Source organism: Odontesthes bonariensis, chromosome 1 (assembly GCF_027942865.1).
Source record: "Odontesthes bonariensis isolate fOdoBon6 chromosome 1, fOdoBon6.hap1, whole genome shotgun sequence".
Lineage (NCBI taxonomy): Eukaryota > Metazoa > Chordata > Actinopteri > Atheriniformes > Atherinopsidae > Odontesthes > Odontesthes bonariensis.
The window spans coordinates 42,438,664-42,582,262 of record NC_134506.1 but is presented as its reverse complement, the minus strand read 5'-3'; the positions used below and the strand labels follow the sequence as shown (position 1 = coordinate 42,582,262).

The window sequence follows — 143,599 nt, the reverse complement described above, 5'->3', positions numbered from 1 at the left end:
GATTTAGATTAGATTTTTTGCTAATATTCCTTGTTCGTTATTTGTTTAGAATATTTTTGGTAATTGGGTCACACTGGGCACCTGGAGTACCAGCATGCACCTGGGTGGGCCGATGGTTTTTTACCAGGGAAAAAGTGAGCAGCAGGTTTTCTTTGTTCTTTTCTTTGTTTTATTGTTTGGAAATAAATAATCAGAAAACGCAAGAATTCATCTTGGACATTCATCTTCTTTTGGCTGCGTTAAACCACATCCCCCATGATGCATCAGTGGTCTTTTGATTTGGTTTGGTTTAAGTTTAATTTGTTTTTTTATGGACAAATGGCCACTACAGGTAATTTGAGTATGAGCAGTAACCTCATGATGCATACCCAGCATTTCAGAGAATCTAGTATGCATCCGGGAACTTCTCGCTTACTCAAACTCGCATACTAACTCAAAAAGTTAGTATGAGTAGTATGAGAAGTATGCGGTTTGGAACACAGCCATAAAATAGAAACCTTTGAGGGTGGAGGAAAAAAGATGGAGTTAGACATGAGTTCTGAATCTCATCGCAGACGTCAGAGGAAACGAAGCTGAAGGCGAACACGAAATGTCTCTTTTTGTTCTGGTGAACCGAGCCTGAATGGAACCTGTTTCCGTGCCAGGTGGCGGCGGTGCGTGAGGGCATGTCGTGGATCGTGCCGGTGCCGCTGCTGTCGCTGCTGACGGCCAAGCAGCTGGAGCAGATGGTGTGCGGCATGCCGGAGATCTGCTGCGACGTGCTGAAGAAGGTGGTGCGGTACCGGGAGGTGGACGAGCAGCACGCCCTGGTGCAGTGGTTCTGGCAGACTCTGGAGGAGTTCTCCAACGAGGAGCGGGTCCTCTTCATGCGCTTCGTCTCCGGCCGCTCCAGGCTGCCCGCCAACACGGCCGACATCTCTCAGAGGTTCCAGATCATGAAGGTGGACCGGGTGAGTGAAATAAAAAGCTTTATTCTTTACTGGGTCATCCATGGTGGTCCAAAGAGCCTGAATTAGGGCAGGGATCCCCACCTCCGGCCCCTGGGAACGCCGTCCTGCAAGTTTCAGACGTCCAACACACCTGATTCAGATCAGTGCATCATCAGCAGGCTGCTGCAGAACTTAAAGGGATAGTTCGCCTCTTTTGACATTAAGCTGTATGACACCCCATATCAGCAACATCATTTATGAACATCTTCTTACCCCCCGCTGCGTCCTGTGAGCAGAGTTCCAGCCTCGTTTTGGTGTTGATGAAGGTAGTCCGACTAGTTGGCTGGGGTTTAAAAAATAAAGCGTTTTGCTTCTCAGAACAATATGCGTTCAACAGAGTAATACATTTGCATCACAAAATGGTTCTCCAGGAAAAAGTCAGACCTCACAATCGCCGCTTGGCCCTATTTTCTCTCCCTTCGTATCACTGCCTGCTGTGCAGACCGAGCAGCAAACACCGTAACAGGCGTTTGAAGGGAGAGAAAATAGGGCCAAGCGATTGTGAGGTCTGACTTTTTCCTGGAGAACCATTTTGTGATGCAAATGTGTTACTCTGTTGAACGCATATTGTTTTGAGAAGCAAAACGCTTTATTTTTTAAACCCCAGCCAACTAGCCGGACTACCTTCATCAACACCAAAACGAGGCTGGAACTCTGCTCACAGGACGCAGCAGGGGGTAAGAAGATGTTCAGAAATGATGTTGCTGATATGGGATGTCATACAGCTTCATGTCAAAAGAGGCGAACTGTCCCTTTAACCACCTTTAGAAGAGATCTGTTTTATCTGAATCAGGGAAACACCTGAAACCTGCAGGGCCGACTTTAGACATTCCTGAATTAGGGCAACTTGACTTCTTCTTCTTGGTTTTTTTGAAGACGTTTCACCTTCGGTATCTCGTTTAGAACTTTATTTATTTACGTTTTGACTCCATCTATCTGCTTCAGAACTTATTTATTGTTTCCTTTGCTTTAGGGCTGGGCGAGTTAACTCGTTATTATCGCGTTAACTCATTATTATTTAACGCCGATAAATATTTTATCGCGCATTAACGCAGGTTTTATTATTGTAAAAGTCTGTTGAATGCATCACATTCACAGTTACAGCAAACACCACGAAGCATGGAGTAATAAAATAAAGATAAACTAGCAGCTAACATCACCACTACAGGTGTGAAGCTAACGGAGCTAACCGGCGCTACTTCCTGTTTTACTTGTTTCAACACTTGTTTCAACAAATTCAATTGTTTTTTAATTGGCTTTATATGAATGAATTGGATTATTTTTTATAAATAATTATGATTACAATGAATTGAATTCCAATTGGCTTTATTATTTAAGTGCCTTGAGATGACATTTGTTGTATTTGGCGCTATATAAATAAAACTGAATTGAATTTAAAAAAGCATGTATTTCAAAATAAATTTTTAAAAAAACTCTTGCATTTACAGCCAAGTTGAATTGTCTTCTCAGCGTAGTAGTTCCAGTCTAAAATATCACTTAAAGGCAAAACACACAACTGATAGCAGCAAGTCATTCAAGGAAACAGACAGTGGAGCGAGGCTTCTACATAAAAACTACAGAAAGATGCTGATGTTAAAAGTGTGTTTGCACAACAAATGTTATGGCACTTTCATTCATATGGCAGCACATTTAAAATAAAACTAAATGCTAAAAGCTATACGCTACTTTTGGATTCATTTTTGGATTTTGCGTACAAATGCGATTAATCGTGATTAATCAGGGAAATCATGAGATTAATTAGATTAAACATTTTAATCGTTGCTCAGCCCTAGTTTTCTTACATCCAGATGAAGGAGTCACCTGACTGATATCAAAAGGTTTAAAAGTTTAACTGAACTTTCATCAGCTCAGAAATGTCCCATTTGCTCGTTTTTAGGTTTATTTGTTCCTTTTTGGCCCTCTTTAAACGGATTGTGTGCGTTTGTGTCGCCCGCAGCCGTACGACAGCCTTCCCACCTCTCAGACCTGCTTCTTCCAGCTGCGTCTGCCTCCGTACTCCAGCCAGGCCGTCATGGCCGAGCGGCTGCGCTACGCCATCAACAACTGTCGCTCCATCGACATGGACAACTACATGCTGTCCCGAAACGTGGACAACGCCGAGGGCTCCGACACGGACTACTGAGGATGGGCGGAGTCCCGGGACTGACCTGAAAAGCGGCGCCGGCCTCCGCCCCCACGGTCGGGCAGACGGGCCACGTTTTACATCCATTTTATGTCTTTTCAAACAGCACAAATCTTCATTTCTCTTTGTGGTTTATTAGCAGTTTTTAACACGAAAAATCCACACGAGAAGTGCATTTAGTTTTCTTCTTTTTACTCCACGTCCCATCTTCAGGGTTTCTGCACGGAGCCGCGTTCACCTGCTGAAATGTGTATAGATTATTACGGAGCGGCGGCCCGGGGGAAAGAAGGACTGTACATTGTGTAAAATGCTTCATTAGGAAAATGTTTTGCATTATATCCATATTTATTGTTTTCATCGCCGACGGCGAGTTTTTCCCAAAGCGTTCAACAAGAAACAATAAATGCTGCATAACTGATCCTCACTTTTTATTCAGAAATACAAAAACAAAACATCAGCACGGACAGCAGAAACCTGACAGAATCTGAAATATGTGACTTTATGTGATGATAAATGCTGCTTAAATTAAAGTACCGTATTTTCCGCACTATAGAGCGCACTGGATTATAAAGCGCACTGTCAATGAATGGTCTATTTTCGATCTTTTTTCATATATAAAGCGCACCGGGCTATAAGGCGCATTAAGCGAAAAAAAACAGTGTTGTTGCTGTTACCTGGCAGTTCAGTGATGATTCGAAAACAAAACTTATAAAATCGGCTCGGCGCATGCGCAAAACCACAAAGTAGCAATTCTCGACAAGTGGCACAAATCGACTGAACACCGGCCTTCGTGAAAGCTCGGACCACAGTTGAGACTGATAGCTTAGCCCAGGCATCCACGATCCATTGGCTGATAGTAGCGAAAGTCGCCCGGCGCTGTCTCCCTCCCTTGGTGAATGTGTGTTCGCCTTCTGTCATCCACTGCTCCCACGCAGCTCGCAGTTTAACTTTGAACGCCCTGTTTACACTGATATTCATGTCCCGTGCCAACGCTGCTGCCTTCAGTCGAATAGAGACTGTAGAGACGCTTCTACCCGCTGCTCTCTGTTCAATAACCCACTGTTCAATTTTGTTATTATTATGGTGAATCACAATATATATTACTCCGCTACGCTCAAGGCTTTGTAGTTTACCAAAGTCTTACTAAAACATTTTGACAGAGCGCCGTGTACCACACAAAATCGCTTCGGGGTCCGTAAACTAACAAGAATAAATCCATATATAAAGCGCTCCGGGTTATAAGGCGCACTTTTGTTTTTTTAGAAAATTATAGGCTTTTAAGTGCGTCTGATGGTGCAGAAAATACGATAATTGAACAGAATGTGAAAGAAACCCAACTTTAAATGTTGCCTCAGTGTTCGATTTAAATTTCTTTAATTGGAATATTTACATTTCAGTAGCATTCATCATCATCATCATCATATCTACTAAATTATTTATCCGTTTACATATTTTCTTGTTGCTCAGTTTCTCGTGATTTTTGTCGTCGGGTGTTTATCTCGATGCATCAGAATGACCATCCGACAGTTTCCTCGGCAACAATCGGAGCGGAAACGGCTGCGATTAGATGAAAAGATGGCAGCTGGTTCGACCCATCGCACCTCAGTCTGTGATTTCTGTCGTTAAGTTTTCTTCCTGCGCTCATTAACCGTAAACAGAAAGAAAAAGACGGGCGAATGAAACCTGTAATTCTGTCTGATGACCAGCAGAGGGCGAATGAAGCCTGTAATTCTGTCTGATGACCAGCAGGGGGCGAATGAAGCCTGTAATTCTGTCTGATGACCAGCAGGGGGCAAATGAAGCCTGTAATTCTGTCAGATGACCAGCAGGGGGCGACCCTGAAGCCTGTAATTCTGTCTGATGACCAGCAGGGGGCGACCCTGAAGCCTGTAATTCTGATGATCAGCAGGGGGCGGCCCTGAAGCCTGTAATTCTGTCTGATGACCAGCAGGGGGCGGCCCTGAAGCCTGTAATTCTGTCGGGTGACCAGCAGAGGGCGAATGAAGCCTGTAGTTCTGTCTGACCAGCAGGGGGCGAATGAAGCCTGTAATTCTGTCGGGTGACCAGCAGAGGGCGACCCTGAAGCCTGTAATTCTGTCTGATGACCAGCAGAGGGCGACCCTGAAGCCTGTAATTCTGTCTGATGACCAGCAGAGGGCGACCCTGAAGCCTGTTTTGGTTGTAAAACGTCCCTCAGTTCTGAATTAAGGCTCCGCTCAGAGGAAAATGAGAAAAGGCTGAGTGTGTTTTAAAGAAAAGAAGATGGCTTCATAACCGCTGTAACTCCAAAGTTACGTGAGAGCACGTTGGAGCCAGAAGCCGACGGATAACGGTTAGGAAACGCAGCGTACGGTGAAGCAGTATGAGACAGGAAGTAGTTTAAAGGAGAACTGCGGTATTTTCAACATTAAGCCTCTTTTCTGAGTCGTTCTGCAATGTTTTAGAACCCCCCTCACCGCTTTTTTGATGTTTACTGCTGTCTCCGTTGATTCTTCTCAACCTGCTTCAGAACGGCAAGTCATGTGCATGTCCTAAAAGGTCTGTAAAAGCACAATAAACGTCCGTTTTCAAAATAAGCAACTCACCGGAGTGGTTACTGGTGTGCACTGGTAATCCATATCAAATTTCGTTGCGAAAAGTTGCTTCTGTCGTGTTTTATTTGACATTTTGTACTGGATGTTCGTTGATATTACTCCGCCACCGCTAAGAAAATAGTGCAAGCATGAACGAGCTGCCAAATAAAACACGACAGAAGCAACTTTTCGCAACGAAATTTGATATGGATTACCAGTGCACACCAGTAACCACTCCGGTGAGTTGATTATTTTGAAAACAGACGTTTATGGTGCTTTTACGGACCTTTTTGGACATGCGCATGACTTGCCGTTCTGAAGCAGGTTGAGATGAATCAAAATTAGGCAAATACCGGAGACAGCAGTAAACATCAAAAAAGCGGTGAGGGGGGTTCTAAAACATTGCAGACGACTCAGAAAAGAGGCTTAATGTTGAAAATACCGCAGTTCCCCTTTAAAACTGAAGGAGTAACTCCATCCTCGCCTCTGGAGGCGCTCCGACGGCGTGAGGTAGAGGAGCCGCTGAAAACTGAAAGGTCAAAGTAACAGTCCGATGCTCGGTTGTGTTGGTCCCGGATCAGCTGTGGTGCGACAGCACGCCTCCGTCCGCCTCCGTCCTGACGGCGATGAGGCTCTCCTTCGCCCTCAGGAGCCTCTCCAGACAAGGCGAGCTGATGGTGAAGGCGGGCGGCCCCGTGCAGAGGTCGGTGCTGGAGGAGACGGCGCTGTCTTGGGTCACTTTCAGATGGGTGGCGGTGGCTATGGGCGCCACTTCTGGAGGCTTCAGGGAGCGGGCGGAGGAGTTGGAGGCTGACGGAGGAGCGGAGGAGCTGCTGTGCTGCTGCTGAAGAGGAGACACGACATCAACATGTGACTTTGGGATCATTCCTTCACAAAGTTTCACCAGAACAACGTCGTTAAAGTCTGGAAAACACCGACAGATTCTCGCGTTCTGATGTGTGAGAACAAAGATCCTGATTTTTACAGGGTGCTTGCTCTTTTTCCAAATTAAAATTCAACACTTTTTTTCCCCAAGACCTTAACTTTATGTACTTGTAACTTGTGTGCCTACTGCCTACTTCATTGGTTGAGATTGTACCAACTGTGTCTGTGTTTATTAGAAATGTTCATTTTTATAGGCTAGTATTCAATGAACAAATCCATTATTCACAGTAAATTATGCTTTTACTGATGAAAACGTTTCAAAACATGAAAATCACAAGGACATGTCAACAGACCTCAGCAGTGACGTTACCAAAATGTGCCAGACTAGGTTAAGCATGCGTTGATTGGATATCATCCCATTAGGCTAATACAGTACGTTACCAGTTAGTAACATTATAGTTTTATAGCCTACCTTCCTATTTCTCATTTCACAATGCCTTTGAGCACACTGTAACATTCTACCATACATTTATTTTCCATACTTTATTAAGACTTGCGCCAGCAGCCTTTTGTTTTTAACAGTCAAGTTTTTTTCACCTTTTGCCTCTTGGCCGGCGTGCCGCCGTCCGTCTGCGTCACGTTTGGTTTGATGCGAGGAAACCAACTCCGGAGCATTTCCTCTATTTTCAGGATGATGCTGAGGAAGCTTCCTCTGAAAGAAACGAGAAGGTGCTCAAACGTTTTACCTTTGTACACGTGTTTCATTAAGACATTCTGAGTCACATTTATTCTGTTTAATATTTCAAATGACATTTTATTATTCTTTTGAACGCATATTGTTTTGAGAAGCAAAACGCTTTATTTTTTAAACCCCAGCCAACTAGCCGGACTACCTTCGTCAACACCAAAACGAGGCTGGAACTCTGCTCACAGGACGCAGCAGGCGGTAAGAAGATGCTAATATCTGATGTCATACAGCTTCATGTCAAAAGAGAAGAACCCTTTAAAGACTGAAAAACAGGCTGAAAAGTAAAAAAAAAGTTCACGTTAAACCTAAAATTTTAGTAATCACGAGCATGAACGAAGCAAAAATCTGAGCTTTAAACCTGCAGTAACTCCTTCCTGCCACACGGTGGCAGCAGAAACGAGTCTTCACCCCGTTTTCCAACTATAATTTTATCACTTTTACCAGTTAAATGTTTCAGAGTGACCGCCTGCTGCTCTCTGGGTGTCTGAACCTTTCAGAGGTTTTTCATCTAAAGACATAAAGTTTGGTTCTTTGACTGCAGAGTGGTCCCGATGGCGTCTTTGTGGCTTCTTCAACATGACAACAGATTTGTGTGTGTGGCTGTGCATGTGCAGGGTTGTTTATGACAGACGTGTTACATCCACAGCGAAGCCAAATTATTCTCTTTAAAGGTGAAGTTTTCTTTAAAAAAAAAAAAAATCCTGGCAGCATGTATCAGCAAGTATAAAATTCCCCAAAAACACAAACCTAACCCACCCACATCCACCCTGCTGGACGGATGAAGCCAGCTTCTGGTGGAAATGTTCTGCACTGAGGAGCATGCATCTTCCATCCAGCAGCAGCCTCGGAGGATATCAGAGCCCAGTGGATAAACTCCGGAGCATTTGAATGAATGTCTGATCGATTAGTATGCGGTTTCAAACACAGCCGCTGTGTACGATCAGACAGTATTCAGAGCGTTTACCCACAATGCATCTCGCTCCTGCCCGAGCCGAAATCAGCCGGCCTGAAGCTGATTTCTCTTAAGCTCTAAACTCTGTAAACTTTAGCAACATTTGAAACATTTTCAGGCGAGAAAGTAGTCGTTTAGATCCCCAACGTGTTGAAAACCTGACAAAATACCGGCTGTTTACAATTTTGTTCCCACGAATTCGGCGCTACTAAAGCTAGCCGCAGTGAGCAACGCACTTCCGGTTATTTTCACAAAATAAAATACCCGTTGCCTTTTATCAAAGGGAAAGCCATTACCATACAATTGGTGCTTTTGTTTTGAAAACAGGAAGTGAACCTACCCTCGTTGTAGCTAGCTTGAAACTGCCGTTTTGACAGGAAATGACGATCGGCGACGTCACTTTACGTTGCATCTTGGGTAGTTTGAGTATGAGTAGTAACCTCATGATGCATACCCAACATTTCAGAGAATCTAGTATGCATCCGGGAACTTCTGCTTACTCAAACTCGCATACTAACTCAAAAAGTTAGTATGAGTAGTAGGAGAAGTATGCGGTTTGGAACACAGCCTCTATCTGAGGCTAATGTTCCAGCAGAGTTAGCTAAAGACTGTAAATGTGCAGCAGCCACTTTTCATCCCACTGTTTTAACAACTCGGTCCAGTTCAACGCTGGACTGAAGAAGCTGAGCCACAAAGAGGGATCAGCTCCAACTCTCAGAGCCTGAACTTCAGAGCAGGAAGCATCTGAGAAATAACTCCTCGTGGTTTATTTCTTCCTTTAGCAGCAGCTAACGCTAACACAGAGACGGATGTCACGTCCTGACCACTAAGTGGTTTTTCAAACAGCACTGTGCTGAACAACCGTTAACAATGTGAAACACGGAGTTATTCCACTTTCAATGACGGAGATAAACGGCAGATTTTAGAAGAATTCACTAAAATAACACACAATCTCTGTGATTAAAACTGTCCCCTGGGACTGTTGCATTATTCTGTATTTAATTAAATAATTTTACAGACGGAGCTCGACACGTCAGCCTGAAACTTCTGATTATTTCAGATCATCCCTGAGCCCAGAGAACGTGACGAAAGAAACGACTCCCAACAGTTGTTAAAAGTTTAGAACCGGGTGAAATAAAACCAAACGCATGGAAACGGTCACTAAAAACTGTCGCATAGATTAAAGGAAGGAGAAGAAAGCGGGATCAGAAGGAGGTGGAGTACAGCCACCACTTCATGACTCGTGGTTAACGGTCAGAGAGGCGGCGCTCTGCAGGACTGAAGTCATTTGTGTCTTTACACGCTTTTCACAGCAGATTAGCGAGTCAGATGGCTTAGGGACGTCTCGCCAGTGGCCGTTACATAATCCTCACAGTCGGCGCTCTGCCTTCATCCGATTGGTGGACAGCGTGAGGCACGGCGCAGGCTGGATGAATGAAAGCGGAGGGGGCTGCATTCCTCTCCGTCTATGAGGCACTACGGATGCATACGGGGGGGGGGGGTCACGTGACCAGCCGAGGAATGCGCTGCAGCACACGCGGGGCTATAAATAGACCCCCGCCGACAAGCCCCGCCCACTCCACACTGACATCACAGGGAAAACATGCGGTGATGTCACACCGTGCACCGGACAGACTGATTCAGACTTCCATGAGTGAAATTATCGGGTTTTTTTAGGGCTGGGCAGCGATTAGAATATTTAATCTGGGGTGGGGGGGGGGGGACGACCAGGCGTGTTGTGTGTTTCAGGTTTTTACCCCATGTTCGGGCTCTGAAGGACCCCCGTTATCCTCTGGATGCGGTCTATTGCCACACTCTCCTGGAAACTGCTGAGACCTGCGGGGGGGAAAAAGAGAGAAGGCGGCTCAGAGGGTGAAGATCTTCATCCCACAGAAGTGAAAACATTCAGAGTTAAAAACCATCTGCAAACACACGACTGATCCTGACTTTAACTGTGCGACGTCACGTTTTTAAATGTATTTAGTTTTAAGAGAGACACAAATTCAGTCGTGATTCTTTGCAAAAGTGAAATAAAGAGAAAAGTTTAATACTAGGGCTGGGCAACGATTAAAATGTTTAATCTAATTAATCACATTTGTTGTGCAAACACACTTTTAACATCAGCATCTTTCTGTAGTTTTTATGTAGAAGCCTCGCTCCACTGTCTGTTTCCTTGAATGACTTGCTGCTATCAGTTGTGTGTTTTGCCTTTAAGTGATATTTTAGACTGGAACTACTACGCTGAGAAGACAATTCAACTTGGCAGAGTTTACAGATGACTTTGGTTCTGTCGACTCCGCCGTCTGGAAGAACTTTAACATGAAAATGGCCGAGTAAAAGTTCCGTACCCTTCTCCATGTTTGGTGGATCCGCCGATTACTTTATTTTCCTGTTCCACAGCAGACAGCAACAGACTTTTACAAAATAAAAGCCTGTGAGCAGCAGACTTTTACAAAATAAAAGCCTGTGAGCGACAGACTTTTACAAAATAAAAGCCTTTGAGCAACAGACTTTTACAAAGCTGAGCATAAAACCAGCTCTGTTGAGTCCAAACAAAACGTTGCATCAGTGCACAGAAGCGCACAATAAGAGACTAAAGACGGTTTATACTGACGTATGTAATATTAGAGATAATGGCTACAATAATGTGAATAAAACTGCTTGTTTTAGCTGATGTGGAGCATTGAGAAAAGATACGAGACGCAGAGCAGACTCGGTTGTATTAATTAAAGAGGATCACAGAGGAAGTTATTCGGCACATGTGGAGCCAGATGCTGATTTGGACATGAAATGATGGATCTCAGTCTCTGATGAAGCCTTCGTAACGACGGGGACGGACCGCTCAGCGTACTGCTCAGATTCTGAATGCTATTTCATTAGAAAATCAGACTGATGTTAAGGTCCAGGTAACAGGTCTCAGAGAATCTGGCTCGTTTCTTCCCACTTTTGCCCAGATAAAACACTGAACCTGCCATATTCCCAAATAAATACCAAAATATATAAATATGGCTGAATATATATACACGTTTAAATGATGATAAATGCTACTAAAACACTGTTTAATCTGGGGGACTGAATTAATCTTTCGTGCTTCATCCATCGTCAAAAATAAAACAAAATTCCCCCTTAAATGTGAGAGTGAGAGCAGATTCTAACCAGCTGGCACCTCTGCCCACCAGGATTATTGGATGAACTTACGTTCAGAGTACCTTCCTGCCCTCAGGCCCCGCAGGATGGACGCTAACGGCTGGACGTAGCACTGCAGCTCCAGGCACTGCGCAGACGGAGAGGCGAGTTAGCATTTATCACATCAGAGACTTTTCTAACGGCATCATCAGCTCACTGCCTTCGTAAAAAGGAGTTCATGTGACGAGCGGTTCGGAGTCCGATGCTCCCTTTGACAGCGTAACTGCGTGTTCTGGTGTAACAGCTCAACGTGAGCGCCATCAATCCCTCATCACTCAGACGGACGTGCGGTTGATGTTACCGCCTCCCTGTATGGAAGTTTCTCTGTGCCATCAGAGTTTGAATACAAATTTCTAATATTGAATTTTTACAGCATCAAAGTCAGACTTTGAATTTGAAAAACCAACAGTGTAAAAAAATAAAATAAAAAAATAATTCTAAAAACAAAAATCAGTGTAAAAAAAAAATCAACATCTAAAAATTCAATGGAAAAAGAATCAACATCCTGCAGCCAATCAAGTTCCGCTCCATTGGACAGATCAGCCATGTCCACTAAAGCGGGTGATGGTGCTTCGGTGAGAGAGTTTACTTTATTTCCCATTTGTGTTAGTAAAACTGAGTAATAGATATTATTAATATCTATTGAGCTGATCTGTCCAATGGAGCGTAACCTGATTGGCTGCCGTTGGATGAATTGAGACGGAGATCGATTGCTTCTCCCTGTTTACCCGGATGTGAAGTTCTTTTTCCACTGAATTTTTTGAGGTTGAATTTTTTTTTAGAAATTGATTTATTTTATTTTTTTTACACTGTTGGTTTTTCAAATTCAAAGTCTGATCTTGATGCTGAAAAAATTCAATATTAGTAATTCGTATTCAAACTGATGGCACAGAAAAACTTCCATATCCCTGCAGCATCCAACCAACCAGATCACTTCAACTTAAAGTGCTTATGAAACGAATTTTAATTGTTGGAATTTCACAGTTTTTGCTGCTGATTCTAAAGGTTCCAAGCCTTGCAATTAAAATTAGATATTGTCTGGATAATAATTTATCCGGAAAGTCATGTTAAAACGGGCTCAAAAGGAGCCACATTTTGTCTTTTTGTGCGAATTCATTTTTTTTATGCGTGACGTCATAGGGTTGACACAGAAGTTCTAGCAGTCTAACTGTAATGGCGGCGTCTATGGCTAAGACATCACAGCACGGTGGAAAATATTGTGTTGCTGGAGGGCCAAATGGTGTTAGTTGCAAAAATAGCAGCTGCACTGAAGGCATCTCTCTGCACATGTTTCCCAAACCAAAAGATACTGGAAGCTGACAAGGAGAAGGCAAAGACGAGAGCACGGTGGATACAGTTTGTACGGAGGCATCGTCGTGATTTTGAAGTGTCCTCAACATCCGTGTTGTGCTCCGTACATTTCCATCACAACTGTTTCACTAAAAATGTGGAGATCGCGGGAATGGTTGGGAATAGGAGACGTCTTTTAGCTGAAGCTGTTCCAACTATTGACATCGCTGGACCTGGTGTGCCGACGGAGACTGTCCCTGCTCGAACTACTGCTCGGGCGCGAAGACAGGCGAGTCTGACCGCCACATTACCGGAGATGACAGTATGCTATTTATATTCTATTCCTCTTCTCAACTCTCTGACATTACCTTGTAGTCTAGCACCCTAGTACTAAGCCTAGCTGTACAGTGTCGTCAGATGGAAAATGTCAAAACAATCGTAGCAAAACCTCAAAATTGTCATGAACCAAACACGAAATTTGAGTTTATCTTTGTTTAGCTTGGAAAGGTAGTGTGTACATCTGATGGCCATATTTGCACGGCATAGCCCCACTGATCCCGAAATCAAGTAGCACACCGGATCCATATCACTCTGCTAAATGGCCTATGATCTATTCGTCCCGATACTATAGACCCTGAAGCAGAATGCCATATCTGTGAAACCGGCATGTTCAAATCTTTTCCAGTTTACCACAGCAAACATATACTATTGTGTCATTTGATTGATAGCATCTTAATAATAATCAGCGTGTAGTAGGAGCGATGGCTGTTTTGTGCCGCCGATCCTGTGCCGAAAATGGTAACTTTAATTTCCATTACCCATACGGGAGGTGCAGAGAGCCTCTACAGTATAGATATTAAATCGATTTGTGTGGCTTAAATTCAACGAAAGTTTTTCCACATAATGTTAGAGGTGTGTTCTTTCGACCTGCTGATGTTTGTATCAGAATTTTGTTTCCTTTATGAGATATAAGTCCATCAAATGTATGTTATTTTCGCAGCCAGCCATACTAGCAAATAAGGGAGTCAACCCTATGACGTCACGGTCACGTGGCCAATTTCGCACCAAAGGCCACATAATTCACACTTTTAAATGGCCGTTTTAACAAGTTATGCCCTGAAAATTTAGTTCAAGTTGGGTTGATGGTTTTAGAAAAAGAAAAAAATCATGATTTGATCGAAGTCGATCGGTTTCAGGTTCCTGATCTTAATTAAAAAGAAAACAAACAAAAAACTCAAAGATGAAATCATCTGAAAGCAATATTTGCTATGGATATCTGAATATGACTGATTTCCATCCATCATCTTCCTCTCATACGAGGTCGCCGTGGCAACGGTCCAGGGGGGGGGGATCCTGAGGTGTTCCCAGGCCAGATGGGATGTATATTCCCTCCAGAGAGTTCTGGTTCTGGTTCTGCCCGGAGCATCTCTGTGCACGCTCCACCTGCCGAGGACCGACCTGCGACCGGTTTAAATGGCCATCCTGGAAACGCTCGACTTTCCTTTTTCTCAGGAGAAAACTCACCTTGTGTGAGAAAAGTTTGCCTTCAGCGTCCGAACCGCCGCCGCGTGCCCTCTTCCTGGTCGGACGGGGCTCCGCCTCCACAGAAAATGTCTGCTGAGCACAAACGGACGTGAAGCCCTGAACTGGACTGACAGCAGAGTCGGAGCAGCCCCAACGGCGGCCTTCATCACAGCTACTCCTCCTCCTCTGGGCTCCGTAGTGGAAACAGTTTGCTGGAGAGTCCCTGCAGTAGGTGGCGGCTTCGGCGGCGGCTGCTGATGATGATGATGGCAGCGGCGGCGACTTCTTCAGGCTGTCGCAGGTGTCCTCATCACTGGCGAGCCAGTCGATGGAGCAGTCAGAGTCTGAGGTGGACATGTTGGACCGTCAGCCAGCAGAGATCATCATGGACCTGCAGACAGACTCAGAGTCAGAGCACCTGAAACACTGTATGGAACACCGAACCTGCCATAATCCCAAATAAATACCAAAATATATATAAATATTTAGGCTGGGCAACAATTAAAATCTTTAATCTAATTAATCACATGAGTTCCCTGATTAATCACGATTAATTGCATTTGTACGCAAAATCCAAAAAGGAATCCAAAAGTAGTGTATAGCTTTTAGCATTTAGCTTTATTTTAAATGTGCTGCCATATGAATGAAAGTGCCATAACATTTGTTGTGCAAACACACTTTTAACATCAGCATCTTTCTGTAGTTTTTATGTAGCAGCCTCGCTCCACTGTCTGTTTCCTTGAATGACTTGCTGCTATCAGTTGTGTGTTTTGCCTTTAAGTGATATTTTAGACTGGAACTACTACGCTGAGAAGACAATTCAACTTGGCAGTGTTTACAGATGACTTTGGTTCTGTCGACTCCGCCGTCTGGAAGAACTTTAAAATGAAAATGGCCGAGTAAAAGTTCCGTACCCTTCTCCATGTTTGGTGGATCCGCCGATTACTTTCTTTTCCTGTTCCACAGCAGACAGCAACAGACTTTTACAAAATAAAAGCCTGTGAGCGACAGACTTTTACAAAATAAAAGCCTGTGAGCGACAGACTTTTACAAAATAAAAGCCTGTGAGCGACAGACTTTTACAAAATAAAAGCCTTTGAGCAACAGACTTTTACAAAATAAAAGCCTGTGAGCGACAGACTTTTACAAAATAAAAGCCTGTGAGCAGCAGACTTTTACAAAATAAAAGCCTGTGAGCGACAGACTTTTACAAAATAAAAGCCTGTGAGCGTCAGACTTTTACAAAATAAAAGCCTTTGAGCAACAGACTTTTACAAAATAAAAGCCTGTGAGCGACAGACTTTTACAAAATAAAAGCCTGTGAGCGACAGACTTTTACAAAATAAAAGCCTGTGAGCGACAGACTTTTACAAAATAAAAGTCTGTGAGCAACAGACTTTTACAATAATAAAATAAATAATAAAACAGGGGTGGTTTGTGGCGTAGTGGGTTGAGCAGGCGCCCCATGTTCAGAGGCTTTAGTCCTCGCTGCAGCTGGCCCCGGTTCAAGTCCCGCATCTGACGGCCCTGTGCTGCGTGTCGTTCCCCCTCTCTCTGCTTCCTGTCTCTGAACTTTCCTATTTCCTAAAAGCCCAAAACATTTTTTTTATTTAAATTTAAATTAAAAAAATAAATAAATAAATAAAACCTGCGTTAATGTGTGAAGAAATATTTATCTGCGTTAAATAATTAACGAGTTAACGCGATAATAACGAGTTAACTCAACCAGCCCTAATAAATATGGCTAAATATATAAGTTTAAATGATAAATGCTACTTAAATTAAACAAAAGACTAAGTTATGTAACACTGGAGTTTATGAGAGCTAGCAAACTTTTTTACCGTGAACAAGCAGAGGCAGCTTTTCATTGGCGCATGAAAAATTTATTCTAGTTCGCATCTCTGTGCGCCCAGACCAATGGCAGAGTTTTCCATATTTTTAATCTTAACGTGATTGGACAATTCATCGAATCAATCACGTCCATCAAGCAAGCAATCTGAGGAAGCGCCGGGCTCTCGGGGAAGAAGACCACAGACAGAAGGATTGCTGCAGAGGTGAGTCTCTGTTGCAGAAATTAGTTGTTGTCCATTTTTCAGTGCAGTCAAGTCAAGTCAGCTTTATTTATATAGCACATTTAAAAACATCAGAATTGATCCAGTCTTCTATATTAGTCCTCAAAACATTAGACACACCTACCTTTTAATGTGGTCTTTGTTTTTCCTGAATATTTGTACATTTTGCAATAGAATAGGAAATTCAGAACCGTCGTCCCTCCCTACTATTATGTTGTGGTTATGGTATAACATGTGATCTATTCTAATTACAGTAGCCTATATTTCTTTATCTATTCTGTCCCAAAACTCTTTATTTAAGGTCAACAATATCCAAAGTATCTCTCTAATTGTATTAATACTTGAACAATGGTCCAGTTTAGGTGGTTTTTAGAATTTGTGTGTTGTGTTCTGATTGTGAGGTGCTATTTGACCCGTCACGCGCAACTGCGCCCCCCCAACAAATTGAATCACCAGCCGCCACTGCCCTTTCGATATAAAAATTTCTGTTTTCCCTACGACGTTGTACTAATAAAATTCGTGCCATATTTTCTCGATAGAACTGACAAATAACTAATAGGCCAACCTAACTGACAATAACTGACAAAACACCACTTAGGACAGCAAAGGGGGTTATCCTAAAGTTAGCACAATTTATTTAAGATTTTTCGAAGTTAGGATGCTTCTGTAATACACTTTTCTTAACTTGAGATAGGATGCGTAAACCAAGATAGGAAACGCTGTTCTGTAATGCGCTTTTCCTAAATACGGTCCTAAAGTGCCGTTACCACGGTAACCAGATAGATAAGATAAGATTCTCTAGTTAGGATGTTTCTGTAATATGGCCCCTGGATTTAAGTTGAAGGGGAAGCTCAGTGTTTATAAGAAGAGAACTTCAACCTCAATAGGCTTGAAGTCTCTCCTAAAAAACAATAAATAAATTTAAAAAAATAAAAAATACTGTAGATTTGTAAATAGCGAATGTTTGTTCACTATTTTCATTTATTTTATTCTATTCTATTTGCTTGTTTTTACTACTTTAATTGTTTTCATATCTTTACTGTATGCTGCTGCAACAAAACAATTTCCCAAATTGGGATTAATAAAGTATCTATCTATCTATCTATCTATCTATCTATAAAGAGGTCTAAATGGGTCCAGTTCTGCGCCCTGCAGTGTACAGGCCAGAGGATTGAATAACCCTGCTCTGCCTCGTCCGGCATTACGTAAGAAAAAGCATCCAAACACATGGACCTGCGTCTCCCCGCCTGTCGGTACACATGCACGCACAGTGCCCGACACGCGGCGGCGCTCAGGCTGCAAAGGTCTGCAAAATCAAGTCATCTGAACCCCAACGCACACTGAAATTATCCCGCAAAACCGTGCAAGCACGTCCCGACTCATTTGTTCAGCGCGGCGCAGAGCTGCATTTCAGCCCGAGAAAGGTCTCCTCCATCCTCCCCGAGGAGCACGGAGGGTCTACCGCCAGGTGAGCGGGAGCTGCAAACACGAAAGACGTGGCGGAGCGTCACTTACCGGAGAGAAGCGTGAGATTCCGGAGGTGATGATGGAGCGAAACTGTGAAAGCCGCAGAGGCAGACAAGGCAGGAATCTTATCCAGCCCGTGCAGCCTCTCCCCGGGCAACGTGTCTGAGAGAGGCGGGGCACAAGCCTCTCCTCTCAGCCGGTCTGCAGCTCCGCTCCCACGCCGGTCCTCGGCGTGCACACCCTGGGCAGAGCTGCCGGGAAAAGACACGCCACACCGGAAAAACACACACGATCACGGTCACGCGCTGTCAAAGCGTCGCGCGAGTGCTTTCAATCAAACGCTCTCATTGGCTTAGAGAGGATCAATGGCTGTCAAAGAATGTCAGTTGGTCCAAGGACCAAACGTTTGAAAGAATTTAACTGACATAAATGAGACCAAAAAAAAACTATTTTTTGAGCATTATTATGTATATTTCTATGATACAATAGCTCGTTTTAAGCCTCCATGTGTATGGAAAGACCAACATATTGAGCTGTTAAAACATAAAATGACCACTTTGAATATAATTTCAGTAAAGTTTATTTGCCTAAATGTAACTTCAAAAACACCGTTGACGCTCGCTAGCTTAAATTCGCGTTAGCTATGTTGTGTTAGGCTAAAACGTTACCAACGTGATTTTTTTTTATTTTGTATTGATAGTTTTACTAAACGTAATTCAAAATTCACCTTAAATGCCACTTGTGTTTTTAAATTAATGGTTTAACTTTCTGCTTCAATGGAAAAACAGTTTTAGCAAAAAAAGTTTGAACAACTGAAACAGCTCGCGCTCGATACTCATCACCACAACGATGTCCAGTCGTCCACATAGGTGCAATTTCAGCAAAAAGATAACAATGTTTTTAAATAAAAGTAGGTTTATTATATTTTATATTTAATTACTTTAAAGTACGTAGAAGAACGTTACCACTTGTTTAATTAAGACTGAAGATGAACCCACTTCCTGAGAGAAACGCCCCCAAAAAAAACTTTTGGAGGACGTTTATTGAACTATTTTGCTTTGTAGAAAAAATTTAAATCACTGATATGACACAAAAATAGCTTATGTCACAGCTGAACATTCAGGCTTCATAAAACATACATCAAATATACACAAAAAGTCAAATAAAACTGTGTTTTCGATTCAAATAAGAAAAGAATCCACCACAATGGGGCTGTGGCTGGCATATTAAAAAAGCCACGTGGTTTTAAAATAATGAGGATGAATGACATCATATTTTGTAGAATTGAGGTAAAGAATTTAAACAAAAGTTATTTTTTCACTCACGAACTTCGTGAGATCTCACCCTGATCTGCTGATAAAGACAAGGATACTTAAAGTAGTGTTGTGTCGTTCACGAACGATTCGTTCGAATTAACTGCTTCGTTCACTGAGCGTAATGACCCTGTGATTCGCTTGCCGTGTGCTTCGTTCACTGAGCGTACCGACGCTGTGATTCACATTTGCGCTGCCACCCAGAGAACTGTTACTGAGGACGTGATTTTACGTTTGCTCTGCCACTAATCATGATGATTCAGTTTGGATTTAATTTGTTCTGCACCTACAACAGTGAGTGTATGGATGTCTTTGTTGTATTTTTATTTATTTATTTTAGTTTCTTGACTTTTTGTTTTGCACTACAGTTAAGCTATTTATTTTCTTTTCGATTGCACATTTAAAGGGGAACTCCGGGGCATTTGAAGCGCAATCCAATTGCTAGAGGTTGTCAAATACTGACAGTAGGACACAGACTGGTGCAAATCGGCGCTCCCTGTGCGGCGATTGCGCTGTTTGCGCCAAATACGTGGTGGCTAAGGGGCAAGTGCTAAACCTTCCACGTAAAACAACAACTTGCACACTGCAGAAACGTCACACCACTTTATAAACCATCCGACAATAAAGTCACAAGCCTTACCATCAAAACCATATGCATGGTTCTCACATTACTGGCATGGGGACGTTACAAAACAACTTTATAAACAGCATGTAACTCACCGGCTGGTTGTAGGCTCGCGCATGTGAAAGCCCAAAAGAGTCGATGGAGAATAATCCCATATACAAAACAATTATCTTCTCTAGAAAAACTGCGTTCAAGTATTTAAAACATTACAACAATACATGCCCAGTAATATTGTTGTAAGCTCATTGTTTGGTAGTAAGAGAGCCTTCCTTGCTTTGTTCAGTTCTTCCTCTTCTGGCTCTTCTTTTTTTGGCGTGGCGACTGCTTTTCTTTATATAGTTAATCGATGGAGTCGTTGGCTTTGATCGACTCTTTGTTGACTTGCTAAGTTCTTCCTCTAGTGCCTCTGTTTTTTGGCGTAGTGACTCGTTCTCTTCATGCATCCCTACGCACCCAGTCAATCCCTCAGGTCAGCTGAACAGCTGCTCCTAAAACAAGGCGGAAGCTCAGGGGGGACCGAGCATTTTCTGTTGCTGCCCCTAGGCTCTGGAATGAGCTGCTGCTGCACATTAGGCAGGCCCCTTCCTTGTCCTGTTTTAAAAGTCGTCTTAAAACACACCTCTTTTCTTTGGCTTTTACCACCGTCTAGGTTGTTTATTTTATGTGCACAGTTTTGTTTTATGATGTTTTTATTGTGTTTATCTTAATGTACAGCACTTTGGTAACCTTTGCGTTTATTTAAAATGTGCTTTATAAATAAAATTGATTGATTGATTGATTGATTGATGCATGATCTCAGCTTTTCTTTCAGATTCTTTCAGACTTTCTTGGAGCTCCCTCCTCTGTTGTTTTATTGTTTCTTCTCCATCCTGAATTTTTTCCTGGAGCTCACAAACTTCAAGCTCTTTGGGTGATTTCCTTCATCTGATCCTTGTGTTTCTGCAGAGCTATGTTTTTCAGTTCCATGCTGTCTTTTTCCTTTTGTAAAATTACCTCCAGTTGACTCATGGCCTGCAGGACATCATCCTTTTGTTGTCTTAAAGATTGATTTTCCTCGTTTGCTGCCTTGTAGTCATCCTGAACTGATTTCACATCTTGCAGGTTTAGCAGTTGAAAATTTTTTGTCAGAATCTCTTGCTCCAAGGTATAATTCTCAATTTCCATGTCCTCTAATGTCTCCTCCATTGCTTCTTTTTCTGCATTGTTTGTCAGAATCTGTTGCTCCAAGGTCCGATTCTTACTTTCCATGTCCTCTAACCTCTTCTCCATTTGTTCGTTCTGTAATTTGTAGGTCTCATTTTCGCTGGACAGGGTCTTGTTTCGGCTTTTTAGGAAGTTGGTATCTTTGACCAGGTACTCATTCTCTATGTCAACTGTTCATTTTGTATTCTTTTATATTCTTGTGGTAGAGCTATCATATTTCAGCTGTATCAAGAGGATTTTGAAGTAATATAAATAATGCACAAGATAAAAAAAAATAAATACAAAAAATGAGTTATTGCTAAAAATTCCATTCATCTTCTTTTTACGGTTTTCAGTTGCAACCAATGTGGCCAGCTAGCTTACTTAAACGAAGTGTTAGCTAAACGAGCAGTAAACGGCTGCAGTTAATTACCATAAAACAGCTTTAATTTGATAATGTTCATGGGTGCAGATGATTCATAGTGGCTCAGATCCCCATCCCGTCCGTACTTAGGGCGGCAAACATCGCCGATAAAACCGATGGTTAATGTCCCGTTACTTTGACTAATTTACATTGCGCGTTTGTGCGCTACAACTAGTGATGCATTCCAGTTGTACACTGATGTCGGAATTTCCTCGATCCAAGTCAGATTTTTAATCTGAACCCCATGTGAAGTCGGATTAATTTTACCAGCCCCACATAGAATTCATGCTATCTGCTACTCACGTAAGCAGCAGTTACAAGCTTTTTTTTTGTATGTTTGTAAGGCTGGGATGTGCTGGGAGTAGTGATGGGTCATGCGCACAAGCATCGGCTCTGAGAGCCGGCTCGTTGTAGTGAATCAGAAGAGCCAGCTCGCATCAAGTGAGAGCCGACTCCAAGTTTTTTTCCATTCGCTGCTTAGGTTTCACTTTCAGTGCTCAGTCCCAGCTCTGGTTACGACAGAGCTTTGTTATGATTGGCCAGCATGGCGACCAGCATGCGGTATTCACGTGAGAATTAAGGAGTTTGGTTCTGGTTTTGGTTCTGTTCTGTGGATTTGTTTGAAATTTTTTGGTTCATTTGTCCAATAAAAAGGTTTAATTGAGGACATTATTAATGTTAGCTTGAGTTTGGTTCTGTTCTGTGGATTTGTTTGAAGTTTATTGTTAATTTGTGCAATAAAAAAGTTTAATTGAAATAAACAAATGTAAAAGTGGTTTTGTCACAGAATAAATGCAAAGAATTAGGCAATTATAAGGTCTCTCATAAAAACACTGAAAGCAAAAGGGTTTTCAACACATAAACCATGATTTTTTTTTTTGCAAAGTTAAGGTCAAATATAGGCTAAAAAAGATCCTAAATAAAGATCCGTTCGGGAGTCGAAAGAGCCAGCTCTCGGAAAAGAGCCGAACTTCCCATCACTAGCTGGGAGTGCTCAACTTTGGGGTCACAATAGCCGCTTTCGGACAGACCGTTCTAAGAAAGTAGTTATCAAAACTACCCTCCTCAAATTTCGTTCTGATAACTGTCCTTCCCCAGCGGAACTGTTTCAGTCTGCATTCGCACATGAGTCGGGACCTGATAGGGACTGATGCGCCGCACGCAGCCGTCTGCTTCAGTGACGTGTTAGCCGTTAGCCGTTTAGCGCTACATTCAAACACAAAACAAAACGGTAAAAGTAAGGAGAGTAGAAAAAACACCACCAAGAAGCTAATATGGAGGGCGGGGAGGCTACTGTGTTTATGGTCTGCATGATGGTGATATTAATCATGGACAATCACATCAGGCGTCTAATATCGAGGCTGGAAGAGCTCACAGAGAGAGTCAGGAGATACTTTTTCATTTCATGAAGGAAGAAAGGAGAGCAGCACTGCAGACAAATGAGACCAGTGCAAGTTTTACTTATTAAACACCCGCCGGTTGTGTCCGTGTACGAGTAAACATTTCAGCCGTGATAGCATGGCATGGGGCGTAGCTACCGACCACCACATACCTCCGTTAGATTAGTTCTATAGAACTATGAAAAGACCCGACCTCGGAGAAGGAGCTAAATAGTTATAGGAACTAAGGGAGAAAGCCCCGAGTTCCTGTATGTCCGAACACGGGAGAAAACGGCCCCGCGGATTAAAAGGTTATTAGAACTGCCAATGGTTCCTACAGTCCGAAAGCGGAAATTGTTCCGAGCTCCAAGTTCCGAGTTTCATTGTAAATGAATGCACCAAAGGGACGACTGTCGCCCCCCAGGGTCCTAAAGAGGAACGGGTTGCTGCACGTGTGTCAATAGCCCCATTCACACTGAGGAATAACCCGCGTTTAATTCGCGAATTTAGCGTGTCCGCTGTTGCGTTCACACTGCCGACCCGGGCTGCCGCGTCAACTCGACTCGCCTTTCGACCCGCGTCGGACCCTAGTCTTAGTTTTTGCCGAGCCGAGTTTGATGTGAACGCAGTCGACGCGGGTCGGACGTGGGCGTGACGTGAGGAGTTTAAAAAAACAGAATGGACAGCTGATTCAGAACAACAGCGACAGGTGAGGACAAGTTTCACTGTTTTAGCCTACATCAAGTTGGAGACATTTTTGAAGATGGCCAACTGGGGAGACAAGGAGGTCCACGAGCCCCTCAGCCTCTGAGCAGAGGTCATTATTTACCGCCACATTTCGGGGACTATAGTGCTCTTGTATTCTCCGCATATGTTCTTTGGCGGCATCCCACGTTGCAACCATCCACACCCCGTAAAATAACATCTCCATGAACTGCATATACAATTGCAAAAACGAGTCCTCAAGGTGTATTTAACCCTACCTCGGACGCATGGCTTGTGCATTGTGCACGCCCAGCATTTTATGTGTTTCGTGTGACGCTCTGCCACTAGGCAACTCCCCCTGAACTCGGCTTCAGGCGACACGGGTCACCAACACGCCAAGCGTTCACATTGCTCGACGCGGGTCGAAGGTGCAATTTGGACCCGCTAAGGTAGCGGGTCGCAGTGTGAAAGGGGCTTGTGACGGAGCGGATGATTTCAGTTCAAGAAAAAAAACAAAGAAAATGAAACAAAAGACAATCGGAGCGTTTTTTTCTAAAAACAAACAATGTAAGTCGGCTGTCCTACGATGTTCATTGTTGTTTATTAAACTGTTGGCCCATAGGGTATTACAAAAGTAACTACTTGAGCGCCAATTAAGGCCCAAATTACTCAAAAATAACTCATTGAGTTGAAATCATTTGTTGACAGCTTCGTCCCCCCCAGTTCAAAATCCCATCTGCGCCCCTGAAAATATTAGACAACAACAGTGTTTACCACAGGGCCAAACTACAGTGTCGTCCTGGATTTTTCTCTATCTCAGCCTCTGTGTTAACATCGGGTTTGTGTAACGTTTCACTCCCCATACTTACGCTTATTATTATTATTATTATACACTCGTTCTCCCCATAGCCCTACAGCATAGATGGAGTGGAAGTGAGTAGGGGAGGGCGAAGAGACAGGCTCTCTCTTTGTGTCCACAGTCTCTGACTGGAGAGAATTGCCACCATTAGTCGATCGCCTTCTCTGGTCAGTAGTGCGATGAGCACCAATGACTCCTCTCAGCACCAGTTTCTCTGTTTAAACAGCATTTCTAAACCTCAATGTAGATCCACAGATGAACAGACGTTTTCATCTTGGTTGGTGATGCATGGGAAGCAAAGTGCATGACGAGCAAATCAGTCTTATTTTGATCTGTGGCCATAAAGACACGGGTTTAATGTTTTATATGAAATATATATATATAGATTCAGTGGAAAAGCTCATTATCATACCGTAGAACCCTTGACTGTGGACACATTTGTATGCATTCACATGGTCATGGTGCCACATGCATCCGCTGCATCACTCTATCCTGAAGTGAAACAACTCAACCCAATGGGTGACATTCAGGGTTAGAAATATTCAGCAGCTAAGGTTGACTTAATGTGAATGTAAGTCAGCCTTTAAGTGTGTTATGATGAGGGTTTTGTGGGAGTAAATTGCCAAGAAAAAAAAAAAAAAAAAAATCACCTAATCCCAATCAATCATAATTAAAAGGGATTTGAGTGGCTGCCCTCTTGCAGCGTCCGGAAGATAAGAAGCCGTGTGGAGGCTTAACTCTCCAATGCAAACACACAAGTCCACTGTACGCAAGTGTGTGTTACCCGTGCATGTGTGACGACTAACATCTGGAGGTAGTAGTCGCTGAGAGGGATCCAAAATGGAGACTTATGACCAAGCAAAGTACTGGCGGATCATGTTTGGAGTGCTGCCACTGGAGTAACAACCTCTGATTAACACACGAAGCCCTGAGAGATGTGTACTGTGAGCAGAGGTGGGTAGAGTAGCAAAAAATTGTCCTCAAGTAAAAGTACCGTTACTTCAGAAGAATATGACTCAAGTAAAAGTAAAAAGCAGTCATCCAATTAATTACTTGAGTAAGAGGTGAAAAAACTACTCAAGTACTGAGTAACTGTTGAGTAACGTCTGATTTATTTGTTAACGCAAGTGTTCAATCAGACAGACAAAACTACTAAATAATCATCTTTAGGCAAATTAGAGTTCATCCAATTGATACAATAAATTAAAATGAATTAATTAATTACAAAATAGCTTAAATTAAAAATAATCCAGGTAAATTCAAGTACTTCAATAAAAAATAAAAGAGACTTAGGAAATGTTTAAAACATATGTAACCCATATGTAACCTAAAAAACAAACATTCACCTATCCATGGGGGGAAAAACGAGTTTAGGAAACTTAGCGCTACATGTTTCCTAAAGTTAGATGTTGAGTTTCTGCTGAAATGTGCGTTTGTTTTGGTTGACACAGAAGACACATAATGTAGCTGCTGTTTCTCACTCTTTGTAAGGTAAACATGCTTTCAGTATGAGGCCTCGTCTGCGTCTGCGATAAAAATAATGAGGCGTAGAATACCAAAGAGGTAAGAAGAAAAGTAACCAGCTCATTGTAGCCTAATGTAGCGGAGTAAGAGGACAGCTTCTGCTGCACACATCTACTCAAGTAAAAGTAAAAAGTATAGAGATTTAAAACTACTCTTAGAAGTATAATTTTTTCAAAAACATACTCAAGTAAATGTGACTCGTTACTACCCACCTCTAATAGTGAGGTGTGACGAGAGGAGACCTTTTATCACACGTTGTGGTTGGGTTTATGCGTTATCCATAACACATGGAAATGCACAGCTCCTGCCTTCTTAAACGGAGACAACCTCCGGATGTGCACGCAGTGACACTGAAAGGCTGCTCTGTTTTCACTCTTTGGATTAACCACCCAGAAAATGTAAACCAGGGAAATCCTTTTCATGCTCAATGTAGAAAACATGGCCTTAAAATAAATTTATTTTACATTTATGGCCACTTATGTGTGACAAACGTGATGCTGATATCACAAAGATATCAAACACCATGATGCACGAATAATTCGAAAAAAAAGAGGATGCAATAACTGTTTTTATGCATAAAGATGCAAATAAGATGACATACAATGTAACACAAAAGCTAAATGATTGAATATACCATAAACAAGTCCAATATAATGCAACAGTGTGATGACAGCACGATGTTGTACAGCGTGTCTGACACGAATACTTCGTGTGTGCGGTTATCTGTCACCGCAGGCCTTCTCTCTGAACACGTGACTCCAGATATATTTCCCCGACAGTTACATAACTCTGATCCATCTCCCCTTCTCCTCCTCCTCAGACGACCACGAGGAACTGTGACCATGGCTGACTTTATCTTCAGAATATCTGCTTACATAATTTGGATTCCGGCGAAAAAGGTGCTCACTCATTTTCACCGAGTCAGATTCTGATGTTGGTCTCAGAATACATTCGCCTCTTTTTGAACAAGATAAACAAAAGGCGCTGGCTGAGCCGGATGACAACACTAAACTTTGAGGACAAAAACATGAATGTAACTATGACAAGAAAAAAACAAAAGCCTCGACATGGCATGAAAAAGGCATGAGGGGTGAAAAGCAGAAAAAGGATTTCACAAAATGAAAGGGGAAACTGGGAACTAAATACTAAACTGGGAGTGACTGGTGAATGAGTGCAGCTGGGGACAATGAAAACAGGTGACGTGAGTGAAACTAATGACTTGGCATGGGAAGTGACACCTGCTGCGTCCTGTGAGCAGAGTTCCAGCCTCGTTTTGATGTTGACGAAGGTAGTTCCGGCTAGTTGGCTGGGGCCACAAAAATAAAGCGTTTTGCTTCTCAAAACAATATGCGTTCAAAAGAGTAATACATTTGCATCACAAAATCGTTCTCCAGGAAAAAGTCAGACCTCACAATCGCTTGGCCCTATTTTCTCTCCCTTTGTATCACTGCCTGCTGCCGCCTGCCGACAGCCGCGCCTGTTACGGTGTTTGCTGCTCGGTCTGCACAGCAGGCAGTGATACGAAGGGAGCAGTGGCGGCTGCTGACTTTTAAAACAGGGGGAGCCCATATTACGCCATTGTGACAAAACTACTAGCTAACACGACAAACAGATGCACAACAGGAATATGATTGACAAAACTTCTAAACAACAAGGATGTGTTTCTTATTTACAGTGTAATATTTACAAAAGTGTATGTGTGTGAGGATGGAAATGGAAACCATGGGAAATGAGTGAAACTCCGACAGCACTTTCACAGACAACCAGTCTCTTTCGTATCCGCTTTGGGACTGAAGTTCCAGCGTGCTTCTCCCCGCTTACAAATTTGGCTGCCACAACATCTGATGGAAAAACACTGACTCCAATCATCACGACACAGCCCCTCATATTGACACGCCCACGTCTAATCTACCCCCAGAGACGCCGGGCAGTTTTTGTCGATTTAGCCAGTGTTGACCTAGAATTGTAGAAAAAAACTTGACTCTCCCGCCCCCTCCTGAAGCCGGGCAGCCCTCGGCTCGGAAGCCCGGCTGTTAGTGGCGGCTTCATAACATGATTTCCTCAGTGAACGGCGGCGATTTCAGAACAAATCACTTCATTAAGCTACAGGACAACATGTTGTAGTTATGAAAGTAAATGCAGTATTGGGCATATCTTGTGTTTTGTGAGTAACTGTTTTATCGTCAATTTAGCATTGAAGATGTAGCAATTTCGCCAGAGAATGGGAGAGGCTGTCCGGCTTCCCGTGTTGTCTCTGAATAGCCGCGGCTGGAAGGGAGAGAAAATAGGACCAAGCCATTGTGAGGTCTGACTTTTTTCTGGAGAACGATTTTGTGATGCAAATGTATTACTCTGTTGAACGCATATTGTTCTGAGAAGCAAAACGCTTTATTTTTTAAACCCAGCCAACTAGCAGGACAACTTTCGTCAACACCAAAACGAGGCTGGAACTCTGCTCACAGCTGAGTCTCAGCTGTCTCAGCTTGAGACATTTTGCTGTTTCATGAACAATATCTACGGAAGCGTATTGCATTCACTTAAAAAAAAAAAATCATTTATCTTTTGGTTTGTTTTTCGGGGCTTTTTTTTTGGTTTTTCGTGGTCATTCTTTCCCCCTCTGTTTTTTCGGGTTTTTTTTTTTTTTTTTAGTTTAGAAAGCAATAATCAACGCATTCATTCTGATTTAATGGAAGCAAACATGACTGGTTTGTTTAGTTTAATCAACTTTTACTTTGACCTGGGTTTAAGACACTGGGAGATAGTCCTGTCTTTAAGTCATGTAGATGGTATAACTATTAGTTTGTCGACTTTACGCAGGCACCTGAAGACTTTGTTCAGAAGGAAAGCCCGTTCAGATCTCCTAGACATAGCAATGTTTCAAAGTGTTCAAGACGGGGCATGTATGGGCGGGGGCAGGAGTCACCTTAGGTCCACCAGAGTCACTTGCAGGCTGGATAATCTCGCGGGATTTCAAAGTACCTCGATATTTCCGAAAAAAATTACCACGAAAAACAGAAAAAATTACCACGAAAAACAAACCCAAAAATAAATTAGAAAGAAAAAAACAGAGTTTTTCTTTTTTTTATTAAGTGAATGCAATACGCTTCCGTAAATATCAGCTGATCTTGAATTTAAAAAGTTTGGGACGGGGGGCAACAAAATGCTCGAAAAGTAAGTGGTGCTGAAAACAAACGGCTGGAGGAACACGTTGTAACTAATCAGGTTAATTGGCAACGGGGTCAGTAACGTGATCGGGTATAAAAAAGAGCACCTTAGAGAGGCAGAGTCTCTCACAAGTAATGTTCAGAGGTTCGAGCCATCTGATAAATGTGTCTGCAAATGGTCCAGCAGCTGGCCTCCTCAGTCCCAGATGTTTACAGATGTTGTTAAAAGAAGAGGGGATGCTACACAGTGAGAAACATGGACTTATTGGTGCCCTCAAATTAAAGAAAAGCTGATATTTTTCATGAAATAGTAAAACGTTTCCTCTGTAAACATTTTTAAATGACTTGATCAAAGTCTAACTAACCCAACAAATTGTTATTTTCTTGTGATATTTATTTGATTGTGCAGTAATTATAATATAGTGTAATATAGTGCAAGTATCTGTGTTTCAGCCTATAATTAACTCTAAATGTTACTCACTGGAACTTTAAAGTTTATATACGTCATTCTGTGCTTTTTATTGACTGCATTCAATGAGTAAATCTGTCCAATAGTAGTTGAGGTATTGAATGAAAACACCATGCAGTCACTACAGGTAAAAAAAAAATAATCCAGCATCTTTTCCAGCCATAAAGTTTGGATTCATCTCAAACTTTTTGAAGTGTTAAATATTCAAATGCGTCCCCTAAAACAACACTGTTTCACCAGAGAAGTGTCAGCGGTTTGTCACAAACACACAAAATAAAACAATGTGAGGTTTTCAAACAGGTTTTATCCCATAATTCAGCTGCAGTGCACAACATGTCCACATGGTGTCAGTGTTTAGCTTAGTTTCACACCACTGAATTCCACCAACTGTCTGCAAAGACAGGCACAAAAAATCATCAGAAACTTCATAATTCACATAAAAATTCAGCTTCGGTTACATTTCCGTTGATATTTAGGTTGAAGCAGTGTGTGGTCTGTTGAAGATAGCTTCTTCATAAAGGCACTAGCGCTTTACTAAAACAGACTTTGATCTCAAACACAATAGTTTATGTGGCACTATGATGTCATTTGTAACCAATCTTTACAGCATTTATCTGCACGTACAACTTTTTCAACCCAAATAGTGAAAACAGAAAAATAAAACCTGATTAAAACAGAAACGAAGTGCGAAAACAGACAAAAGAACGAGAGTTTTATATCAGTGAGGTGATCCGATGCTTAAAAAAATGCAAACATGCTCAAACATGTTATCAAAAAATCTCTAAAATGGAGTCAGGATAGCAGTGAATCTACTATCAAAGTGCTTATCAGGTGCTAACCTGTCGTTGCTCAACACATACTTCTTAACTCACGATTCAGTTTGTCGATGCTGCTAAAATACTGTGAACAGCGCGTGTTACTGTGAGATAAAAGATCTGGAGGTTTCACTTAGAGATCAAACACTTCAGGCTTCACAAACATTGAACTTGAAACCTAAAGAAAAGACTAAAATAAAACCGCATTTGTTTTAAAGTTACAGGACAGAGATTCTGCAGCCAGCATGACAGGAAGACGGGGAGTTAAAACACATTTCAGACAACATGCTGGCATGAGGGTCACAGCTACTGCATCTAAAGTCTTTTTCACTGAGATGGACATTTTTCTCTCACTCGTAGTTCCTTAAAAAGAGAAAAGAAATCAAAAAGCTTAAATAAGAAAGAAGAAAAACCTGATATAACCCGTTTTAATACCTAACTAACAGATTCAACCACCTTGGCAATTATTACCCGTGCAAACGCTTTGCTTCGTAGTTCGTCAGTGACTTGTGAAACTAGTGTGATCACATGAAACAGAGCAACCAGCAACCTGACAAGCTGCAGCAAACTTTTCAGTTTGTCGGAGTTTCCTTTAAAGCAATACTATGTAACATTTCTACCTTAAAATAACAGCTTGAAAAAAATTGTGCGGCTAGAATGAGTTTTAATATTACGATTGGCCTGTCTCCTATGCCCTTCGGGGGTCTGAGTTGGAAAAACTGCGCTATGTAACTTTGCTGGAGCGGCCCGAGAGCTGAGCGGAAGTACTTCGACCTGCTTTCTGGCACACCTACCGCAAAAACAAATAGACCCCTCTCACGCTCCCAGGTACATTTGATTACTCTTACCTTCTCTGTCGACATAGCTTGCACCTTCTGACTCCTCGCCGGTTCGTCAACAAACGTGAAACGTGAAAGCGAAAGGGTGTTGTATTTACGACAGTGTAACCGTACATTACCTCCAAGCCTGTAGGGGGCGCTCCATAATGGGCTTTTTGAGAAGTTACATAGTATTGCTTTAAAACATACCGTAAAAAAAAGTCTTAATTTGCACTTTAAGGTTCACTATGGAAGTTTTTCTGTGCCATCAGAGTTTGAATATAAATTTCTAATATTGAATTTTTACAGCATCAAAATCAGACTTTGAATTTAAAAAACCAACAGTGTAAAAAAAGAAATCTCTAAAAAAAAATCAATTAAAAAAAAAGAAATCTGTGGAAAAAATTCAGTGGAAGATGTTGAGTCTGGTTCTTTTTCCACTGAATTTTTTGAAGTTGAATTTTTTTCCACTGAATTTCTTTTTAGATGTTAAATTTTTTTACACTGTTGGTTTTTTAAATTCAAAGTCTGATTTTGATGCTGTAATATTTCAATATTAGAAATTCATATTCAAACTCTGGTGGCACAGAAAAACTTCCATGGTTCACATTTCTGTACGTATGTAATAAAAAAAAATAAAAAAAGGAATTCAATTTATAGCTGAAAGAGATACAAAGAAAGTTCTTTTATAAAAAGATATTGCCTATTTCCCAAAGAAAATTCAAAGCTTATATACACCATTTGAATAGCTATTTGCATCAAATCATATCCAAACAATCCAAAGATGGGTTCCAGCGCAGATCTTTTAGACTCGGTTGTTTGCAGCTGTCAATGTGAGCCGAGAAGTCACTGCATCTTAAATACTTTAACCTTAAAGCCCCCCATGAAATCAAACTCCACGTTTCTATTTCTAAAAAAAAGTTGGTTTTATAAATATTTCCAGTTGTATTTTTCTCAAAAAAGTCCGGAATTGAATATTTTGATATTCAAACTTACCCAGAAAACATCGACATAAATGTTCATGACTCATCCTGCACTGGGGTGCGTGTACAGCTTCAGCATCCAATGAAATGCGAAGCTGGTGCAAAAATGGTGGGCGGAGCCTGCTCAGGTCAACTGAACTGACCAATGAGATGAGAGCACACAGGGGTTTTCCCAATGAATAAACAGCAACAAACAAGACTACCTATCGGGGAACTTTCTCTCGGCTTTGTTTAACACTTCACGACATGACACAAATGCTGAGAAAATTCAGCTCCATAGATCCTGTTCTTAACTTTAGTCACTTTTAACAGATCAGCAGTATGGATCTGTTCTTTTAAAGTCTTTCCAAAGCCACATACGATCAACATCGGGCACCAGTGTGGTGGCTACTATCTGGGAGAAAGTGCAGCGGTTGTATGACAAGGGAATGACATGGAAGTGGTTCCCAGACGGAGGATTAGTGGGATTGATACCCAAGTACTGCATACACAACCCCAAATACACGTCTTCGATGTAAAGAGCTCTGACGTGCCTGGATGCCCCGATGAGCTTTTTCGGGAGGTCCACGGAGAGGATGTAGCCCAGACCCAAAGCATACGGCGGGTAAACCGATGGAGAGAAAATCTCCGCCGGCAGGTACCACTTGGACCCTTTATCTCTCAGGACCGGACCCCCATAGGCCACAAGACCGGTCATGTAGTTGGTCTTTGGCGCCCTTAGAAGCATATCGACGAGATTGGGCACATTTAGGAACATGTCCGAGTCGATCTTCATGGCGTAGGAGGTGCCGGGGCAGAACGTGTCCAGCCACTCCAGCATCACCATGCTCTTGATGGTCAGGTTCTTGTAGCAGTCTATGAAGTCGCTCTGGATCAGGTCGTGGTGCTCGGCGCTCTCCTGCCGCAGCTGCTCCTGGAGCTGCTCCGCTCCGTCTCCGGTCTTACGCCCCAGCAGGAAGACCAGCTTCACCACTTTCCCGGCGACCAGACCCTCGGCGCCCCACGTGCTGCGGATGACGTCGCGGTGGGCTCTGTTGTTCGGCGCCACCTGAACCATCAGAATCACAAACGGCTGCTCCGGCTCACACTTGTGCGGCTCGTTTATGGTGAAGCTGTACTCGTAAGGGTATTCCACCACGTAGGGTCCAGGAGACACGTAGGGGACCGGCGGCGCCCGCGCGGTCTGTGTTGAAGCGGCCGTGGTGGCGTTCGGCGTCGTTGTCCCACGTGTTGGCGAGCTTCTCTCTGCAGAGGTGGAGGACTCCCCTGTGGGTTTGACCGTGCTCTGTCCTCCGAACGGCATGAAAAGCTTCGTTGAGTGATTCTGCATCCACAGCTTAGGGTTCCAGTTGGGCCCCATTTCCAATATGTTCAAGTAGTGGAAGAAAAACACGGCCGCGATCGCCAGAATGAAGAGGAGGCAATGGCGCCGCGAGCAGCAGCCGAGCCTCTCGGCGATCATCCTTTCCTGTCTTTGGAAGAGATGCGGTTAGTTTTTTATCAGAAGACAAACAGAAGTGAAATCCACCCTCCGTCACCTTTTCATAGTTTCCGGTTAAACATGTTTCTCAACTTTTCACATCACCACTTCCTCTTCTTTACTTCCTTTTAATGCAGAGAGTTCATGCTTAAAAAAAGAAAAAGTCAATAAAAGTAAAAACTCCACGAAGCTTACGTACCTTTTTTACAGCCTTAAAAAGTCCGGTCCGTGCCAAGAATGATCAATGTTTGACTCTTTCCTTATTTGAAGTGGGACACAAAAGCGAGTGCCGTGACATAATCTGAGGAGCGCGCTCGGCATCAGACTTCGAGCCTTCTGTCTCTGAGAACCAGTCTGGTTTCCGTGTCTACCCTGCAGGGGAGCCACACCTGTGTTTGCTCCACCTCTTGCTTTTCTGTGCTTGAAAACACCTAATCCTCCAGAGGCCCCGGGAACGCCTCTTTATTTGAGCAGGAGGTGTCATTATCTCATGTGTGACCCTTGCTTACTTAGCTGCTTTAGCAGGAACTGACACTGTTAATAATAAAAAAAAGACTCACTTCTAGCTTTATTCTCCCTTTTGATTTATAACTAAATAAAATCCTTACTTATTAAACGGTGCAAAAGTGTTGAGCCCACCTGCATGTTATCAGGAAAACATGCTTCTTTGCTCAGTTGTCTGTTCTGTGTGGACACAACACTGGTTCATCCCTTGAGTTAGGAGCCTTTTTCCTGCCTGAATAGTTCACAGCTCAGAGTTAAGTGGCTTGATGAAGAAAAACTTGACTGAAAATGAGGAAAAAGGCAGAAAATGTCCAAAGAAAAACATTGAAAAACCTTCAGAAAGTGTTGAAACTTTTGCTGAAGATTACTTAAGCTGCTTGTATGCAAAATATAAAGAAATAAAAGGCGTCTCATGACCAAAATGCTTCAAAAACCACATAAAATACTTAACATGGCTGTCAAAATCATACAAATGTAGTTGGAAATTAATTGTTATACAAGAAATTATAATTAAATGTCTGTTTCTGTTCATTTTAGGCCACTATTTGAGTAAATGAATGTAAAAAAAATCAAATAATTTCTTGTTGCTCGTCTGACTCCAAATCTGAGGGAATTTTATTCCTGTTTGGTGATATAAAGTCCTGTTTTTCACTCTCACTGGAGGAGAATGTGTGACAGGCTGCTGGGAACAAAGAGCCTAAAGATCCAGTTTAAAACGGCTTATTTGCTAAGTTGTCTGTTCTGTGTGGACACAACACTGGTTCATCCCTTGAGTTAGGAGCCTTTTTTTTCCGCCTGAATAATTTATAGCTCAGAGTCAAGTGTCTTAAACAAAGAAAAAACACATCAGGTACGAGAACTGGACTGAAAATGAGTGAAAAATGTCCAAAGAAAAACTTCAGAAAGCCTTCTTTATAAAGAAATGAAGCAGTATCTCAAGACTTTCCCACAGTACCGTCTACCGTAAATCATATATCATCATATTTAAGTGTTATGGGTGCACACATGCTCATGGATATGAATCTCAAATTGGATAAACCACAGAGAAAGAAAGGTTTTCAGAAAGGTCCCCAACCAAAAACCCTGAGACTTCCTTCCCTATTTGTCTGGCACAAGAACTAAAGTGAAAAAGAAGAAAAAATCCAAAGAAAAACGTTGGAAAACCTTAAAAATAAAACCTGGAGAACTACTGATCAGGACACGTTGAAAGATTACAGGAAATGTGGAAAATATAAGAACACAGATAAAAATATTAAATATAAAATGCGCTTCAGGTTTCAAATGAAACTTTGATCACATTTGAGTGTAAACTGCCATTTCACTGTTGTTGTTTTCATTAGCATAATCATATTCACTTCCTTTTTTTTTCACTGCAGCATCGGTTTCTGAACAGTTTGTTTGTTTGTTCTGTTATTCGGAGAGTCGGCTTCGGGATATTTCTGTTTCTTTATTTCAAGTCCAAAAAAAAAAAGCACCCGTCAGTGACAGTTATTCATGTTGATTAAACTGTTCCTAAGACATGTGACCTCAAGTGGTTTGAGAGAAACTGTGTGAATGGCATCCACAACGGTTGTAAAAGCAGGTTTTTTAGCACTATCCATGACAGTTTTCTCACCCAAAACAAGTAAAGTTACTCTTTGTAGCTGTCACTGCTTCACCACTTGTGAAAGCACAGCTGCTCCACCCATCCCCCCCTCTCGCTCTTTTTCTAATCATGATTTTGTGGCTGCTTAAAAAGAATGTCATCTGCTTCGGTGTGGAAACGCTCCTGCTGCTCGGAGAGCCGGTTCTTCTTTGTCAACAGCCAACACTGTTTCCTGTAGTGTTTATCATGTTTGAATACTGCAAACGACACTGTTGACATTTTGTAAGTCAAATCAAATCAAGTTTATTTGTAGCACATTTCATGTACAAACAGTTCTAAGTGCTTCACATAAAATAAAAGCATTGCAGCAGGGAGTGGAAGAAGCATTAAAAATACATAAAAGAATATTTTTTTATTCCTTTTTAATGGTTTTATTGCCTTCTTGTGATTTTATGTAGCTGTAAAGCACTTTGAATTGCCCTGTGTATGAATTGTGCTCTATAAATAAAATTGCCTTGCCTTGCCTTGCCTATAAAGAGAAACAAATAAAATCATTTAAATGAATTTAAAAACAAGCAACAGTCTAGATAAATTCAAAGATATCGTGCAGATTTCATGCATAGACGCATGAGAACAGAAATGTTTTTAACCTGGATTTAAAAATGTCTCCATGTGGTGAAAGTTTAATCTCCACTGGCAGTTTGTTCCACTTGTTGGCAGCATAACAGCTAAATGCTGCTTCTCCATGTTTAGTCTGGACTCTGGACTGGACCAGCTGACCTGAGTCCTTGGATCTCAGAGCTCTGCTGGGTTTATATTCTCTGAACAGATCACAGATTGTAAACCATCAGCAGGCTTTTAAAATCTATTCTGTGACTGACTGGAAGCCAGAGTAAAGATTTTAAAGCTGCTGTGATGTGTTCAGATCTCTTAGTCCGGGTTAAAACTCCAGCAGCAGCGTTCTGGATGAGCTGCAGATGTTTAATGCTCTTTGTGGGAAGTCCAGTTAAAAGAGCGTTACAGTGATGGAGTCTGCTGGAGATGAATGCATGGAGGAGTTTCTCCTGGTCTGTTTGGGAGAGGAAACCTTTAATTCTGTTGATGTTTCTGAGGTGGTAAAAAGCTGCCTTGGTGACCCTCTTCTCTTTGCTCCCAAACAGAATGATCTCAGTTTTGTCTTCATTTAATTGTAGAAAATTCTCTCTCATCCAGGTGTTTACTTCCTTCAGACACTGACACAGTACGTCTGCTGGGCTGCAGTCGTCCGGTGACAGAGACACATAAAGTTGTGTATCGTCTGCATAACTGTGATAATCGATGTTAAACTTCTACAATATCTGACCCAAAGGGAGCATATACAAGTTAAACAGAAGAGGTCCAAGAATTGACCCCTGGGGGACTCCAGTCATGGCCACTCGCTCAGATTCATAGCTGCCAATAGTAACAAAATAACTCCGGCCTTCTAAGTAGGACCTGAACCAGTTAAGGACCGCTCCAGAAAGTCCAGCCCAGTTTTCCAGCCTGTGCAACAGGATTCTGTGATCTACAGTATCAAACGCAGCGCTGAGGTCCAACAGAACCAGGACTGAAACATTAGCAGAATCAGTATTCAACCTGATGTCGTTTAACACTTTGACCAGAGCTGTTTCAGTGCTGTGATGACGTCTGAAGCCTGATTGAAACTTATCAAGACTTCCACTTTCATTCAGAAAGTCGTTGAGCTGGTTAAATACAACTTTATCAGTAATCTTAGATGTAAAAGAGAGATTAGAGACAGGTCTGTAGTTGTTCATCATAGAGGCATCTAGAGTTCTCTTCTTTAGGAGTGGCTTAATGGCAGCTGTCTTTAGTGACTTGGTGTCACGCCCATGGACTCGTTTGTAGTTTCATGTTTAGTTTATGCTTTTATTTACAGCCCATGCTTAGTCTTTTGTCATGCTTTAGTTCCCCTGCACCCTGTTAATTAGTTCACTCCCTTCACCTGTGTCTTTTCCCTCAGCTGCACTCACTCCCCAATCACGTTCACTCCCTATATATGTTCTCAGTCCTTTTTTTGTTCCTGGTGAGATTATTACCATTTCCCATGTTTCTTACCCCACGTTACCTAACCTTCCTGGCTTGTTTCCTTTGTTCCATGTTCTGCGTTCCCTTCGTCAAAGCTAAGTATTTATTTATCCCTTGCCATGTCAAGTCTTTTTGTTTGTTGTTCATAGTTTTGATTTTTGAATCCGGCCCAGCCGCGCCTTTTGTTTGTTACTTTGGTTTTTGTTTTTGTGAAATAAATCCAGTTTTCCTTTTAAGTCCGCATCCGTGTCCTCCCTCAACACCACATCCTGACACTTGGGAAAAATCCCCAATGCCAGTGAGCTGTTAACTATTCGTAGGAGATGACTTTCTACTGAGGTAAAAACAGTTTTTAAAAAGTTTGATGGTATTATGTCCAGAGAACAAGTTGTTGGTTTCAGATGCCGAACTGTTTCCTCTAAGATTTTTAAATCTACAATATTAAATTGGGACATAACGTCAGAGTTATTTCTAGGTTCTAGACACAGATTAGTTTTTCTTGTTTTGTGTTGCGTGAATGATTTGTCTAATTGTTTTGAATTTTTTTTTTTTTTTTTTTTTTTGGCTAAAAAAGTTGGCAAATGCGTTGCATTTCTCAGTGGAGAGGAGGTCTGTGTTTGACTGTTTAGGAGGATTTGTGAGTTTTTCAACCATAGCAAACAGAGTTCGAGAATTGTTGACATTCTTATTAACTCTTTTGGTGCCATTGACGTCTATAGACGTCAATTGCGTTTTTTAAAGGATAAGACCGGTTTTTTGACAATGGGCCCTTGATTTCACATTATAACATGATGTTCTACTCACCCCTGCTTGTTGTTGGACATTTGGAGCTGTTCCGAAGATATTCGAGAGGCGTCTGGCTGCTCTCTTGAGATATTCGGCCATGAAACGGTTTCCTATGGGCAAGCTTATACAGGCACAAACTATGCTGTTTATAATTTATTAATTACTGTACACTAGCACTGATAACGTGGAGGTGCGTCGCTTACTTAAAAAAATCAGCTGAGTGATGAGGGTTGATCTACTACTGTATACAACAAAGTATATGCTATATTCTACATGTTTTTTTTATGAATTTTTATGTTGTAGAGTTGTGAAATTATTTTATCAATGGAGTAATTGAGCAGCCTTGCTTTGTTGTCTACAGTAGTAGATCAACCCTCATCTTATTTTGAAGCTCCCAGATCAAGGAAGTGACGTCGACGCAGCTTTAGCAGCAGAGAAGCTATCAGGCTTGTGTTGATGATAATAAACTCCTGGACTATGTACAAACTTCCAAATGCATCGTTTTGTGAGTACAGACCATATTTGTACTACTGTAGAAGTTTGGTGTCATGGCATGTGATTTTAGTGTGGTAATTTTGGAGATACTGCCAGGGTCCGTTAACCCTTGTACTAAGCTATTCGGGATAACTCAGTAACTCAGCTGATGTTCAGCCAATATTGGAAAAACTGCGGGTGGGCTACTTGGCTGGATGTCACGGTTCAAATGACCCCAGGGTGAATCTACTCCGGAGTATCACTTTAAGCCTGATTCTTACTCGGCGCAACCTCGCTTTGACCCATTCATACTAGCTGGTCGCAAATGGCGCAAACGGTCACGTGACCCAAAATTCCGCCACGCCCCCCGTCGCAAGCTAAAAAAATCCTCGCGCGTCGCAAGGTCGCGCACACAACTTTTTTTCTGACTTCGCGCGAGCTCAACCGGAAACAGCTGACCAAGAGAAAGGAAACATGAACACTGCAGAGACCGCGGTGACCGAGAGGGTGCGCCTCTACAAACATCTGTACGACACGTCTATGAAGTTACACTGGGACAACGTTTGACAAAGTTCGTCTTGTTGCAAAGGACGAACATCCCACCTTCTCTTCTGTTTTTGCCGCAGCCGCTTAGCTCTGAGATACATATACAGTTCTACACCCAGAGTAAATTCATTCCGCATCAGATGTGCCAGCCTCTGCTGGCGTGACACCACAGGTGGCATTGTGTATGCTTTCTTCCTATGCTTTTCAGCTTGCTTCCTCAACAGTGACGCCCGCTGGTCTGGAGAGAACTGCAAATGTGACGCATCCTCGGCGCAAACTGCGCTTATGAGCTGAAGGAACTGTGAAGGGGCTGGCGCTTTCGATGACGTCATTAATGGTTCTCGAGCCAGAACAGTTGCTCGGTTGCGCCGAGTAAGAATCAGGCTTTAGAGCATTTCCACACCGTCGCTCTGCTCTAATAAAACCCAGATTTTATAACCGGGGCCTCATCTGACAGAATCACCACCAAATGAACTTAAAGACGCCGCCTGAGCAGGGAATTCAGCCGTACTTACAGGGACCATGACCTCCCACAGAGGAAGTTAGAGGCAGCAGAGAGTCGCGAATATTTTCTCACACAGTCTGACAGTTCAGTTTCCCCTCCTGTGGATGCATACTGGGACAACGATGGTGGTCCAGTTTAATGGTTCAGTGGAGTTTAAACTAAGGCTTAACTCAACTGTGCATGAAACAGAACTGAGTCATTGGGTAAACAAAGGAATGTCAAAAAAGAAACGGACAATACAAACTAGTTTAGTCTTTTCTAAATGGACAATTGTCTCTGTTACAAACAAATTAAGGAGCTTAAATCGCTGTATGGTCAGAATATGCAGTCGGATGTTCACCAGGGGCAGTGGGAGCACGAAAGCTCACCCAGAACGCTGCTGCTGGAGTTTTAACCCGGACTAAGAGATCTGAACACATCACAGCAGCTTTAAAATCTTTACTCTGGCTTCCAGTCAGTCACAGAATAGATTTTAAAAGCCTGCTGATGGTTTACATCTGTGATCTGTTCAGAGAATATAAAGCCAGCAGAGCTCTTAGATCCAAGGACTCAGGTCAGCTGGTCCAGTCCAGAGTCCAGACTAAACATGGAGAAGCAGCATTTAGCTGTTATGCTGCCAACAAGTGGAACAAACTGCCAGTGGAGATTAAACTTTCACCAAATGGAGACATTTTTACATCCAGGTTAAAGACATTTCTGTTCTCATGTGTCTATGCATGAAATCTGCACGATATCTTTGAATTTATCTGGACTGTTGCTTGTTTTTAAATTCATTTAAATGATTTTATTTGTTTCTCTTTATAGGCAAGGCAAGGCAATTTTATTTATAGAGCACAATTCATACACAGGGCAATTCAAAGTGCTTTACAGCTACATAAAATCACAAGAAGGCAATAAAACCATTAAAAAGGAATAAAAAAATAAAAAATAAAAGAAAGAAATTAAAAAAGAAAGAAATTTAAAACCCATTAAAATAATCATTAAGTAATTAAAAAGTGAAGAGTGCAGATAAAATACTTTCAGGTGTCATAAGCACAGCTAAACAGAACTGTTTTCAGCCTGGATTTAAACATTGTCAGAGTTTTTCTTTTATGTATTTTAATGCTTCTTCCACTCCCTGCTGCAGTGCTTTTATTTTATGTAAAGCACTTAGAACTGTTTTGTACATGAAATGTGCTAAATAAATAAATTTGATTTGATAAAGAAAGTGTTGAGTTGTAAATGCATGTGATGTAGTTATCCCATATAAACTCTGTTTGTTGTATTGAATAAGGGTGTAAGCAAAGTGTGCCTTCATTTGTGTTAAGGTCGTAAAAATTCCTTGTTAGGAATGCGGCCTGAAACGTGACACCCCCTTTCCTCTCAGTTGAGAGTTGTTGTACACACCCACTTGCTGAATAAAATAGAGGAGGCGTGAGGAGATGGTCAGAATTGATCAGGACGAAGCTGTGAAGGCTGTCTCCTCATCGGTTCTCCTCATGAGTTTAAAAGGTCCTATAACGTCTCTCTCGCTTCTTTATAAATTTGTAGGTATTTGAACCTGACAGAAAGGCATCCTTCATCCTGTTGGCAGAAACTATGTCATGTTGTAATTTATAAAACACAATCACGCAGATGATCTTGGACTTGAGTTTGAGTTTGATTTTGAGTTTATTTAAAGCAGGGACAATACGTATTAATGAACATATACATGTAAATATGCAAGATTATAGCCAATGGCTAATTTCCATCTTTAGTCCCTTCGGCAGATTGATGTCAACAACATAGGATAGTAAAATCAATAAAACAACAATTAGAATAGTCAGCGTTCATGGCCAGTGTGAAAAGAGGGAGTAATTACAGAGCGAAAACACAATAGGACAAAAAATAAAAGCAAGAACAATGAAGAGTTTAGTGGATCATAAAACACATATACATTTTAGGCAGGATTGTGGCAACAGTGCTGTTCCTCCAATAGCCGAGCTTTAAGATGTTCGGTAAAAGAGGTCAGAGTCGGGAGTTCACGTATTGTGTGTGGTATTGAATTCCAAGTGTGAGAAGCACGAACAGAAAATGTGGTTTGACTAAAGACACTCTTTCTGAAAGGAACCACACAGTCGCCTCTAGAGCCAGCTCTTGTTGATCTGTTTTTTGTTTTTTTCACAAATTCTTGTAATGGAGGAGGAGCTTTGCCGTGGAAGATTTTGTAAATCAAGATAGCATCGGTGTGTTTAACAGTGTTGTCCCAGTTTAAGCGCTCATGTTTTTTTTAGTATCTGACAATGATGACTTGAGACTCGGCCTGGTGACGTGTGTCGGGTTGATGTTGTCAGACACTTCCTCTCTGCTGAGTCACCGGGAGTCATTCAAACCCTCCGTATCACTTTTCACCAGCGTTCCTTTTGTGATCAGTAAGTCGCTCTTCACAGGTATTCTGACACTGGATTCAGAGTCACACCACACCTTCTTTTTCGACATATAAGCGGTGCTGTGTTCACCCTGCTTTGCTGCTTACTCTGGGCACACTGGGAACTTGTCTCCATCTCGTTTAGTCAAATAATAACTTGTTGAATATGTTCTTAAACGATATGTTAGAGCCATAGAAATGCTCATTTTGGACATTTTCACACAAGAAGACGAGACATTTTTTGGAGAATGTGCAGACAGTCACTGTCCATTTTTAAAACTCGTCTTAAAACCCGTTTTTATTCCCTGGCTTTTAACCCAGCATGAGACTCTGTTTCGGTTATTGTTTTAATGTTGTTATTGTTTTTACATTGTTCTTATGTTATATGCCTTATATTTCGTGTTGTTACTCATGTACAGCACTTTGTTTCAGCCGCGGCTGTTTTAAAGGGCTTTATAAATAAAGTTGAGTTGAGTTCAAAGTGAACAGTTTGTTTGTTCTGTTATTCGGAGAGTCGGCTTCGGGATATTTTTGTTTCTTTATTTCAAGTCCAAATAAAAAAAGCACCCGTCAGTGACAGTTATTCATGTTGATTAAACTCTTCCTAAGACATGTGACCTCAAGTGGTTTGAGAGAAACTGTGTGAATGGCATCCACAACGGTTGTAAAAGCAGGTTTTTTAGCACTATCCATGACAGTTTTCTCACCCAAAACAAGTAAAGTTACTCTTTGTAGCTGTCACTGCTTCACCACTTGTGAAAGCACAGCTGCTCCACCCATCCCCCCCTCTCACTCTTTTTCTAATCATGATTTTGTGGCTGCTTAAAAAGAATGTCATCTGCTTCGGTGTGGAAACGCTCCTGCTGCTCGGAGAGCCGGTTCTTCTTGGTCAACAGCCAACACTGTTTCCTGTGTTTATCATGTTTGAATACTGCAAACGACACTGTTGACATTTTGTAAGTCAAATCAAGTTTACATAAAATAAAAGCATTGCAGCAGGGAGTGTAAGAAGCATTAAAAATACATAAAAGAATATAAAGAGAAACAAATAAAATAATCTAAATGAATTTAAATACAAGCAACAGTCCAGATAAGTTCAAAGATATTTCATGCATAGTCACGCATGCATACAAAAATAAATGCTGAAAATGAGCTCAAACAACATCAAAAAGTCACTTTTATGTACAGAGCAGAGGACACAGGACATAAAAAAAAGAACATTAACACAGAAACATGCTGGTCAACAGAAAACATGAAGCAGGACCTTTACTCACTTACCGTCATGGTTTGTTTGGCTCATATAGCTCAATTCATTCCTGAGGTTGTTTATATTTTGTCATGACTGGACGTGTTGGCCTTGTTTGTCCGACCTGGTGTCTCAGCTTTTCCTGTGATCGTGCACATGGACGAGTCTTTCGTGTGTTTATCGTATGCTCTGTTTTCCAACCTTTTTGCATAATCTACTCTGTAGTAGCCCAGGTTGTGGCCTTTTAAAGCAACAATATACAAATGTTTCTTTGCTCTAATGATCTACTCTGACCTCATTCCGATCTTCGAGCTACATTTCCCCCAAAAATTACACATGTTGAAGATCAATAAAATGTTTTTATTTTCTATCTGAGCCTTTATGTCCCTCCAACCATGACTAAAATATATTGTTCGCACCATAAAGCTGTCATAACTCACAGATTCAGCTGCTGCTTATTTGTAAAACCGTCACATTCAAAGCAGAAGGTAGCCACGTGCTTCATTTGTTTATTCGTCTGTTAAAACAAAGTTGTTCCACTGGTACCAAGTGCTGCTAAACAGGGTTGTGAGGTTTTGCTCATAATGTAAAGCACACAAATATGACCTGCTGTGGTTTGGTACCATGCAGATAAATGAGTAGAAATGAACTTAAAGTTTAATATTTAATGTTTAAATATTTATTCTACTTGTACGGTTGGTGTTGGTGGAAGCTTGGGGAGGACACAGCAGTCTGCAGGCTTATGGAAGACAGAACTGGAGTCTTTGTTATGTTTTAATACATAAAGAAAAGGAGTACATGTCACTCTTTTCTGAAACTTTTGGGCTTTCTGTTTCTTTTTTCTTTTAAAAGATTAAAAAAGGTTATTCAAAGGGACATTTATTCATTTGTTTTGGTCATGTGACCGTATCCAGTCTTTCTGGAAGGGGGTACACTCCGTAACCCAGGAGGTCATTTCTGTCTCCTCACTCACACCCCAGACACTCTCTTTTACGCAGATACCAAGTCTTTGTTAATCCTTTTATTTCTGGCTTTCTGGTCCCTACCGTCGACATTAACACAGATTTCTGCTCTTATTCCTCCGGAGAAGTTGACTCATGACCTTAACCGTAAATCAGTCGAGTTTTGGAGGATCTGGGAACCATTGAATTCCTTCTTACAGAAACTTTAACTGATCATCTGTCCCTGGAAGAGGACTGCTTTTCACTTTGTTTCATTTTGTTTATTTCAAACATGCGATTGACTTACCCGTGTCCTGTCATGTTGCTTATTTTGTACGTGTATATATTGGTGTATGCATGGATATATATATTTATATATATGTAGAGATACATATTGCAGCGCTCGTGTTAGTTTGGGGTGGGACTTTTTTTTTGTTTGTTTTGTACGTTTTGATGTCAGTTTCGTTTTTCTAATTTTTGTACACTTATAACTGAAAAACCAATAAAAAGAGTATTAAAAAATAAGTTATTCTATTTTATCCGTTTATTTATTCTTTTATTTATTTATTTAGCTTGTTTTGACATATTGTTGTGTTTTGTTTATTTGCTGCTGCTGTGTCTAAAATTGATTGATTGATTTTTATTTATTTATTTAGTCAATTATTATTATTATTATTAGTTAGTAGTAGTATTTTTATTAGAATTAGTATTATTGTTGTTGTTAATATACAATCATTGTAAATATTTATATTATTTTGAGCTACTTGATTAATTTGAATTTCTACGGAAGAGTATTAGGGCCAGGCATAAGAAAAAATAATAATATTTTGCCTGTCGAGAATATAGTCGACATGTCGAGAATAAAGTCAACTCCTCTGGTCCATCATCTAATTACTTTATTTTCGACATTTCGACTTTATTCTCGACAGGCAAAATATAAATATTTTTTTCTTATGCCTGGCCCTAATACTCTTCCGTAGAATTTCCCCCATTGGGGGATGAATAAAGTATTATTCTATTCTATTCTATTCTTTTCTATTCTATTCTATTCTATTCTATTCTATTCTATTTCTGTTTCGTTTCGAGGTTGCTGGCATACGTTCTGTAATTCGGTGTCTGACTCCTCGGGGCCACCGTAGCTTCCTCTTTCGCCCGTACGTACTGACGCAGAGGCTGCGTCGCCCCCCTTGCGTATTGCGTCATATCTTCCAACTCAACCGCCGCTTCCTGGCCGGCTCTGGCAGCTTGCCTCAGGCCCCGCTCCTCCCTGAACCGTTATCCGTTAATTACCGTCTCCGGTCTCCGTTAAAAGAAAACACAGCCCCGCTCCGGTGTGTGGTTTCCCCCCGCGAAGATGAGTGAATTTACCGGCTGAAAGCCCGTCATCATCCGCCTTGGACCCGGGACTGACTGCCCGGTGAGTGTTTATGAGTGAGTTGTCGGTTTGGCTCCCAACAGGAAACGTTGGTGGGGAAGTGATTTGTTTTTGTCCTCCTCTGGAGAAAAAAACGAAGCGGTGGAACTTCTGTCGGCTGCTTCTGTGTCTGATTCCGCGGAGAATTTAAAGATAAACTGTTGCTGTTAAGTTCTTTTTTTGTTTGTTTGTTTCTTGGAGTTTTGTTGTTGTCCAGACATCATGGGAGGTTGCAGCTCTTTTTAATCTGCCTCCTCTTTATTTAGAATTCCCACCTGTCTCACCGGCTGTCACCCAGTCAGGTTTTGTTTAATCAATTCAATTCAATTCAATTCATTTTTATTCATATAGCGCCAAATACAACACATGTCATCTCAAAGCACTTGGATAATAAAGTCCAATTCAAGCCAATTGGAATTTAATTAATTGTAATCATAATTATTCATAAAATAATCCAATTCGTTCATATAGAGCCAATTCAAAAACAATTTCCTAGCTAAGCAAACCAACAGATTGCACTGAAACCCTGATCCAGACCTTATTTCCTTTTACCCCCCCCCCCCTCAAAAAAACAGTCAGACCTTCTTGTAATCTTTCAAACTGGTCTGAGCAATATTCCTCAATTTTTCACTCATTTTCAGTTAATATTTTTATTTGTGTTCTTATATTTTCAACATTTTCTGTAATCTTTTAACGTGTCCTGATCAGTAGTTCTCCAGGTTTTATTTTTAAGGTTTTCCAAGGTTTTTCTTTGGATTTTTTCTGCTTTTTCACTCATTTTCAGTCCAGTTCTTGTACCTGATGTGTTTTCTCTTTGTTTAAGCCTCTTAACTCTGACCGGTGAACCATTCATGCAGGAAAAAGGCTCCTAAACTCAAGGGATGAACCAGTGTTGTGTCCAACTGAGCAAAGAAGCCGTTTTAAACTGGATCTTTAGGCACTTTGTTCCCAGCAGCCTGTCACAGTGACACATCATTTGTTCCCATTTCTTTAGCTGCATGTGTGAAAAACAGCTTCATAGTTTCAACTTTTTTGTACATTTACGTTAAAACTGCTTTCAGTTACCAAAAGAGTCAAATTAATATCAGAAATTCAGTTTTAAAAAAATCATAATCCCAAAAAAATTAATGTTATCACGTCTAAAAGTAGGAAAAAACAGAAAATAATAAGAATTATATGTGATGCAACATCAAGAAAAAGTAAATAAGATTAATTTTAAAGCTTAAAAAAGGAATATCAGATATAATCTAATGACTAATTATGGAACAATTAATATAAATGAAATGATTATAAACTGTTTTATGCCACCAGAAATGAATAATCTAGAAGCTCTTTGTGGGTTTTAGACTGGAATTAAGATTTGTTCCCATTTCTTTAGCTGCATGTGTGAAAAACAGCAAAGATAACACAGTGTGACAGACAGAAAACAGGATTTCTGCAGCAACAAGGTGATTCCCAGAGAGCTGTTAGCTGAAAACTTGGCATATCTCAGCATGGTGTGCAGTGTGTCCTTAAAACATTTGAGGAAACTGGACAAGTGGAGGACAGAAGAAGAAGTGTCAGGCCTAAAGAACTATCTCCAGCAGATGAACAGGATCTGAAAGTGATGTCCTTAAGAAAGAGACTTTAAAGCTGCTCAGAACTGAACTAACTCTGGTTCTGCCTTATTTATATAAGGGGTCTCCTGCCTCAGGGAGGGGTCTGCTGCCCCAGGGACCCCTCCCTGAGGCAGCAGACCCCTCCCTGGGGCAGCAGACCCCTCCCTGAGGCAGCAGACCCCTCCCTGGGGCAGCAGACCCCTCCCTGAGGCAGGAGACACCTTCCTGAGGTTCTCAGAGCCCGAGTTGGTTCATATGGCTCTAACATGTCAGAGATGCACTTTGGTGCTGACCATGAAGAGACTTGAACTGTTTTAAAGTCTATTCTCTGAGCGACAGGAAGCCAGAGCAGAGACCTGAGCACTGGACTAATATGGTCGTATTTCCTGGTTCTGGTCAGGACTCGAGCAGCAGCGTTCTGGATGTACTGCAGCTGTCTTACAGCCCGTTTAGAGAGCCCAGTGAGCAGGCCGTTACAGCAGTCTAACCTGCTGGAGACAAACGCATGGATCAGTCTCTCTAAGTCTGCTTTAGACACTATTCCTTTGATTCTGGCAATGTTTTTTAGATGGTAAAAAGCTGCTGATGTTACAGATTTAATGTGGCTGTTAAAGTTCAGGTCTGAGTCCAATATTACCCCGAGATTTCTGACCTGATTATCAGGTTTTAGATGGAAGTTGTGTTCGAAACGGCATACTCATCGATCAGACAGTATGCAGAGCGTTTACCCACAATGCATTTCGCTCCTGCCCGAGCCGAAATCAGCCGGCCTGAAGCTGATTTCGCTTAAGCTCTAAACTCTGTAAACTTTAGCAACATTTGAAACATTTTCAGGAGAGAAAGTAGTCGTTTAGATCCCCAACGTGTTGAAAACCTGACAAAATACCGGCTGTTTACAATTTTGTTCCCACGAATTCGGCGCTACTAAAGCTAGCCGCAGTGAGCAACGCACTTCCGGTTATTTTCACAAAATAAAATACCCGTTGCCTTTTATCACAGGGAAAGCCAGTACGATACAATTGGTGCTTTTGTTTTGAAAACAGGAAGTGAACCTACCCTCGTTGTAGCTAGCTTGAAACTGCCGTTTTGACAGGAAATGACGAACGTCACTTTACGTTGCATCTTGGGTAGTTTGAGTATGAGTAGTAACCTCATGATGCATACCCAACATTTCAGAGAATCTAGTATGCATCCGGGAACTTCTCGCTTATTCAAACTCGCATACTAACTCAAAAAGTTAGTATGAGTAGTAGGAGAAGTATGCGGTTTGGAACACAGCCTGAGTGTGAAGGTGACTGATGACACTTTCTCTTTGTTTCTTTATTTTTTGCATGAATCCGTGTGTTGTGTCCACAGTGCGAGGTCGCGGCAGCTGTGGTGATGGTGTTGGACTCAGGTGAAGTCTTCATGGATCAGGTTGAAGGTGTCACAGAGCTGGTGGAGCCAGATGTTCGAGGGGATCTGCCCAAAACCACCATCAGCTCCGCCGCAAAGGCCAGACCACCGGCCAAGAAGGGCAACGTCCTCAAGAAGGAGAAGGCGTCCCACAACGGCCTCCCGAGCCAGGCGAGCAGCAGCCAGGCGGCCGAGAGGAGGTCGTTACCGTCGAAATGCGGGTCCACGCCCAGGCCGCCGCTCCGCCGCCCCCTCAGTCTGGAGGTGACGCCCCAGCGTCTGCGAGGGTCCCAGGAGCACGTGGCAGACAGGCGGATCCTGCAGCCTCCGTGGCGCAGCGGCTCGGCCGCCCCGTCGCCCCCGACGCGCAGCCTGACCAGCCCCAGCCTGGGGGGGGGCGGCTGGATGCGGCGCAGTGAGAGCACCTGCTCCGTCAACTACCCGCCGGGGCTGCGGCCCGCCAGGGGGCAACTGCGGCCCGCCACCTCCCTGCCTCACATAGCTAAAGGGGCGGGGGGCCCGACGCTGCCCGGGCACGCGCGGCCCTGCCTGCTGGTCGCTCTCAGACCGCTGAACCTGGAGCAGGAGAAGCGGACCTTCTTCCAGTCCGACTACAAGTACGAGCCGCAGTTTGAGTACTCGCAGCCCGAGCCGCGGGGCGTGCTGGACAAGTACAGGGAGGGTTCAGGCCTCTTCCTGGAGCAGGTGCGTCAGCGTCGAGCGGCTCGCAGAGCGGCCCGGGTCGCACGGTGGTGATGATGTTTGTGTTCACCTGCAGGCGGTCGGCATCATGGAGTGCGTCCTGAGGAGGTTCGGCTCTTATGAGAACTTTGAGGAGGTGACGGGTGGCAGCGCGCTGCCGAAGAGTCAAGTCTGGGCCGCCGTGCGCAAATACCTGCAGAAGGAGGGCTGCGTCGGGGAGGTGAGTGCAGTTTCACATCAGCTTTCACCTCAAAGTTTTATTTATAGGGCTGGGCAACGATTACAATGTTTAATCTAATTAATCGCATTTGTACGCAAAATCCAAAAATGAATCCAAAAGTCGTGTATAGCTTTTAGCATTTAGCTTTATTTTAAATGTGCTGCCATACCAGCTGCTTTATCAGGGGTTCACTTAGTTTCTCACTCACTGCTGCTACCAGCTGCTGGATCAGGGGTTCACTTAGTTTCTCACTCACTGCTGCTACCAGCTGCTGGATCAGGGGTTCACTTAGTTTCTCACTCACTGCTGCTACCAGCTGCCGGATCAGGGGTTCACTTAGTTTCTCACTCACTGCTGCTACCAGCTGCTGGATCAGGGGTTCACTTAGTTTCTCACTCACTGCTGCTACCAGCTGCCGGATCAGGGGTTCATTTAGTTTCTCACTCACTGCTGCTACCAGCTGCTGGATCAGGGGTTCACTTAGTTTCTCACACACTGCTGCTACCAGCTGCTGGATCAGGGGTTCACTTAGTTTCTCACACACTGCTGCTACCAGCTGCTGGATCAGGGGTTCACTTAGTTTCTCACTGCTGCTACCAGCTGCTGGATCAGGGGTTCACTTAGTTTCTCACACACTGCTGCTACCAGCTGCTGGATCAGGGGTTCACTTAGTTTCTCACTCACTGCTGCTACCAGCTGCTGGATCAGGGGTTCACTTAGTTTCTCACTCACTGCTGCTACCAGCTGCTGGATCAGGGGTTCACTTAGTTTCTCACTCACTGCTACTACCAGCTGCTGGATCAGGGGTTCACTTAGTTTCTCACACACTGCTGCTACCAGCTGCTGGATCAGGGGTTCACTTAGTTTCGCACTCACTGCTGCTACCAGCTGCTGGATCAGGGGTTCACTTAGTTTCTCACTCACTGCTGCTACCAGCTGCTGGATCAGGGGTTCACTTAGTTTCTCACTCACTGCTGCTACCAGCTGCTGGATCAGGGGTTCACTTAGTTTCTCACTCACTGCTACTACCAGCTGCTGGATCAGGGGTTCACTTAGTTTCTCACTCACTGCTGCTACCAGCTGCTGGATCAGGGGTTCACTTAGTTTCTCACTCACTGCTACTACCAGCTGCTGGATCAGGGGTTCACTTAGTTTCTCACTCACTGCTGCTACCAGCTGCTGGATCAGGGGTTCACTTAGTTTCTCACTCACTGCTGCTACCAGCTGCTGGGTCAGGGGTTCACTTAGTTTCTCACTGCTGCTACCAGCTGCTGGATCAGGGGTTCACTTAGTTTCTCACTCACTGCTGCTACCAGCTGCTGGATCAGGGGTTCACTTAGTTTCTCACTCACTGCTGCTACCAGCTGCCGGATCAGGGGTTCACTTAGTTTCTCACTCACTGCTGCTACCAGCTGCTGGATCAGGGGTTCACTTAGTTTCTCACACACTGCTGCTACCAGCTGCTGGATCAGGGGTTCACTTAGTTTCTCACACACTGCTGCTACCAGCTGCTGGATCAGGGGTTCACTTAGTTTCTCACTGCTGCTACCAGCTGCTGGATCAGGGGTTCACTTAGTTTCTCACACACTGCTGCTACCAGCTGCTGGATCAGGGGTTCACTTAGTTTCTCACTCACTGCTGCTACCAGCTGCTGGATCAGGGGTTCACTTAGTTTCTCACTCACTGCTGCTACCAGCTGCTGGATCAGGGGTTCACTTAGTTTCTCACTCACTGCTGCTACCAGCTGCTGGATCAGGGGTTCACTTAGTTTCTCACACACTGCTGCTACCAGCTGCTGGATCAGGGGTTCACTTAGTTTCTCACTCACTGCTGCTACCAGCTGCTGGATCAGGGGTTCACTTAGTTTCTCACTCATTGCTACTACCAGCTGCTGGATCAGGGGTTCACTTAGTTTCTCACTCACTGCTGCTACCAGCTGCTGGATCAGGGGTTCACTTAGTTTCTCACTCACTGCTGCTACCAGCTGCTGGGTCAGGGGTTCACTTAGTTTCTCACTGCTGCTACCAGCTGCTGGATCAGGGGTTCACTTAGTTTCTCACTCACTGCTGCTACCAGCTGCTGGATCAGGGGTTCACTTAGTTTTTCACTCACTGCTTCTAGCAGCTGCTGGATCAGGGGTTCACTTAGTTTCTCACTCACTGCTGCTACCAGCTGCTGGGTCAGGGGTTCACTTAGTTTCTCACTCACTGCTGCTACCAGCTGCTGGGTCAGGGGTTCACTTAGTTTCTCACTGCTGCTACCAGCTGCTGGATCAGGGGTTCACTTAGTTTCTCACTCACTGCTGCTACCAGCTGCTGGGTCAGGGGTTCACTTAGTTTCTCACTGCTGCTACCAGCTGCTGGATCAGGGGTTCACTTAGTTTCTCACTCACTGCTGCTACCAGCTGCTGGGTCAGGGGTTCACTTAGTTTCTCACTGCTGCTACCAGCTGCTGGATCAGGGGTTCACTTAGTTTCTCACTCACTGCTGCTACCAGCTGCTGGGTCAGGGGTTCACTTAGTTTCTCACTGCTGCTACCAGCTGCTGGATCAGGGGTTCACTTAGTTTCTCACTCACTGCTGCTACCAGCTGCTGGATCAGGGGTTCACTTAGTTTCTCACTCACTGCTGCTACCAGCTGCTGGATCAGGGGTTCACTTAGTTTCTCACTCACTGCTGCTACCAGCTGCTGGATCAGGGGTTCACTTAGTTTCTCACTCACTGCTGCTACCAGCTGCTGGATCAGGGGTTCACTTAGTTTCTCACTCACTGCTACTACCAGCTGCTGGATCAGGGGTTCACTTAGTTTCTCACTCACTGCTGCTACCAGCTGCTGGATCAGGGGTTCACTTAGTTTCTCACTCACTGCTGCTACCAGCTGCTGGATCAGGGGTTCACTTAGTTTCTCACTCACTGCTGCTACCAGCTGCTGGGTCAGGGGTTCACTTAGTTTCTCACTCACTGCTGCTACCAGCTGCTGGGTCAGGGGTTCACTTAGTTTCTCACTGCTGCTACCAGCTGCTGGATCAGGGGTTCACTTAGTTTCTCACTCACTGCTGCTACCAGCTGCTGGGTCAGGGGTTCACTTAGTTTCTCACTGCTGCTACCAGCTGCTGGATCAGGGGTTCACTTAGTTTCTCACTCACTGCTGCTACCAGCTGCTGGGTCAGGGGTTCACTTAGTTTCTCACTCACTGCTGCTACCAGCTGCTGGGTCAGGGGTTCACTTAGTTTCTCACTGCTGCTACCAGCTGCTGGATCAGGGGTTCACTTAGTTTCTCACTCAATGCTGCTACCAGCTGCTGGATCAGGGGTTCACTTAGTTTCTCACACACTGCTGCTACCAGCTGCTGGATCAGGGGTTCACTTAGTTTCTCACTGCTGCTACCAGCTGCTGGATCAGGGGTTCACTTAGTTTCTCACTGCTGCTACCAGCTGCTGGATCAGGGGTTCACTTAGTTTCTCACTGCTGCTACCAGCTGCTGGATCAGGGGTTCACTTAGTTTCTCACTGCTGCTACCAGCTGCTGGATCAGGGGTTCACTTAGTTTCTCACTGCTGCTACCAGCTGCTGGATCAGGGGATAAACGTGTCTGTGTCCTCAGGTGGTGGTGCGTCTGTCTGAGGAGCTGCTGTCCCAGGCGGTGATGGTGGTGGAGAGCTGCCGTCCCACTCTGACCATCAACCTGGCCGGGGCTCGGCAGCACTGGCTGGAGGGGATGCTGAGGCACGAGATCGGTACGACGCAGCTCGCACACAGATTGGAGCGTTCTTTTAGCGATAAGCAGTTTAATTGCCGGGCGTGGCCTGGGTCACAGTTTATGACGCACGAAACAAGTGGAGGATCGTAAATAAAGCAAATCTGTAAGATAAGCAGCAGAAAATAAGGCAAACAAAAAGTTTGACATCCGTCGAGGACGTTTGGGTCGTCATAACAACCAAGAACAGAGAGGCTGGTTAAGAATGTGCTGAGAATGAAACTGAAGAAACCAAGATCGTCTCGTTTAAAGGGATAGTTCGCCTCTTTTTTGGGGGGCTTTTTATGCCTTTAATGGATAGACAGTTGGAGAGAAACAGGAAGCAGGGAGCAGAGAGAGGGGGAACAACACGCAGCACAGGGCCGTCCGGTGCGGGACTCGAACCGGGGCCAGCTGCAGCGAGGACTGTAGCCTCTGTACATGGGGTGCATGCTCAACCCACTACGCCACGCAAGACGCGAGTGCAAGCCACTATCTATCACATCCAGCGGCGTGTTCATCTTCCGGTTTCATCCCCTAATAAAAGATCGCAACAAAGCAAGGCTGCTCAATTTCTCCATTGATAAAATAATTTCACAACTCTACAACATAAAAAAAACATGTAGAATATAGCATATACTTTGTTGTCTACAGTAGTAGATCAACCCTCATCTCACTTTGAAGCTCCCAGATCAAGGAAGTGACGTCGACGCAGCTTTAGCAGCAGAGAAGCTATCAGGCTTGTGTTGATGATAATAAACTCCTGGACTATTTTCAAACTTCCAAATGCATCGTTTGGTGAGTACAGACCATATTTGTACTACTGTAGAAGTTTGGTGTCATGGCATGTGATTCTAGTGTGGTAATTTCGGAGATACGGACCAGGATCCATTAACCCTTGTACGAAGCTATTCGGGATAACTCAGTAACTCAGCTGATGTTCAGCCAATATCGGAAAAACTTCGGGTGGGCTACTTGGCTGGATGTCACGGTTCAAATGACCCCAGGGTGAATCTACTCCGGAGTATCACTTTAATAGCCTCTGCGTGACCACGGAGTCGGATTAACGGATAGCGACGGAGAAGGAATTTTGGCCGACGCACGCGAGCGAAGACGACCTTAAATCAGCCATAAAACCATAAAACTGCAGCGGGGGTTGAGGGGCATTAGAGAGGCAATCGACTGAGGGACTACTTTCTTTTGGAAAACCGTCCTGTCTGTGGAGTGATCCGTCACTCTGAACGATGTTTCCGCTTCTCCTCAGGCACACATTACCTGCGAGGCGTGAACAACAACCTGCAGCCGTGGGCCACCGCGGAGGGCCGGAAGCAGTTCGGCCTGAAACCGGCCAATCCCACGGAGGAGGGCCTAGCCAGCCTGCACAGCGTGTTGCTACGGAAACAGCCCTACCTGTGGCGCGCCGCTCTGCTGTACTACACGGTGTACCACGCCAACAGCATGAGCTTCAGCCGGCTCTTCGGCCACATCGCACGCTTCGTCCACGACCCGGACGTGCGCTGGGAGTACTGCCTGCGAGCCAAGAGGGGACAGACGGACACCTCGCAGCCCGGTGAGCGCGCGCACCGAGCATCGACTGAACCTGAAGACGTTATAAATGATCACAGAAAGGGTGTATTGGTATCATGATCTCATCCTGCCTGTCCGTTGTGTGTTTCTCAGGCTGCTTCAGCAAAGATCAGGTTTATCTGGACGGCATTCTGCGGATTCTTCGCCATCGAAGGGCCATCGACTTTAAGATGTTGACTTCTTTAGGAAAGGTGGGCGTCGACACCTGAAAATGCAAAGTTTAATCATCAGCGGCAGACTAAATGAGGGTTTAAAGTTTGACTCATAAAGTTAATCTTAAGACTAGGCATACACCCATACCGATACTGGTATTGGGTATCGGGCCGATACTATTCTAATATAGAATAGAAAAATACTTTATTCATAATTCAAATTCGAATTAGTCAAGTAGCTCAAAAAAATTATAAATATTCACAATAATTGTATATTAACAACAATAATAATACCAATTCTAGTAAAAATACTACTACTAACTAATAATAATAATGATAAATAACTAAATAAACAAATAAATAAATTTAAAAATTAATTAATAAATTAATAAAATTCAAACTTTAATCATCGGCGGTGGACTAAATGAGGGTTTAAAGCTCTTATTTTTTTTTACAAGTTTGTGACTCATAAAGTGAATCTTAAAACTAGGGATGCACCCATACCGATACTGGTATTGGGTATCGGGCCGATACTATTCTAATATAGAATAGAAAAATACTTTATTTATAATTCAAATTCAAATTAGTCAAGTAGCTCAAAAAAATTATAAATATTCACAATGATTGTATATTAACAACAAGAATAATAATACCAATTTTAGTAAAAATACTACTAATAATAATAATAATAAATGAATAAATAAACAAAAAAATAAAAAATTGATATAATTGATATACTCATAGTCGTTAAAGTTAACCGATACCAATTTATTGCATGAAGATCGCAATCAGAGGGCAGCTTGTCATTTTTGTTGTATTTTTTTAGATTGGCGGCTCGGGGAGATGCCGAGCTAATCAGGAACAGGGTGGTTAGGCTAGTGAGACCGAAACCTGTCGTCCAATTCATTGCATTTTTTTTTTGAGGTAGAAGTATCGGTATCGTATTGGTTTGAAAAAAAAGTGGTATCGCTGCATCCCTACTTAAAACAAAAACTTACGACCAATAAGCAGTTTAAGACGGTTTATTCATACAGACACGAGGCGGTTTGAAGTGCGTCACACAGACAAAGATTTTAAAGGACTGGAAATTTGTTTTAAAAAAAGCAGCCAAGTCGAAAGAAAAACTTTGAAAAACCTTCGGAGAGCTTGGAGAAGGCCAAAAATCCCTTTAAAGGTGGCATGCTTGGCACTTTTGAACAATTTGACACAATTTTCTGAGGTCTTACTGATATCTATGGGACAGAATTAGATCTAAATACCTGTTAGTGTAAGTATAGTTTGACACCTCTCTGTAAAAAGCAGCTATTTACTCATTTAAAACACTCCAGCTCTTTATATAGATACAGATAGTTACTCTATTGATCCCAGAGGGAAATTAGTTTAGCAATGTAGCTGTAAGCTAGCAGCAGATGCTAGCAAACAATGCTTTCTCATCATCAGTGATGGACCAAGCCGGAGATGTACACAGCGTAACTCGTAGTAATGCATGTGTACCGTTAATTACTGCGTTGAAACATTTTTTATATATTAACCTTTATCAAACAATTGCTGTACGTCACCTTCATTAGCTAAGCTGTTAGCGTTAGCTGCTGCTAAAGGAAGAAATAACTCCATAAATACACCATGAGGATTATTTCTCAGATGCTTCCTGCTCTGAACTTCAGGCTGAGAGCTGGAACTGATCCCTCTGTGTGGCTCAGCTTCTTCAGTCCAGCGTTGAACTGGACCGAGTTGTGCAAACACACTTTTAACATCAGCATCTTTCTGTAGTTTTTATGTAGAAGCCTCGCTCCACTGTCTGTTTCCTTGAATGACTTGCTGCTATCAGTTGTGTGTTTTGCCTTTAAGTGATATTTTAGACTGGAACTACTACGCTGAGAAGACAATTCAACTTGGCAGTGTTTACAGATGACTTTGGTTCTGTCGACTCCGCCGTCTGGAAGAACTTTAACATGAAAATGGCCGAGTAAAAGTTCCGTACCCTTCTCCATGTTTGGTGGATCCGCCAATTACTTTCTTTTCCTGTTCCACAGCAGACAGCAACAGACTTTTACAAAATAAAAGCCTGTGAGCGACAGACTTTTACAAAATAAAAGTCTGTGAGCAACAGACTTTTACAATAATAAAATAAATAATAAAACCTGCGCTAATGCACAGTAAAATATTTATCGGCGTTAAATAATCAATTCGTTAACGAGATAATAACGAGTTAACTCACCCAGCCCTAGTTTTTAAACGTTTTAAACGTTAAATTTTTAAACGTTACAACCACTTATAAGGTTATTCTACAGATAATCAATGGAGACTAGATGTTAAAACATTATTGGCCTACTCAAAACATGCATTATTTTACTCCAGTGTTTTAAAAACTGTAAAAAAAAAATAAATAAAAAAAAAATAATGAGCTTCACAATTTTCTTCACATTTTTTTTTATCTACAAGGTGTCTTATGAGGACGTGGAGAGGCTGCGGCATCTCGCGGTGCTCCCCCGAACCAGAATCCCGCACTTCATGCGGGACCAGGTGCGCTACCTGCAGCATCTGGACCACATCGTCGCCGTCAACGAGCTAGACGACTCGGCGCTGGAGCAGCTGCTTCCCTGAGCGTGCCGTCCTGATCAGGACGCCGGTACAGACTGCTTCATGATCATCACTTCAGATATCCAGTATTATCCATGCTTTATTTTAGCAAATAGTTTTTTTTTTTTTTAAATGTTTTATAAAACTTGAACAGTGATAAAAAGGGACGTACACTAACACCTCTATCTACGGTTTCACCTGTCCGATGCATGTTTGTGATGCTTTTTCAGAGCCAAGTACAGCTCAGCTGCGCCCCCCTCTATGAAATTACCTCAATATCGTCTCTCTATATAATCTCTACACATAATCAGATTTAAACACTCATAATCACACGCTTTATTTATGCTCTTATTTAAGTTTTTTTTTTACTTGGAGAGAACAAGCTGAATGTCTCCGGTATTAGCTTTATACCTTATTTTATAGAATGTGTCGTTTTATGCCTTAGATTGTTTGTTTTTTTATAAAAGGACACCAAGGACACTACATTTAAACCCCCCCCCCCCCCCCCCCCCAGCTACTGAGGCCATGAATCTTAAAAATATCAAGTGCCAGCAGACTCAGTCATGCGTTTGAATTTCAGCCTCCCGAGGGAGCATTTTAAATATCAGCGTTAAAAGGAAGTTAATCAGCAGTTTTGTCTTAACAGTGTCCTTGGTGGACTTTCGGTATCGATATGCTACTGTGATTCGACCCGTGTTCGAGCTCACCCGCAGCGCAACAACCAAACCTTCCTTTGCAACCAGAAGGGAATAGTTCAGCATTTCTTAAAATGATTTTAGTAAGACCTTTGGTGTCGTCGTGCTGAATAAGCAGCAGGAGAAAAGACTTAGCGAGGCGGCTAACGCTAACCTACTGAGTCTGAGATGTGAAACAGACCTGAAATCGTTTCTTTTTTTTTTTTTATCAGTTAGCTGGTGCAGAAGTGTCGGTTAAAATGATAAAAATGTAACCGCCGCCTTTGTCTTTTCAGAAATGAGATCAAAGAAAGATGGGAAGAGGAATTATTAAAAACTCTCAAGTCCTCATGAAACGGCTCAGAGAAAGCGTCTCATTTCCTGTAAAAAGGAAAATCTCCTACTGAAAAAAAGGCCTCTCTGTTGATTGGTCAGCCCCAGTGGCCTGATTAGGCCCCGCCCACCATTCTTCAACAGCTCAGTTTTTGATTGGACGGAAAGTTAGAACACGCCCCTGAGTGCAGGACTAAGGCTGTGTTCCAAACCGCCTACTACATACCACATACACCATACTACCATACTACATACTACCATACTACATACTACCATACTACATACTACCATACTACATACTACCATACTACCTTACTACATACTACATACTACATACTACATACTACCATACTACCATACTACATACTACCATACTACCATACTACATACTACCATACTACATACCACATACACCATACTACATACTACCATACTACATACCACATACACCATACTACATACTACCATACTACCATACCACATACTACCATACTACATACCACATACTACCATACTACCATACTACCATACTACATACTACCATACTACATACCACATACACCATACTACCATACTACCATACTACATACTACCATACTACATACTACCATACTACATACTACCATACTGCATACCACATACTACCATACTACATACTACCATACTACCATACTACATACTACCATACTGCATACCACATACTACCATACTACATACTACATACTACCATACTACCATACTACATACTACATACTTCCATACTGCATACTACATACTGCATACTACATACTTCCATACTGCATACTACATACTACATACTGCATACTACATACTGCATACTGGATACTACATACTACATACTACCATACTACCATACTACATACTACCATACTGCATACCACATACTACCATACTACATACTACATACTACCATACTACATACTACCATACTACATACTTCCATACTTCCATACTGCATACTACATACTGCGTACTGCATACTGGATACTACATACTACATACTACATACTACCATACCACATACTACCATACTGCATACCACATACTACCATACTACATACTACCATACTACCATACTACATACTACATACTTCCATACTACCATACTACATACTACATACTGCATACTGCATACTGGATACTACATACTACATACTACATACTTCCATACTGCATACCACATACTACATACTTCCATACTGCATACCACATACCGCATACTACATACTTCCATACTACATACTTCCATACTACATACTACACACTACATACTACCATACTACCATACTACATACTACATACTTCCATACTGCATACTACATACTACATACTTCCATACTGCATACTACATACTACATACAACATAGTGCTGGGCGGTATGACCAAAAATACATATCACGGTATTTTTTCACGGTATATCACGGTATTCTTTTTTTTTCATGCATAATTAGGAGTTCACAGCATTTTCTACAGATTGAGGACAGAATTACTGCAGTAGATTAACTTAGGATGGTCTATTTTACCGTCATAGAATAACGCCCCCACAAAATGATGCTGGTTACACAGAAGTGCTACTCATGATTCTAATGAAGTGAGGAATCGGAATGCAAACACAATTCCAGTCAAAATACAGAACTTTTACTGTGCAAATTTCAAACGTCTTTTATGAAAATCAATACAAAAAGTAGTGCAACTTGCAATAATTATATTTTTGCATCAATATGAGGTTGTAGGCAGTCCTTCTAGCAAACGCGTCTTGAAGTGACATTTGGCTCGACTTTTCTTTGGCTTTCCCCGTGTTACCTGCTGATGTGGCGGGTGCTGACCTTAACTTCATGCATTCTTCATATTCTAAGACATGCTTACGGCTAAGGTGATGGAGCAAATTGCTCGTGTTGCTCCTCCAGCGAGAACTGTAGCCCGACAACACTTGCATAAAATGGTTGTTTGTTCGACGTCAGATTTTTTTAAACCAAAAAACTTCCAAACTACAGACACGGCTCCTTTTTTTTTTTGGCACAAGTTCTTCTGTGTCAGCATGTTCTACTAGTTCTGCAGCTTCGATTTCGGAACTTTCCATGTCTGTCCTATCCACCTTCACCTTCGCGTAACGCAAGTACTTATTACCACCTCGCACCCATAGACAGTAAACATGCATGTTTAGAAGCGTAACACTGAAAAAGGTCCCGTCTCAAACAATGTCGCGCGACGCAGCGTTCCCCCCGTTGTGTAATCAAATACACCGGCATGGCGGTATATTAAAAATTCATATCATAACGAAATTATAAACCGGTATTCGGTGTGAACCGGTATACCGCCCAGCACTAATTCTACATACTGCATACTCATCGATCAGACAGTATGCAGAGCGTTTACCCACAATGCATTTCGCTCCTGCCCGAGCCGAAATCAGCCGGCCTGAAGCTGATTTCTCTTAAGCTCTAAACTCTGTAAACTTTAGCAACATTTGAAACATTTTCAGGAGAGAAAGTAGTCGTTTAGATCCCCAACGTGTTGAAAACCTGACAAAATACCGGCTGTTTACAATTTTGTTCCCACGAATTCGGCGCTACTAAAGCTAGCCGCAGTGAGCACCGCACTTCCGGTTATTTTCACAAAATAAAATACCCGTTGCCTTTTATCATAGGGAAAGCCATTACCATACAATTGGTGCTTTTGTTTTGAAAACAGGAAGTGAACCTACCCTCGTTGTAGCTAGCTTGAAACTGCCGTTTTGACAGGAAATGACGATCGGCGACGTTACGTTGCTGTGCAGACCGAGCAGCAAACACCGTAACAGGCGCGGCTGTCGGCAGGCGGCAGTGATACGAAGGGAGAGAAAATAGGGCCAAGCGATTGTGGGGTCTGACTTTTTCCTGGAGAACGATTTTGTGATGCAAATGTATTACTCTGTTGAACGCATATTGTTTTGAGAAGCAAGACGCTTTATTTTTTAAACCCCAGCCAACTAGCCGGACTACTTTCGTCAACGCCAAAACGAGGCTGGAACTCTGCTCACAGGACGCAGCAGGGGGTAAGAAGATGTTCATAAATGATGTTGCTGATATGGGATGTCATACAGCTTCATGTCAAAAGAGGCGAACTATCCCTTTAAATGTCAAGTTTGATTTCATTCGTACAGAAAAATCCGTTGTGTTGCCAAAAGAATCCGACTGCACGAAACATTTTGGAACATGACGTACGTCGCTTTAATGGCTTCATTGAACCGTTCGGGCAGCATCATTCCTTTTATTTACAGACGTTAATCCTCATTTACATGAGACCGGAGATTCGAGTGAGATGTAACGCAGGGGTCACAGTTTTCTCACGTCGTGTCATATCCTAATAATAACGTCATTGTCAAGCGCTTATCGAACAGTCCGAGTTAAATATCTGAGTGGAGAGCGTTGATTTGGACAGCTGTAACCAGGAAAGACCAGGAAGAACCAGGAAACTCCCGTTATGTAAAATACGCTCAAACTGAGTCGTAGCTAATTATTGTACGTGAAACCTTCGGATTCAAGGGAAAGTAGCTTTAAAGCAACACTAGAGAATTTTGTAGGAACTTAGCTGCAGCTTCTCGTAAAGACGAAGCGGTGCTTCTCGTTGTCTTTTCTGTTTTTTTACCGATTTTAGAAGAAAAAAAAAAGACTATCACAGGACAATAAAACAACAAAAAAAACTGAACTTTTTCTTCTACTATTCAAACCTTGACCTATTCTCAACTGACTTATAAACAAAGAAACGCCCCCTTGTGGTCTAAACATGTTACACCACATAGCAGAATAAATTAAATCAGGTTTAGAAATAACTGTCTTTTTAATACTATCTATATAATATTTAAACTAAATCTAAATCTAAATAAAAATGATTAAAGATGCAACAAATTTAGCTAATGTTTTGCTCTTTGGCTCCCCCTACAGCTGTGGGCTGGAACACCGCTGTCATCCAAACAAACCTCCATGTGAGCCCTGCACACGCACAGCACTGCAGTGAGTTTGTTTGGGTCGGGAATGTGCAAAACCAAAAATAACGTACCCAAAAACCCTAGTTTTAAGGGTCACAAACTTCTCCAGTGTTGCTTTAAAGTGTCTAATGCGAAATATTTTATTACAATTTAAGACGATATTGTCACATATAATCCACATTTCCTCGTTTATTGTTTACATCTTTCATGAAGGACAGTCCAGTGTTTCCAAGACTAAAGGAGATTTTAGAGGAAGTCTTAAAGAGCTTCTTTTCTTTTACTCACTATGGTTACCACCATATTACCCCACCAGGGTACCGCTTGAATGTGAAATATACTGAACGCCACCTTCTCTACAGTGTGTTCCTCACCTCAGTGCCGCTTCGACCGAAGTTAAATTATCAATGTAATATGGTCACTAAACAGTCTCACGAATGCTGAACTATGCCCCCTCTGTTAGATAAAGTGCCAAAAGTGGCATCTTTAACGTTTTTAGGGCTTTTTTTTCTGTGACGCAGCCAAGCTCAGCTGGTCTCCGACGCTCCTCGCCAGGCGTCAGGCGCCGGCTGCGGAGGAAGCCGGGTGTTGTGGGCGTGCCTTGGATGGGTGGTAGGGCTCATCTGCTGTAGCTAGCTGTCTTGTGTGTTTGTAGGCTGCTTTATACTGCGTTTCACTAAATCTTCAGATGTCAGTCAGGGCATTCAGTTTGGGCCGAGCTGTCCGAGCAGAACTGGCCCCCGACAGGCTGGAGGAACCGGGTCGGAGGAAAAAAAAGGACGTGAGCTGAAATGGGCCACGGCGACCCGCCCGGGAGTCGATGAAAAAGTAAACTCTACATCTGTGATGCATTTTAAACACTTGGATTTAAAGTTTCACCCGTATTTGAGACGTATTCTGCTGTGTTTACAATTTTAGCTCCTTAAGCAGATCGCATTTTAAATCTGAACATCTTCCGACTCCTGAACTCTCGGCCCGGTTTGTCCTCAACGAATGCACCTATTTGTAACGCACCAATGTTGCACAAGTGTTTTATGTTCTGGAAAATGTGTTGAATTTTCAGTTTATTTATTAAAACGAAGACGCACTCACACTTGATGATCTCTGTGGTTTGTTTCTGTTTAATGGTGCAACACAAACACGAAAAAAAAAACAACAGAACCAGGAAAAGTTCCTAAATATTGTATTTAACAGCTGTAAATTACTTTAATTATATATTTTTTATATTTTTAAACCTCTTTGACAAAGTCAGAATGACTTTTTTTTTTTTTTTTTAAATCTAAAACAGTGTTTCCCAACCGGGGGTACGCGGCGCATGGGGAGGTTTTTATTTTTATTTTTTTAAATCTATTTATTGAGGAGTCACACTTTTATGGAGGACTGTTTATAAAGGAGACTCCAGTTTTGTGATGAATGTTACATGAGTTAGGCCTGTTAATGTTTAAAAAGAGAGAGAAATGAGTTATGTTCATCTATTCTTAAAAAGAGAAATGTTACTTGTTAGATAACAAAGGAAGATTATTTTGATTTAGTATTTATACTATTTTGGTTAATTATTTGTATTTCAAGAAAATGTTTTTTAATCTTATGTTGAATTCAACTGAGGTTAAAAAAAGAGAGAAAGCCTGAGAATTTTATGTTCAAGATAATGATATTAAATAAAATGATTTCCATGTAATAACCACTGTGTTGTTCTACTTTTGGAGAATCATCGCACGCGTTGTATGTGTGAGGGGGTACTCAGGCCAAAAAAGGTTGGGAAACACTGATCTAAAACATAAGAATAAACAACATCTAAAAGGGATGTCGCCCCCTGCTGGTAATTTTTAGGGAATACATCGTTAAGTTATCCATCTTCTGGGGGCTTTTTAAGGTGTTTCATGAGTTTGATGCAACCAATTTTTCCCTTTTTTTGGACAAGCTGAACAAAAACACATTGAAAATGTAAAGATTTATCCGTTTTATGACTTATTTTCAGACAACAAGGTATGAGGAACCAGAATATAGTCAACATGTTGAAGGAAGAGGAGAACAGGCAGCACCGGTTTGTTCACTTTCTGGTGGGGGTGTAACTGAACTCTATAAGTGTGTAACTGGACTAAAATGCACTGGGTTTGGTCGTCATCTACAACATGTTAACCATTGACTTATAAATCTATTAATAAAACACGTACAGTAAATGTTTGTTAACAGTAAAAAAAATTCTTAACAGTAAATGTGTAGAAAACCTGCTTCAGGATGTAGGAAATTTCCAGTTCTTTTAACCCCGGAGAAAACCGGCTCGACAGCTTTTCTTCTCAGTCGTCGGGTTTAACAAAGGACGGGGTTTCAGGACGGTTCAGGTGTCTTTTGGTTTATGGTCTGAACTCAACAGTTAAAACGTTACCAGAACCAATGAGTAACAGCTTTGTTGAAAAGGATAACTACTAAACGTTGGCATGTAATCTAAACTGAACTCATTCATGCTTTCAAAGAGCAACTTTTGGTAGTTTTTAAGAAAGATAAAACCTTCAAACGTTCATATTTACCAACTACTTTAGAAACAAGGGTAATCACACTATTCTAATAACTTCTAATAGTTTTAAACAGGTAAACATTCCTCTTACAGACATATCTTATCTATAACTCGTTATTATCGCGTTAACAAAAACATTTTTTTTTTTTAGGGCTTTTGTGCCTTTAATGGAAAGTTCAGAGAGACAGGAAGCAAGGGGCAAAGAGAGGGGGAACAACATGCAGCACAGGGCCGTCCGATGCGGGACTTGAACCGGGGCCAGCTGCAGCGAGGACTATAGCCTCTGTACATGGGGCGCCTGCTAAACCCAATACGCCACAAACCGCCCCTGTTTTATCATTTATTTTATTTTGTAAAAGTATGTCGCTCACAGGCTTTTATTTTGTAAAAGTCTGCTGCTCACAGGCTTTTATTTTGTAAAAGTCTGTCGCTCACAGGCTTTTATTTTGTAAAAGTCTGCTGCTGTCTGCTGTGGAACAGGAAAAGAAAGTAATCGGCGGATCCACCAAACATGGAGAAGGGTACGGAACTTTTACTCGGCCATTTTCATGTTAAAGTTCTTCCAGACGGCGGAGTCGACAGAACCAAAGTCATCTGTAAACACTGCCAAGTTGGATTGTCTTCTCAGCGTAGTAGTTCCAGTCTAAAATATCACTTAAAGGCAAAACACACAACTGATAGCAGCAAGTCATTCAAGGAAACAGACAGTGGAGCGAGGCTTCTACATAAAAACTACAGAAAGATGCTGATGTTAAAAGTGTGTTTGCACAACTAATGTTATGGCACTTTCATTCATATGGCAGCACATTTAAAATAAAACTAAATGTAAAAGCTATACACTACTTTTGGATTCATTTTTGGATTCTGCGTACAAATGTGATTAATCAGGGAAATCATGTGATTAATTAGATTAAACATTTTAATCGTTGCCCAGCCCTAATCTTATCACACCATTTATATTTAGATCAAGGCTTGAGTTTCTGAACACATAAGTATTATTAGATGTAGAAATAATCCAGTCGCGGCACATTTTGTTGAACTGAATCCTTCGATTTGCTCCCTAAGAAACTCCCCTCATAAGAGACAGTGACAACATACAGAATTTAGTTTATTTGTGTCGTTTTCTGTGGTCAGCAGCACGTTTCAACGCTCCACTCGGGACGCTTCCCTTTCTGCTCGCGTCTCCTCACAGCCGAGGACGGAGGATCTGAAACCTTTGTCTACAGTGAAGTCTGAGCTCCCACAGTGCAGGGGCGTTGCTGGGCATACAGCTGTACGGGGGCCCAGGCCCCCAGCCAGAACACCACCACCAACAACCTTACTGTATACAGAAAATGTGCCTGTAGCCTACTGGATGCATAAGAACATTTATTCAAATGTGCACGAACCTCAACAGGTTTAACAGAGTTACAGGCTATCCAAGCAAATAGAAACACTTTTGAGTTCAGCCATTTAGGTTTTCAATTCCTCCTTCTGTAGCTCATCAAACATAATCAAGTCAGCCTTTTACAAGAGGAAATGTTACTAAAAACACAGTATGCAACCAAATAATGAACAATATTTCAGTCCAGGTACTGAACATGTTTTAATCTTACTGTAGCACAGTCAATAAATACTTCTGCAAGAGGGAATATTGCAAAATAAAAATAAAATTCAGAGTACCTGATATGGTCTGATAAGTTATTCCCCTGATTGAGAAGCCCTTTAAACTAGCCTAACCACTTTTTACCCATTTATAATGCCTTAGTTTAAAAAATAGGCGATAATAGGCAGAATAGGACATTGTTTTGCCTTAATTCATCTGCCATGGAACCAGACGCTGTTTAAGCCTAAATGCAAACGTTGTGTATTTGGCGTAAGAAATTACAGCGGCCTTTGGATGGGCCTCTCACCTCTGACTCTGTAAGAATTTCCTGATGTCCATGACCACCAATGTGTAGAGGTTCGTATAGCCTACTACGCTTCGATTGGTAAATTGTGTGGGTTACTATCCGCTGATAAAAGACGTGCGGGCCGCAGGATCTTACCTTCCACACGGTCCATTCGCTGAACATGCACAGACGCACCCAACGCCTGCGAACACAACCTCTTCACTCTTTGGTAGAACTATGCAGCATTAAAGGAGGTTATGTGGTTGAAATAGGGAAAATCGTGCCTGTGTTATTCTTCCTTGGCACATATCAGTCATAGCGTCTGAAGGATGTATGTGGGAATTTTTAGAGGGGCCCAACGCATGTTTACAGGGGCACAACGCATGTTTACAGGGGCACAACGCATGTTTACAGGGAAACAACGCATGTTTACAGGGAAACATCGCATGTTTACAGGGGCCCAACGCATGTTTACAGGGGCACAACGCATGTTTACAGGGGCACAACGCATGTTTACAGGGGCCCAGCGCATGTTTACAGGGGCACAACGCATGTTTACAGGGGCACAACGCATGTTTACAGGGGCACAACGCATGTTTACAGGGGCACAACGCATGTTTACAGGGGCCCAGCGCATGTTTACAGGGGCCCAGCGCATGTTTACAGGGGCCCAGCGCATGTTTACAGGGAAACAACGCATGTTTACAGGGAAACAACGCATGTTTACAGGGGCCCAGCGCATGTTTACAGGGGCACAACGCATGTTTACAGGGGCACAACGCATGTTTACAGGGGCCCAGCGCATGTTTACAGGGGCACAACGCATGTTTACAGGGGCACAACGCATGTTTACAGGGAAACAACGCATGTTTACAGGGAAACATCGCATGTTTACAGGGGCCCAACGCATGTTTACAGGGGCCCAACGCATGTTTACAGGGGCACAACGCATGTTTACAGGGGCACAACGCATGTTTACAGGGAAACAACGCATGTTTACAGGGAAACATCGCATGTTTACAGGGGCCCAACGCATGTTTACAGGGGCACAACGTATGTTTACAGGGGCACAACGCATGTTTACAGGGAAACAACGCATGTTTACAGGGAAACATCGCATGTTTACAGGGGCCCAACGCATGTTTACAGGGGCACAACGTATGTTTACAGGGGCACAACGCATGTTTACAGGGGCCCAATGCATGTTTACAGGGGCCCAGCGCATGTTTACAGGGGCACAACGCATGTTTACAGGGGCCCAGCGCATGTTTACAGGGGCCCAGCGCATGTTTACAGGGGCCCAGCGCATGTTTACAGGGAAACAACGCATGTTTACAGGGAAACAACGCATGTTTACAGGGGCCCAGCGCATGTTTACAGGGGCACAACGCATGTTTACAGGGGCACAACGCATGTTTACAGGGGCCCAGCGCATGTTTACAGGGGCACAACGCATGTTTACAGGGGCACAACGCATGTTTACAGGGGCCCAGCGCATGTTTACAGGGAAACAACGCATGTTTACAGGGAAACAACGCATGTTTACAGGGAAACAACGCATGTTTACAGGGGCCCAGCGCATGTTTACAGGGGCCCAACGCATGTTTACAGGGGCCCAACGCATGTTTACAGGGGCCCAGCGCATGTTTACAGGGGCACACCGCATGTTTACAGGGGCCCAACGCATGTTTACAGGGGCCCAGCGCATGTTTACAGGGGCACACCGCATGTTTACAGGGGCCCAACGCATGTTTACAGGGGCCCAGCGCATGTTTACAGGGGCCCAACGCATGTTTACAGGGGCACAGCGCATGTTTACAGGGGCACAGCGCATGTTTACAGGGGCCCAACGCATGTTTACAGGGGCCCAACGCATGTTTACAGGGAAACAACGCATGTTTACAGGGAAACAACGCATGTTTACAGGGGCCCAACGCATGTTTACAGGGGCCCAGCGCATGTTTACAGGGGCCCAGCGCATGTTTACAGGGGCCCAACGCATGTTTACAGGGGCACACCGCATATTTACAGGAGCCCAACGCATGTTTACAGGGGCCCAGCGCATGTTTACAGGGGCACAGCGCATGTTTACAGGGGCACAGCGCATGTTTACAGGGGCCCACCGCATGTTTACAGGGGCACAGCGCATGTTTACAGGGGCCCAACGCATGTTTACAGGGGCCCAACGCATGTTTACAGGGGCACAGCGCATGTTTACAGGGGCACAGCGCATGTTTACAGGGGCCCAACGCATGTTTACAGGGGCACAGCGCATGTTTACAGGGGCACAGCGCATGTTTACCGGGGCACAACGCATGTTTACAGGGGCCCAGCGCATGTTTACAGGGGCCCAGCGCATGTTTACAGGGGCACAGCGCATGTTTACAGGGAAACAACGCATGTTTACAGGGGCCCAGCGCATGTTTACAGGGGCCCAGCGCATGTTTACCGGGGCGCAGCATGTTTACCGGGGCGCATGTTTACCGGGGCGCATGTTTACCAGGGCGCATGTTTACCGGGGCCCAGCGCATGTTTACCGGGGCCCAACGCATGTTTACAGGGGCCCAGCGCATGTTTACAGGGGCCCAACGCATGTTTACAGGGGCCCAGCGCATGTTTACAGGGGCCCAACGCATGTTTACAGGGGCACACCGCATGTTTACAGGGGCCCAACGCATGTTTACAGGGGCCCAGCGCATGTTTACAGGGGCCCAACGCATGTTTACAGGGGCACAGCGCATGTTTACAGGGGCACAGCGCATGTTTACAGGGGCCCACCGCATGTTTACAGGGGCACACCGCATGTTTACAGGGGCACAGCGCATGTTTACAGGGGCCCAGCGCATGTTTACAGGGGCCCAACGCATGTTTACAGGGGCCCAACGCATGTTTACAGGGAAACAACGCATGTTTACAGGGGCCCAACGCATGTTTACAGGGGCCCAGCGCATGTTTACAGGGGCCCAACGCATGTTTACAGGGGCACACCGCATGTTTACAGGGGCACAGCGCATGTTTACAGGGGCACAGCGCATGTTTACAGGGGCCCACCGCATGTTTACAGGGGCACAGCGCATGTTTACAGGGGCACAACGCATGTTTACAGGGGCACAACGCATGTTTACAGGGGCCCAGCGCATGTTTACAGGGGCCCAACGCATGTTTACAGGGGCACAGCGCATGTTTACAGGGGCACAGCGCATGTTTACAGGGGCCCAACGCATGTTTACAGGGGCACAGCGCATGTTTACAGGGGCACAGCGCATGTTTACCGGGGCACAACGCATGTTTACAGGGGCCCAGCGCATGTTTACAGGGGCCCAGCGCATGTTTACAGGGGCACAGCGCATGTTTACAGGGAAACAACGCATGTTTACAGGGGCCCAGCGCATGTTTACAGGGGCCCAGCGCATGTTTACCGGGGCGCAGCGCATGTTTACCGGGGCGCATGTTTACCGGGGCCCAACGCATGTTTACAGGGAAACAACGCATGATTACCGGGGCGCATGATTACCGGGGCGCATGTTTACCAGGGCGCATGATTACCGGGGCGCATGTTTACCGGGGCGCATGTTTACCGGGGCGCATGTTTACCGGGGCGCATGTTTACCGGGGCGCATGTTTACCGGGGCCCAGCGCATGTTTACCGGGGCCCAGCGCATGTTTACCGGGGCCCAGCGCATGTTTACAGGGGCCCAACGCATGTTTACAGGGGCACAGCGCATGTTTACAGGGGCACAGCGCATGTTTACAGGGGCCCAACGCATGTTTACAGGGGCACAGCGCATGTTTACAGGGGCACAGCGCATGTTTACCGGGGCACAACGCATGTTTACAGGGGCCCAGCGCATGTTTACAGGGGCCCAGCGCATGTTTACAGGGGCACAGCGCATGTTTACAGGGAAACAACGCATGTTTACAGGGGCCCAGCGCATGTTTACAGGGGCCCAGCGCATGTTTACCGGGGCGCAGCGCATGTTTACCGGGGCGCATGTTTACCGGGGCGCATGTTTACCGGGGCCCAACGCATGTTTACAGGGAAACAACGCATGATTACCGGGGCGCATGATTACCGGGGCGCATGTTTACCAGGGCGCATGATTACCGGGGCGCATGTTTACCAGGGCGCATGTTTACCGGGGCGCATGTTTACCGGGGCGCATGTTTACCGGGGCCCAACGCATGTTTACAGGGAAACAACGCATGATTACCGGGGCGCATGATTACCGGGGCGCATGTTTACCAGGGCGCATGATTACCGGGGCGCATGTTTACCAGGGCGCATGATTACCGGGGCGCATGTTTACCAGGGCGCATGATTACCGGGGCGCATGTTTACCAGGGCGCATGTTTACCGGGGCGCATGTTTACCGGGGCGCATGTTTACCAGGGCGCATGTTTACCGGGGCGCATGTTTACAGGGGCCCGTGGCCTGGTAAAAAGTGTCAGGTGACGTGCCTACACAGAGACCTCCTTTCTCCTCGGTGAGGACTGGAAACACTCGTTATAGCAGTTACAGACTCCACCTGGTGACAAAGAAAAGTCTGACACGAGCCTTTAAATAAAAATGATTTATTCTCTTTCAATATAGTTTTGTTCTATCATAGCAGAAAAGAGCCTCCACGCCACTCAGTGTTTACAGGGGCCCAACGCATGTTTACAGGGGCACAGCGCATGTTTACCGGGGCACAACGCATGTTTACAGGGGCCCAGCGCATGTTTACAGGGGCACAGCGCATGTTTACAGGGAAACAACGCATGTTTACAGGGGCCCAGCGCATGTTTACAGGGGCCCAGCGCATGTTTACCGGGGCGCAGCGCATGTTTACCGGAGCGCATGTTTACCGGGGCGCATGTTTACCGGGGCGCATGTTTACCGGGGCCCAACGCATGTTTACAGGGAAACAACGCATGATTACCGGGGCGCATGATTACCGGGGCGCATGTTTACCAGGGCGCATGATTACCGGGGCGCATGTTTACCAGGGCGCATGTTTACCGGGGCGCATGTTTACCGGGGCGCATGTTTACCGGGGCGCATGTTTACCGGGGCCCAACGCATGTTTACAGGGAAACAACGCATGATTACCGGGGCGCATGATTACCGGGGCGCATGTTTACCAGGGCGCATGATTACCGGGGCGCATGTTTACCAGGGCGCATGATTACCGGGGCGCATGTTTACCAGGGCGCATGATTACCGGGGCGCATGTTTACCAGGGCGCATGTTTACCGGGGCGCATGTTTACCGGGGCGCATGTTTACCAGGGCGCATGTTTACCGGGGCGCATGTTTACAGGGGCCCGTGGCCTGGTAAAAAGTGTCAGGTGACGTGCCTACACAGAGACCTCCTTTCTCCTCGGTGAGGACTGGAAACACTCGTTATAGCAGTTACAGACTCCACCTGGTGACAAAGAAAAGTCTGACACGAGCCTTTAAATAAAAATGATTTATTCTCTTTCAATATAGTTTTGTTCTATCATAGCAGAAAAGAGCCTCCACGCCACTCAGTGCTAAAACCTGGAACCGGATCTCCAGTCACTGCAATCGTCCTTTTCAGCCACCGCATGGCTCGACGCCGACCCGACAACAGTCACTTTGTGTTGGGAGAAAAAACAGATTCGGGGTGTTGGGAGGCCCGGAGGGGAGGTTCTGATCCGATTAGTTTGAGACTCAGACCGAGCAGCGCTGATCCCCCCCCACCCCATCCCCCCCGGGCCCTGATGGGAGAAGCTTCGTCCGTGCGTGTTTGTGCTGCAAAAAACTGACATCTTGCTCCAGTATGGCTGTTGATGTGGAGGCAGAGGTTTCTGCCACGAAAAAGGTCACAAGTTGAGGTAACAAAGATTTTTCCTGAAGAGAAACAGAACGGAACCGTCAGTTAAACATCTGCAATAAGTTAAACATCTGCAAAAAGTAAAACATCTGCAGGTTGTAAAACAAGTAAAACATCTGCAACAAGTAAAACATCTGCAACAAGTAAAACATCTGCAACAAATAAAACATCTGCAACAAGTAAAACATCTGCAACAAATAAAACATCTGCAACACGTAAAGCAACAACTAAAACATCTGCAGGGTGTAAAAAAAAGTAAAACATCTGCAACAAGTAAAACATCTGCAGGGTGTAAAAAAAAGTAAAACATCTGCAACAAGTAAAACATCTGCAACAAGTAAAACATCTGCAACAAATAAAACATCTGCAACAAGTAAAACAAGTAAAACATCTGCAACAAGTAAAACATCTGCAACAAATAAAACATCTTCAACAAGTAAAACATCTGCAACACGTAAAGCAACAACTAAAACATCTGCACCAAGTAAAGCAACAAGTAAAACATCTGCAGGGTGTAAAAAAAGTAAAACATCTGCAACAAGTAAAACATCTGCAACAAATAAAACATCTGCATTAAGTAAAACATCTGCAACAAATAAAACATCTGCAACAAGTAAAACATCTGCAACAAGTTAAACATCTGCAGGTTGTAAAACAAATAAAACATATGCATTAAGTAAAACATCTGCAACAAATAAAACATCTGCAACAAGTAAAACATCTGCAACTAGTAAAGCAACAACTAAAACATCTGCAACACGTAAAGCAACAAGTAAAACATCTGCAACACGTAAAGCAACAACTAAAACATCTGCAACACGTAAAGCAACAAGTAAAACATCTGCACCAAGTAAAGCAACAAGTAAAACATCTGCAACTAGTAAAGCAACAAGTAAAACATCTGCAACAAGTAAAACATCTGCAGGGTGTAAAAACATCTGCAGGGTGTAAAAACATCTGCAACAAGTAAAACATCTGCAGGGTGTAAAACATCTGCAAAAAGTAAAACATCTGCAGCAAGTTAAACATCTGAAACAAGTAAAACATCTGCAACTCGTAAAGCAACAAGTAAAACATCTGCAACTCGTAAAGCAACAAGTAAAACATCTGCAACTCGTAAAGCAACAAGTTAAACATCTGCAACTCGTAAAGCAACAAGTAAAACATCTGCAACAAGTAAAACATCTGCAACTCGTAAAGCAACAAGTAAAACATCTGCAACTCGTAAAGCAACAAGTAAAACATCTGCAACTCGTAAAGCAACAAGTAAAACATCTGCAACTCGTAAAGCAACAAGTAAAAGATCTGCAGGGTGTAAAAAAAGTAAAATATCTGCAACAAGTAAAACATCTGCAGGGTGTAAAAAAAGTAAAATATCTGCAACAAGTAAAACATCTGCAGGGTGTAAAAAAAGTAAAACATCTGCAACAAGTAAAACATCTGCAGGGTGTAAAAACATCTGCAACAAATAAAACATTTGCAACAAGTAAAACATCTGCAACAAATAAAACATTTGCAACAAGTAAAACATCTGCAACAAGTTAAACATCTGCAGGGTGTAAAACATCTGCAACAAGTAAAACATCTGCAGGGTGTAAAACATCTGCAACAAGTAAAACATCTGCAACAAGTAAAACATCTGCAGGGTGTAAAACATCTGCAACAAGTAAAACATCTGCAGGGTGTAAAACATCTGCAACAAGTAAAACATCTGCAGGGTGTAAAACATCTGCAACAAGTTAAACATCTGCAGGGTGTAAAACATCTGCAACAAGTTAAACATCTGCAGGGTGTAAAACATCTGCAACAAGTTAAACATCTGCAGGGTGTAAAACATCTGCAACAAGTTAAACATCTGCAGGGTGTAAAAATATGTTGAGAAACTGAAATTTCTTCCAATTTAAGATTTTTTTCAGGTTCATGTTTCAGTTTCAGAAAAAATAAAATAAAAAGACATTTGAAAGTTTGTGTCGACTGTTTTCTCCTGTAACAGATTATTGGCTATCTGGGTCATGTAACTAGGTATTCAGTAATTCACTTATTACACTTCACAATATTAATAGAATGTTATTAGAATATATAATATAATATTAGACTTGTAAACACACAGATATGCCTATATAAAAGAATTGAGTAAATGCACCCAACACTGCAGGGGGCTACATTTTCAATGATAAATAATAGTGTAGAAGCATTATACCATCATACATTAAGGTGTATTTACAGAGATGTATTGTTTCAAAATGAATTTGTAGTGCAAACATTAAATTAAAATACTGGAGTAAAATAATGCATGTTTTGAGTAGGGCAATGATGTTTTAACATCTAGTCTCCATTGATTATCTGTAGAATAATCCTATAAGTGGTCGTAACGTTTAAAAATTTAACGTTTGAAACACGCCGATAAATATTTTATCGCGTATTAGCGCAGGTTTTATTATTTACCTTATTTTGTAAAAGTCTGTAGCTCACATGCTTTTATTTTGAAAAAGTCTGTTGCTCACAGGCTTTTATTTTGTAAAAGTCTGTTACTCACAGGCTTTTATTTTGTAAAAGTCTGTTGCTCACAAGCTTTTATTTTGTAAAAGTCTGCTGCTGTCTGCTGTGGAACCGGAAAAGAAAGTAATCGGCGGATCCACCAAACATGGAGAAGGGTACGGAACTTTTACTCGGCCATTTTCATTTTAAAGTTCTTCCAGACGGCGGAGTCGACAGAACCAAAGTCATCTGTAAACACTGCCAAGTTGAATTGTCTTCTCAGCGTAGTAGTTCCAGTCTAAAATATCACTTAAAGGCAAAACACACAACTGATAGCAGCAAGTCATTCAAGGAAACAGACAGTGGAGCGAGGCTTCTACATAAAAACTACAGAAAGATGCTGATGTTAAAAGTGTGTTTGCACAACAAATGTTATGGCCCTTTCATTCATATGGCAGCACATTTAAAATAAAGCTAAATGCTAAAAGCTATACACTACTTTTGAATTCAGTTTTGGATTTTGCGTACGAATGCGATTAATCGTGATTAATCAGGGAAATCATGTGATTAATTAGATTAAACATTTTAATCGTTGCCCAGCCCTAATAAAAATACGTACTTCCGGTACACTCGCTTTTATTTCGAAAGGCTTCGAATTAACTTCCGGTCCTCACAGTGCAGGTCTGCAGCCAGACCCTCTTGGATTAACCTGACGTGCGCGTTTTTGGACGGTGGGAGGAAGCCGGTGAACCCGGAGAGAACATGCCAACTCCTAGAGAAAGAACCAGGAACCCTCTTACTGTGAGGAGACGCAAGTTTTTAAATATTCGTTTCAAATGAACCAACTTTATGACCCTGAAATGGCTCCACGGGCTAATTCAGCACCTGCATCCTGATAAGAAAAGGTTATAAGAAGCTTTGAGGGACTGAAAACTGAAACCAGCAGGTGCAGATATTAACAAGCAAAGTTTATTTCATGAGCTTAAGGGTTCAAATAGGGTTACTGAAGTGTGTAAATTACCTGCTGTCTGGTTATCATGTTGCATTGGAGCTGCTTATTGCCTTTGTGCCGTCTGTGTTGGCGTTTGCCTGTTCCTTCACCACAGGATCTGAGGGATAAACACACCGTCAGATTATCTGTGACAACACCAGGAAACACGCCTCAAACGCACTCATTCGTCCACAACCAGCGAGTCGAAGCTCCAGATCAGTTCCATCCAGAAAAAGGTAGTAGAAACACTTTTGGTTCTTATCAAACTGTTTTTTTTTTTTAATCATGTTGCATGTTTTTAAGAGGCTCGGCGTTCGGGTGGTACTGACAGAAGTATGGGTGCCGCATCGCCTCGGCCGCCGTCAGCCTCTGCTGGTGGTCGTAGCGCAGCAGCTTGTCCAGCAGGTCCAGAGCCTCCGGACTCACCAGGTGCTGGTTCTCTGATTGGATGAACTGCTCCCAGCGCTTCCGTGTTTGCCTGGAAGCACACGGACGACATCACGTGTGCAGATTTGTACACGACAGCATAAATGAGGGGATTTCGGTTAAAGTTTGGACTTGTTCTGATCAGTTCGTCACACTGAGAAAACCCAGGAAAATAAAACAAACTCCGCTGGGTCGGGTCGACACGATCTTATCACTGAACAGCTAAAAATCACATTTAGTACGAAGGACTGATACTGCCACCATCCAAAATAAATAAATAAATATATATATATAAATAAATGCTGCAAAATGTAAATAAGACATTAATTTATGCAAAAACAATCCTATGAAATATGAAAAAAGTCAAATTTTCATTTTAATTGGAACGTATTAAATTTCTTTCTTTATTTGTGTCGTATTGATTTATTTTTTCCCTCCAAATTATTTTTAGATATTTTTAGATTAGATGACATTTATTCATTTGATGTTTGTAATTTTTTTAATTTAAAGCTATTTACTTCTTTATTATTCGTCTTTTTGAATTTATTTTCACGTTTTTCATTTAACAAAATACTATAAAAAAAAAAAACATGGAAATAAATGCCATAAAAAAAATCTTAAATAAATTACATTTAAAAAAACAACACTGAGTTGCAAAGTAAATAAAAAGCAACATTAACACAAAATTAAAGCAGAAGAATTGATTTATTTCACATTTCATAAAATTATTTTAACATAAATTATGTTTCAATCTAATTTTAGTCACATTTATCATCATTTAGCTTATTTTTTAGCCACTTATATGTTTTTGGATTTATTTTGGATGATGGCAGTTTCGGTCTTCCGTAGTGGTGACCCTGTGCAGCTTGTTCTGGTTGGATTCTGTGGACTCGGACTGTGTTGTACTGGATCTAAGAACAGCACCTAAAATAACTCCTCGTTTTTAATACTGAAAAAAATCAGATTCCTCATTTAACGGAAGTTTCCAGTTATTTTTCGGGATATTTGTCGTGTATTAATCAGGCATTAATCTTGGTATTTGTCAGGATATTTGTCAGGATATTTGTCGTGTATTAGTCGGGTATTTGTGGGGATATTTGTCATCTATTTGTCGTGTATTATTCGTGTATTTGTTGGTTATTAGTCAGGTATTTATCGGGCATTATTAGTGTATTTTTAGTCATGTATATTTTCTGGTTATTAGTCGTGTATTTCTTGGTTATTAGTCGGGCATTAGTCAGGTATTTATCGGGCATTATTATTGTGTATTTGTTGGTTATTAGTCATGTATTTTCTGGTTATTAGTAGTGTATTTGTTGTTTATTATTCGTGTATTTGTTGGTTATTCGTTGGGTATTATTCGTGTATTTGTTGGTTATTCGTTGGGTATTATTCGTGTATTTGTTGGTTATTCGTTGGGTATTAGTCGTGTATTTGTTGGTTATTCGTTGGGTATTAGTCGTGTATTTGTTGGTTATTCGTTGGGTATTAGTCGTGTATTTGTTAGTTATTCGTTGGGTATTATTCGTGTATTTGTTGGTTATTCGTTGGGTATTATTCGTGTATTTGTTGGTTATTCATTGGGTATTAGTCGTGTATTTGTTGGTTATTCGTTGGGTATTAGTCGCGTATTTGTTGGTTATTCGTTGGGTATTATTCGCGTATTTGTTGGTTATTCATTGGGTATTAGTCGTGTATTTGTTGGTTATTCGTTGGGTATTAGTCGTGTATTTGTTGGTTATTCGTTGGGTATTAGTCGTGTATTTGTTGGTTATTCGTTGGGTATTATTCGTGTATTTGATGGTTATTCGTTGGGTATTATTCGTGTATTTGTTGGTTATTCGTTGGGTATTAGTCGTGTATTTGTTGGTTATTCGTTGGGTATTAGTCGTGTATTTGTTGGTTATTCGTTGGGTATTAGTCGTGTATTTGTTGGTTATTCGTTGGGTATTAGTCGTGTATTTGTTGGTTATTCGTTGGGTATTATTCGTGTATTTGTTGGTTATTCGTTGGGTATTAGTCGTGTATTTGTTGGTTATTCGTTGGGTATTAGTCGTGTATTTGTTGGTTATTCGTTGGGTATTATTCGTGTATTTGTTGGTTATTCGTTGGGTATTAGTCGTGTATTTGTTGGTTATTCGTTGGGTATTATTCGTGTATTTGATGGTTATTCGTTGGGTATTATTCGTGTAATTGTTGGTTATTCGTTGGGTATTAGTCGCGTATTTGGTTTGGACCCACTCAGAAAACCCGTCTCACACCGACTGGAATGAATCGGAGTGACTCTGTGCCGATACTCACTGTCCCAGCAGGTCTTTGAAGCGGGTGTCCAGTTCTATGTGATACTTGTGCAGATAGCCGAAGAGCTCGTCAGTGCCGAGGACCTTGGCGATGCGAACCAGCTGGAGAGCATTAATTTGGGTTAAAACAGCGTCCAAACCATCAGACATGATTTCTGAACGGAGGAAGCAGCAGATGGTTTGTGGACTGAGCTGGGGGGGGGGCACTAAAGGTGTTTAAACCCAGATTAACCCCTTTCTACAGCAGCTGGTTTCAACCCATTTTTAATCTTTCTATTTAATGCTGAATAACTCATGTAAACATCACAGAACCAGAGTCAAACATATAAACTGAGTAAACACTTTTCCTGTCATCCTGTCAGAATTATGTTGATTAATTACAAGCTGCAGCATTTGTACATTTAGGTTCCTACACATCTCATAACTCAGAAAGCTCCATGATTTCTATGACAAAGACGTCAGCATCTGCTGTTTCACATGTAAACTAACAGTAAGTGCACCGGGGGGCGCTGTAGAGGTGAGTCACACTACAGGACCTTTGTTTTAAAGCCACTTAAAACAATAACTCAAAGGAAAATGAGCTCAAAAAGACCCTAATGTGGCTTTAATGCATTTTGTGTCAAAAAGAAAAGGTTTCAGAGGTAAGGACGCTCTTTATTCAGAGCTAACATTTAGTGACAGTTATGGAATAAAACCCGCTGATCATACCTGGTCGTAGTTGTCTTGGCCATGAAAAAACGGCTCCTTAAGGAAGATCATGCTGGCCAACATGCAGCCCAAACTCCACATGTCCAAACTGTAGTCGTACATCTGCAAACCGAACAGGTGAATCAAAACACTGAGGATGATTTCAGAGGGTAAAAAAAGGCCGAGCGCCTCATGAATCTGTGATTACCTGATAGTCCACGAGCAGCTCAGGGCCTTTGAAGTAGCGCGAGGCCACCCTGACGTTGTATTCCTGAGCGGGGTGGTAAAATTCAGCCAAACCCCAATCTATGAGACGAAGCTGCGACACAAGAAAAGGCTCATTTATCGGGTTTTTCTTTGTTGAATCGCAGTGTTCAAGCCTTTCTCTGTGTGTTCCAACAGAGGAAGCAGCTGGAAACTAACGCACATTATAACCACTCAAAGACAGAAATACTGAGACTGAGAAACAGAAGTTTGCCCCCAAGACGATTACAGGTGTGAGATTTAAGCTTCAGGTCACAGCTTGATGTCTTTTCAAGTCCAAATTTGCTATAAAACCCCCCCCCCCCCCAAAAAAAACAGCATAAATTAATGAAAATCGTAGTTTTTACTAAAAGTATGTCCATGTCTACGGAAAAAGGCTCCAAACTGTCCACAGAAACGTCAGATATTTAACGCCAGAACCTTTAAAAACCAAATCTACAGACGACTGGCTGTAGTTATGTTGCTTTATGCTGAATTTTCTTCATTTAAAGCTACAAACAAACAGCATTTCCTCTTGTTTTTTACGCATCGGCGCTCGAGGAGCTAATCTGCAGTGTGCACAGCGGAGGAAAGACGTGCACTTCCTTGTAACAAAGACCATCGTTGGTTATTTAATAGGATACGGACGCTTTTGGGCTGCCGACGTTGTGAAATCACAGCTTTGAAAGTGTTTACGTGACTCACACGAAGAATAAATCGGGAACCTTTTCAGCTAAAGGAAAAAAACTCATTTTTAATCTTTGTCAGGAAAATGTCGATCAGTGGAGAACAGGGAGGCTTTCTAAGCGAGCACCTCATTGTTAAACACCAAATAAAAACCACAATAATCTCTATTTCAGTTAAAAATCTTCTACTTTAGCCCCCATGTGTCATTCAGAGGCGTTTTCATTAGCTTTAGAGGTACTAATTTAAAAGTAAATTAGCTTTAAAGGTAAATTAGCTTTAAAGGTCCTAATTCAAAAGGTAAATTAGCTTTAAAAGGTACTAATTTAAAAGTAAATTAGCTTTAAAGGTACTAATTCAAAGGGTAAATTAGCTTTAAAGGTACTAATTCAAAAGGTAAATTAGCTTTAAAGGTACTAATTCAAAGGGTAAATTAGCTTTAAAGGTACTAATTTAAAAGGTAAATTAGCTTTAGAGGTAAATTAGCTTTAAATTCAAAAGGTAAATTAGCTTTAAAGGTACGAATTTAAAGGTAAATTAGCTTTGTAGGTACTAATTTAAAGGTAAATTAGCTTTAAATTCAAAAGGTAAAATAGCTTTAAAAGGTACTACTTTAAAAGGTAAATTAGCTTTAAAGGTACCAATTTAAAGGTAAATTAGCTTTAAAGGTACTAATTTAAAGGTAAATTGGCTTTTACGGTACTTTAAAGGAGAAATGATATGCACATGATGGTGCATAATATGGAGGGAAGTGCATTGTAGCATTTGATAAATTATTAATAATAAGAAATGGAGGGTGCAACATTAACATTAGTGCTTTACAGAGCCAGGAAACATAACTGAATTAGCATAAAAGCAGGAGCAGCACCTTCCTCAGCTGGTGGTCGATCATCACGTTGTGGGGCTTCACGTCCCGGTGCATGATGCCCATACTGTGACAGTAGTCCAGAGCCTGAAAGGAAGCACAGATTCAGTCAGCAAACTGTTAATTATCTGCTCTGCGGAGCTGCTTCTTCTTCTTCATCCAGATGTGCAGAAAAACGCCTGCGCACCAATCTGAGGGGATCCCCCACGGTTCCTGGTTACCCGTTTATGCTCAGCTTTATGGGGTCAAACAGGCTGACGATGATCGGTTGTGGTTCGGTCGGCCGCTCAAAGTCAGCAGAAGGAAACGTTGAGTTATTCATAAAGCCCTTTTATGATCTTATTGACCACTCAAAGCGCTTTCACAAAGGAAGTCACACTCACGCAGCCCTTCTTTAAGACTTACAGGTGAAGCCCCCAAACACTGAATGATGCAGCCTGGGGATCTAACCACACATTAACTTACTTTTTAAGGGATTTTACCAGCTAACCAGAAGAAAAACCTGTTGTTGTTTCATATCTGGAAGACAAATATGGTATTTTCTTCTCAGTGTGTCAACGGGATTGTACTAATAGTGGTTTTCTGTTTTACTCCTAGGTAGAAGTTCTGTTTTACCCTGAGAGAACAGGTCTTGTATCTCAATGAGTTTCCTGGATAAAGAAAGGAAATGAAAAGAAATATATGAATGAATGAATAAATAAATAAGCTCCAACAACATAAACCACAACAGGAACCATCCATTCTGCTTACTGTAACATCTCAGACGCTTAAAAGCAGCGTACTGACGATATAAGAACATAATCGAATCATTAAGTGCACATAATTTGTGATGTTTTTCAGCTTTACACCAGCAGAAAAAGCCACTTCCTCCAACTCTTTGGTTGCTGAGAGACGCTTTTCTGCTCAAATTAATAAAATAAAACGCGCAGCATCAGTCTGAACTCAATGCGGAGGTCGCTGGATCGAATGTAAGCGGATTAGAGGTCACCGTTTAACAGTAAAACATTTAGGAATAACCTCGCAGCTTTTTAATCATTAATACGAACTTCAGATGTTCCGGTGAGTTTAAACCTTCTCAACAAACTGCTTTAAGATGATAATAACCAAGATCTATCCGAATGTCAGTGAATGATGTGAGCGTTGTCATATAGCTGAGGCCGACTTGGCCCATATGTTCGGGTCCTGTAATAAACTCTAATTTTTTGGACTGCGATATTTCAAACGTTATCTGAAGCTTTTCACAGAGACATCCAGGGGAGGGTATACCAATGACAAATAAAATTAAAAATTAAAAAAAACTCTCCTTGCCCGGAGAAGAATCCTACTGGAGTGGAAATCAGCACATCCACCCAAAGCCTCCTCCTGGTTGAAAGACCCGATTCTATTCCTTAAAGGGGAACTGCGGTATTTTCAACATTGAGCCTCTTTTCTGAGTCGTCTGCAATGTTTTAGAACCCCCCTCACCGCTTTTTTGATGTTTACTGCTGTCTCCGGTATTTGCCTAATTTTGATTAATCTCAACCTGCTTCAGAACGGCAAGTCATGTGCATGTCCAAAAAGGTCCGTAAAAGCATCATAAACGTCCGTTTTCAAAATCATCAACTCACCGGAGTGGGCAGCTCGTTCATGCTCGCACTATTTTCTTAGCCACCTCGCAGCCGTGGATAAACTTCCGCTCAGCAGTTGAATCTGACTTGCTATACTCCACACCACTTGATGGTTTCGGTGGCGGAGTAATATCAACGAACATCCAGTACAAAATGTCAAATAAAACACGACAGAAGCAACTTTTCGCCAGGAAACTTGATATGGATTACCAGTGCACACCAGTAACCACTCCGGTGAGTTGATGATTTTGAAAATGGACGTTTATGGTGCTTTTACGGACCTTTTTGGACATGCACATGACTTGCCGTTCTGAAGCAGGTTGAGATGAATCAAAATTAGGCAAATACCGGAGACAGCAGTAAACATTAAAAAAGCGGTGAGGGGGGTTCTAAAACATTGCAGACGACTCAGAAAAGAGGCTTAAAGGGGATAGAGAATCAAAATCGTCTTTTTCCCGTTTTTGGTGTTAGTTCTGAGTCTCCCCGCTGTGGGGAGTACACGCGAAGTGCCAGCAAGTGTCAGAACCTCTGTTTCAAGTACTCCCCTTTTTTGAATAGCCCCCAGAATATCCCCCAATCCGTTTTTGTGAAAAAGTGACGTCACTTTTTCAGCAATCACCCCCCCCCCCCCATACCCAAGTCCACAGCCACCCCGTTTCAGACACGCCCCTTCGGCGAGAAACAGGAACTGGTGAGCCTTCCAAGCCTTTGAAAGCGGACTATGATCGTTACATATTCTTCCCCCGGAAAGCAATGTTCGCGATCAATGGGTTTTATTTATTTTTAAGAGCATCCCCAGTACATACAACCGCCAACTTTTCCTTTGCGCTGCGCATTTCACGGAGTACAGTTTCACAAACCTAGCATGATTCCTCAGAAGACCTGTGTAGAGACAATCAAAGAAAGCAAATAGCCTACTGGTACTGTCCTGAATATCCACTTCTTTTAAATTCTATTTTCTTTCTTTCTTTATTTTTATTTTGCATCATTGTCTTTTTTTTTAAACTATTATTTTAATCTTGTATATTTTCATGTCTGTAACTTTTTTCTAGTGTAACATTTGGGGTGTACTTTTCACTCAATAAATGTATTATTTTATCATTCAGCTTATTTTTTTTTATAGGCAGCATGGTGGGGTGGGGGGAAGAAAATAAGAAAAAAATATGTATGTTGAATAACTTTGATCAATGCTCATTCTCTCAAATAAAATTTAAAAAAAAAAAAGAAGATAATAACCAACACGTCACTGTGGCCCACACTCTGGTTTCAAATGACACCACCGATGCAAGATGGAGGCGCTCGCCTCATGTTTGTAGAGTGGGAGGAAGTGGTGACGAATGGATTTATTATCAACAGTGTTGAACCACAAGCAGCAGTAAAAAACATCCTTAAAAACTATTTTCTGAAAGACTTTTCTGTAAAAGAACCAACCAAGGCTGTCAAACCCCCCCAAAAAAAACTATTTACTGAGCGTCTAACAGCGGTGATAAACATCTTTATGTCTCTATTATAAAAGAAACCTCATCACAAACCCTTTAACACGACTGTTTTTTACAACGTGCGAGCTGGAGTTTTGCTTTTACTCCAAAATAACTGCGTCCAAACAGGTGTTTTTAAGCAAGATTAAACCTGCCAAAAACAAGCCGATCAAATGCTTTTCTCCTGGCAGCATCAGCGCGTTCGTCCTCTGGCAACAACTCATTCAGAACCGGCTCAGAAACCACAACCGACTCCCAGATAATTATAAAACCGTCTCTGATGAGCAGAACTTTTTCATATATCTGACCAAACTGTAGATGTCACAGATGGCTGGGCGAGTTAACTCGTTATTATTTATTTAACTTGTTAATTATTTAACGCCGATAAATATTTTATTGCGCATTAGCGCAGGTTATATTATTTATTTTATTTTGTAAAAGTCTGTTGCTCACAGGCTTTTATTTTGTAAAAGTCTGCTGCTCACAGGCTTTTATTTTGTATAAGTCTGTTGCTCACAGGCTTTTATTTTGTAAAAGTCTGTTGCTGTCTGCTGTGGAACCGGAAAAGAAAGTAATCGGCGGATCCACCAAACATGGAGAAGGGTACGGAACTTTTACTCGGCCATTTTCATTTTAAAGTTCTTCCAGACGGCGGAGTCGACAGAACCAAAGTCATCTGTAAACACTGCCAAGTTGAATTGTCTTCTCAGCGTAGTAGTTCCAGTCTAAAATATCACTTAAAGGCAAAACACACAACTGATAGCAGCAAGTCATTCAAGGAAACAGACAGTGGAGCGAGGCTTCTACATAAAAACTACAGAAAGATGCTGATGTTAAAAGTGTGTTTGCACAACAAATGTTATGGCGCTTTCATTCATATGGCAGCACATTTAAAATAAAACTAAATGCTAAAGGCTATACACTACTTTTGGATTCATTTTTGGATTTTGCGTACAAATGTGATTAATCAGGTAAATCATGTGATTAATTAGATTAAACATTTTAATCGTTGCCCAGCCCTACACTTTATATTTATTTACTTTTATCAAACAGGTCAAATTAAATGATTAATCAGCTCCATGTCAACCAAAAACATCTTCATAAACACGACGAAGGAAAGGAAGCTTACCTTGAGAAGCTCATACATGTAGAAACGGATATCATAGTCTGTTAGCTTCTGATAAAGCTCCTGTGGACCAAATGGAACACACGTGTCAGAAATCATTTCAGGGAGTCATCAGATGCATGATTACAGAGGCTTCTACACATGTGCAGCACTAACTGGAGGGTTATGCACGTATTAATAATGGTCATAAATGCCTTCGCGTGAATGGTAGTTCTGCATGTAATGCCGGCCAAACTCAAGTACCTTAAAATCTGTGTTATTGATGTACTCAAAGACAAGCGCTGGTGTTCTGGACTGCAAAGAGAGGACAACAGCAGAAAGGTGGAGATCATTAGCACGACCGGATTAACGAGGCCGACATGCCGACGTGCAGCGCAGCGGCCGCGGCTTTCCCACTCACCACCGGGTCTTTGACCGTGTCCACCAGGCGGATGATGTTGGTTCCTCCTCGCAGGTTTTCAAGAATTTTGATTTCTCGCTTGATCTTCTTCTTCTTGACGGGCTGAGAGTAAAAAAAAAAAAACAATAATAATGTATATAATATAATTAAACAATAAACAGGGAACGTGTATCACAGGAAAATCTCAAATAACTCTGAAGCCCACGGAGGATTCGTCGGTCTCACCTTGAGGATTTTCACCACCACTTTTTCACTGTTGGTCACATTTATGGCCTCAAACACTTCGCTGTACTTCCCTCTGCCGAGTTTACGCACCAGCTGGTAGTTGTCTTGATTGCTGAAAATAGTGGAAACATTTAAACATTTTTAAATCCAGGTTACAAACATTTCTGTTCTCATGCGTCTATGCATGAAATCTGCACGATATCTTTGAATTTATCTGGACTGTTGCTTGTTTTTAAATTCATTTAAATAATTTTATTTGTTTCTCTTTATGTTCTTTTATGTATTTTTAATTCTTCTTCCACTCCCTGCTGCAATGTTTTTATTTTATGTGAAGCACTTTGAACTGTTTTGTACATGAAATGTGCAACAAATAAATTTGATTTGATTTGAAATGGCATTTATGGCGGCCAGAAATATTATCGAGCTAATTGTAATTATCATGCGATTAATTGATGTATTGAATATGGCGACAGGCCTAAGTGCTGAGCTGTACCTCCAGTTTGGCACGTGTGCGTCGTAGTCCCAGTACTCCCTGTTCTTCTGCGTGTTCACGTCGGTGTACACCCGAGCCTTGCTGCTGGCCGGCGTGGATCCGGGCATCGCTAGCTTTGAGGCCCCGTGCCGGAGACCTTCGCCTTCCTTTGAATGCTTGTTGGCTCGATACTGGAAGGCGGCGCACCGACTGTGCAGACTCTGAGGCTCTAAGATCCCTGCGCTGTGCTTACCATTGGCTTCAGCTGCTTGTGCTGTCTGAGGAAAGGCGACGGACCGGTCCGATGCAGCCGCCGTGCACACTGACAGAGCTACGATGACCGAGTGAGTGACGCCCCTGAGAAAGATTTTGGGCAGGATGGGACGAAGAACCGCCAGCTGCAGGGAAACAGGAGCTGGAAGTTGATATCTAACCAACTGATGATTAAGAGTACAACAAACAACCCTAGGACGAGGTGTAAAACTGCAACATATTAGGCAAGTTTTCACTTCATTTAACCCAGGAAACCTCTGCTTTTATTTGTCTTCCAGAAAAATAAATGATACATTTGAAAAGGAGAATGTTTCTGAACTGTAACGGACAAACTGCTGAAAAGAGAGTGTTTTATCCCAGTTATTTTTAAACCAACAATTAGCCCAGTGCACATCATAATTAACAGGACAATGCTGCTTAAAACATTTAATGAAACCGTTCGTCAGGCCAACGACTGCATCTCTACTTTCAACCATTTTCATTTGTGTTATGAAAGCAAATAGTTCTAGTTGAGAAAACCAGGATTTCACTTCTTATCCTTCATCTAAACCAGATCAGTGTTGGTTACCCACAGAGATGGGGACTCAGGTCACTGTGACTTGGACTCGAGTCGACTCGAGTCGCTGTTTTGATGACTTGTGACTTGAGAAAAAAATAAAAGACTTGAGACTCAACTCGGACTTGGAAGTTAAAGACTCGGCACTTGACTTGAGACACGATGACTTGAATGACTTGAGTGTTATTCAGTTCATGTTTTCAGTTTGAATATAAAATTAATAAATTCATTTAAAAAATAATATTGATTATCCGGTAGGAGCGCAGGCTGAGAATGGCGTCATGATTGGATCCCTACCCTGTCAATCAGTCATGCCCTCTCTACATACCTTAATGTTTATTGGAGAGAATAAACTCATATCAGATATGCATCAACATGTCAGCGGGACCGAGAGTCGTTGGCTGTGTTCGAAACGCATACTTCTCCTACTACTCATACTGACTTTTTTTCCGGATGCATACTAGATTCTCTGAAATGTTGGGTATGCATCATGAGGTTACTACTCATGCTCAAACTACCCAAGATGCAACGCAACGCAGTGTTTCCCGCAGTGCATTATAGTCAAGGCGGCCGCCTTAGCACACTCGCACTGCCGCCTTGCCAATGTTCCCAAAAAAAAAAAAAAATAAATGTTTTTTTTTTTTTTAAACCGAAGTAATAATGCTTTGCCAGGCTCAGACATTAAAGCTGCCGTCGGCAGGTTTTCAAAATTCCGAGTCTGATGCAACTTTCAGGTCCCTCCCCCAACCTCTAACAAGCTCCGAATCGCCCCCCAAACCCCTCCCCCTCTGTGGACGAGGTTGTGCACGTGAGTTCACACCAGTGCGAGCGCACACAAGCTGGGGCAGACTCACGTTCAGCAGCGTGTGCACAAGCTGTGATTGACAGGTAGGATTCCTCCACCCTAACTTGATTGGGTAAAAACAGCCGGGAGCGCTCGGTTTTTGTAAGCATGATTACAGGCTTCAGAGGGAGCTACAGATCTCGTTATTTTTCCTAAACAGCCTATTTAATATTCTACTTCCAGAATCCCATGACAGTTCAAGCTAATATGACTAAAAAAAAGTTGCCGACCTCAGCTTTAAAAGATAGCATTGATAACATTGAATTGCGACACCTACTGGTTGTTAATGTAAATAGTTAATAATCTAAATAAAAAAGTGTTACAGCTCTTAAACAGCTTTGTTATTGCTCTAACAGCCCCCGTCCCATTCCAAGTACCCCCCCCCCCCCCCGCCGGACGACTCATCACCTTGACTAAGCAATTTCCTGCGGGAAACACTGCAACGTGACGTCGCCGATCGTCATTTCCTGTCAAAACAGCGGTTTCAAGCTAGCTACAACGAGCAGCGGCGTCGAACAGGGGGGAAAAGTCAGACTGATTCACAGGGTCCAGCCTACAGGGGGGGCCCTAAGGGAAATTTTCTTCTTCTTTCGTTTTTTAAAAATCATTTTTTAAATAATATCAATATATGTTGGTAATTTATAAAAATCCAATGTTCTCTGGAAATACATCTGTTGAAATGTATATCCCAGCCTGCAAATAGGCTATAATCTATATCAGACACCCCCATTATTAGTGCGCATTGGTTTAGTCCGCCCTCTGGCGGACTTTTGATTGTACATGCGCCATCGATTTCACTCACTTCATTATTAGGCATTAAACGCAGCAGCCGGCACATGAAAGATGTCATCTAAAAAAAAAAAAAAAAAAAAAAATCAGGCTTTCAGAAAAGAAAAGAAAGGCAAGAGAGACAAAATGAAGGAAAGCAACTGCTTACTTATTTCTTTCCCAAGAAAGGTGAGCCCAAATGTCAAAATTACAGCCTACAGTAACTGATTATCCCATTCACATTCCGTTGCATACCACTGTGATACCAGCCATAGCCGTAGCCAGCTATGAGGAAAGCGAGGTCTGGACCTCGGTAATTTTCAGGGATTTTTTATTTATTTATTTTTTTAATCTCGGTTTTCGCATACACGTTTCAATTGACGTTTGTGTTTACATCACTTTCGTGAATGTGTGACTGCGTGGTACCATTTGAAAGGTCTGTTTCTGCCCTCTCCAACGGTGTGTAGTCGGTGAGAAAAGTACCGTCAACATAGTAGCTGCATACCAGTAATCAGTAGTAGAAAAATTAGACGAATTTGACGAACGATTTCCTCTGCCACTCTGCAGTGCAGCGGCGATTGCTATATACTGACGGAAAGCTCAGCTCGAGCTCTTTAGAATGATATGATTGTTATATCGATGTCATGTATGGTTCGTGAATAAAGAAGACAGCACCTTGTTATAGCAATGCACATTTATGTAGGCTGGAGACAATTTTTCACATCTAATTTAGTAATGAATTCAATATAGCCCATAAATCTTTATAGGTTGTTTAGCAACAGCTATAGCCTACAATATTCATCTATCCATCTATATTTAACTCTATTTTTTATATTGGTTACTTAGCCTTACTCTATGCCTGGCCAAATGGCCTTTGCTTGTACCAAACATTTGTGTAGGCTTGCATTGGGAAATAATCAGGTTCTTTTTAGCTATGGGTTCTTGTTACATTATAATGGTTTATTTTGCTACTAGCCTCAATGTGCATCACTGCTATATATTAAAAACTATCTATTTAAAAAAATATATATATATATATATATATATATATATATATGTATGTATATAGTAAAAAAAATCATGAAGCTCACCTATTCCTAAATCCTGGCTACGGCCCTGATAGCAGCCGAAGTCAAATAATTAAAAAAATAATCTCTCATTTTGTTGGCTACCACATAATTGTGAAATAGAAGCCATATTTGTCTTAAATGTATTTATTTTCATAATGACTATTAACCTATACAAGTGTCCCAAAAGCCTAACATAGGGTCGATGTTGGTTCAAATATGCATGGTAGTGGTTGTTCCTGGGGCCCCAAATTTGGTGCTACGCCCCTGACAACGAGGGTAGGTTCACTTCCTGTTTTCAAAACAAAAGCACCAATTGTATCGTAATGGCTTTCCCTATGATAAAAGGCAACGGGTATTTTATTTTGTGAAAATAACCGGAAGTGCGTTGCTCAATGCGGCTAGCTTTAGTAGCACCGAATTCGTGGGAACAAAATTGTAAATAGCCGGTATTTTGTCAGATTTTCAACACGTTGGGGATCTAAACGACTACTTTCTCACCTGAAAATGTTTCAAATGTTGCTAAAGTTTACAGAGTTTAGAACTTAAAGGTGGGGTATGAGATGTTTTCTGGAGCATTTAAATCATATTGTCTGAAAACCTCCTCACGACCCCATTGCACCCACTAAAATAGAATGTTTGGAAAAAAAATTAATCTTTTAGTCCATTGTAGAGGGTGTAGCAAGAGGAAATGTCTGACCAACAGAAGTAATGATGAGAGTTTCTTCTATTAGATTCTGACACGCCACTCAACCGTCAGCCCCCCTCACCTCTCCCCTCGGCGCGTTCACAGAATAGTGATTAGTTCATGTGTTTTGAAGGCGTGGTTTCGAGGGGTGGGCTGAAGGGAGAGGCAAGGTTGTGTATTTTCAAAAATATAGCCTGCAGGAACCGTTTTTCCAAGATCTCATAACCCACCTTTAAGCGAAATCAGCTTCAGGCCGGCTGATTTTGGATCGGGCAGGAGCAAAATGCATTGTGGGTAAACGCTCTGCATACTTTCTGATCGATGAGTATGCAGTATGCAGTATGCAGTATGCAGTATGCGGTTTTCGAACACAGTCGTTGTCTTCGGCTTTCGTAATTACCATTTTGACGGCAAAAGACGAACAGCACAGTGCAAAACATGTGACATCAACATCTCGGACAGTAAGTGCTCGTCAAATTAGCTAATATTATCCTGTTAGCCTAGTCTGTAGTTAGCTAACGTTAGCTTGATATGATACGGGGTGGACAGGTTGGACACATTGGCCAATGATGTTTACTGACAGTTACTTATATCTTTGTGTTTTCACTTTATCAAGATCAGATTCTGCAGGTAAAATTGCAATAATAAGGTGACTTGACTTTGACTTGACCTATTACAGGACTTGACTTGCCCAAGAAAACATTACTTGAGACTTGCACATGTGTGACTTGGTCCTATCTCTGGTTACCGAGCACAAACCCAAAAAGGGGGTTTCACTGCACTTCCACAAACCATTTGAAGGTTGGAAATGCATGGACTAAAGAGACTGCTGAAGACTGAAGAGCAAACACCTGAGCAGGTAAGAACCGCCAAGCTTAAATAAGAATAAAGTTTATACTTTTTACACTGTTTGAAACCTGTTTACCATTTGTAGAAGCTCCACTATATTTTCTTTGATTTACATTTTTCATCCGGAGCAAATAAGGATTCTGAACATCCGGGTCAGTGTGAAGGATCAAAAGAAAACGGACATCTGAAGGGTCCCAAACTGTCTTTGTGTTTGCTTTGTGCCTCACTTTGTGGACATGCACACCACTTTTTGAAGCATCCTCAATTTCTAAACTTTCTCTGCTAGTAAAGATGAGAAACTGTAGACACAATAAAAAAAACCCGAATAAGCATCAATGACCATGTAATACGCAGATATAAATAACCACCAAGTCTCACCATCTATGTAAACCTTTCATTTGGAGATATGATCCAAAAAGGTCAAGCATTACTTCCACAAATTAAAGAGAAAATAATTGATTTCTTTTTTTTTTTTTTGGTAATTTCATGACTGTTATTCCCGTTTTGTGACCATTTTTTTTTTTTTTTACTATTTTTCTTTAATCTAACAAAATTCTGTAGATGCTTTAAGTCCGACGTAATTATTTTCCCTCTTTTATGATAATTTGTGTATTTGTGGTCATTTTGCACACCCTTTTATTTTTTAAAATACTGTTATATTTCTTTAGAGTTATTCTGAGATATGTTTTATATATTTTTGCTGGATTTTTTTTAACTCTCTTTATATTATTTCCCATTTAGGTGAATCCCTTATGGCCGTCCTGTTCATCCTCTCCATCCCTGACTGTTCTGATTCTAACTCCAGGTTCTCCTGAGCCAACAACCCGTTTCTCGTAGACCCAAATCCCTGTTTAAGAGTACGCCACACCCAAAACAACTGGCTACACGTTTTTATTTATCGAGGGATTAGTGGTGTTAACTTCCAGCCACTAAACTCTCTCGGGATTAGCGAGCATCACTTACGGCACGCATTCATTTTAACGCTAACTAGGCTAACTAGTAACGGTAACCTGGCTAGCTTTCTTAGCATTAAACCGTTCAAATCTGACCCACTGCAGCTGCACTACACAACATTTCACCAGGTGAACCCCGTATTTTTGTGTAAAAACAAACATTTATACAGCGGATTAAGCATCAATAGCGTCAATTTTAGATAAAAAAACAAAATCAATAGCGATGCTAAAGTTAGCCGGCTAACCTCGTCGTAGATAGCTCGAGCTCGGAGGAAGTCCGCCCGTCATCAACGGTAGTTAGCTCGCGAGCACCAACGGTCCTTTGATATCCGCGCGGTAATGTGGCCCCACTGGGTCCGAGGGGGTCGATAAAGTGTAAAATGCCCGCAGAATGGGCGACTAAATGGTTCTGACAGATCGGTGGTGGCGGTGGCGGTGGAGGTACATCCAGCAGCGGGTCGTTAACAGAACCAGGATGGTCTTCCCTCTGCGGTAAACATCACCCGGAAGTGAACCGACCCAGAAACGGGAGAAGATATTTAGAGTAAGTAAAATAAACAATGAACAAGATTTACAACCCTGTATTCGTAAAGATGGGACCCTGTCTAAACTGTAAACGGAAGCCGAAATGCTATTAATGTTAAAATAGAAATAAGTATCATCATACAGTACAATGCTTTTATTATTATTATTATTATTATTATTATTACTATTATTATTATTACTGCTTGATAAAAACAATTAAATTCTTCAATACTTTGGGGCCTTTTTATTGTTATATTTTACTGCTTCATAAAGAAACAAATGTTTTCATTGGGTGTTGTGCAAGAACTTCATAAAGATTCAAACTGAACTAGTTCATGTTCATAGTTCACAATTTGAACTGTTGTAAGTCCACGGTCCCAAAATCAACTAGTTCTGTTTAGTTAAGTTTACCCTTTCCTTAACTCTTTTCTCTTGTTCCCTGTTGGAAAAACATCATGAAGTATTAGTACAATTCTTCTCTTATGGTGTTATGGAGGGCTCCTCTATGCATTTATCTATTTCATTACCGACCATCAAGAGATAGTCAAAGTTAAACTGTGATGGGGCGGGTGGGAGAAAAGCATGTTTTTAGTGAATAGCCTACTTTATTTGACCGTTTTTCACACTCCAATCAAAACACATTAGCAAGCTGAGTCCCAGAGACAAATGCTGGCTTCCTGTTTTCCAGAGAACTGGTTTTAAAAACTTAAATTTCTTGATAAACAGGCTCCAGCTTACTTTGTTGATCTGTTAAATGCTCATACCGCCAGCTTTTGAGCAATAACATCAATGCTAAAGACCCATTTCTTGCTCTTAGCCTTTCTTTTGAGAGTGTATTAGTCATTGTTGTTTGATTGCTGTGGTTTTAAATGTGCTATATCAATAAAGATGACTTGACAGTCATTCTCACAGCAAAGGGAGCTCCAGCAGCAGGTGAGGACAGAGTCAAAACAAAAAGTTAACCCTCGTGAACTTACTCAAACAGGACACTTTAGCACCTGCTGTAAAACATGTAAGAGCGTGTTTTTGGTATTGTGTTGCTGAAATAAGCAAGAACTGTCCTTAAAGAGACTTAATTTGCATGGCAGTGCTTTTCTAAAACTTGGACCAGCGATTCATGTTTGAAGGTTTCTTCACAGATGATAGAAAAACCCCCCCATGACCAGAGATGCTGGCCTTTAAACTGTGTGTGGATAAAGACTTCGATGCCTCACAAATGAACAGAAATGTGTTGTGTGTCACACATCAAATGGAAGAGAGACGGCACAAAGTCAAATCAAAAAAAGGATTAAGCAAATAGCACTCTGCAGGGCTCGAATGCAAATTACTGTGCAAAAGGATCAAGTTACCCCTCGTTTCTTAATATGTTGCCGGAAAAAACAGGATACAGAAATTTACTCAAACGTGTGCAGAGGATTAGCTCAGCCGTTTCTCTCCATTTCCCTTCCTTAAAGGGATAGTTCGCCTCTTTTGACATGAAGCTGTATGACATCCCATATCAGCAACATCATTTCTGAACATCTTCTTACCCCCTGCTGCGTCCTGTGAGCAGAGTTCCAGCCTCGTTTTGGTGTTGATGAAGGTAGTCCGGCTAGTTGGCTGGGGTTTCAAAAAAAAAAGCGTCTTGCTTCTCAAAACAATATGCGTTCAACAGAGTAATACATTTACATCACAAAATCGTTCTCCAGAAAAAGTCAGACCTCACAATCGCTTGGTGACAATCGCAGGCAGTGATACGAAGGGAGAGAAAATAGGGCCAAGCGATTGTGAGGTCTGACTTTTTCCTGGAGAACAGCAGGGGGTAAGAAAATGTTCATAAATGATGTTGCTGATATGGGATGTCATACAGCTTCATGTCAAAAGAGACGAACTATCCCTTTAAGAACGGCTTCCTGACAGCCACCCTTCCATGGAGCCCATTTCTGATGAGGCTTGGGCCAACAGCAGATGGATCAGCTGAAGGTCCAGATGCATCTCTCAGCTCCTGTGTCAGGTCTTTGCTGGATTTTTTCCTCTTTCTTAAGGACATCACTTTCAGATCCTGTTCATCTGCTGGAGATAGTTCTTTAGGCCTGACACTTCTTCTTCTGTCCTCCACTTGTCCAGTTTCCTCAAATGTTTTAAGGACACACTGCACACCGTGCTGAGATATGCCAAGTTTTCAGCTAACAGCTCTTTGGGAATCACCTTGTTGCTGCAGAAATCCTGTTTTCTGTCTGTCACACTGTGTTATCTTTGCTGTTTTTCACACATGCAGCTAAAGAAATGGGAACAAATGATGTGTCTCTGTGACAGGCTGCTGGGAACAAAGTGCCTAAAGATCCAGTTTAAAATGGTTTTCTGTTCTGTGTGGACACAACACTGGTTCATCCCTTGAGTTTAGGAGCCTTTTTCCTGCCTGAATGGTTCACAGGTCAGAGTTAAGTGGCTTAAAGGATAACTGCGGTATTTTCAACATTAAGCCTCTTTTCTGAGTCGTCTGCAATGTTTTAGAACCCCCCTCACTGCTTTTTTGATGTTTACTGCTGTCTCCGGTATTTGCCTAATTTTGATTCTTCTCAACCTGCTTCAGAACGGCAAGTACGGTGCATGTTCAAAAAGGTCCGTAAAAGCACCATAAACGTCCGTTTTCAAACTAATCAACTCACCGGAGTGGTTACTGGTGTGCACTGGTAATCCATATTAAATTTCGTTGCGAAAAGTTGCTTCTGTCGTGTTTTATTTGACATTTTGTACTGGATGTTCGTTGATATTACTCCGCCACCGCTAAGAAAATAGTGCGAGCATGAACGAGCTGCCAAATAAAACACGACAGAAGCAACTTTTCGCAACAAAATTTGATATGGATTACCAGTGCACACCAGTAACCACTCCGGTGAGTTGATGATTTTGAAAACGGACGTTTATGGTGCTTTTACGGACCTTTCTAGACATGCACATGACTTGCCGTTCTGAAGCAGGTTGAGAAGAATCAAAATTAGGCAAATACCGGAGACAGCAGTAAACATCAAAAAAGCGGTGAGGGGGGGTTCTAAAACATTGCAGACGACTCAGAAAAGAGGCTTAATGTTGAAAATACCGCAGTTCCCCTTTAATGAAGCGAAAACACATCAGGTATGAGGACTGGGCTTAAAATGAGTGAAAAAGCAGCTAATGAAAGAAAAAAAAAAAAAATGGAGAAAATATTGCTCAAACCACTTTAAAAGAAAATCTGGCTGCTTGGAAGGAAAATATAAAGAAATGAGGGCTGGATGAAGACTTCTGCACACGACTGTACAGCTAGTTTCACTTTGTTTATCGTACTTCCTGAATACAGGGAGTGTTTGTGCTCTATGACCACAGAACAGCTTCTCGCATCAGCCTGAGCTGCTTCTCACGTCGTCCCCCCGCCACTCAAGATGTGCAACAGGAGAAAACAAATGCACCTTTTTTCAGCTTCACATCTCGGCACTAAATAAGAAACTAAACATTTATGTCATGAAGTAAACTCTTTACACTATAGGCTGCAATTTGTGCCCCAATGTTTTAGTTTCAACGATGAACGACGGTCGTGATCGGTGACGCAAAGGGAAGCCAAAGAATCACCAATCGGAGGAATTAATGATCCAAATGAGAACCAGTACGGTTCCTGATGAGCACGAGTTAAAGGGATAGTTCGCCTCTTTTGACATGAAGCTGTATGACATCCCATATTAGCAATATCATTTATGAACATCTTCTTACCCCCTGCTGCGTCCTGTGAGCAGAGTTCCAGCCTCGTTTTGGTGTTTATGAAGGTAGTCCGGCTAGTTGGCTGGGGCCACAAAATTAATGCGTTTTGCTTCTCAAAACAATATGCGTTCAACAGAGTAATACATTTGCATCACAAAATCGTTCTCCAGGAAAAAGTCAGACCTCACAATCTCTTGGCCCTATTTTCTCTCCCTTCATATCACTGCCTGCTGTGTAGACCGTGCAGACCGAGCAGCAAACACCATAACAGGCGCAGCTGTCGGCAGTGATACGAAGGGAGAGAAAATAGAGCCAAGCGATTGTGAGGTCTGACTTTTTCCTGGAGAACCATTTTGTGATGCAAATGTATTACTCTGTTGAACGCATATTGTTTTGAGAAGCAAAACGCTTTATTTTTTAAACCCCAGCCAACTAGCCGGACTACCTTCGTCAACACCAAAACGAGGCTGGAACTCTGCTCACAGGACGCAGCAGGGGGTAAGAAGATGTTCATAAATGATGTTGCTGATATGGGATGTCATACAGCTTAATGTCAAAAGAGGCGAACTATCCCTTTAAGCTCACCAAGACACTTTTCCATTGATAACAAGAAAATAACAGCAGCTGTGACAGAAACAATGCACCTTACTTATTATAAGGGTGGTTTATTTTAATATACAGTATGAACAGGAGTCTATAATAATATCCATACGCTTCGATCCACTCACTCCCCCTCAACACTTCAGCTGGAGCTTTTGAAGCAGACTCACCAGGATTTAAACCATGGCACGCAGTCTCCACCCAATCCCATCCCATCGGCTCCCACCCTCCGTAATTCCCTTTGTTCATGATTTTTAAGTCCAAAAACCTTCTTTTTAAATATACTGCAAAGATCGTATAGAATATAGAAATCCACACAGTAAACTAAAGTACACACATCTCTCTTTTTTTCGTTTTCTTTTAGCTGAATCGTCGGTATAAACCGACACATAAGTGGCAACTTTGAGGCTACTCGAGATTATTTAGGTCTGGTTTGGACCAGGAGGAGGCTAGAATCCTGTGAAAACAATACAAGGTCAATTTTAGAAAAACAAACCATGATAATAATAATAATAATAATAATAATGTAACTTTTGTTAGATCTATCATAGTAACTAACGCAGCTAGTTTGTGGCAAATGAGCAACAAAATACTTTTGAAGTCTTGTTGGGTTAAACCTCGTGATAATTCTTCTGGAAATTAAAACTAAGCCGCTTGCAAAAATACAACAAGCTCATTCATAGTGAATAGAAAAGCAGATAACATAAGCACTATACAGTTTTCAAATGTTTACATAGCGTATACACACAATCTATAATATAACAGAGTAGACTATTCCATGAATCAGTAGTCATAAATATTACATTGTGCATGTTCTATTGCACAAGTCAAGTGTTTGTATGACACGATAGGTATGGGTTAGTTACCTAGATGTCACTTTTTTTTTTTTAATACAAAGATGCAACAACACAGATTTTATAGGACACTGGCTATACATTTTTCACAAATCCACTTGATTTTTTTCTTTTTCTTCCTCTTAGGACGTTTTCCTAAATAAACCAAACCTATAATACAACAGTGATATTAAAAGGTGGGATAAATATTCATGCACAAACAGATGATACTACCTAAAAGGGTCTAGTATGCGCGTGAGGGCGCTGCTGCACACATGCCAGCTGCTTGGGTGGAGAGGGTGTCTTGTCAGCTTTACCGGACGTTAAATTAAAGAAGAAAAAAACAACAACACAAAAATGAGTGACTGGTTTAAGAAAAGAAAAAAAAAAGGCACATGGACTGCAGAAGGAGCCTACACAAGAGCACTAACAAATCGGACGACCGTCTGGACGTTCTGGCCAACTTTCCCAACAACGGTTACACAACAGACAACCACATGCAACCACAGACTAAGGTTCCACACTCTAAACACAAACCGAGATCTTCCCACGTTCTACGTTTCACATCTTTTTCAATTGTGGTTCAAGTTTTTTTTTTCACCCCCTCCCCGCTTCTTCTTCTTCTTCTCTCGAACTCAGACGAGGGATCCTAATCCCCTCGACGACGAGGTGAGAAGCTGAACCGAGTCTTTCCCGACCGAGACCGAAAAATCATAACAAAATGAGAGAACTGCTGGGTGAGCGGAGGCTGGCACGCGTTTTTTTCCTTGTGGTCGGGCGGGCGAATGTCACGTCTGCTGCCCGGAGCCGAGGAGCAGCTCGATTCATGGGATGCAGGGCGCTTCGGGGAAGTTCTCGCCCTCTGCGGTGTGCTGCACCGTGTGCTCCTGCAGGGCCGTGAGGTCGACGAAACGCTCGCCGCACCACACGCACTTAAACTGCGTCTCCCGCGAGTGGACGCTCTGATGCTTGGCGAGGTGCTCGCGCTGTTTAAAGCTCTTGTCGCAGTTGGCGCACTTGAAGGGCTTCTCGCCCGTGTGCACCCGGCGGTGGCGCTGCAGCTCCGACGAGTACCTGAAGCGCTTCTCGCAGTCGGGGCACTTGAGCGGCTTCTCCCTCGTCGGGTCGCAGCGGTGCTGCACGAACTCGGAGGACGACACGAAGCGCTTGTCGCACAGCGAGCACTTCAGCGGCTTCTCCGTGCAGTGAGTGTTCTGGTGGCGCTGCAGCGTCGAATTCTTCTTGTAGCCTTTGCCGCACACGTCGCACTTGTAGGGTTTCTCCACCTCGCCGCCGCACTTGTGCCGCAGCAGCTCGCCCGACTGGCTGAAGGACTTCTGGCAGGACGCGCACTTGAACAGGCTCTCCATGCCGTGCACCTGCTGGTGGTAGAGCAGGTGGGACGGCTGCAGGAAGCCCTTGTCGCAGAGGTTGCACTTGAAGGGGCGGTCGGCCGGGTTTTTGTGCGTGCGGCGGTGGCGCACCAGGGCGTACTGCTGCTTGAAGCTCATCTGGCACTCCTCGCACTGGAAAGGCCGCTCCTCGGAGTGCGTGCGCTCGTGCTGCCTCAGGTCGGACGGCCGCTTGAAGCTCTTCCCGCACGAGCCGCAGCGGAAAGGCCGCTCGCCCTCCGGCTGGCACTGGTGGTGCAGCAGCTCGGACGACTCTTTGAAGTGCATCTCGCACAAATTGCACTTGAACAGGTGCTCGCCCGAATGGGCGTACATGTGTCGCACGAGGTGCGAGCGGTGTTTGAAGCTCTTCTCGCACACGGCGCATTTGTACGGCCGCTCCGAGCTGTGCGTGCGCTGGTGGTGCGCCAGGTGCGAGGACTGGCTGAAGCTTTTGTCGCACGTGTCGCACTTGTACGGCTTCTCGCCGGTGTGTATTCTCTCGTGGCGAGTCAGCTCCGACAGATGCCTGAAGGATTTATGGCACACCGAGCACTTGTACGGCCTGTCCGGCGCCGAGGCCTCGAACGTGGGCGGAGACGAGGCACTGATGGTCCCACCGCCGCCGGACGTCTCCCCGGTGGAGGGCTGCTGGGGGTTGGCGGCCGACGAGGTCGGGGTGACGTTCCCGGAGCCCGGCCGGTAGGTCTTCTCACAGATGGAGCACTTCATGGGATTGTTTCCGTTGCCGTGCGAGTTGTGATGCTGAGCCAGGGAGGTGAGCAGCGAGAAGCCCATTTTACAGACGCCGCACACGAAAGGCTTCTGCTCCACCTGCACGCACTGGTGCTCCAGCAGGTCCGTCGCCTGGCTGAAGATCTTCATGCACTGCGTGCACTGGAACGACCGGTCCTGGGTCACCATGCACTGGTGCTCGTGGGGGTTGGCCAGGTGAGAAATGTCATGGCCGCACACCCCGCACTTATGCCCTCTGTCGCCCCCTACCTGCAAGGAGGGCTGCTGGGCTTGAACGACGTGCTGCTGGGGGTGCTGCAGGGAGGTATCTGGCTGCAGGACGACTCCGTACACCGTGCATCCCAGAGGGTTGTCAGCTCCTTGGGGGAGCGTGTGTACAACCGAGGGAGGAGCCACTGCATGTTGCTGCTGCCATGCCTCCGTCATCCTTCCTCTGAATGAAGGGAGCTCAGTGCTTAGAAGAAGAAGAAGAAGAAGAAGAAGAGGATGATTGTGGTCCCAGATCTGACAGGCGTGAGGATGTAGTCTTCCTCTGAGGGAAGCTCAGTGCTATAGTCAGTGTTTGCACACGTCCCGCGAGATCAGGAAAAAAAACCTGGAGAGAAACGACAAAATAAAGAGGGAACATTATGTAGTAAACAGCAAATATACGAGATAATACTAAGAACAAAACAGAGGAGAATGTGAGTATGGTAGCATTAAAATCACCACTGTCAGAAACAGCAGCATTTGAGGGTGTCTTTAGCCTCTGTGAGGAAGCAGGCAAAAGATAAAAGAGCCAGAGTGAGAGGGAAGTGTTTAAATTTAGTCCCGCCTGTGGCGAGGATAAAGATGAAAAAAACACCCAGCTTTAAACAGGCCTTATTAACTTATTTCTTTAAAAGAAGAAAAAAAAAGAAACAGATCTCAAACTGCTGTTTAAATACGTGCTTCAGTGAGACAGATACATCCATAGCATCTACAAAACATCTACTTGCAGTGAAAGAAAGCACGCAAAAAATAAATGTCACTTAATGAACTAGCTTTCGAGCCTCATCAAAAATCAGAATTAATGGGCTCGGTCTATTTCCTGAAACGTAAATCGGGCATAATGGCTAAAAAAAATACTAGCTTTAACGTTTAATTCAGCTTTTCCTGAAAACACAACTTATCTCCAACGAGCAGATAAAAGGCCCTTGTTTTCCTACAGAGAAAGCCCTAAAATCGTTTTTCTCCCAGGATGAAGCTCGCTATCAGACGTTAGCTTGTCAGCTGCGACGGCTAACGATGCTAACAGCTAACGATGCTAATGGCTAACGATGCTAAACAACCGGACCTCCTTTCCAGATCACACCGGCTCTTTCTCGTTAAAAAAAACAACGACGCCCGGTGTTTCGGTGAATTAAAAAATGCACAAAGTGAGTCACTGATAACAAGGGAGAGGCGGCTGGGGCGAGGCGGCATGTGAGCTACGCGGCTCGGCTCGAAATGCCGCTTTATGAAAGGCCACAATAACTGGTCTAACGTCTGATGGGAGCCTGCGCGGCGAACGGACCCCGGATCAGAGCAGGCCTCCCCGGGAGCTGCGGGGGGAAAATCCGCCTCCTGCAAGCCGGGCCCCGCGCACCTGCAAAAAAAAAAAAACCCTTTACAGTCAAACAATATCACCATAACTTACTTGAGCTGATTATCGATGCTTTCCGCTGCTGTGCCCTGCCTGGGGTAGACAACCGTGGGCGTTTTCGGAACTCGGAGAACCGGCGGTGAAGGGGATGCGGTTGAAGCCGGACGCCATCCTCCAGCAGACGGACGGACACCGGAAACCGCCACGCAGCGACTGGCTGCCGCTACACTACAGCTGCTGCAGTCGCTTCATGCCTGGAGGAGCGCCGAAGAGCCCCAAAACGAGCCCCGGTGTTGATAAACCGCTCTCAGAGTTTGTTTAAAGAAGCTTTCAAACAAACACAAAGGCGACCGGGAGCTTGTTAAGCTACCAGAAAGTGTAGTTCTCCGTTTGGGCCAGTAGGGGGGAGTGTTCCGCTCAGGCCCGAAATGTAAACACAGACGGTCCCGTTCCTGGCTGTCATTTTAACCGCTGTCAGACAAAACCTCAACACAGTTTTATCAACTGTTAACTTGGATGTTCCCTCCAGTCTACTCAGTTATACTGGCTTTGTGGAACAGTCTGGAGACAGAAATAAAACAAAGTGCAAATATAATTCTGTTTAAAAAAAAAAGGTACAAAAAATGTTTTTAAACAAGTACATGGAAGAGGAAGGACGATGAGGGATAAATATATGAATAGAATAGGGTTAATTGTTATATTGTAATTTAATTAGTGTATGGTATATATTTATTTATGGGGCTAGTTATATATATATGTATGTAGGAGCTATTTGTAGAGTTAGTTTTTGTTTTTTGGTTCTAGTTAAATTGAATTTTCTAATTATGAGTAACTTTATTTGATTAATTTCAGTGCTTTATTTAGATTAGATTTTTTTGCTAATATTCTTTGTTCGTTATTTGTTTAGAATATTTTGCTAATTGGGTCACACTGGGCACCTGGAGTACCAGCATGGACCTGGGTGGGCCAATGGTTTTTTTTACCAGGGAAAAGGAGAGAGCAGCAGGCATGGTTTTCTTTGTTCTTTTGTTTGTTTTATTGTTTGGAAATAAATAATCAAAAAACCCAAGAATTCATTTTTGGACATTCATCTTCTTTTGCCTGCGTTAAACCACATCCCCCATGGTGCATCAGTGGTCTTTTGATTTTGTTTTTACAAGGATATGTGTAGTATATATTTATTTTGTGATTATATATTTATTTAGATATTTAGGAAGTGTATATATGGCATTCTTTTAATTTCTCTTTTTCTTTCTTTTGTATGTACAAATAGTTACATACATTTTCTTTTTCATACATGTTCGAAAATAAAAATCTATCAATCAATCAATCAATCAATACTGCTTCTTGCTTCTCAATCGCGTTGTTACAGGAAAACTTATTTTAAAGGATCAGTGGAGAAATGACACTTGAGTGCATTTATTTTAGTCAGTTTTCACTTTAAAAGCAGTCAGACTTTGTTGTAATCTTTTAAAGTGTTCTTAATCAATAGTTTTTCAGGCTTTCTGAAGGTCTTTCAAAGTATTTCTTTGGACATTTTCTGCTTTTTCACTCATTTTCAGTCCAGTCCTTGTACCTGATGTGTTTTTTTCTTTGTTTAAGCTGTCGAAGTATGACAAACAAAATGAAACTAGCTGTACAGTCGTGTGCAGACGTCTTCATCCAGCCCTCATTTCTTTATATTTTCCTTCCAAGCAGCCAGATTTTCTTAAAAAATGTTTGAGCAATATTTTCTCCATTTTTTTCTTTCATTTTCTGCTTTTTCACTCATTTTCAGTCCAGTCCTTGTCCCTGATGTGTTTTTCCTTTGTTTAAGCCACTTAACTCTGGCCTATGAACCATTCAGGCAGAAAAAAGGCTCCTAACTCAAGGGATGAACCAGAGTTGTGTCCACACACAACAGACAACTTAGCAAAGAAGCCGTTTTAAACTGGATCTTTAGGCACTTTGTTACCAGCAGCCTGTCACAGAGACACATCATTTGTTCCTATTTCTTTAGCTGCATCTGTGAAAAACAGCTTCATAGTTTCAACTTTTTTCTACATTTACGTTAAAACTGCTTTCAGTTACCAAAAGAGTCAAATTAATATCAGAAATTCAGTTTAAAAAAAATCCTAATCCCAAAAAAATGAACGTTATCACGTCTAAAAGTAGAAAAGTAGGAAAGAAACAGACAAAAATAAGAATTATATTTTATTAAACATCAGGAAAAAGTAAATAAGATTCAATTTAAAGCTTAAAAAAGGAATATAAGATATAATCTAATGACTAATTATGGAACAATTAATATAAATGAAATGATTAAACTTTTTTATGCCACCAGAAATGAATAATCTAGAAGCTCTTTGTGGGTTTTAGACTGGAATTAAGATTTGTTCCCATTTCTTTAGCTGCATGTGTGAAAAACAGCAAAGATAACACAGTGTGACAGACAGAAAACAGGATTTCTGCAGCAACAAGGTGATTCCCAAAGAGCTGTCAGCTGAAAACTTGGCATATCTCAGCATGGTGTGCAGCGTGTCCTTAAAACATTTGAGGAAACTGGACAAGTGGAGGACAGAAGAAGAAGTGTCAGGCCTAAAGAACTATCTACAGCAGATGAACAGGATCTGAAAGTGATGTCCTTAAGAAAGAGGAAAACATCCAGCAAAGACCTGACACAGGAGCTGAGAGATGCATCTGGACCTTCAGCTGATCCATCTGCTGTTGGCCCAAGCCTCATCAGAAATGGGCTCCATGGAAGGGTGGCTGTCAGGAAGCCGTTCTTAAGGAAGGGAAACAGGGAGAAAAGGCTGAGCTGGGCCAAAGGACACAAGAAGTGGGCTGAAAATCAGTGGCAGCAGGTCTGATGGAGGGATGAATCCTCCCCAGAGCCCGGAGCTCAACATTACTGAAGCAGTGTGGGATCATGTTGGCAGAGAACGCAACAAAAGGCAGCCCACATCCAAAGAAGAGCTTTGGGATGTCCTTCAACAAGCCTGGAGAACTATTCCTGAAGACTCCTTAAAGAAAGGACAGAGAGCTTCTGTTTCTCTTCGTCACACGGGGGACGTTTTGTACTCATCATACAGTTTGATGAACTAACTGATATAAGTTAGTTATGTTCTCTTAAACATCTCCCGTTGATTTTTTTTATGTCAGAAAGAACAGAATCCAGAACAATGACAGTTTGTCAGAGGATGTTTCCATCTGCTCTTAAAGAAGAAATGCAGTAATATTCAGATCAAATGACAGAAAGCAAGTTGGAATTATTTAATGTTTTTTTTTCCCAGCAAAACCAAAGAATTAAGTACTTTTAGATAGAATTTTGTTTTCATAAGTAACTGGTTTTATACCTGTTGTGCTGTTAATAACACCCAGTCAACTTCTAAGTTGTATTTCCATGTAATGCAGATTCTTCTACTTTTCAATGATCAATTATAAGGTTTTGCAGCTCTAATAAAAGCTATTTTATAAAGCAGGCAACAGCCCAGGAGCTGCAGACCTTCAGGGCTCCAAAATACTCCAGATTTACTCAGAAATCTGTTTTTTTCCTTCACTTTATGTTGTTTTATGTATTTTTAATGCTTCTTCCACTCCCTGCTGCAAAGCTTTTATTTTATGTAAAGCACTTTGAATTGTTTTGTATATGAAATGTGCTACAAATATATATATATATATTTTTCCTTCACTTATAGTTGCTTCATTTGAATGTAAAACTAACAGGTTGATAAAATGTTACATAATCATTCTAACGAGCTTCACACAAACTTGGTTTTTCCCTCTTTTATAGAAAAATAAATAACAGTTTCCTTCCCTTCAGCTCAGTCTTGGATACATGAAAACTCTCTCGCCATTTTTCAGTGTAAATCAACTCCAAATCCAAAGGTCCAAAAAACGCCACACATAAACATTTCAGACAGAATCGGTGAAAATCTTGCTCATTTAAGGCGTTTTTAGAAACATCTCTTCAACATACCTGTGTTGGTGTGTCAACGGTCCACAGGCGTGTTCAGAGGGGGCCAACGGGGGCCCACAACAAGTGTTTCCCCTCAGGAGGTGAATCCGGCCGTGCCGCTGATCGTTGTCTCACCAAACAATCATAAACGTGGGTTTTTCTGCAGTGAAACTGCCCTTGAAAGCACCTGCATGAGTTTGTGAAGGGGCAAAATCCTACTGGGCTTTATTCTGTGTTTCTTTCAGGTGCCGTTTAACATTTGTGACCCACTCTTCACGAGAATTCATCTGGAAGCGTCCATGTTCGTTTGCAGATATGTTCAGTTTGTTCATGCTTTCAAAGTAATCAGTCAGTGGGGTCACATGACACTGAAAGGATCGGATTATTGGCTAAATAACAATAAAACTGAGTTATTAAGTGCATGTAGACACCTTAATCTGACTATAAATAGGATCGGATTGGATTAAGACCCCGAGATAACTTGGTTGCAGTGTTAATTTCGCAAGCTTTTTTTTAATTTAGTCTTAGTCTTAGTCACAATGTCGAAAATCAATTTTAGTCTTAGTCATATTTAGTCATTTTAGTCAACACTGTACATAATAGAACTTCTCCACACACGGCGGAATGATCAATCATTATGATGCAGGTTGTTTTGTTGTCCTTCGCGTTGTAAACGAAATGGCTCCATACATCCAGGCGTTGTTTTCGCCCAGCTCCAACAAACCGTATACCGGTATCCGAGCCCGACGCCATGACTGGACTGCAAAGTTGAACTAGCTACGGTTAAGTTATAGCTAGCTAACGGCTACGTTACTTGACATTAAAAGGGCCTAAATTCAACTGAACTCGACTCACTGAACTACTATGTACTAATATTTACTAATATTTACTATTGAGCCGTGCGAGGCACTGTGGGACAGGAGCCGTGCAGGGCAACAGCGCGTAATCTTCTATGAAGTTCAAGAAACACTTATATTAACAATTACAAATTACAAATTAATTATAAACAATTACATTTTTTAACTCATTGGCTGCCAGCCATTTTCAGTGCAGAGAGACCCATACTGCCAAGTGTTTTACAGTATTTTGACTGATTTTCCAAGACCCACAGAAAACTGTGTCTTATGACTATGTACACACCGAAATTACCAAACGAAAGAGTAGACTCTCTTCTTTCATCAGGAAAAAAAAGTTTGTTTCTACCATTTTCAGTCCTTTAGTAATAGACAGTAGAACATAGGTTGGTTTCACCAAAAACAGCTGTTTGACCAAAAAAACGGAGAAAACACGCTTTTTTTTGGTGCAAAGTGGCACTGCTGCCACCTAGCGGGTAATTTTGCCAGTATGTTCTCTGTTTAGTGTTTACAAGCCTAAGATTTAGTGACAAACTCCGCTAGATTGTCCCCCAGCCCGCTCCGTTAAAAAACGCAATTGACGTCTATAGACGTCAATGGCACAGAAAGAGTTAATGTCCATTCGTCCATGGCTTGTAAATTTCGTCTTGTCTTAGTCTCGTTAACGAAAATCATTTTTTATTCTCGTCATATTTTTATTTTCTGGAAGCAATTTTGTGCGTCATCGTCTCGTCATCGTCACGGGAAAAAGGGGCGTTAACAAAATATATTCGTCATCGTCCTGGTTGATGAAATTAACACTGCTTGGTTGAAAGTCACTCTAAACCTGCTTGTAGACGCTGAAGCTCGTGGTGAATCAGACTTTGCGTTCTGCGCATGCTCCAGATGTTTTCCCGGGGTCGTGACCCGGAAGTCAAAGGAGACGATATTCCTGTTGTTGTCGCCGTCAGAAAGAAAGAAACAACGCGATGGAGAATACTCCGTTGGGCTTGCTCTGCGTTCTCCATCTTTCTCCAATGCCTGAGTTTGTTGTTGTTGTTGGTGGTGAAGAGGTCAACAGGAAGTGACTCTATTAGCAACAGCTGGAATGGGTACAGCGCCACCTATCATACCGGGGTATGACACGCTTTGTGCCTCTGATCCCATTCATTCACCGCCATATATCCAAGGAGAATTACCCTTGCTCAGCTCATTCTTATTGTAATTTAGCCAATAATCTGATCCTTTCAGAGCCATGTGACCCCACTGAGTGTTTCTAAGTTTGGATCCGAGCCAGTAGTGAGTTCAGATGTCATGTGCAGATTTCTGCCACCAGGAGGCACTGTGAGTTCTTAGTAGGGTCATTGTTGTTGAGCTATTTCTGTTAGAGACAAAGAGGAAATGCCTCAGTGAGGTAGAAAGTTGATATATATTGTTACCCAACGTTTACTCATCCTTCCAGTGTCCAATCGGACTCTGAAGCTCCAACATTTCGCTGAATGTTAAGGGAAAAAAAACTTATCTGTCTTCCTCTGGGTTTCTTGGCGGTTGGCAAACTATCTTAAAGGTGCATCACCGCCACCAACTGGTCTGAAGTGGAGGAGAGATTATGAAAAATTAAACCAAAAGATTAAGAGGAGATTATTTTACTTGAATTTCTTTCTTTTAACAACCAAATTCTGTCATAACTTATTTTGTTGGCCATTTACCACTAAAAACGTGATAACGATGGCACCCGACTGAAAAAGTCGGCTTCTTCCTGCATCTTATTTGCTCCCTTAAAGCAGAACATGTGTCGTAGTTTGTAGTTGTCCAAATAATAGATTTGTAATAATGTGATTAGATACAAGCAGCGAGAGATTTAAAAAAAAAAAAAAAGGTTCTTTGAACCTTTAGGAGTCTTTAATTATTGATTTTTTTCAGCAACTGAATCACACACAGAAATAAATTTTACATCCATTTGTATAGGTTTTTTTTTGTGTAAAAGATGTCTGTTGTGTATGCGGGGGGGTTTTGAGAGTCACCAAGTCTATTTAGCGTGCACGACTTCTCTGAAGGATCGTTGGTTAGCATTTTAAAGTGATAGCTGAGATTATTCTGCACATTTTGATACACAACACACAGAGTATCGAGTTATATGAAGTGCCTTGATGAGCAGTGATTGTGAGCAGATATAACAAGTAGGGATGTCCCGATCCGATCAGGTGGTTTCTGCCTCGATCGGTATCGGACGTTTCATCCCGATCATGGATCGGATATGTAGCCTATCTATATATGTATATTTATTCTCATTATTTATTTTTTTTATCAGAACTGTAACACTTCAAAACAAATGGGAAAAGATAACAGCTTAGTATTTCATGTTCTATGGTGGTACAGAATCAGACCGTCTCAATCACAGACAGAATATACGTAGACGCCTCATAGACTGACGCTGCCAGTTGGAGCTGATGTATCAGCACGGCCGCCATCTTGGATGGGTCTCCAATGCCTCCACATTGCATTTATTTAGACTGAGGAAGGTGTTTATCCCCAACTACAATAATCATAACTCCCCTGATTTTTATGTCTCAGGTCTGAACTCCACACAGAAACATGCGGCATGACGTCACTGCCGTAAAGCGAAGCAGAACACGGCAGCAGCTGGAAGCTGGGGGCCGAATGTCCGCGGTGTGGAGGGATTTTAAAGTGGACGACAAAAACGTTGCGATTGCAAACTGTGAGATATGCAAACTTGGGATTTCAAGAGGTGACGAGGACATAGCTAACATCCTTGATGAGAACAGGAACAGGCTCAAACCTGACAAGGCAGAGATGTTGGTTTTCATCAAGAAAAACGTACATTTCCTTCTGTGAAGCCAGAGGAGGAGAGTAAGAATTAGGGGTGCAGTTAAAGCACATTACTGGATTTTGTTTATTACTTGATTGCTTTTGTTGTTCAAGCTACTTCACAGAAGTGCTCTGTTTCCAAGTGTCAAATGATAAAATGAGTGAATAAAATAAAAAATCAGGGACATCCTGGATCTGTTTCTTCGCCGTACTTCATTTTTTTAATGTGCTGTTGAAGTATCGGATCAGGACTCGGTGTCGGCAGATACTCAAAATCAAACAATATCAGACATTCATATCACAGACTCCTAAGGGTTAAAGGAGCACTAGAGAAATTTGTGAACCTTAAAACTGTGTGTTTCTGACTCGTTTTGAAGCACGCTGACTTTTGTTATCTGCGTTCCTGGGCCTGAAATTGCCCCTTCGGGTGAGATACCGCAGTTCACAACTCTTGGTTTCCAAACTGACAGAAAACACTCACTACTTCCACATTGTATCGCTGTGCAGAGAGACTGACTTTCTCCTGCGAAAAAGCAACAAACTTGATGTTTTAAACACAAATAAAAGGCGACCATAAGAAAGATTATTGTCCCCTCGCCCCTCTTTTTAGCCCTTTTGACTTTGTCTCTCTTGCCCAACACTATCTTTGGATCCTGCACCTTGTTGAAATATTTAATATTTCATTAGGAGCACGAGAATAATTCATTTTCGTGTTGCCGCATGAAGAGATCCAGGTTCTGGCTTCGCCTGGGGGTATCTTCAGTAGATTAGTGGCTGTGGGGGCTCACGGTTTCTGACTGTGTTCTGCAGAGCGTTAGTTAATTGCCCTGCTTGTAAAGTTGTTTGTTGTTTTCTCTGTGTTCTTCTTTTCTATGTCGCTGTCGTCTCACTCCAACCGGTCGAGGCAGATGGCCGCCCTCCCCGAGTCTACTTCTGCCGGAGGTTTCTCCTCCCAACTGTTGCCAAGTGCTGCTGGATAAAGGAATCTGTTGGCTCTGGGTGCAGAGCGCCCTGAGATGACTCATATCACCTTTCAACTCGCTAGTGCAGGATAGTAAAAGGTCAGAGTCGGATCAACTTGGAAACTTAAGAACTTGTTTGTATTTTAATATTAATGAGGCTTTTTTCTAAGCTGAATAGTGGCTGATTAATAAATAGATGTTGGATCGGGGGAGGGGGAGGGGCCTAACCTGACTCACGTCATCTGGCTGCGTTCACCAACTACATGCGGGGGCGTTCGCTTTCCTCACACAACCATCTGAGGAGCCTGGGAGTCATATGTGTTTCGTCCGATTAGAAAATAATCAGAGCCAATCACTGAAGGCATTTGTTGGTGGTGAGGATGTTTTTGCTCTCCTTCCGACCGGTTTTGGCAAGAGTTTGATATATCAGCTGGCTCCACTGGTCGCTAAAGCAACGGGAAAAGTGCAGGATCCCATCGTTATTGTGGTCTCCCCCTTGGTTGCGTTAATGGAGGATCAAGTCAGAGAGGTATGCGAATACCAGAGGGCGGGAGTCAGGTTAGGAGGGGCCCATAAACACCAGCTAATTATATCTGTACAGAGGTGGGTAGTAACGAGTTACATTTACTTCTAGGAGTAGTTTTAAATCTCTATACTTTTTACTTTTCCTTGAGTAGATGTGTGCAGCAGAAACTGTCCTCTTACTCCGCTACATTAGGCTACAATGAGCTGGTTACTTTTCTTCTTACCTCTTTGGTATTCTACGCCTCATTATTTTTATCCCCCCGCGTACGCCTCATTTTAATGTTTTATTCTGACAGAGAGCGAGACTTCCACCAAAGGCTCTACCACCTGACTGTGTTCCACCAATCAGACGCAGCCGTGCAGTCTGGTCACGTGACCGTACTCGATCTCAGCGGCGGGACGGGTTAGCTTTAGCATTAGCAGTCGTAGCAAACAAAGAAAGAAACAGATGAAAAATGTCAGAACCAACGGTGGGAAATGAAGACGCAGACGAGGCCTCATACTGAAAGCATGTTTACCTTACAAAGAGTGAGAAACAGCAGCTACATTATGTGTCTTCTGTGTCAACCAAAACAAAGGCACATTTCAGCAGAAACTCAACATCTAACTTGAGGAAACATGTAGCGCTAAGTTTCCTAAACTCGTTTTTTCCCCCATGGATAGGTGAATGTTTGTTTTTTAGGTTACATATGGGTTACATATGTTTTAAACATTTCCCAAGTCGCTTTCATTTTTTATTGAAGTACTTGAATTTACCTGGATTATTTAAATTTAAGCTATTTTGTAATTAATTAACTCATTGTAATTTATTTTATCAATTGGATGAACTCTAATTTGCCTAAAGATGATTATTTAGTATTTTTGTCTGTCTGATTGAATGCTTGTGTTAACAAATAAATCAGACGTTACTCAACAGTTACTCAGTACTTGAGTATTTTTTTCACCGAGCACTTTTTTACTCTTACTCAAGTAATTATTTGGATGACTACTTTTCACTTTTACTTGAGTCATATTATTCTAAAGTAACAGTACTTTTACTTGAGTACAATTTTTGGCTGCTCTACCCACCTCTGTATCTGTAGATGTATAGATATCTTTGTACAAGGAGAAAAGAATTGTGGATGTTACAACTGCAGATAGGGTTTGACTTTTAAATTCGAAACACCGGATGGTTTTTATAAATGCACTTGCAAACGGCGCCCGTGAATGCAGCTTTATTTGTCGCCAGGGCAGCATTCACAAACTCAAACTGCTGGTTTATAAATGCTGACTGGCGATGATAAACCTCATAAATGCAGTAAACTGTGTTTCATTAGTGTAGAATCACTTGAAAAGGCTTCATTACCTCCATGTTGCCTAGAAGGGACAAACCAAGCACTCACAATGAGTCAGAGAGTCTGTTGAAATAGTGGATTTTCATTCAACTGAGTAAAGAAGTATCTGTTTAGTAGCCAAGATAAGAGCTGTTTTGAATTCTCTACAATGCTTCCTTAATTATGTCCTTTATCAGAGGATACACCAAACCATCCTTTATAAGAGAAAGGAGATAATTCTGTGCTTCGTGGCCGCAACTTTTATTAAAACACTGGATTATTTTCATCCAATCTTACTAACTGTTAATTAATTTGAATAAATATGAAGACAGGAAGATTTCAGTAGACCTTTCTGACCTTTTTCAGTCACAAACTTCTATAATATCTCTAAAATGACACATTCTGTATTCATTTTCATTTAAAAAATGTGATAAGTTTGCAGTGGATGAAGCGTCTAAAATGGAATATTTATTGAACATTTGTAATTTCAGAGCTGCAGAGCCACATCACACCCTGTGACCTTTTCCACAAGGTCAAGGATAAGTTTCTTTTACTATTAGATTGGACCTTTAGTTTAAGGGTAGGTGGGGCTATTCAGTTGGTTGCAACTTGCACTTTGTGCCGCTAGATGTCACTAAATCCAGTAAACAATAGACAATAAAAGACTCTTATTGACTTCTACTCCTGCTTCAACTTTGGCCCAATCCCAATTCCCAACCCTGGACCTAACACTTGGCCCCATTCCTCTGTTTTCAGATGAAAGATGCCATTTTTATTTGGTCCCATATCCCTTCAGATGAGGCATTAGGGGCCATTTGGATGGTGAAATGACCACAACCCCTCGAGGAGAAAAGGGCACCTTTTTCAAGCAAATGTCCATACTAAAAGTCTCCGAACACGGCTCCTGGCACGAGCCGTTTTTGGTTTCCGTCCAACAGGGAGCTGTAGCTGCTCTCCTGGCCAAGAGGCAGTTCTTTGGTTCTTTGGCTGTCAAATAGCAAAATTATGGTCCAAGATTAGACCCTGGCTTCACACCAGCGCTGGAACGGCCATGTTCAAAAAGAGATTTGTCAGAAGAGATAGCAGTTTGTCTTGGTTCCTGGTTGTTTTCAGCTGCTTCCCATTACTTTGGCCCAGTCCACACATACTTGGGTATTTATTTTTCTTCGCTAGAGGAAAAAAAACAAAACCTCCAGTTTTGAGTTTTTGTTGGATTGTGACTCCATTCTATTCTGATGTAGCAGACATTACATTATCGGCATGTTGAGATGTAGGTCTCCGAGTACAACTGTTTAATGAGGTTATTATATCCAAAATGTTTAAACACAGTAATTAACGCTGTGTACATCTCCGGCTTGGTCCATTACTGTTGATGAGAAAGAATCGTTTGCTAGCATCTGCTGCTAGCTTACAGCTACACTGCTAAACTGTTTCTTTCCTGGAAAGTGAGTAGCTGCTGACCCCACAAAAAGGGTGGAGTTGACCCCACAAAAAGGGTGGAGTTGAGCGATTGTTCAGTCTCCACCCCTCCAAACAGAGCTGTTTCAGTCGGGGTCAGACATAGAGCCACTGTGCTTAAATCAACAGGTATTTTAACCAAAGCCTGTCTCTTAGATATCCATAAGATCTCAGAAAATTATGTCAATTTTTTTTTTAAAAAGGGCACAATATGTCACCTTTAAAAGGATTTTTGACATGAAGCTGTATGACATCCCATATCAGCAGCATCATTTCTGAACATCTTCTTACCCCCTGCTGCGTCCTGTGAGCAGAGTTCCAGCCTCGTTTTGGTGTTGATGAAGGTAGTCCGGCTAGTTGGCTGGGGTTTAAAAAATAAAGCGTTTTGCTTCTCAAAACAATATGCGTTCAAAAGAGTAATACATTTGCATCACAAAACCGTTCTCCAGGAAAAAGTCAGACCTCACAATCGCTTGGCCCTATTTTCTCTCCCTTCGTATCACTGCCTGCTGCCGCCTGCCGACAGCCGCGCCTGTTACGGTGTTTGCTGCTCGGTCTGCACAGCAGGCAGTGATACGAAGGGAGAGAAAATAAGGCCAAGAGATTGTGAGGTCTGACTTTTTCCTGGAGAACCATTTTGTGATGCAAATGTATTACTCTTTTGAACGCATATTGGGTTTTTTTGTTTGCATTTTTTAAATGTCTATATAGAGAAATTTTGGTGTTTTCTGACAAATTTGCTATTCACATAATACATTTTTTTAAAACACTTTATTTTGGAATTTTTCATCTTATAAACAAAAATGATACAGAGCATGTTGTTAAGGAACGCATATTGTTTTGAGAAGCAAAACGCTTTATTTTCGTGGCCCCAGTCAACTAGCCGGACTACCTTCATCAACACCAAAACGAGGCTGGAACTCTGCTCACAGGACGCAGCAGGGGGTAAGAAGATGTTCAGAAATGATGTTGCTGATATGGGATGTTACACAGCTTCATGTCAAAAGAGGCAAACTATCCCTTTAAACCTTAGAACAGACCATGGAAGGAACCATGGTTGTAGTTTTCTTCGCCACCTTCATGAGCGGCAATAACCACAACAAACTCGTTAATTTCAAACATTTCATTATTTTCTCCACATTAACTTCGAAACAACCTCATAAACCAAAGAGTAAGAAAGAGCATGCTTGGGCATGCAATGATGTCACAACATGATGATGCCACTGGGTGCGAAGTATAAAACATACAGTAGCAGAGAGTTTGTTTTTTTATATCATTCATAAACTCGGGGACATTTCGGTATCCACTGAGAGTTAAAAGCTAGCGTTTATTGTACACTGCTCTCCATGTCTCACGTCGCCTGGTGTTGCTGGATAAGAGAGACGAGAGGGAGAAACTCACAAACTGACACCAGATTTGAGCAGGCTAAACAAACATGCTGAAAAAAACAAAAAACAAAAACAAAAAAAAACGTATTCGGCCCTAGAAAGTGTCTGGGAATGACACCCCGTAGAAACCCCATTTTCCCCTTCGTGACTGGTCCGTAAGGGGGACTGAGGGAGAGACTAAACAGTGCATGCCATTTCAGGGTGAGGAGGGAGGTGTGAAGGCGGGGAAAGGGGGGAGGAAAGGGGAAGTGAGGGACAGATTTTTATTGATTTCTAAGGTTATTCGTCTCCTCTTAGCCTGATCTCGGGTTCGAGGTTGAAATAAACTTTTAGAGGGAAAAACGAATAAATACGAGGCACTCAGCATTCTCTCTGTCTTGCAAACTGCAAAAAAGTAACAAACTTTGAATAATAATGACACATACACATATATAGTAGAATTAGTGGTTATAACATAACAGTCTCAAGGCTGTACAAAGGGGCAAGGCTGAATCCTCCTCAGTTTGTCAGCAGTTACATCGTGTGTTTTATTTTCTGCGTGCGGATGTTCGTGTGGTTCGACATTAAAAATCCCACCTATTATAAATTCAGGTGTGTGTGTGTGTGTTGATGTTGATTTGGAGACTCGAACGATCTGCGTTGGGAGGTGAAGTGGAGCGGCGACTGATTAATCGGGGTGTACGTTCGGGGGGGGAGGGGGGGGGGGATGTGATGCGTGCAAACGAGAGGACGAAACCGTGATGTTAAAGGGATAGAAAAATGCGCTTTTTCGAAACCCCACATAGCCTCATGCAATGGTTGTGTGCGTTCGTGTAGCTCGTAGAGGAAAAAAAGAAAAGAAATAATGACGGAGCCCTTTAAAATGGATCTACTTCTTGCAGCATAGTTTTGTATGTAGCGCATAGTGCGGGTTAGAGACTGAAAGGAGAAAGGGTTCGAAAGGTTCGAAAGGCAAGAAAGGGGTTCAGGATGGAGTGTGTGCCGTGCTCGTGGTTAGCATGTTGCTCATATTGCTCATGCTAACCAGGAAACAAGGGTTTGCTATATTTTTGTGTAGACTGGTGGAAAAAAAAATGGGCAATGCTGCCTGTGCCATCTCCAGTCTGTGAATCTGGACACCCGTGCATGCGTGTCCTGATTTAAAGCTGCTCTCTTTTGCCTTCTTGGGTCTCGTACTCAACCGTCTTTCTGCACATTGGTTGCAAGATCAAAAAAAAAAAAAAAGAAAGAAGCATTTTAAAAGGAAGGGTGGGTTTTTTGTAGAAACTGAAATGGGCTTCAACGGAGGCGAAACGACCAGTAGCAACAATATAGAAAGGCTCTGCTCACTCAGGCTGCGGGCTCCAGTCGAATCGGAAGAGTGTCCGTCTCAGTAAGTAATAATATAATATACCGTAGTCATCAATAAGTCTTAGTAGATCATACCTGTATAAGCTCAAATAAAGAAGTGAATGAAAAGAATGGCTACTCCAATATTGAGTAAAATGACCATAACCACCAGAAAAGAGCTGGAGCCCTAAGAGACAAGAGAGGAGAGAAGAAGCAATTAGTCCACTTATTGCACAAATGATCACATTGGAAACAAATGTTGAGGCTAAGAAATGCTGCAGCTGTTCGGGCCAAATTTAGACGGATGGCAATTAAAAAGTAATCAAGAACTGCTTACTGTGGCTCAATTTCTCCCTTTTTGCGTTAACATGTCACCTTTTGTGCAGGTAGTTAGGATTTTTATGTGATTTTCAGCTGTGTGTGAGTGTTCTCTGATTACTTTTCCAACACATCAGTAAGAAGAAATTAACTATAAGCTTAAAAAGTTACGGCTCCAGGTGTGTATTCATGTGGGAAACATCCCATCACAGCGCTTAAAAAGGACATCCCAAAGCATGTTTTGGGATTTTTTTCTTACTTCTCTCAGTGTGTGACCATCTTCTGTGCATGAAAAAGTTCCACAAAGTTATTAAACCGAAGCCAAATTAGTTTGTTTCATACAACACCTCAGGCTTTTCTTGTTTTATCTCAAAGTAAATAAAGTAAATATTTAAAAGAATAATTAGATAAATGAGGAGAAATATATAAGAATTAGGGCTGGGCAACGATTCAAATTTTTAATCTAATTATTCACATGATTCCCCTGATTATTGGCTATTAATCGCATTTTATACGCAAAATCCAACAATGAATCCAAAAGTAGCGTATAGCTTTTAGCATTTAGCTTTATTTTAAATGTGCTGCCATATGAATGGAAAGTGCCATAACATTTGTTGTGCAAACACACTTTTAACATCAGCATCTTTCTGTAGTTTTTATGTAGAAGCCTCGCTCCACTGTCTGTTTCCTTGAATGACTTGCTGCTATCAGTTGTGTGTTTTGCGTTTAAGTGATATTTTAGACTGGAACTACTACGCTGAGAAGACAATTCAACTTGGCAGTGTTTACAGATGACTTTGGTTCTGTCGACTCTGTCGACAAATGGCCGAGTAAAAGTTCCGTACCCTTCTCCATGTTTGGTGGATCCGCCGATTACTTTCTTTTCCTGTTCCACAGCAGACAGCAGCAGACTTTTACAAAATAAAAGCCTGTGAGCAACAGACTTTTACAAAACAAAAGCCTGTGAGCAACAGACTTTTACAATAATAAAATAAATAATAATACGGGTGGTCTGTGGCGTAGTGGGTTGAGCCCCATGTACAGAGGCTATAGTCCCCGGACAGCCCTGTGCTGCGTGTCGTTCCCCCTCTCTCTGCCCCCTGCTTCCTGTCTCTCTGAACTTCCCTATACATCAAAAGCACAAAAGCCCCCCCAAAAAATGTTTAAAAAAAAAAAAAATATGAAAAATTTAAATTAAATAAACCTGCGTTAATGCGCGATACAATATTTATCAGCGTTAAATAATTAACGAGTTAACGCGATAATAACGAGTTAACTCGCCCAGCCCTAATAAGAATAACTGAAACAATGACAAAATAAATTAATAATTATTCTAAATCTTTTTATTAATTTATTTCTGTATATATTTTTTAATTAATGTTTTTTTTTTTTTTACTTATTGTGCAAAATTGTCACTTATGTATCCCTTTAATTTCTGCACTGCTTTCCCCACAAATGTTTTGGTTGAATTAACATCGTAAAATACTTTCTGTTAGCTTTAACATTCATAAATCAGTTTTTAGAGGTAGTTGAGGTGGGTTCACTTCCACTAACCTTTGACAGGACGAGTATAATCAGTAAGAAATGTGGATGTGAAAGGTTTATCTCCACTTTGACTTTGCATTTGCTCTGAGCCAGTTGGACTTTAGCCTAGTTTGTCATTTCTTAATGAACTCTATGAGGAAAATATGCGTTCTATCACTTTTATCATCTTAACTGTCCACTAAATCTGATGATGAACTAATTTGAGGTGAGAAATGAGCAGTATAGCTGCGCAGTCTTCATCTACGAGGCCTAAATTTCAAAGTTTGAGCAACAGAAATCAAAACTGTCAATTTAAGCTTTTCAAAAGTAAAATATGTAAAGATTTCTCAGCCATATTGCTTTTTTCTGACCTCAAATGTGTTCAGAAACAGATTTTGGTGGACAAATAAGATGGAGAACTGATGGATGAAGTGTAGTTTATAAAGATGAGGTTAGAAGTCGTTTTGAACCCTGATTATTTCAGAGCAAAGTGTGGAAGAATAAGGAAAAATAAGAGCATATTTAATAATAAATGACCTGATAAAAAAAGAGAAATTTACCTGAAATAAGTAATTAAATACAATTATTTAAAAATATCTGAAGAAATAAATACAGAATTGTTATTTAATGTTATGTTAGCTTGTCTTTATATTCCCACATTAATCATTCTATAATTTACTTTAATAAAACCTCCAAATTTACTTATTCATCTTTGTGATTCATCTTTGTGATTCACCTTTGTGATTCATCTTGGATCGTTTACAGAGAAAATTGCAAAACCCTGTAAATGTGAACACAAGAACTACCCGTTTTTTACTCAGTTCAGCAGTTGCCACAGAGATTTCCATCTCTGAATTCATCTAGCTTTTCTTTTGGTCGGCGTTAAGCCACTGTGAACGAGAGCAGCTTTTATAACTGAGTTAATCAAAGAGTATGGCTGTGTTAGAAACTGCATACTTCTCCTACTACTCATACTAACTTTTTGAGTTAGTAAGCGAGTTTGAGTAAGCGAGAAGTTCCCAGATGCATACTAGATTCTCTGAAATGTTGGGTATGCATCATGAGGTCACTACTCATACTCAAACTACCCAAGATGCAACGTAACGTGACGTCGCCGATCGTCATTTCCTGTCAAAACGGCAGTTTCAAGCTAGCTACAACGAGGGTAGCTTCACTTCCTGTTTTCAAAACAAAAGCACCAATTGTATCGTGATGGCTTTCCCTATGATAAAAGGCAACGGGTATTTTATTTTGTGAAAATAACCGGAAGTGCGTTGCTCACTGCGGCTAGCTTTAGTAGCGCCGAATTCGTGGGAACAAAATTGTAAACAGCCGGTATTTTGTCAGGTTTTCAACACGTTGGGGATCTAAACGACTACTTTCTCACCTGAAAATGTTTCAAATGTTGCTAAAGTTTACAGAGTTTAGAGCTTAAGGGAAATCAGCTTCAGGCCGGCTGATTTCAGCTCGGTCAGGAGCGAAATGCATTGTGGGTAAACGCTCTGCATACTGTCTGATCGATGAGTATGCAGAATGCAGTATGGAAGTATGGAGTTTGCAAGTATGTAATATGTAGTATGTAGTATGTAATATGTAGTATGTAGTATGTAATATGTAAAATGTAATATGTAGTATGTAGTATGTAATATGTAGTATGTAGTATGTAGTATGTAGTATGTAGTATGTGGTATGCGGTTTCGAACACAGCCTATGACTGGAATTCTGAATGCATGCAGTGTTGGTGTGAAACAGCCCTGAATCAAAGTGTGTGGACTCACTGAGTTTGATTTGAGGGCGAGATGCTCTCCTTCCTGCTCCAGAGTGATGGGCTGAGACTTTAGAGGCGGGGAGAGGGTGAGGTCCCTGTGCAGCGGCCACTCCTCCAGCTCTGCCCCCACATTCAGGTTGTCCAACATCTGTACAGAGTCCATGGATCCCTCTCGGACCGGCCGAAGCCCTCGGGATCGCAGCCTGTTGTTTTTGGGGGCCGGAGACTCCTGGCCCAGCCCCCGAATGATCTGCGAGTCCGGACAATGAAGCCTCATATCAACCGTATAGTCATTCATCCTTTCCTCGTCCTGCTCCGTGAGGCGCGAGTGGGCGGGGCTCCACCTGAGGGTGCTTTCAGCAGTCCACCCTCCGGTGAGGCCGTCCAGCCTTTGGTCGATTACAGCATGCTCGTTAAGCTTGTGGTTGGAAGGGTTGTGCTGCTTCGGATGGTGGTTGGAGTAGACATGCTCTCGAGGGCTGTAACTGGAAGAGACGTGGTCCTTTGCATTGTGATTAGAGGAGATATAATCTTGGGACTTGTGATTGGAAGAAGCATGCTCAGAAGTCTTGTGATTGGACATGTTATGTTCCAAGGCCTTGTGATTGGATAAAATGTGCACCTGCGGCTTGTAGTTGGACGAGGCATGCTCGCAGGCCTTGTGATTGGTGGAAGAGTGATCCCATGTTTTGTGGTTGGAGGATGAGTACTCCCTTGACTTGTGATTGGAAGAGGCATGCTTGGACGGCTTTTGGTTGGACAATGAGTGCTCCCATGCTCTGTAGGAGGAGGCGTGCTCCCGGGACTTGTGATTGGACAAAGATATCTCCCGTGGTTTGTGGTTGGACAAAGGGGCTTGCTCGTGGCCGTTGATTTGGCCCTCTTGCTCCTCCAGAAGTGACGGCGTGGTGGAGCGGCTACTGCCCCCTCGGTCCGGATACATGTCGTCAGTCCAATTGTTAGCCCCACCCCGAGGCAGATCCATCCCCCGCCCCTCCACCAGCACCTGGATCTCAGCCCCGCCCAGATCGTCCACGGCGCCCTGTCGCATGAAGCAAGCGTTTCTGGGGCGATGGGCGTGTTTGGACGGGCTGTGAGGCGGCGAGGTCGGGACACTCAGCACGGGGCTGAGATCAGGTGTTATCACAGGCGGCGTGGTGTCCGGCGTGCACAGCTCCGGACTGTCTGTTCCTGTGGAGATGACCTCATGGTCTTTGTCCTTGGCATCCTGGTGTTTGGGCCTCTGACATTCGAGCCCTACGAAAAGAGGAGAGCAGCACCAGTGAAGTGATTTGGCACCGGTCCATCGTAAAACCTACAGCGTGAGAGTGTTTGAGTGCTGTCTGCATGCAGGGTAACAATAGGAAGGATGAGCTGGAAGCAAAATTAATCTCGTGCTGCTGGTCTACAGAAGCTTATGTAGTTAGATTCAATTATAGTAAAACACTATGCTGGAAATCCACATTCGTATCATGTATTTCATTAACATACTGCTTCTTGCCTTTGTGCACTGGAAAAAATCTAAGTCTTACCAAGTATATTTGTCTTTTTTCTAGTTTAAATATCTAATTACACTTAATATAAGACACAACTGCCTAACAAGCACCATTTCAGCCAGATATAGGGACTTGTTTGAAGACAATACATCTGGAATATCTTGTTAAATGAAAAAGTCTTGAAAACAAATTGCTTTGAGTCGCATTTCATATGAAACAAGCTTTTTTTGACATTTGAAGAGGTTTTAAGCTAATTTCAAGATCACTTTTATCTCAAAAATCCCAAATATCACATCTTATTTCAAGAAATCTTGACAAGCCGATTTCCACTAGTTCCATTGGCAGATTTTTTTCAATTATTTCAAGCAAAAATGTCTTGTATTTGTTGTTTTTCTTACTTATTTTTGGAGGGGCATTTTTTCCAGTGTGTAGATTTCACATTAACATAATGGGAGCTGATCTCTGATTCACTCATGAGTAACTGTAACAAAGAAGTTCTCTCAGGGAAAATGGAAAAAAAAAAGCACAACAGACGCAGTGAAGCTGAGATAAAAGGTTTAAAGGTTTGTCGGCTGTCACTTTCTCTTTAGAAGCTGATTATTTCAGCTCAGAAATCATGGCCACGAAATAACCACTAAAACTTGTAGCTGCTGAACTCATCTACAAACAAAGCTATGTAAGACTTTTTATCTCAACGACTGGATGACCACTACTCCGTGATCAATAAGGGAAATGGGCACCTCAACTCTGCAAAATGGAGGGATAGGACCAAAGGAGAGGATATGAGATTAAGGATTTAGCCTCACGCTGTGGAATATTAACTATTTCAACAACAAATGTCCGTGAATCAAACTGCCACTACTATCTAAATCTAGATCAGATAGCAACATAAAAAGCACCCATACTGCAAGTTTGATTTTTAGCTGTTTTATCCCATAAACTGGAGTTCAAAACAAAGTTCCCAAAACAAAGAGGAGCTGTACAACAAAAATTAGAGAAACCGAGAGCAACGAAACAAAATCCCACAAAGAACAGCATAACGCACACAAAGCACCGATCAATAAAGCAAAAAGAACAGAAAAGAAGTAGTAAAAAAGCATTTTATGAAAGAATAAACAAAACACAAAAGATAAAGTCAGTTTATCAACCTCCAGTCGAGATCTTTAATGGTGTCTTAAATGTATCTGATATCTGACCAGTTGTTGTAAAGCTAAGCTAATCGGTAAGTTATTCCACACTCGTAGTTGCTTAAATTGATGCATCTTAAATTACATAGTTATTACATTACTATCCGTATATAGGTCAGAATTAAGTTTTACTTAGTTTTAAAAAGATAGAGAACTATTGCAGTTGGCTTTTCAAGGGAATAAATCTTCATGGTTTTAACATTTTCAACTATAATCAGTTAACTTTTTAAAATTATTTTCACAATATGCTTATTCTGCTCAAATCTGCAAATAAACATTGACTAAATGATTTGAATTGATTTTTTTCATTGATTAAATAAAACTATTAGAATTTTTTTCTAGCAGAAAACTTTGAGAATTGCTCAGCTAGCTAAACAGCTCTGCTCACCAGCTAGTTAGCATTTAGCACAACCACTTTTTTTTCTGACATTGTTTTCTCCCCCATTTTACATTACATGATTACATTTAACTGTTGTATTATTTTTGTAACATAGATAAAAAGTCTGTAATATGTTAGAGAATCAGAATTTATTTGTTTTTAAAAGAAGTCGGAAAAGGAAGTTGAATTAGCTTTAGCCAATGCTATAACGTTAACTAACGTGACCGAGTGCAGTAACTCCTGTTACTTTTTAATTTCTTGTTCTTTTACTCAGATATTAAACTTTTGTTGTACATTAGTGTTTTGCATCATAATATTTATATGCACTTATATTTATATGAAAATGCCAAATTGCCAGATTTATTTCCAACTCGACCAAATGTGTAGAATTTGCATTTATTATTTGACATAATATTGTCATAAAGCTGTCCATATGCTATCCCCGCAGGATACAAGTAATACAAAGTACAATAAGTACAATAAATATATTATTTAAATCTAGTTTGAATAAAATCAAATTAATTTCACTGGAGTCACTTCTGGCAGAGGAAGTAGTTAGTCTTATTTAGTGAAGCTACTCTGCTTGCTAGCTAGTTAGCTTTTAGCATAATCAGTTTATTTGGGGGGGATTTATTGTCTCCATCACTCATGATTCATTAAACTGTTGTATTATATTTGAGATAGAGAAATGATGTATTATTAAATGTTAGAGAATCAGAGATTTTTTTTTGGATAAAACTGGAAAAATTGTGAATTAGCTTTAGCTAACATATCATTAACTATCAGTGACTACTCAGAAACTGCTTTTTTTCTCCTTTTTATTTCTTTTTTTGTTTTTCTCCTCAAATATTCCACATGTTTATTGTATCATATGTGCATATATTGTATCAATATGCTCTTATATTCATGTGGACTGATCACAAATAGTTTTGTTTTTTGTTGTGAATTGGCACAATATAAATAGACTGAATCTAACTGAATTCCTTTTACAATCTGACACAGTTGTGCGTCCGCTGTCCTCTCACCATTGCCATAGATGTGAAAGGAGGGCGAGAGCTCTTTGGCAGTTATCCGGGCCAGTCGACACTCCTCTGTGGCTTTCTGTGCCACCCCCTCCGCAGCCTCTGCCTTCCCACGAGCATGGCTCATCCTGAACAGGACAGGTAAAGGTTACTCATTCTGTATCTGTGTGGTTTTTGCTTTATTTGGCCAAAATGTTGAATAGAAAAACAAAATCTTGGTGTACAATCATGTGCGCATTGGCCTCCTAAGAGGGCTCAGAGGTAAACATTTACAGTGAGCCCCCACTGACCCCTCATGCCTCACATTTTACATTAAATCCATCAATCAAACATACACTCTCAGAAAATAAAGCACAGAATTGTACTTTTAGGGGTACGATGGCTTGTCACTGGGGCAGTACCCTCAGAAGGTATAGTTTTGTACCCTCGTGGTTTGTACCTTACAGAGACCAATCATGTACCTCTGGTGGCTATTTTGTACCCTTATACTGAAGTAGCCTAACACAGACTGTCTATTGTACCCCAGCATATAGAAAAAAAGGTACGTATATGAACCTTTTGGACCCTCAAAAAGGTACATATAGGCAGAGATGGGATCAAGTCACACATGTGCAAGTCCCAAGTAAGTCCCAAGTAATTTTTTCTTGGGCAAGTCAAGTCAAGTCACCTTATTATTGCAATTTTACCTGCAGAATATGATGTTAATAAAGTGAAAAGACAAGATATAAGTAACTGTCAGTAAACATCATTGGCCAATGTGTCCAACCTGTCCACCCCGTATCATATCAAGCTAACGTTAGCTAACTACCGACTAGGCTAACAGGATAATATTAGCTGATTTGACGTGCACTTACTGGTCAGAATGGATCTTCAAATGATGAACAAAGTTCGAAGTTATGCTAGATGCTTAACACTCAAGTCATTCAAGTCATCGTGTCTCAAGTCAAGTCAAGTGCCGAGTCTTTAACTTCCAAGTCCGAGTCGAGTCTCAAGTCTTTTATTTTTTGTCAAGTCAAGTCACAAGTCATCAAAACAGCGACTCGAGTCAACTTGAGTCCAAGTCACAGTGACTTGAGTCCCCATCTCTGCATGTAGGTACCTTTAGGTCCAATAATTAACCCTAGGGGGTACATGAGTATAGATTGTACCTCAGGGGACAAAAAAGGACTCGTACTGTACCCCTATTTCTGAGAGTGTATTCAGATTAAAATGTATTTTTTACAGTAAAAAGGTAGCCTGGCTGACGCGTCCACATCTCGATGAGATGGTGGTCTGGGAACTAGGTGTGCATTTTCTCGTATTTGAGGCGTGGTTTACGAATGCCTGGAGCCGTTTATTGGGCGCTACGAATGTCTATCAAATGGCGTCTGGTTCTTCCCATGCTGCTTTGCGCGCGATTCATAGCCAATTGTATCACTTATACCAGATGACGTATGTAGAGCGACAGAAATTCGACGAGGAAGAAGGCAATGAAATCTTTCAACGCCAAACGTTGCTCTTTTTTAAAAGTAAACTTGTGTTCTAAGCTACTTAAAACACTTTCTAAGGCTGCATCGAACGGTAACGTTGTGTCCGCTGCCATGTTGGATTAACACTCTACAAGCTTCGGTGTCGCGCATAGACGTCGTCATCGTCTTGCTGTCCCCCCCTGTTCTGTGATTGGTTCCCTAACTCAGGCACAAATAAGGGCGGTGGTTTCCAGGCTGCCTTTGCAGTGTGAATGAAATCGTGCGCAAAGCAGCATGGGAATTCCCAGGCTAGCAAAAGGGGGTAAAATGATGTTAATCCAGACTCATGTGTGGCATCAGCTTCATCTGACTGAGGTAGAACCAAAGGGGTCATAATAAAAAGAAGGAAGCTCAAAGACAGGGATCATCTTACCGTGACATGGCGATCTCTGCTTTCTGCTTTGCGATGTCCGCTGCCTTCTCGGCAGCTTCCACGGCGCGGTCCACCTTCTCCCGGATTTTACTGGCCCTCAGCGGGATCAAGTTTTTGCGCTTTCCACTCACCAGCACATTCTGCTTGTACTTTCCTTCCTCTTTGGTGCCATCGGGGAAGGTGGTGCACCCGTACCCGTGCCTCTTGTTCCCCGCCCATTCGCCCGCATACTGCAGGCCATCCGAGCGCCGGCTCACACCCCAGCCGGCCCTCTGGTCGCTTCGCCACTCTCCGGCATACATTTCGGTAACGGTGGCGTCCACAGGGGCGCCTTGTTCGTTCTCGCTGGCGTTGGAGTGGATGTCGGATGCAGCGGAGCTGACGGTGCTCATGCCGGCCTCGCTGCAGAAGGAGCTCTGCTTGCTGAGCTGACTGGCCAGAGAGCTTTTGGACTCGGACCGCCGAAGCTTCAAGCCGCTGAGGATGGACTGCCGGAAGCGGCCTTTTCTCTTCCTCTGCCGTTCCGCCTCGCTCGGAGCCATCAGAGCGAAACCGCCGCGGCCCACTGGGCTCCCCGCCAGCCCGGCCACCACTCCGTCTGTGGGCGTGGTGGCGACGCCGTCCTCCAGCACAGCCGGAGGGCCGTGACTGTGCTCGGAGCGGAGAGAGTTTATGGATGTTCGCAGAGGGAAGAGGATGACAGCTGCCATGCCGTATGGTACGCTCTGCCGCACGCCATAGCCATGACGCATCCCTCCCAGCCACTGGCCCTGGTAGGTGCCTGAAAGACGGACAGAGACGCAGCGAGAGTCAGACACGAGCGGCGTTCACAACACTTACAGTCTACCAGCGTTTTTTTTAGAGTGTCCAATCTCAGTGTAAATGGATCCACCGTATGAATGGTGAATGGAACATTTTTCACATAGTGCACTGTTCTTTTTCATTTCACTCTGTTTTGCACTGTCTATGCACTATTTATATTTAATTATCAAATTTATTAATCTTCAGTTACTTATTTACATTGCATATATAGTGTATATATTTAGTGTATATATATAAAAGCCCACCTTTGCACTTCTGGTTGGATGCTAACTGCATTTCATTGGTTTGTTCCTCTACTTGCTCTTTGACAATAAAGTTGAATCTAATCTAAAATTAAAAAACATCTTGTAGATGTATTTTTTTTTTTATTCCCTGGCTTTTAACCCAGCATGAGACTCTGTTTCTGTTATTGTTTTTATTGTTTTAATATTGTTATTAGGGACCGAGCAGTAAAACTGCAAGGACCCTATTGTATCTGTAAGGATTATTCTTTCTTATTCTTTGCAAAAGGTGCTCGAAAACTCATGAAATTTTGCGAGCGCCACCTGCCAGTCGACGACATGAAAGAATCTAAACATTATATTTTTGGGAGTCGCTCATTGACTCTGTAGCGCCCCCTACGATGCTTAAAAATGGTCCCTGCATTGGGCTTAGTTTGACGTGGGACGACAAAATTCGGTACACTCCTTCATCATGCCCAGACGCACGAAAAAGTCTCATGCCGCCAATGTGCCACGTCCACAGGAAGGCGGCCATTTTGGATGGAAAGTGAGTTTTGGTGCCATTTTTGACCGATTCCACGCCTTGCATAAGATCGAACTTGTCCTACAGATTTAATTGTTCTTATGTTTTATGCCTTATATTTCATGTTGTTATTCATGTACAGCACTTTGTTTCAGCCACGGCTGTTTTAAAGGGCTTTATAAATAAAGTTGAGTTGAGTTGAGTTGAGTCTCATTCTGTACTTTGCACTTTTAAACTGGTCAAAGACCCTGTGGTGTTCACTCCTATGTCGTGTTGCATTAGAGCTCAGGAAAGCAACACATCACACCAGCACAAACACATAATCATTATTAAAAAAAGAGGCTGAGCAGCACAATTAGGAAAATCTTAAGAAATTTAATTATTTACCATTACTTTTAGCAATGTAAATTGATAAAAAAGATTTTGGGGTACAATCTCACAGGAACTGAGTGGCATCTTTCAAGCAACGGTGAGGAGGGACCCTGGCCTCTTCATCCTCGGCCTCCCCTCAAAGGAGGCGACTCGAACCCATTTGAAGTTCTACTACTATTGGCCAGAAAATGTATTTTAATTAACTGGATCAATGTTAAATCACCTACTGTCACCTTATGGCAGAGATACTCATTGCGTGGCTCCTCAAGCTTTAATTGGCGGCTCGCACTCGCATAGTAGCTTATTATAACATTATGGTAACAATAACAATACATTTTTTCAAATAACACACAGCGAATACTGCACAGTATTAAGTATTTTTATTAAGTATTAATTAAGGCTTAATGGTGTTTCCTAAAGGGGGGACTGTCAAACCTGGCAACGAAGCCCGCTTAAACCACACTTGACCGCACATATTTGCAAAAGGGGACTTTAGTATGTTGTCGTAAAAGTGGCTCTTCCCTTGATTTTGCTGCCAATGTGGCTCTTGGAAAAACAATAATGAGTATCACTGCCTTATGGTGTAGGGAAATATTCCGGGTCCTCCCCCATGAAAGACTTTGTGCAGTTGTGAAGGGTAATGAGAGGTACTTTAATGAAATGTGGGCTCTTCTGCTCAACTATCTTCCTGACGAGTTGACTCAGCTCGTGACGAGGGGCCAGTCTTCCGTACAATGGCCACGCCCACCCGATATAAACCCGTAAGGGTCTTTTCTTGCAGTTACATACCACCATATTTAATTATTTCAAGTCTGCTCGATGTATCACTGTTTACTCTGTGGGAGGCTGATGTGACTCCCACATCAGCTTTAATGGGAGATGTGTATGTATACAGAGCAGTACGAGGAGGGTGCCTGTTTGCACTGTGGGGGCAGATGGGGGCAGTTAACTGGAAGATTTGCCTGCTTAGGATAGATGGATGACAATATTTTACTGTATTTTATCTATCTTTGTTACTGACATGATGGCAAAATATATATTTTGTGTTTCTGTTGGAAACCAATAAAAATCTGTTAAAAAAAGAAAGAAATTATATTATATTATATCTAAATAAAAAATACATAATCTGTGGATAAACTGATGTCAACATCTGTTCAATTCTCAAGTCCTCTGCACCCTAGAAATTGAACTGTTGACTGTAAGTTTCCACCAGGTTGTCTACCAAGAGAGTTCATCTCTGTTACCTGCTGACGCTGTGATGTCATCAGCTCAGGTGTTGCCAAGCGACAAACACAAACACCCCAATGCATTCATGGTGATCTCTGGAGAGTCCAACACCTTTCTCTCTCTGAGGGCCAACAGTTTATCAATTGATCTTTATCTTCTTTATTCTTTATTCCTTATTAATTTCTCTTTTAGGATTAATTAAGTACTAACTAAGTATTATTAATTTGATTTGATGTGTGCAAGGAAATCAGACTCTCTATGGACTCAAATGAGAGGGAAAACGGAGACTTTTCAGACGTGAGGTGGCACACTGAACCATCGTTTCGCCACTGATCCGTGCCTTTAAGAGGATCAACAAGAGGTCCTGAGTCTCTTCATTCCATTAAGAGATGGCGATAAGAGTTTAAAATGAACTTATGTTGGACTTTTAGCAATAAAGATGGCAAAAAAACATCCCCACACCACAGCCAACTAGTACAGCCCTTATATTATGGCGCCCATTCTGACGAATGTCAAAACATTCAGGTGTGGAAGTGGAATTTTACAGACTAACAAATAAGAAAAATATTACTTTGTCAGAAGCACACTGTTGAATTAAGATACATTAATTTGTGCTGGTATTGATTCACTGCTAAGAAACTACAATGCAATTCTTAATGCATATTATGTGCTCTCATTTAGGGGAAAACATTGATCAGTTAGGCTCATTTTGATGTGATTAAAGATAATATATATGATAATCATGAAAGACAAATAAAACTACTATTAGCTTTCGTGTGCAACCCATTAGCCTTTATTCCCAAAGTCCTCCCATGTATAAATAAATAAATATTTCTCTAAATATCGATACCAAAGTTGATATTTGGATTGATCTGCCCACCCCTAAGATATATTAGAATTATATCACCCAGATATGTTTAAATTTACTGAATAGAACACAAATAATATGATAAATATCTAAATGTCTTGTAATCCATTCTCATAATGTTCACAACACTTCAACGTAGCGTGTGTTGAGGATCTTTGTTTACATCAATCTGTGAATGAAGCTGGAAGCATGAAAAATGTCCGACTAATTCTTCTCGCACCACCATCAAGTTAAATGTTCTATTTGTCCAACATTTTCCCAGAATCCTCGGTGCTTTCTATTGAGAGGAAGTTAGCGCATGCTAATACATTAAGTTAACATCAGCATGTTAGCATGTTATAGAAAGGTGATGTTAGCATTTTTTTTTCAGCATACCTGTACAAACTCACAAAGGTTGAGCATGACAATAGAATTAGGCTTAAATAAATTAAACAAATAAATTAGGCTGTGTAATGTTGCTATAGGGTGCCAATATAGGCCACTTTGTTATTAGTTATAATTCAATAGAAGAAGTAGTTGCCCTGCTGGTTTGTTGGGATGAAAAAAACAACAACAACTGCGTTGAACATCCACAAGAGGAAAATGCAGAGAGCTCTTCCTCAGCAGTTACTTTAATTTCTGGGAATATCTGAGATATTAGCTCATATCTGGGAAGATACCTGTCATCGTGAGAGCTTTTTGTTTGCTGGAAACAGCTGGTGAGTCACATCGATTTAATCTCTGACAGCTCGTACATGAGCCACAGAGTTGTTTCCATTCCCACTAATGTGCATCAAGTCTTATGGGCCTTTTCTTTCCATTTTTATCATTTCCATTCACATCTAAGTAAAACCAAGGCTAGTGTTTTTAGTAAGGCTGGGCAACGATTAAAATGTTTAATCTAATTAATCACATGATTTCCCTGATTAATCTCGATTAATTGCATTTGTACGCAGAATCCAAAAATGAATCCAAAAGTAGTGTATAGCTTTTAGCATTTAGCTTTATTTTAAATGTGCTGCCATATGAATGAAAGTGCCATAACATTTGTTGTGCAAACACACTTTTAACATCAGCATCTTTCTGTAGTTTTTATGTAGAAGCCTCGCTCCAATGTCTGTTTCCTTGAATGACTTGCTGCTATCAGTTGTGTGTTTTGCCTTTAAGTGATATTTTAGACTGGAACTACTACGCTGAGAAGACAATTCAACTTGGCAGAGTTTACAGATGACTTTGGTTCTGTCGACTCCGCCTTCAGGAAGAACTTTAAAATGAAAATGGCCGAGTAAAAGTTCCGTACCCTTCTCCATGTTTGGTGGATCCGCCGATTACTTTCTTTTCCTGTTCCACAGCAGACAGCAACAGACTTTTACAAAATAAAATCCTGTGAGCAACAGACTTTTACAAAATAAAAGCCTGTGAGCAGCAGACTTTTACAAAATAAAAGCCTGCGAGCAACAGACTTTTACAAAATAAAAGCCTGCGAGCAACAGACTTTTACAAAATAAAAGCCTGTGAGCAACAGACTTTTACAATAATAAAATAAATAATAAAACAGGGGTGGTTTGTGGCGTAGTAGGTTGAGCAGGCGCCCCATGTACAGAGGCTATAGTCCTCGCTGCAGCTGGCCCCAGTTCGAGTCCCGCATCGGACGGGCCTGTGCTGCATGTTGTTCCCCCTCTCTCTGCCCCCTGCTTCCTGTCTCTGAACTTTTCTATCCATTAAAGGCACAAAAGCCCTCAAAAAATTTCTTTGTTTTAATTTAAATTATTTTCTTTTTTTTTTAATTAAAAACATAAAACATGCGTTGATGCGCAATAAAATATTTATGGGCGTTAAATAATTAATGCGTTAACACGATAAAAACGAGTTAACTCGCCCAGCCCTAGTTTTTAGTTATTCAGTACATGCCATACCTCAGATATGCAATGTTACCACACATTGATTCTTGTTTAATTGCACAGTAAAGAAATGTAACATCCTCTATTTAACGTGCCAAAGCTCAACTATGTATGAGTCAGTTGTAGCTGATGTTTTAGTTAGACGCTGAAGGGCAAAAGACAAGATATGAGTATTTAGAAAATATTCCACAGTGTGGTGAAGATCCAGAAATGAGTGTTAATACATTTTTGTGTGAGCTCTACACATCTTTGAAAAACTGCTGAACACTGCCAACTGAGGCATATTGGCACAGCATTAAAGGTGTGAAAGTAAATAAAAGAAACTCTTGAAAACAACCCAGAATAACACCAGAAATTTGGCATGTATGTACTTTGTAAAAAACAGGCCAAGAATCTTTACGCCTGAGCTGTTTTGGCAGATTAGATGAGGGGGAGTGTGTAGAAGACTAAATTCCCACATCACATCCAAACCTCCTGGTAGAAGTCGAGCTCCTCTTTTCCTCCGAGGTGTTCGGACAACAGGCGAGGAAGGTTTTAACACTCAGCTCAGCTCTCAGCTCGTCAGTTTCAGTGACAGCAGAGCTCGACATAAGAAGGAGCTGACAAAGCAGCAGAGTTTATTCTCTGAGAGGCATTTTAGCAGCCGTCTACACTCACAAGCTCACGAGCTACGACGTCAGCCACAACCGACTCAGTGGCAAAAGTAATCAATCTGCAATGTAGACCTGCAAATAATGATTTTTTTTTTTTAATTAATACACTTCGTCAGTGGGTCTTCTGATTGTTTGTTTTGCACAATAAGAAGTGCAAAAACTTAAAGATGCACTGGAAAAAAATCAAAGTCTTACCAAGTATATTTGTCTCATTTCTAGTCAAAATATCTCATTACACTTAATATAAAGACACAACTGCCTAACAAGCACCATTTCAGCCAGATATAGGGACTTGTTTGAAGACAATACATCTGGAATATCTTTTTAAATGAAAAAGTCTTGAAAACAAATTGTTTTGAGTCATATTTCATATGAAACAAGCTTTTTTTGACATTTGAAGAGGTTTTTTAAGCAAATTTCAAGATCACTTTTATCTCAAAAGTCCCAAATATCACATCTTATTTGAAGAAATCTTGACAAGCCGATTTTCACTAGTTCCATTGGCAGATTTTTTTTGCTTATTTCAAGCAAAACGTCTTGTATTTGTTGTTTTTCTTACTTATTTTTGGAGGGGCATTTTTTCCAGTGTGCTCAGTTTTAATCGTGTCGGTGGAGACCTGACGTCAAAGAAGTATCTGATTAACTCACAAGACGAAGTAACTGAGAAGTTATCTCAGTTTAACTGAAACTGCCATAATTAAAAAGTGAATACATAAATGACTAAATAAAAATGATCTCCTTTCTGTTTCTAACAATGGTTCCGTCTCTGTGTTGGTTCTGTTGGGTTTGACACCAACGACTATCACAAAGACTTGAACATATCAGAATCACGGATGCTGCTTTAGACTGGTCACATGTATCTGGTGATGATGTGTCTTCTACGCTTATGGTGATGGTTAGTTATGGTGTTCCACAGGGCTCTGGACTGGGGCCATTTCTGTTATCTCTATAAATATCGTTTCTATGGTATACCGAAGTATAATTAAAACCATTTTATAAGTTTCAAAGGCTTATAAAATGCAAAGAGTCAATATTTAACCTATATTTAAAACAACACAGGAGCTCTAATAATTATTAATGATGTACATGAAATATTTAATTAATTAATTATTTAATTTCCCATCATGTGTTAAAAATGTAGCTGGACATTTGTGGACATCCTGGTGAGTAGTTCTGCTCTGTTAGCAGGTCGGGACCTCACAGCTTTGTCGCATTATAACTGCAGCGTTTGAATTTGATCCATTATATTGTAGGAAATTAAATGTCTTTGGGTGTAATTAGTGCACTATTTTTGTTTCACGGTGTGCCGTACTTCTACTAAAGATTCAGCTGCACTCATAAGTCCAACAGAAGTTTTTGATGTCACGTTTTAAAGATTTGAATCCTTTAAAAAGTCCTGACACTTTAGGCTTTGGTGTAACGAAGGTTGGGAGAGCTGTGAACCAATATGTTGATTCTGTAAATATACTAAATAAAGACTCCGTACTTAAGCTAAATTCGCTTTAAGTGGAAACTTCTGTCTCAAAATACTCAACAGAAATGCTCAGAAGATAGTCATGACGGCAAAATATTAAAACCCCCGGCTGTGAGTTTGCTGTAGCTTTTTATTGGTTGATTTTAATCTTTGAAAATTTCTCTCACTTTTTTCGTACGAAGGTCTCGTACGAACACGCCACGTCAGATTCAACAAACGCTCTTAACTTCGGAAAAAGTGTGTAAACGACCTGCGTAAATGATGAATCCCACTCGTGCGTATTTAAGTGCACGAGGATAGTAGATTTGCATACTCCTCGCCGAAAATTATACCATATAAGGTTGTGCTTCCTCTCTCCTGTGCCAGGAAGTGTTGAGTCATGAGAATGGCATCGAGGCGCAAAAAGAACAACTTTACGGGCTCTGAGACTGAAGTTCTGCTTTCAGAGACCCAAAAAGGAAAATCTGTCATATTTAGCAGTGTCAGCAGTGGAATTACGGGACCTGCTAAAGCCAAGAAATGGGAAGCAACTACGAGTGCTATTAATTCTGTGTCACCTGTAGTTCGTAATGTCACCGAAATAAAAAAGAAATGGTTTGATATGAAAATGGCTTAAAAAAAAAAAAACATCTCGCTATGGCCAGGCGCTCGATGACTGCAGCTAAAGCCGTGCAATCAGTTGTTGCCTCATCATGATGACTCTTTGATGGGGCGGTCCATGAGGGGGGTCTCCTGGCACCTTCTGGTCTGCCTGGGCTGGTTCAGGTAGCAGGAGACCCTCGTTCATGGCAATATTGTGCAAGTCTGGCATGCCTTCTCTGGGCTATGGAGCAGTTTGCCCCCCCGCTGTATCGAGACACACCCACCTGGCCTTCAGCTCAGTGCGCTCCACAACAGCACGGATGCTTTGATGCGTATGTGTGTCTCGTGCTTCAATTATGTTTGGCAGTACAGCCACGCCATGAAAGTCCCTCTTAATTTGTACTTGTTTGACAGCGGTGTGTGGGAATCTGATGTACCATGGGTGATAAACTGATGAGAGTTTTGATGACCAAGGGGAGCGCACGACTCACAGAGGACTGGGACACCCCCGATCTGTCTCCAGTCTCCCTCTGAAAGGTTCCAGTGGCCAAAAATCTAAGGGTGGTGAGGACCTGGACGTATGGTGGAACTGGGTTTGATCTGCGTGTTTTTCTCTGGAGTTGTGGCTCCAGTGAGCTGCATATTTACAGCAGCACAGTCCTTGGGAATCTTAATCGCAATGTCAACCACACGGTCTCTTCCAAGAGCCTGACGCACTAAGGCATCCGAATGTAGCAAGTCAGCTGCTGGTTACGCTTCCCATTGACCTTGTTATATACAGATTCCAATTAACCTTCAATTAGTGCATAATTTAAGTCAAACAGAATAATTTCAGCATAATTATGGGGTATAATGTATATTTATTTATGTCTTCTTCAAAGTAATTAAATATACAATCCATTAGTCAAGCAAACTGGATTGGAATAACAGCGGACTATTTTAGGAAACTCCTACGACAGCTCTGGATCACTCGTGAATTCTGTTCGTACCTGAAAGAAAACGTAAAATACGAAAAGATTGGTCAATGCGCAAATTCTCTTAAATCACTCGTACGTACGATTTAAGAACAAATCTGTGCGTACGAACGCTTCTTGCATGAGGCCCAATATCTCGAACATAACTAAAACTTATTTTGAGAATATTTGATGTTTATTACTTAATATTAATTGTTGAAACATATATTTTAGCATTTTAGGCCAGCAAAACATTTCAAAATGGGCCAGGACGGGGCAGTTTAGGGCTGCTATTGAGTAAATTTTTTTAAAAACCACCAAGGAAAAAGCAACACTCTGGGAGAAGGAAACAAAGCGGGAAAAGATTCTCTGTCCTGACTTTTGTGGGACGTGTTGCAGGTCTGAGATGTAAAAATGGACGTTTGCTAACAAATTAAATGAAGATGACTCTTCAGAAAGATTCACTTCTGTATCTATAAGTAAGGACGGAAAACAACCAGTGGAATACATAAATAAAAGATTTAAAAGTGTCCAGGTTCCAGGTCGACATTAAAAGTTAATCTCTTCAAAGTAGGGTAAGGACGCATCTCTGGTGAAATTTTCATGAAAAGCTGTCCATGACTTATCCTGATAAGAAAGTAACAAACCTCCTGACTGAAGGTAAAAATGAAGACAGGACTTAAAGTCTTGAGCCAGCCCTCATTTTTTAAAATATTTCTCCCTTTTCTCCCTGTTTCCCTTCCTTAAGAACGGCTTCCTGACAGCCACCCTTCCATGGAGCCCATTTCTGATGAGGCTTGGGCCAACAGCAGATGGATCAGCTGAAGGTCCAGATGCATCTCTCAGCTCCTGTGTCAGGTCTTTGCTGGATGTTTTCCTCTTTCTTAAGGACATCACTTTCAGATCCTGTTCATCTGCTCTAGATAGTTCTTTAGGCCTGACACTTCTTCTTCTGTCCTCCACTTGTCCAGTTTCCTCAAATGTTTTAAGGACACACTGCACACCATGCTGAGATATGCCAAGTTTTCAGCTAGCAGCTCTTTGGGAATCACCTTGTTGCTGCAGAAATCCTGTTTTCTGTCTGTCAGACTGTGTTATCTTTGCTGTTTTTCACAGATACGGCTTCTTTGCTAAGTTGTCTGTTCAGTGTGGACACAACACTGGTTCATCCCTTGAGTTAGGAGCCTTTTTCCTGCCTGAATGATTCACAGGTCAGAGTTAAAGGGATAGTTTGCCTCTTTTTACATGAAGCTGTGTAACATCCCATATCAGCAACATCATTTATGAACATCTTCTTACCCCCTGCTGCGTCCTGTGAGCAGAGTTCCAGCCTCGTTTTGGCGTTGACGAAAGTAGTCCGGCTAGTTGGCTGGGGCTTAAAAAATAAAGCGTTTTGCTTCTCAAAACAATATGCGTTCAACAGAGTAATACATTTGCATCACAAAATCGTTCAGCCAACTAGCCGGACTACCTTCATCAACGCCAAAACTCGGCTGGAACTCTGCTCACAGAGTAAGAAAATGTTCATAAATGACGTTGCTAATATGGGATGTCATACAGCCTCATGTCAAAAGAGGCGAACTATCCCTTTAAGGAGGTTAACAAAGAAAAAACACATTCCTCTGAAAATGTTCAGGCCCAAGGACTGAAAATGAGTGAAATAGCAGAAACTGTCCAAAGAAAACCTTCAGAAAGCTGGAGAACTCTTGATCAAGACCACTTTAAAGGATAATAAGAAAGCCTGTCTGCTTGGAAGGAAAATAAGAAGAAATGAGAGCTGGATCTGGACTTTATAAAGTAAGCAAAATGTAAGCTTGAACATGAAAACATAGAAATAAACTTAAAATATGGATTTAATTGTGTAATTATCCCCAAATGAAAGTATAATTATGAATTTCCCTTTCATTGATTTAGTTCTGTTTTGGTTCTACACGATAAAACATCTTTTATTCAAACTGTCCCATCCTGATTGAGCCTCGTGGATCCGGAGCTGTCCGCGGTGCTGAAACCAGCCCGTCGTCCCCGTGCACGAGCCTGGCCTAAAATCTGGTCCACCATCGCTTCTAACGAGCGCTCGCTGTGTTGACGGGTCCCTCGGTGTGTGTGTTTGGGGATTAGATGGAGAAAACCTGCACATTTATTGGGTTGTGGAAAATGTGTCAGCTCGTGCGTGCGCTGTTCGTCCACGTGAGCGGAAGACCTGTCGCGTGACGCAGCCTCTTCCTGCCGTCACGTCTTTGCTCTTAAATCTGCAGGTAAAGCAGCTGATCAGGTCCACTTATCGACCCCCTTCCCTCGCCGCCGTCCGGGTTCCTCGGAGGCGGCCTACATTACAACCCCCTGAAGTGGCGAGGAAATAAAAAGTATTGGCAGAGGAGGAGAGCCAATCAGGGAGCGGGAGAGCCTCGAGCTGGTCTCTAGTGACACGCTGACCCGCTGTCTCCTCGTTACCATGGAGACATTGCATCACAGAGGGTGGAATTAGAGAAGAGAGGTGGTGAAGGTGTGTTTTGATACGTTTAGTCTAAAATTAGACTCATGACCTTTTTTTTTTTAAAGCTTTTGAACCTAAACATTTATTTTACTGTTTTCTGTCTCATTGTTGTTCTTCTCATTTTGTGCCCATTCGCTTTGCTTGTGTTTATTTAGCATTGTTCTCGTTATTTATGTTTTACTTCCCGTTGTTGTCACTTTTTTTGCGTTTGTTTTGCTTCTTTTTGTGACTATGTGGCCATTTCTGGCTTCTTTTTTTTAGAATTTATTTGCTCTCTGAGATAATATTCGGTCTTCTTGTTGTCTTTTTCTTTTCCTTGTCGTGTTTTTGCCTCTTTCAGTGGATAATTTCCAGTTGTTCGTTATAAATGGACTTTAGTTCACGCTGCAGACGAACACCGACTGTGTGACTTGGTGTTTGAAGCGGATCCACTCTGACCCTCCTCTGCACACATTTCATACCCAGTTTAATGCACCCGTGGCCCGTCGGACCCCCGGTTTTTGCGCCTGGAAAGCCTCATCAGTAATCTATTTGTGCGTGTGGATGTGACCTACATGTTATTTATGTAGGCTGCTTTGGAAATGTGTTACGGTGGATTTCAGCAGCAGGCAAAGTAAGCAAGGTGCTCCACTTTCAAGCCTGAGAGTCGGTTTTGTGGAAAAAATGCAGATGTTTTCTGGTGCTTGGGCTGAAAGTTCTTTCCCTCGGCCTTAACCCTGTTTTGGAGCAGCAAGGTGCCCTCTTTCTTTCAGGACTCAGTGTTGGTGGTGATGTTGCCTTTCATCAAGGGTGCTTGGAGCCATTTGGATGGCTGTAAAGCCATCTCTGCAGGAAACACCGCCCAGATCCGCCCTCTTAGGACATCACCTGTTTCCTCCCAGCTTCTTACGCACTTATTTGTTTCCTAAATTGTCTTCCCATTTGTCTCAGTACCTAACTCACCGCACTTACTCTGCACTAGTTATGCTCTTAGCTGTTTGGTTTTGGAAGGAAATGCACTTATGATTTCTTGTGCCCTGAAGTTCTTTTGCCGGCCGATGTGGAACACACTTATTGTAAGTCGCTTTGGATAAAAGCATCTGCAGAATGACCGTAATGTAATGTAATGGATGACCCCCCTAGAGTTTTAGGGTCAAAGGGAAGAATTGTGATTGGACCACAGATGGCTCTGATGTGCGAGTCTTGCAGAAGGTCTATGCGAGCTTCCTTACCTCCGTCAGAGTAGGTTTCCGTGCCGTATCCGTCCTGGAGCCCGTTGCTCCACGTCCCCTCGTACCGGGCCCCGCTGGCCGTGCTCTCCAGCTGCCCGTAGCGGCCTTTAAAGCCCTGCGTCCACTCCCCTCTGTACTCCCAGCGGCCTTTGCTCTCCACCCCGATGCCATGCCGCTTGCCCTGCGCCCAGGTGCCCTGGTAGCTGTTCCCGCTGGGCCACGTGTACACGCCCAGGACCTCAAAGCCGTGGCTCCAGGCCCCCGCGTACTCCCCCTGACCCTGGGGCCCCGTGCAGACCCCCCTGCCATGGGCCTTCCCCTGCTCCCACTCCCCGCAGTACGACCCCCCGTCATCAAAGTCAAACCTGCCTCCAGTGGACATGCATGAAACAGGTTTAGGCAAATCCTTAGAATGTCAAGAAAAAGCAAGAACTCGGGCGTGCTCGGCTCAGAAGGAGGGAGGAGGCCTGGTGTGGATCAGGTAGCATGGAGGGTGCAAGGCCCCGACTCTCCCTCTGGTCTCAGTTTAGGATGCAGAAACGCCGGCTCCTCCTTTTAAAAACAGCCGGACGGGACCCGAAGAGCATCGCCTCGCCGCGGAGAAGCAGCCCGAGCCTCAGCGACGGGTGTGGAGCGACGAACACGGCAGCCGTGCATGCTGCTTCCCATGGGCATGCAGGCTCAGAGTGCTTCTCCTCCTCCTCCTCCTCCACTTCCTCCTCCACCTTCCTGCTCCACGCAGCCTCGCAGGCCCGTCGCTGAGGCCGTTTGGCAGGACGCTCCAGACAATCGAGGCCTAGGCTTTTTCCAGCAGGCCCACGGAGCGGCGGCAGCGACCGAGCTCAGCTCAGTCAGACATTAGAGCATCCCGACATCCCTGCTGCACCGAGCCGGATGCAGGACGGGGACGCTGCTGCGCTGGTACGCCATTAAAAACACACGGGAGCAGAGAAGCTGAAGGTAAAGCAGCTCAGAGACGCACGTCCACGGTCACTCAGACTCAGACTCAGCCTCGGCTGACATAACGGAGCGTGAAAATCCCTCCGTCTCCCCTTTTCCTCCCTTTTTCCTCCCCTCTGCTCGGCTTGCTGAGGATGAGGATGCGGAAGCTGAAAAGATGCCTGCCGTCTCCCTCCTCCTCTTTGTCCTTTTATCCGTCTCGGCGTTCGTCTAAAATCTGGATTGTTGTTGTAAAATCCCACCAAGTCATCAGCCCTCTTTGGGGTTTTTTTTTTCGGCCTTTCTATCTCTCGCTCTGTAAAATCTGCTCGTTACAGGACTGTTCCACCCCAGCCAATACCCCTCCCCCACAAACACACACACACATGCACGCCAAACACACACTCCTTCTGGCGGCTCTTAAAGAGATAGAGACAGAGGGATGGTGCAAATAGCTGCATGTACAGAGCTCGCTGCTCTTCCCCTTTGGGGATACAGGCTGCTTCTCCTAATTATCCAGCCTCATTTCACTCTGCCTCTCAAACTCCTCCTCCCTGACTGAAATCTGGTCACTCAGCAATCTGTTTCCCTGATAACCGGAGGTTTATGTGCTCATTGATCCCGTCTATCCCGGATAATTGTTAGTCTTTTTTTTTTTTTACTCTCATCTTGCAGCTAAGCTCTACTGAAGACCGCCCACAGGCCTCATTTAACGGCAGAAACGCCACAAAATGAACGCCAACTTCATCGCAAACCGAACACACTCGTCCTCGCATTTTTCTAATCGATAACTGGAGCCTGCTGGTATTGGAAATCTTTGTGTCATGGAGCTGTTGGATCAAATGTTGAGCAGAAAATGTAGTCAAAGAGAATCTAAGTGGAAAAAGACAAATAAGCTCAGTATGTTTGATGAGTCTTTAATGCGTTTATGTGGAATTACGGAGGTCAAACGTCATTGTTAAGGCGCTGAGTGGAAGTAAAAAAAGATTAGTGTTTTAAAATGAAGGCAGAATTTCTAATATATATATATATATATATATATATATATATATCAATCAAATATTTTTTTAAAGATTCTGAAATAAAAAACATAACTTTTGCATTTTTACCTTGTAAATACCTCTCTTAAGTCTATATTAAGTCTAATATTTAATCTAATTAATCACATGATTTCCCTGATTAATCGCGATTAATCCAAAAAAGAATCCAAAAGTAGTGTATAGCCTTTATCATTTAGTTTTATTTTAAATGTGCTGCCATATGAATGAAAGTGCCATAACATTTGTTGTGCAAACACACTTTTAACATCAGCATCTTTCTGTAGTTTTTATGTAGAAGCCTCGCTCCACTGTCTGTTTCCTTGAATGACTTGCTGCTATCAGTTGTGTGTTTTGCCTTTAAGTGATATTTTAGACTGGAACTACTACGCTGAGAAGACAATTCAACTTGGCAGTGTTTACAGATGACTTTGGTTCTGTCGACTCCGCCGTCTGGAAGAACTTTAACATGAAAATGGCCGAGTAAAAGTTCCGTACCCTTCTCCATGTTTGGTGGATCCGCCAATTACTTTCTTTTCCTGTTCCACAGCAGACAGCAACAGACTTTTACAAAATAAAAGCCTGTGAGCGACAGACTTTTACAAAATAAAAGCCTGTGAGCAACAGACTTTTACAATAATAAATAAATAATAAAACATGGGTGGTCTGTGGCGTAGTGGGCTGAGCAGGCGCCCCATGTACAGAGGCTATAGTCCTCGTTGCAGCTGGCCCCGGTTCGAGTACCGCATCGGACGGCCCTGTGCTGCGTGTCGTTCCCCCTCTCTCTGTCTCTCTGAACTTTCCTATCCATTAAAGGCACAAAAGCCCAAATTTTTATATATTTATTTTACATATATAAAAAAAAAGAAGAAAAAGAAAACCTGCGTTAATGCTTGAAAAAATATTTATCGGCATTAAATAGTTAATGAGTTAACGATAAGTTAACTCGCCCAGCCCTACTTAATATGTTGAAATATGGAAGATAAATTCCATGTGTTTCCTTCAGTGTGTCAGTCTGACACATAGGTTGATGTTCTGCAGTAAAAAAAAACAAAACACTTTGACTTTACTTTATTTTACTTTACTTTACTAAACATCGCAGCACATTACCGTCCTCCAAGCTGCTTTCTGTGAGAACACAACGCACCCGACTTCAGGCCCAAAACAATCAAGTGAGGCAGAAAGAGTCCAAATTAAATCCTCTGTTCACTGCTATGAATCTCAGTGGAAAAGACAAGTTAGCTCCATATGTTTGATGCATCTTTGATTCATTTGTGTGGAATTACGGAGCCCAGACTTCGTGGTTAAACCGCCGAGTGGCTTCAACTAAAAGGATCTGAAGTTTCATTGACCTCGATTAAGATGAAAAAGAGATGAAGGAAAAATGTTGAACAAATATGTATAAATCTCAATATAAAACTTTGATGTTCTGCAGTAAAAAGTGGTGAAAATTACAGGTAAATCTTATCAGTCCGGATGTTTGTTCAGATAAAGAGAAATATGCGGATATAACCAAGTTTTATGTGCCATCATATCTATAAAAATATTATATATATTATATGCCATGATCTATGGGTTTTACTTTTGGTTTCTT

The 143,599-nt window shown here is 42.2% G+C and overlaps 7 protein-coding genes across 20 annotated transcripts in view; 2 read left to right on the top strand and 5 right to left on the bottom strand.

Annotated features, from left to right (window-relative positions):
• Positions 1-3,550, top strand: part of herc1 (HECT and RLD domain containing E3 ubiquitin protein ligase family member 1) — a 108,291-nt gene extending 104,741 nt beyond the window's left edge. For all 12 annotated transcript variants that reach the window (XM_075467264.1, XM_075467230.1, XM_075467254.1 and 9 more), the window contains 2 exons: positions 645-950; positions 2,947-3,550. In XM_075467264.1, the coding sequence (XP_075323379.1) occupies positions 645-950; positions 2,947-3,132 (492 nt within the window). In that variant the 3' untranslated portion in view covers positions 3,133-3,550. The remainder of the gene's footprint in view (positions 1-644; positions 951-2,946) is intronic.
• Positions 3,551-6,150: 2,600 nt separating this feature from the next.
• On the bottom strand, positions 6,151-18,073 carry LOC142385794 (uncharacterized). 2 transcript variants are annotated; one of them, XM_075472512.1, is made up of 6 exons: positions 17,878-18,073; positions 14,291-14,681; positions 11,489-11,564; positions 10,048-10,126; positions 7,188-7,302; positions 6,151-6,549 (listed from the first exon to the last, which is right to left on the bottom strand). In XM_075472512.1, the coding sequence occupies exons 2-6, from the start codon at positions 14,645-14,647 to the stop codon at positions 6,283-6,285; spliced, it is 894 nt and encodes a 297-aa protein (XP_075328627.1). In that variant the 5' UTR covers positions 14,648-14,681; positions 17,878-18,073; the 3' UTR covers positions 6,151-6,282. The 2 variants fall into 2 exon arrangements, with proteins under 2 accessions (XP_075328627.1, XP_075328636.1); XM_075472521.1 differs by having other exon boundaries at positions 6,151-6,546.
• Positions 18,074-29,757: 11,684 nt separating this feature from the next.
• On the bottom strand, positions 29,758-33,939 carry LOC142381889 (beta-1,3-galactosyltransferase 1). The gene is made up of 2 exons (XM_075467185.1): positions 33,769-33,939; positions 29,758-33,561 (listed from the first exon to the last, which is right to left on the bottom strand). Exon 2 carries the CDS (start codon positions 33,549-33,551, stop codon positions 32,403-32,405), a length of 1,149 nt encoding a protein of 382 aa, XP_075323300.1. The 5' UTR covers positions 33,552-33,561; positions 33,769-33,939; the 3' UTR covers positions 29,758-32,402.
• An 11,890-nt stretch (positions 33,940-45,829) lies between these two features.
• kiaa0895l lies at positions 45,830-58,484 on the top strand. The gene is made up of 7 exons (XM_075467306.1): positions 45,830-46,023; positions 48,975-49,718; positions 49,792-49,935; positions 53,537-53,669; positions 54,933-55,238; positions 55,349-55,446; positions 57,850-58,484. The coding sequence occupies exons 2-7, from the start codon at positions 48,999-49,001 to the stop codon at positions 58,009-58,011; spliced, it is 1,563 nt and encodes a 520-aa protein (XP_075323421.1). The 5' UTR covers positions 45,830-46,023; positions 48,975-48,998; the 3' UTR covers positions 58,012-58,484.
• Positions 58,485-72,799: 14,315 nt separating this feature from the next.
• On the bottom strand, positions 72,800-93,692 carry LOC142381876 (casein kinase II subunit alpha'-like). 2 transcript variants are annotated; one of them, XM_075467170.1, is made up of 13 exons: positions 93,427-93,692; positions 87,205-87,581; positions 86,712-86,823; positions 86,487-86,588; positions 86,330-86,380; positions 86,090-86,149; positions 81,879-81,962; positions 80,292-80,402; positions 80,105-80,206; positions 79,398-79,498; positions 77,000-77,148; positions 76,701-76,788; positions 72,800-73,218 (listed from the first exon to the last, which is right to left on the bottom strand). In XM_075467170.1, exons 2-12 carry the CDS (start codon positions 87,309-87,311, stop codon positions 76,715-76,717), a joined length of 1,053 nt encoding a protein of 350 aa, XP_075323285.1. In that variant the 5' UTR covers positions 87,312-87,581; positions 93,427-93,692; the 3' UTR covers positions 72,800-73,218; positions 76,701-76,714. The 2 variants fall into 2 exon arrangements, with proteins under 2 accessions (XP_075323285.1, XP_075323294.1); XM_075467179.1 differs by lacking the exon at positions 86,330-86,380.
• A 4,374-nt stretch (positions 93,693-98,066) lies between these two features.
• Positions 98,067-101,548, bottom strand: znf319a (zinc finger protein 319a). The gene has a single exon (XM_075467156.1). The coding sequence runs from the start codon at positions 101,421-101,423 to the stop codon at positions 99,675-99,677; it is 1,749 nt and encodes a 582-aa protein (XP_075323271.1). The 5' UTR covers positions 101,424-101,548; the 3' UTR covers positions 98,067-99,674.
• A 14,017-nt stretch (positions 101,549-115,565) lies between these two features.
• On the bottom strand, positions 115,566-141,420 carry jph3a (junctophilin 3a). Its single transcript, XM_075467143.1, has 5 exons — positions 140,030-141,420; positions 126,750-127,530; positions 124,872-124,996; positions 120,795-122,041; positions 115,566-117,361 (listed from the first exon to the last, which is right to left on the bottom strand). The coding sequence occupies exons 1-5, from the start codon at positions 140,409-140,411 to the stop codon at positions 117,281-117,283; spliced, it is 2,616 nt and encodes an 871-aa protein (XP_075323258.1). The 5' UTR covers positions 140,412-141,420; the 3' UTR covers positions 115,566-117,280.
• Positions 141,421-143,599: the final 2,179 nt, after the last annotated feature.

What these genes read in the sequence shown, in the direction of transcription:
- znf319a (XM_075467156.1), bottom strand. Translation starts at nt 101,423, where the DNA reads ATGACGGAGGCATGGCAGCAGCAACATGCAGTGGCTCCTCCCTCGGTT.
- kiaa0895l (XM_075467306.1), top strand. Translation starts at nt 48,999, where the DNA reads ATGGTGTTGGACTCAGGTGAAGTCTTCATGGATCAGGTTGAAGGTGTC. An exon ending in CAGGCCTCTTCCTGGAGCAG is followed by an intron (nt 49,719 to 49,791) that starts GTGCGTCAGCGT and finishes GTTCACCTGCAG; the next exon opens with GCGGTCGGCATCATGGAGTG. An exon ending in GATGCTGAGGCACGAGATCG is followed by an intron (nt 53,670 to 54,932) that starts GTACGACGCAGC and finishes GCTTCTCCTCAG; the next exon opens with GCACACATTACCTGCGAGGC.
- LOC142381876 (XM_075467170.1), bottom strand. Translation starts at nt 87,311, where the DNA reads ATGCCCGGATCCACGCCGGCCAGCAGCAAGGCTCGGGTGTACACCGAC. An exon ending in GCACACGTGCCAAACTGGAG is followed by an intron (nt 86,824 to 87,204) that starts GTACAGCTCAGC and finishes CACTATTTTCAG; the next exon opens with CAATCAAGACAACTACCAGC. An exon ending in TTCAAAGACCTGCTGGGACA is followed by an intron (nt 77,149 to 79,397) that starts GTGAGTATCGGC and finishes GTGTGCTTCCAG; the next exon opens with GCAAACACGGAAGCGCTGGG.
- LOC142385794 (XM_075472512.1), bottom strand. Translation starts at nt 14,647, where the DNA reads ATGTCCACCTCAGACTCTGACTGCTCCATCGACTGGCTCGCCAGTGAT. An exon ending in CTTCAGAGCCCGAACATGGG is followed by an intron (nt 7,303 to 10,047) that starts GTAAAAACCTGA and finishes CGTTTCTTTCAG; the next exon opens with AGGAAGCTTCCTCAGCATCA. An exon ending in CGCCGGCCAAGAGGCAAAAG is followed by an intron (nt 6,550 to 7,187) that starts GTGAAAAAAACT and finishes TCTCCTCTTCAG; the next exon opens with CAGCAGCACAGCAGCTCCTC.
- LOC142381889 (XM_075467185.1), bottom strand. Translation starts at nt 33,551, where the DNA reads ATGATCGCCGAGAGGCTCGGCTGCTGCTCGCGGCGCCATTGCCTCCTC.
- jph3a (XM_075467143.1), bottom strand. Translation starts at nt 140,411, where the DNA reads ATGTCCACTGGAGGCAGGTTTGACTTTGATGACGGGGGGTCGTACTGC. An exon ending in GGAAACCTACTCTGACGGAG is followed by an intron (nt 127,531 to 140,029) that starts GTAAGGAAGCTC and finishes TCCGTCTTTCAG; the next exon opens with GCACCTACCAGGGCCAGTGG. An exon ending in CTTTCACATCTATGGCAATG is followed by an intron (nt 122,042 to 124,871) that starts GTGAGAGGACAG and finishes CTCTTTTCGTAG; the next exon opens with GGCTCGAATGTCAGAGGCCC.